The sequence below is a fragment of the Myxine glutinosa genome, chromosome 7, assembly GCF_964187855.1.
Source record: "Myxine glutinosa chromosome 7, kmMyxGlut1.1, whole genome shotgun sequence".
Lineage (NCBI taxonomy): Eukaryota > Metazoa > Chordata > Myxini > Myxiniformes > Myxinidae > Myxine > Myxine glutinosa.
In genome coordinates, this window is record NC_136267.1 from 36,438,333 (window position 1) to 36,576,519 (window position 138,187).

Below are 138,187 nucleotides of genomic sequence, written 5' to 3' on the forward strand. Positions count from 1 at the left end.
GACTGGGAAGCGCAAGTTTCAGAAGGGAGTAGTTAGCTGAGATGATGCCGTGTTTGTGAGAATTGAACAGGTGTGATTGCACAGGTGTGCAACTGGACAGGTGTGTGGAGCAGTGTATGAGTAGTGAGTGTGTGGATCAGCGCGAATGCGCTTGGGGAGAGAAGGGTGCAGGTGGCACCAGGTGTGAGAGCACAGGTGTGCAGGTACAGGTGTGTGGAGAGAGTTGGAGTGAGTGGTACGGAGTGGTGTGCATGGTGCGAAGGTGTGGATGGGAGAAGAGTGGACCCCTTTCACGAGTACCCGGGGCGGGTAGTGTAAGTGTTAGGTAGAGGGTGCAGGTAAATTGTGGTTGGATATTGGCATTTGTGGTGCGGTTGCAGAATGGTGTTGTGAATGGGTGCATTAGTGTTGTGGAAATGGCGGGGCGTGTAGCCTGTTAGTGTGTGTAGTTGGTTGGGCACTCCACCACTGTGAGGATGTCGGCCAGGTGAGGCCGCAGGTGGGCTCTGGGAGCCGGTAGAGTTGTGGATGGGGCCCGAGGATCCGGAGGATGGACCCGGGTAGCCCAGTGCCAGAGAGGGCACCGAGTGGGGAGAGTGCCAGAGGGCCTTCCCCTGGTAGTTAGGTTAGGGTAAGGAGCAGGTAAGCTCGGAGGCAACTGCAGTGGTGGAGGTGTGCAGGTGGGTAGACCCACTGGGAGAGGTACACGTCGCAGCCCAGAAATTGTACGAGGGCACCGGGAGATGAATCGGGGGAGTGAGACCCCAAATTGAAGAGCACCACAGTTTGGCCAATGGGAATTGGTTTTTAGAACCCATAGTGTAAGAGGGCCAATGGTTTGGCCGGAGAAAGACCCCGGGTAGTGTAAAGTTGTTAAAGTCATTTAGGAAATAGTTAGGATTGAAGAACCTGTCGCACCATACGCAGCCACTTACCTGTGGTGATGATGATGACTCCACACCTGTGTTTTCTTTGTTTTGTTGCAGGAGATGAATCGCTGTGTGGATTTGTGAGACGCATCACGACGTGGATGAGACATTGGGGTGATTCCATCTCTCCCTCCTTAGGAGGGACTGATGATGAATTGGTAATGGCAAATTATGATGTTGAGTTGGAGATGGCAAATTTTGATGAGAGTTGAAAATGGCAAATTTGATTGGTTAGGAGGGAGAGAAGACGAATTTGGTATATGGGAGGAACGGGGAAGACAGTAGGGACGTTTGTTGATTTGTAAAATAGATGTTTATGGGTAGTGTTGTGTTTTGTGGATACAGTAAGGGGTAAGGGAGGGGCCATGTAGGTTACCTGGTGGGGGTGGGGCGTACGATAGGAACGTACCTGTCTCACCTGGTTCCCATGTGCCCCCAGTGTGCATTACCTTATATTGCGTGCACTTTTGCGCCCTTACCACCTTACTCACTTGTCTGCTTCTTTTGTCTCCCACCTCCGAGGATCTGGCTTTGGGGTAGAGAGAGAGGAGAGAGAGGTGCTGGCTGCGCAGTTGTGGGCCTGCACTTTCGCTGTTTGCTGCCGGGATCGATACACCATATGGACCGCAATGTTTGTGGCCACCCACAATGGACCGCAGTTCGTTTGCGGCCAAGCACCACCCGGGGATGGACCTATGGGTCAACGTGGCACCTATGCCATACAGGTGAACCACTTTTAGTTAACACCAAGTGCACCACAAGAAGAGCAAGAGACACCTGCAGGGTTAGGGGTTGTCGAATTTATTTTTATTCCAATGAACAATGGTGACTGCACCGATTGGTGGTGGGGTGGTGCTTTTGATGCTCGGGAAGGGTGCTCTGCACGTTATTAAAGGCCGTCGGCCACAGAGCACTCGTGGGTTGGTGTATCGATGCTGGCAAGCGCGCTCTCTCTATGCATAACATCTGCATGTGTTCCTCCAAAAACAGGTCCTGGATCGTAGTGTAGATATCAGCGTAATCTTGTAAATAATGCTCCCTACCGGCTGTATGTTTAGTTTGAGAATTCTTTCCGGATTCGGTTATCCTGTGGGTGTGTTTCTGAGAGGAGAAGGGTGCAACGTCGCAGGGGGACATATTTACTCATTTGTGAATATCTGTAAAACTGTCGCACTCAGGGTAGAGTTAATAGTAGAGGGAACTACATTGCGTGCCACACTAAAGTAGGTAAAAATTTATCGGGTCGGGACGCCCCGAGGGTAGAGAAGGGTGCAATGTTGCGAATATGGAATTTGGCCTCCATATCCGCTTGTAAATATTCCCCTATTTTCTCCAATACTCCCCAACTTTCCCCAATCCCCCATTCCCTAGTCCCATTGCATGTAAATAACAATCAGTAGAGCCGACCTTCCCCTTATTCCCCCATTAAATGTCGTGCCCAGGTCCACCGCACCACACGTAGACAACTTTCGGACATCTTCCTAGTTATTCTTAGTCTATGTCAGTTAAGGCCTCGTCTCCATTAATTATGACTCTTCGTTGCACCAGAATGTGATTATATGGCATCAGTAGTGAGTTTAGGACCTTTCCCATACCTCCTTCCATCTTCTTCCCCAACAATTACAACAACAACAGAGGAGATGGCGGCGGAGCGGGGGAGGATGCGTCCTCACACCGGCTCGATTAGCGCCATTGACCACGCGCTCCACGGGGTTACCACGAAGGGGCTCCTTGTCAGCTCCTCGTCAAGGGCGGAGCCTGGTAAACCCCCCCGCACGCACCCAATGAGAAGCAACGTGCCGATTCCATCTGGGGCGGCGCTAACGAGCCGAGGGCGTGTCACTCCCCGCCGGATATACGCGGCCCCGCGCCGGATGTGACGACAGATGCGCCCCGAGCTGGAGAAAGAAGGACCTGCGAGCGCTGAGAGAGAAAGGCCCGCCGGTGAAAGAACGTCCCCTCCGAGCGCTGTGAAACCTCCCGCATCTCTGGACCGGACCGGGTCGATTCTAACCTTTGAGCACAGGTGCACCTGGAGCCATCGCTACCCGCCTGTCCTTTCCATCAACCCCCGTGTGAGTCAGCCGTTGTCCCGTTTGCCTGTCGTCTGTTGGGGAATAATATAAGATTGTGTCTAAGTGCTTGTCTTTCTATGTTGTACCTCTCGTCCCTGTAATCTGACCTTCCGTAACGAATATAATCTCCTCCGGAGGTCTTGAGAACCGTATCCCTGGTGTCGTCATTTTATAACCCAGCCGGGTGTCTTCTTTTTCTTATTGAGCCAGCGTGGCGCGGCTTCGTCAACGTCGAGTATAATCGGTAACTTGTGCAGACGTGGTCATACCAAAACCGCTCGGTAAACTAACATCTAAGCCACGTCTGTAACAATATACACATTTATGTCGGGAAGTTTGCCCGGCAAAAGCTATACCGGGCATGCCCGGGTGTCAAGGGCGAGCCTTGGAAAGGCGAGTCTGGACCTGCCCGGGCGTGTTTGGCTGCGGCCTGGCAAGTCGAGGCTGGGCGTGCCCGGGCGCTCTGGGCGAGCCCTGGAAAGGCGATAGCGGGCATGCCCGGACGCTCTGGGCGAGCCCTGGAAAGGCGATAGCGGGCATGCCCGGACGCTCTGGGCGAGCCCTGAAAAGGCGATAGCGGGCATGCCCGGACGCTCTGGGCGAGCCCTGGAAAGGCGAGAGCGGGCATGCCCGGGAAAGACGAGACCGGGCGTGCCCGGGAGGTTCGGGCGTGCCCGGGAACAGTGAGTCCGGGCATGCCCGGGAGAGGCGCGTCTGGCCGTGTTCTGGCCGGTGCAAGGCGATTGTGTGCATCCAGCGGTAACCGCTACAGGCCAACACTTATTTGTGGAGATTTTAACATTGATCTTCTGCCCATTACAAATGCAAAAACAACCAACAGCCTGACCCAGAAAACGCAGCAGTTTGGCTTTCACCACCTGGTGGCCGAGGCAACCACCGATTGTGGTTCACTCTTGGATCAGGTTTACAGCAATTGCTTTGGTTGGGATATTCGCATAGAGGTTGCCGATTGCTATTTTACTGATCATGACTTTGTGTATGTCTCTCTTCGACTAAAATAGAACCCTTGTCAATGGTAGTTCAACATGGCATTTCAACTACAAGTCAATTGGCGACTCGGCAGCCATCTTTGTTAATATTTGTTGTGTTGGTAGTCATCTTTTACCTTGCGCATATAGTAAATGCAGACGTTTTATTGGGATGTGTCATTACCAAGACAAGAATATGACAATGTCAGATCATAAACTAGAACGGTACTCTGTGTAGAGCACATAACTTGGCCAAGCTAAACAGGTTACGTTTTGAATCCCATTGATAGGCCGGTCATGATAATCTATTGGACTGTTTTTGTCAGTCCATAACTTTATTGCTTGGTTCCACTTTATTGTGGTATGTGCTCATCACACTTTGGTAAATATTGGTGTATTTGTTTTGTGTTAGTGGCATGTTTATTACTTGCAAAATCGAAGATTTTTCAAGTATATTGGTCGGTTCCGTTTGTGGTTCTGTCTGTTTGTCTTTCTGTCTGTTTGTCTGTTTGTCACCGGCCTACAGGTCACAATTCTAAACCGATCGTCACGAAACTTCACCACGTTGTATAAGTCGTCCCAATTGAGAAGCCTATTGGTTTTGAGGTCAAAGGTCAAAGGTCATCTGGAGGTCAAATTTCTAAAATCGCCATTTTAAATCCGATTGACTTGAAAATTGAATACCATTTGTATATCAAGTCACTAAATTGGGAAACATACTATTTTTGAGGTCAAAAGGTCAAAGGACAACTTAAGGTCAAATTTTTAAAATCATAAATTTTCATCTAAAAGCCGTCAATTCTCAACCTATTGACTTGAAAATTGAACAGCATTTGCATATCGAGTCACTAAATTGGGAAATATACTATTTTAGGTCAAAAGGTCAAAGGTCAACTCAAGGTCAAACTTCCAAAATCATCACTTTTTATCTGAAAACCGTCAATTTTCATCCGATTGACTTGAAAATTGAACAGCATTTGCACATTGAGTCACTAAATAGGGAAACCAACTATTTTTGAGGTCAAAAGGTCAAAGGTCAACTCAAGGTCAACCTACCAAAATCATCATTTTTCGTCTGAAAAATCGTCACTTTTCTTCCTATTGACCCGAGCTTTGATCAAGATTGTCAATTTTATTCTTGATGAAATGGACAATTTGCTGTGTCAATGGAATTTTTTTTTCTTGGGGAGGGGTTGGGGGGCGTTTTTTGCAAGTATTGTGCTCCGCATGACCTCTTCTTGTTTGTTTATTATTCTGTGACATGGACAATCTTTGTTTTTGGTTTAGTTTAAATTCCATTCATTCAAACATCCAAAGCAAATAAATAATAAAATACGTGTGTAAATATAGAACCAAAAGTCGACTATGTTTATTGAACTGCAGGATTTAAATAAATAAGAAATAACTTGTATAATAATAGTATCTTTAACTTCATGTTTTCTTGGTCACCATGTACATAGTTATGATTTAAAATGTAGAAAAAAAAAAAAACTTGAAATATTTGAAGAAAAAAATAATCTCACGATGATGACTTAAATAACTCACCGATCAAAAAAGTTTCACCAACTTGACAATATTTCGGTGATGTTGAACTCTGAGTGAGAATAATTCTGAATTTAAAAAAGTTTCATTGAAAGTACATAAAGTGCAGGTGCAAGCCAAAGCTCCAAACACAGTTATTTCAAATATCTCGGATTTATAAAGAAACTGTATTTCACGTGTGCATGGATATGTATTCACTCATTATGTAAAGTAAATAATTGTGTGGATTACATAATTTCTGGATCGAACGAAATTGCCAGTATCCATTTTGGAAAACTCTACATGCAACATCTAACTCAAGATGTCCAAATCTCATGCATGTCTATGCCCATGGGTGTACCCGCTACTATATTTCCAACAGCCCTCACAGCTGCCATGACTCCCACCTCTCACCCCACTTCCCAACATGATAAGCAGTAAATATCCTCATTTTAAACTTACACTGTACATTCACAAGCCCCAGATGCACATACGCACCTAATCCAGATACACAGTCCAGTAACGATCCGTCATGGGTTTGTGGAGCACATGCCCATCAACTCAGGCCTTGCAGTAGCCCACCCCACACAGTCAGGAGTTTGCTTTATGGATATAGCTGGGAACATTGTCCAAGTCTTTCGTTGTGCAGAGGAACAGTCCTTTCTCTCAGGTATTTTCCCAAGTATTTTGTCTTCTTTTATAAGCTTTGTGAGACATTTTAGGTAACAATCCTTCTCTCACACACACAATATACTTCATCAGGCTGGAAACACCACCTTTTCCTGTATAACCACTCCTGTATCAATACTGTTCATGTGCACCCAGCATTCTGGGGCGGATTACCTCGTTTTGAAAGCCGTGTATTGAGACATGGGCCAAAAAGAATGCATAGCATGATATTTCAAGAAGTTATGGACAGATTGGGATGAAACTTTGTGGATGAGTTGGGTAGGTGACAAGAACAAGCCAATGATATTTTGGTTGAGTGCCACATGCCTATCATTGGGATACAAAAGTTAAATTGTTCAGCCTGGCGGAGATACAGTCACGTGAAAAAGTAAGTACACCCCATGTAAAGTTTTGACTTTTTCAACATATTTCAACATACAGCTATTTGATCTTCATTTCAACATTATTGATAGATAAAGGTGATATAATGTAACAAATATCATGAAACATTTACATTTTGTAGTCCATTGTATAATTTAAATAAACATAAATGCAAATTTCGCATGTGGAAAAAGTAAGCACACCCTTGGCTCTAATAGGTGGTATTGCCCCCTTTGGCAGAAACAACCTCAAGAATGCGTTTCTTATAACTGTCTACCAGTCTCTGACATCGACTGGGAGAAACTTTTGCCCACTCCTCCATGCAGAATTCTTTCAGCTGTGCGATGTTTGAGGGGTTTCTTGCATGTACAGCTCATTTCAAATCCCCCCACAACATCTCGATGGGATTTAGATCCGAGCTTTGACTTGGCCATTCCAGAACCCTCCATTTATTTCTTTTAAGCCATTCCTTGGTGGATTTACTGGTAAGTTTAGGGTCATTATCATGTTGCAAGGTCCACCTTCGGTTGAGCTTCAACTTTCTGACAGATGGCCTCACATTATCCTCAAACACCCTCTGGTGCAATGAAGAATTAATAGTGGATTCTATGATGGTGAGCTGCCCAGGCCCTGATGCAGCAATGCTTTCCCAAACCATAATATTTCCACCACCATGCTTTACAGTTGGTATCAGGTTCTTGTGGTCAAATGCTGTCTTTGGTTTTCGCCAAACATATCTTCTGGTACTGTGGCCAAATAGCTCTACCTTTGACTCATCTGTCCAGAGCGCATTGTTCCAGAAGTGCTGGTCTTTGCCTAGGTGTTCATTGGCAAACTTTAGTCTTGCCCTGATGTTCTTTCTGGACAGCAAAGGTTTCCTCCTGGAACACCTCCCATGTAGATCAAATTTGTGCAGCCTCATGTTTATACAGTACGTACGATTGGAATGTGAGTACTTCTATAAAATACATATGATTGGAATGTGAATCAATACAATAACACCAAAAAGGTCTGTTTGTGTGCCGTATGAACATAAATCTACGTCATCAATAAACCACACAAATATAACAGCTTAGAAACACCACACATGTCCTGGCGAGGGTTTGCAATCTCTCATTGCTCTTTTTCTTGTTTTTGGATTGCGAGCCAATTAACATAAACCACATTTTTGATAATAAGTTGAATAATTTTCCTTCGATTTTCATGATGTTGAGTTTATTTTATTTTTTGTCGACATCGGCGAGGCTCGTGGAAGATCTAGTACTTGTACACTGAATGGATTGGGACGCAAAAGGCCAAAAGGAACAACAGAGAGAGAGAGAGAGAGAGGGGGGGGGGGGGGGGAACTGCAACTGCAGAGCCGAAAGCCAAGACAGGGGGAGGCGGACAAACAATGGGTGTGGGGAGGACTGGGGGCAGGGGAGGATGTATGGGGTGGACAAAATGGATACAGAATGAAACTCTCAGGAAGGAAAACTGGAAATTTGAGGAGGGATTGGGGTGGGGTGAGGTGGGGGTTAATGAGGATAGAAAATATCATGGTCTTGGATTGGGGACGATCTGAGATGGTGGTGAACAGCTATCTTGAAAACCTGTAGGAAAGTATGAGATTGAAGAGGACGTGGACGTTTGTTTCACAGTTGGGAAGAAGGAACAAATGAGTGGAGGTGAGCAGTGATCATGGATTTAGGTCGTTTCATTAGAAGGGGGTTGATGATGGACTGGGTGTGCCCTGCAGAAACCTGGGGGTGGAGTGGGGAGGGGAAGCGCATGGGGGCAAAGCACAGAAAGGCGGTGGTAGAATACCTTGAGATCAGGGACCTGTCGTTTTGATGAAGTGATATGCCCATAGACTCACCTTCGTCGTGGGAGATTTCAATCATCTTGAAGACCTTGGTTTCCCTGGCATCAAGCTGAGCAAGATGTGAGACAGGGAAGCCCAGAGGGGAGAGCAGTACTCCATCAAGCTGTGGAGGAACACCTTGTAAATGGATTGGAGTTCAGGTATGCCAAGGAGGGACTTTGTACCATGGAGGATGCTGAGTTAGTGGCTGGCTTTGGAGACCAACTTTGAAATATGTTTTGCCCAAGAAAGATCATGGCTGATAGTGAGAGCCACCAGTTTGAATGACTGAATTTTCTCAAAGAAAGTATATAGGATGGTTTTTGCCAGACGATCCTTTCGGAGAGACATATGGAGACTTTGATTTGTCAGAAATGAAATACATATTTCAAGTGTTTGACCAGCTTGAGATTTTGTTCAAGGCTTGTAGAGAGGGAAGAGGCTGCAGCCTGTCTGTCTGAAGGATGAGGGATGTCACAGCAGAGGGAGGAATCATCAGCGAAAATATAAAGAGGATTTTCCAGAGAGTTTGAGAGATCATTGATGAACACCAGGAATAGGACTGGGTCCAGAACTCTGTCTTGGGGTACCCCAGCCTTGACAGGGAGAGGAGATGGGATTCTGTTGAGTGCCACATGTTGGCTACGAGAGTAGAGAGAGTCAGTAAGCCATGTGTTGAGTTGTCCTTGGATGCCATTGGCAGAGGGTTTACAGAGTAAAGCAGGATGCCAGACACACATCAAATGCATAAGATATGCCCAGAGAGATGGACCCGATCTCATGTCTGACATTGAAGGCCTCATCCATTGTTTATCTGCTGGGTTGAGGGTGAAGAAACTTCATAGAGTTTTAAAGTTGAGACAAAGTCATTGGGTAAAGACCTATATTGATTTCAATACGGAAAAGAGAACAAAAGCAGAAACAAAATTTGAGAACTCCTTTTTTAGACTTCCTTGAGAAGGAATTTTGAGACAATAAACTAACTAGCGAAGCCTACCGGTCACTTCGCTAACACATCAATTAGTTGTCCTGTTTGCCAAAATTAATATACCCGTGCTAAGAGTGCTTTAACCTCAGCGTTGCTCAGGTAAAAAAGGGAATTGTAATACCCTCTGCTCCCACAAACCAGGTGGCGCTACACAGTATACATTTACATAGAGAATTACGCCCTCCCTGTCCCCCACATCCCCGAGTGAGGCTGCTTGCACATATGCAACTTCCACATTCTCTTCAATCTCATTCTTCCCTCAAGGTCGTCAAGACAGCTGTTCACCACCATCTCAGATCTTCCCTCATCCAAAACCATGATCTTATCTACCCTCGTTCATCCCGTCACCCCAAATTCCCTCCTGCTTCCAAATTCACCGTTTTCCCTCCTGAGAGATTCGTTCTGTATCCATCTTGTCCACCCCATGCGTCATCTCCTGCCCCCATTCCTCCAAACATCCAATGTTTGTCCAAGTCTGCCTTTATCTTGGCCGTCAACTCTGCTGTTGGTGTGTGTCCCCCTCTTTCAACTGTTCCTTTTGGCCTGTTGCGTTCTGATCCGTTCAGTGTACTAGTCCAAGCTCTTCTACGAGCATCAACTATGTATACAAAAATAAATAAACTCTTCAGAATTCCTTTTCCATCTCAATTTGTTTTCTATTGCTATCCCCAAATACAGTACTTCTGTACTCTGATCATAGGTAATCAAGGAGTCATGACCTATTGCTGAGCGGTGAAAATAAAACAAAACGATTTCCTTTGTCTTGTTGCCATGAAGAACCAAATTGATGCTGGTCGTACCGGTCTGCAAACCTCTGAACTTCGTTCACATATTCACATGGATCATTCAATAGGAATCCACCAATTAGTTTTATTTGCATATTTGATAATACGACAATTGGTATAGTTAGCCTGCCTCAGTCACTTGTGTGCAAAGAAAACAGAAAAGGAGAAACAACACAACCTTGTGGTGCACCTCAACTCAAAAACCTAAGAGGTGACAGGTGACACCACATTATAGCACTTCACCCTTTGTGGCAGTCTATCTGTACGAAAACTGTGTACCAATATTGCATTAAGCTCTTGGTGGGAATAACTGGGGCCGAGAGGTAGCTTACATTAGAGGCAGGTGGCATTTTTACAGCTTTTTGATTTAATGCAAACCTGTCTTATGGTGAAGTTAATATCTTCCTTATAGTGGGGCGGCTTAGCCCAAATATTCAAAAGAATTGTGCATTTTGTGATACAAGCACCAAATTTGGCACAAATGTACATTAATATGTTGCGAACATTTTCAGATATTGGGCCACTTGAAATTCCGTAATTTTTTTTTTCAAATTTTTTCAAATTTCGTAATTTCAAATTTTCCGGGTGACACCGTCACAATTTCGGTCTTCGAGGCCGGCCGATAGGCAAAGTGTGACCGGAAGGGACGAGGTTCTCCTGACCACGTGGCCCTCGATCTGGGAAGCGAGAGGCGTTCCATTAGTGGACGCGCCCCTCACGCCCGACTTTTGGGCGGCCCCGGCAGGCCGTTTGTTTTGACGTTCCGTGACAGGCCCCGCACCCCCACCTCCGGGCCGACCGGAAGCTTGTGCTGAGTACATCATACCTGAACAACTCAGTGAGGCAGAACACAGCAGTGCACACCAGGGTGACCCCTTCAGTGCATAAACCAATTAACCTGTCCACTGCAGGGCATATAGAAATGAAGTTATTTTCTGCATATAATAATAATATAAGTTCAGTTCTATATAACAATTTCTGTTATCACCACTACCACTACAACTACCACTACTACAAGCTTTGTCTGGAATTTTGTGGACTAACAGACAAACAGACATACAGACAAGCTGGGATCAAAACATTACCTCCTTCCACCATTGAGTGTAGAGGTAAACATCATGGAAATTATATCATGCCCTAGATTTAATTCATGCTTACCCGTGTATTTGCTTCACTGGTTCACAAGGTCTTTTGCATACATGTAATTCAGACTCTCGTCTTCATTGCTGACCACACAATGTTCGCAACATATTAATGTACATTTGTGCCAAATTTGGTGCTTGTATCACAAAATGCACAATTCTTTTGAATATTTGGGCTATGCCGCCCCACTATATCGGCCGGCCTCGAAGACCAAAATTGTGACGGTGTCACCCGAAAAATTTGAAATTACGAAATTTGAAAAAATTTGAAAAAAAAAATTACGGAATTTCAAGTGGCCCAATATCTGAAAATGTTCGCAACATATTAATGTACATTTGTGCCAAATTTGGTGCTTGTATCACAAAATGCACAACAGGTTTGCTATGCTGCTACACTATTACTAAAGAGGTACAGTCGACCATTCTTCTTTATACGCAGGCATTCCGGCTGCTCAGTGTGTCCGCGCAGACTTAGGTCTCAGCCCTTGAGGGTTTTGTCCATCTTTCACCGCTATTTAAGTCCGGCTTCAGAGGTGTATTTACCTTCCATTTAAAAAAATTTTTTTCTTGTTACAGCCAGCCAGGTGGCTTTCCCCACAGGACCATAGGCCTCTAGCTGCTCAACAGGGGTCTCCAAAGGCACTTGGGAGCATTGTTCCAAGAAGGTAGGTCCCCATATGGCTGCTTCTTCTTTATTACTGACTATTTCCTTGGTGGTTCACTTTAGAGCTCATCTGTTGCTTTGAATGGTTCACTCGTATGCGTACAGACCAAAGCGCCCATATCGTTGGTGGTTATCTGCATTTGCAGGTTTCAGAAAGTGGGAGGAATTTCTCCCAGAGCTCAAAATCTCCACCTCCTTTTTTTCAATAAAGGATCATTTATTCATGAAGCAGATTGTGAAACTTCGTTCTCATAGCTTCTTTCCAAGAGCTCTTTTTAGAATCCTCACTGAAACTCTGACAGCCTCCACTTGTAGCTCTTTTGTAGTGATATTCCCCGGAATGCTTTTTAAGTACTCAGTAAGGGTTTTCCTGATCATCCCTGTTTCTCCGACTATCACTGGTACAATTTCAGCTTTCTTCAATTTCCAAGACCTCTTCACCTCATTGTTCAGGTCCTGGTATTTGAGCATTTTCTTGGTTTCTCAAGCATTTAGTTCAAAGTCATTGGGAACCGAAACCTCAATCAACGTCTTTTCGTCTCAACCTCAATCAACCGAAACCTCAACCTCAATCAACCTCAATCAACGTCAACGTCAATCAACGTCTTTTTTTCCACGTCTTTTCCTTTTTGTGTTTGAGCACTATGTCCGGACGCGATGCTCCGCCTGCAATGTCTACACTTGATGGGATCATCTTGTCATGCGTGAGCACTATGTGTTCATTTTCAAGGATCGAGTTTGGTTTGTGTTTCCATCATTGTTCTGGAACCGGAATGTTGAAATGCTTACAGATGTGCCAGTGGATTACTTTACAGACGCTGTCATGTCTTTCTGTGTACAACTGTTTGTGTACAACAAAACCTGCATTTGTCCGATTGACTCAATCCCGCCATTTTCTTAAAGGCATTAGTGTAGTTCTCCATCCCAATGACTCATTCTCCATCCCAATTAATTTGACCACTTCTTAGCCATTCCAATGAGTCTTCCTTATCAATCCCTGGTCTGTCAAGCTCTTTTTTGAATCTTCCTGCTATTTTTTCATTCTCTCATTTGTCCGAGTATATATAAAATAACCACCTTTAGAGGCCATTTTTCCCCGCAAAGCGGGGGTTGGCCTTTTTCGGGAACCGTGGTTGTTGTTGTTTTTTGGTCCCCTTTTTGAAGCAATGTTTTACAGCCGGATGCCCTTCCTGCCGCCAACCCTTTTTGCCGCCTTTAACGACAAACAGGGAATTACCAGTGAACTGGTACTCAATTAGCCGACCTCGGAAGGAATCAGGCTGAGTCAACCCCCCTGGCGTTAATTCAGCGATCGACCAGGATTCGAACCCAGGATCCTAGGATCCTAAGCCGGCACCCTAGCCGCTAGCCCAACACCAGGGCTACTATACAGGGCCCAACACCAGGGCTACCAGGGCTACTGTCCGAGTATATCTACTGATATTTATTTTTGAAGTTTTCCTTTTCCTTCTTTGCTATCATTGGGACTGTATTTGTTTCCGTTTCATTTTCCTGTGGAGTACCCTGCACCTGTTTTTGGAAGTTTGTAGCTTAATGGATTAAGGATACCTATTCTGATTTGTTGTGTTCTTGCTCGTGTACAAATCTCGATCTCGATTCAAAATTCGATAGTCTGTTGAGCTTTTCACATACTCCACTAGTCCTACACACACTCCGTTCTGTGATCTAGGTTTAGCTACATCAGACCGCCTCCTCCTTCTCCTCTCGGCAAGTAAAACCAATGCATTGGTTTTTGTAGAATATCTTGTGAAAAGCTAGAAGTTTCCTTGTTTTGGTGTCTAAGTTGTTGATCTCTGATTGTGGCCAGTTTATAATTACACGGCTATACTGGAATACCGGTACTGCAAGTTGGTTTATAGCTTTGAGTTTGTTCATTGGAGAGAGAGCTGATTTCAGAAGAAGTCATATTCTGCTTACCAGACAGAAATGTGCATTTGGCACATTTATCAAGAACAAATTCCATTTGAATGTCTTCCAAGTAGCGCTTTACTAGTTTCAGTTGATCTGCCAATTTGTCATCATTCGGTGCAAACAGTTTTCGATCATCCATGTACAGTAGATGTGTCACCTTTATAGATTATTTGGTCATTTTTCTGTGGCACGTTAGATTGTATATGTGTCATTGTTCATTGATGAGGTTACTTAGTGCATCCAGAGCCAGACAAAACATGAGGGGAAAAAGGCTGTCACCTTGTAAGATACCACGTCGTATCTTTACCCCTGGGATTTAAATTTTCCATTCCAAATGTGGTAGTATCAGCGTTGTATTCCAGAGTGCCATTGCTTTCTCTATCAGTGTTACTATTTGGGGGTTAACTTTGTATACCTGCATGCATTTTATAATCCATGCATGTGGGACACTATCAAAGGCTTTTTTGTAATCTACCCAGGCTGTGGAGAAGTTGGTTTGTCCAATCTTGCAGTTTTCGAGTATGGTCTTGTTTAATAACAAATGGTCTATCGTTCCCTAGCACCCTCTCTTACATCCTTTCTGTTCTGTCTCTAAAGCTCCTTGTTGAGTGAGGTGTTCGTACATTGCATCGCTGATTAATCCTGTTAAAAGTTTGTAAGCTGTTGGTAGGCAAGTTATCAGTCGATATTTGTGGGGTACATGGGTTTCATTCGATTTTGGGGCGAGAAGAGTGTTGCCTTCTGTGAACCATACATCCACTGACTGTTCCCCTTGGATGAGTATGTTAAATGCTCGAGCATAGTGAGGAACATCTCACATTGTGGAACACGATGTGATCCTTCATCATCTGCTGACTCCGTGCTTATGAAAGTTAGATTTCATGCAAACTACAGGAGGAACTAGTACGACACTCGGTAGAGCTCAGGCCTCAGCCAAGCTGAACATTTAACGTTTTGTATCCCATTGATAAACCAGATCTGCATCCAGACCTTAATCAAAATTGAATCAGCTTGGTCTTGTCAACTAACCAACTCATCCACCTAGTATTGTCATGACTCCACAAGGTTTTGAAATATCGTGCTCTATATCGTTCTTGGCCCTATCACTTGGCCATTGGTGAAGAATCACTTTTAAAAGTCTGTATCCGGATCCAGATCTTCACTAAAATGGAATAAATTTGACCTTGTCACACACCCAACCTGTGTAATAATGCGCATACACAGGCTCATGTATGTATTGTGTTGAGCTTTATTGAAGCATCTTTACACAATAACCTTTGCAGCAAGAAAACTAAAAGTGATTGACATTTCATTTGTTGATCCATTTTGCAAGTTTTCTTCTTGCATCCAGAGAGCTGACAGCCTTCGGTTTCTGGAAAAGGCAAAATGAAATGTAAATTAGTTTGCTGTTAAAGATGATACATGCAATCTTCTCGTTTCACTGGAACTTGTTAAATGTACCAGTATTCATTCATTGTATCTGCTAGTTGCGTTACCATTACCCATTTGGTATTTACATCGGAGATTATACCTCATTCCAGTTTGATCCCAGGTTAAAATCCCATGTCTATTACTCCAGTCATATAGTAGTCATGCCCTCTCCCAATGTTGCTATTACTACCATTTTGACCTTTATTAGTGACCTACTGTTCTACAGTTGTTGTAGGGGGGTTCCTTCTCCACGCACAAGGGAAATACGATGGAGGAAAGAAAAACCATTGAACCAGTCATGCTTGTATCTGATCATCCCCATCTGAGTACTTAATGTTTGTGATGCAATAAAAAATATATACATAAAGATCGGCTTGTGTGTATGGGTACATGGGCACACGTGTCGAAACTACAAATGCCAACTTGCGACGCTATTTAACTTTTTTCTTTTGAAACATAGGGGTCATGCTTTCTAAAAACTCTTTTTAACATTTACATGTGTTCCATATACACTAATTTGTTCATGTATTATGATGTCATAATCTGTTTTCAATGTAGAGTAATAGTTGTAACATCCATCAACTCACCAAGCAGGCTGAACACAGACCCTTTTGCCATCTTTGGCACAACAGCATTTCTGTGGCTTTGGGCAGTCGTGGTCACACTTGCATGTCTGGGAGTGGTGATTACATTCAAGGGAAGATGGCTTGGGACATTTTCCGCACCTCTCACCAACACATGATCCTGAAGGGGAGAGACGAGGCCGAAGGAAAGAGGTGTTTTGTTCGCATTGGATACAACTAAGGTTGCTGCACACTTTATTGGAAAGGTCAAGCTCATGAAGGAACATCAACAGAATGAAGTCCCCATACCTGGGGAATGAACCACGGATCAAATCCAAAAAGTCATCACATATATTATTGCATATCCCCCAATATTGATTGCAAACACCAAGTTTCATTTAATTTTTTCAATGAGCCTGTATTGCATTTTTTTAACATTGTACAGCGCTCCTTTCCTATTCCATCTACACGCACTGCGTGACGTTATTGCCGGGCACCAAGGGGGGCCCAGTGATGACGCGTTCTGAAAGGGAGTACTCAGTTTTCACTCTGGTTTCTTGTTTTCTTGTTTGTTTGTTTGTCCGGGTAATATGTCAGCCATCCTTTGAGCTAGGAAGCTGAAATTTGGGCACAATAGTAAGCACTTGCCTTGGCAAAAATAGTATTTTTTATTTTTTGATTAATCAATCAATTGATTAATTTCTTAATGATTATCGATTTATGAAGTACTTATTTATTTTGTTTCTCATCTGGACAATATCTCAGGCACCATTTGAGTTAGGAAGCTGATATTTGGACATGACAATGACCAAGTGATTTGGCATTAAAGGGTATTTTTCATTTATTGATTAATTAATTACTCCATAAATTATTTAATTATTCCATTTTAAAGTATGGTACTGAAGGAGTCCGGACTCCAGCATGATACGGATAAAAGGATGGCAAGGCACAAACTCGTCCGAGAAGATGTTTATTCGTAAAACCAACTCGGGAACACTGTAAAGCCCGTTTATCGGGCTGCATTATAAAGCACAACCAGAAACGGAAACCGAAAGCCACGCCTCTCAAGCGAGGCGTGCTTCGGTGGTCACGTGATCGACAGGTGTAGCTGATTATACCCGCACGCGCGGCACGCTTTGGTGGTCACGTGACCAGCCACTCTGGCGCCGCGGATCCCCGCCGGTGACGTCACCGGCTGGAGCAAGGAGATTCTGATGCTGGTCTTGCTTGGGGGACCCATGGGTCGCTACACACGCCCCCCCAGAATGGACTTGGTCCAGGGAGGTCAACCTGAGGGGGGTCCGGATGACCCGACCGAAACGACCCCTGGCCAGTCGCGGGGGGGGGGGGGGGGGGAGGGGTCCGGTGTGGTGGCGGGTGGTCGGACGGGGGGTGCAGGCAGGGGGCGTCCGGTGTGGTGGCGGGTGGTCGGACGGGGGGTGCAGGACGGGGGGGGCGGCCGAGGGGCCGGGCACGTCCTCGGGGGAGGCTGCCGAGGTTCCTTGCGGGCCTCCCGAGGTTGCAGTTCGCGGGTGCAGTGCCGAGAAGGCTCGAGCGGTGCACGCGAAAAGCGGGTGAGCCAACCGAGGGGCTGGTCAAGGCCTCGGGGGAGGCTGCCGAGGTTCCTCGCGGGCCTCCCGAGGATGCGGGGCAGGTCAAGGCCTCGGGGGATGCAGTGGACGGGGGGCGGCCGAGGGGCCGGGCAAGTCCTCGGGGGAGGCTGCCGAGGTTCCTCGCGGGCCTCCCGAGGTTGCAGTGCGCGGGGGCAGTGCCGAGAAGGCTCGAGCGGTGCACGCGAAAAGCGGGTGAGCCAACCGAGGGGCTGGTCCAGGCCTCGGGGGAGGCTGCCGAGGTTCCTCGCGGGCCTCCCGAGGTTGCAGGGTCGGAGAAGTAGTTGCGGTTATAGTTGTAGGTGCGCGAGGGTGACGAAGCGGCCGTGCCGCGAACGTCAGTGCGCGCGAAGGTGACGAAGCAGCCGTTCCGCCAACGTCAGTGCGCGCGAAGGTGACGAAGCAGCCGTGCCTTTGGAGGGTCTTGGAATAGCTTCGCCCCTCCGGTCGTAGAGGAGGAGCCGAGCACGGTGCGCGAACCTCATAGTCATGGCCGTCGTCGTTTCCGAAACTCCGGCATTTCGAAACCGCGTTCGAAACTGCGCCCGAAGCCGTGCGGGAGAAGCCGGCGTCACCAGCCTAGATGGCTTCCCTGGCTATGGCGTGCTCGCCGTGTCCGTTCGCAGCCCCCGCATCCGTGTGGGGGCAGTCGGGGTTGCGTGTTCAAATTCGGGGTCACCAGTGAAGGAGTCCGGACTCCAGCATGATACGGATAAAAGGATGGCAAGGCACAAACTCGTCCGAGAAGATGTTTATTCGTAAAACCAACTCGGGAACACTGTAAAGCCCGTTTATCGGGCTGCATTATAAAGCACAACCAGAAACCGAAACCGAAAGCCACGCCTCTCAAGCGAGGCGTGCTTTGGTGGTCACGTGATCGACAGGTGTAGCTGATTATACCCGCACGTGCGGCACGCTTTGGTGGTCACGTGACCAGCCACTCTGGCGCCACGGATCCCCGCCGGTGACGTCACCGGCTGGAGCAAGGAGATGCTGATGCTGGTCTTGCTTGGGGGACCCATGGGTCGCTACAGTACTTCATTTTCAAAAAAATGACAGATTCAGATTAAACTGTGGTGGTTTAGGTATGCAATTAGCCAATTCATTAATAAATTAATTACTTTACGATTATTATTTATTTATTTTCATTATTAATCACCTATTTATTTTCTTTCTCATCTGGGCAATATCTCAGGCATCTTTTGAGCGAAGAAGCTGATATTCGGACACAACAGTGACCAAGCGATGTGGCCATAAATTATATTTTTGATGTATTGATTAATCAATTAATCGATTATTTGCCAATTGATGAACTTATTTGCTTACTTAATTTAATCAATTTAATAAATAAGCAATTTAATCAATTGCTTATTTAATTTTTCCGATTAATTAATTATTTAATTGATTTTCAAAAATTTATAACTTTGGATGAAACACTGGTGGATTAGGTATGCTATTACGTATTAGGCAATTGATTAATAAATTAATTATTTATGACTTCTATTTATTTATTTTATTTACGCAATTAATCAATCAATTATTGTACACCTCTCCCTCCCAATACCATCTGTATGTGCTGCACAGTGGCATCGCAATGCCCTGGCAATGCTGCGTGCCAGAGGATATATCATTTATTTCTTTGGCATAGAGGCGGTATACTTTGAATGTATCTGTACTTGTTTGACCTTTTGCACATGCCGAGGGCCACATGGGACGACACTAAAAATGAAACTGCTCTGCATCTTCTTGCCATGTGGTGATCATAACTACCAGGTTTGGTGATTTTTTTGTACAGCTATTGAGGAGGAGATAGCATGATAGACAAACAAACAAACAGACAGATAGATAAACAAACAGACAGACAGACAGCCGATTACAGTATCCCTCTGCGTTCTATTTTAAGCATGGGCATAAAAATCATTATTCCTGGATGTTTAACGGGATGCACATGCAGAAGGGAGATTAAATTTCCTTGCCACGTACTTGTTTTCTGTTTCATGTCTGCCATGAGAATGCTCTTGCATAGGAAGCTTTAAGATTTCAAGTTTAAAAGAAAAGTTTGCAGATGCCATCAAAAGGAAACACAAACACATGTACAATTTAAAAAATCCCTTTTATAAGCACAGACCTATAATATTCATCACTTCATGAAAGGCTCTTTGATGTCATTTGAAGTTATAACACTCACCAGTTTTGGGTTCCACACAGATTCTCTTGTTGTTCTTGGTGACGCAGCATTTCTGCTTTTCTGGGCAGTCACAATCACGATGGCAGTGCCGGCTGTGTTCATTCCACATGCAGTGTGTTGGTTCAGGGCATTCCCCACACTTGTCCTCATAACATGGAACTGTAGGGGCAATAACATCAGACACAACAACAGACAGACCATGAGAGGACAATTTCGATGTTACATTCACCCTCACTTCAAAATCTTCAAATTAGAACTCAAGAAAATGTAACAAAGTTGGGAATACCTAAATCCATAGTGCTTCCCATTGTTATTAAACATCTGGGAGAGAAGGTTTTTTTTTAGCAAAATGAAGTCACATGTTTTCATTGAACACAACCTGAACCATCTTGAGCTCCATCACCTGCATCTTCTGCATTCATCCCAATAAGTAAATTTAAACAGGATGACCTTTCCACATCCGAAAATGGCCAAATGGCAACAAGAGCATTAACTAGCTTCACATATGTTATTACATCTACCTTGAAGGTTTCCCAAACTGTGTATTACACGTGATGTGACAGTCAATAAAGATTTCCACCAGATGGTTTCAGGTAATCTGATACTACAGTTAGCAGAATGTGTCCAGTTATCCTGAACGACGCCATTTTTCTTCAAGATAATGCTAAACCACATTAAATCGACAAGATCCATCACAGGACTTAACAGGATGATGTTGATGATTTCCAGAAACAAGAGATACAAAACATGTTCAGTTTTCATAGAGAGGAAGGGACAGAGACAGTCAAAGAGAAATAATACAACAAAATACATCGAACAAAGATTGGTTTAGGGGAACCATATCCAGACCATCTTGTTTTTATATCACAAACATATTTTGGTAACGGATCTTGTGGTTTCATGGAGTTTTTCCAATTATTTTTGAACGACATATCCAGACCATTGGGATATTTCATTATTAATCTGGAACCTGCATCAACGGAGAACTCAACAATCAGATATTTGATTGTGTTACATTTACCTCTCTCTCATATTATTTAAATATTTCCAATCCTGCTCATCGTTGTTTCTCCCAATGTTCCCCACTTCAAAACACACGTGTACCACTGATATTATTCGTTATTTGAAACCCACTCACTACCTTTTAGTTCTACGCACATCCTCTTGCCATCCTTGGTGCAGCAGCATTTCTGGCGACCTGGGCAGTCATCGTCACACCTGCAAGTTTTGTAATGTCCATGACCCAAGATACAATGTGCTGGATCAGGGCACTCTCCGGGCCTCTCATGGCAGGATCCTAATGTGGAGGAGAACAAAAGGTAAAGCGAAAAAGCATTCCCAGTGGTGAATGAAAAAGTGAAAACCATCACGGAACTTGCAATTTGTAACAAATACACGACATGACCAAAAGTATGTGGACACCCCTTCTAATTAGTGGATTTGGCTGTTTCAGCCACACCCATTGCTGACAGGTATATACAATCAAGCACACCGCCATGCAATCTCCAAACACAAACATTGGCAGTAGAATGGGCCGTACTGAAGAGCTCAGTGACTTTTAACGTGGCACTGTCATAGGATGCCACCTTTACAACAAGTCAGTTTGTCAAATTTCTGCCCTGCCAGAGATGCCCCGGTCAACTGTAAGTGTCGTTATTATGAAGTGGAAACGTCTAGGAGCAACAAGAGCTCAGCCGTGAAGTGGTCGGCCACACAAGCTCACAGAACGGGACTGCAGAGTGCTGAAGTGCATAGCACGTAAAAATCGTCTGTCCTCGGTTGCAACACTCACTACCGAGTTCCAAACTGCCCCGGGAAGCAACGTCAGCACAACAACTGTTCATCAGGAGCTTCATGAAATGGGTTTCCATGGCCGAGCAGCCGCACACAAGACTAAGATCACCAGGCGCAATGCCAAGCGTCGGCTAGAGTGGTGTAATGCTCGCCATCATTTGACTCTGGAGCAGTGGAAACGCGTTCTCGGGAGTGATGAATCATGCTTCACCATCTGGCAGTCCGACGGACGAATCTGGGTTTGGTGAATGCCAGGAGAACGTCACCTGCCCAAATGCATAGTGCCAACTGTAAAGTTTGGTGGAGGAAGAATAATGGCCTGGGGCTGTTTTTCATGGTTTGGCCTAGGCCCCTTAGTTCCAGTGAAGGGAAATCTTAACGCGACAGCACACAATGACATTCGAGACGACTGTGTGCTTCTAAATTTGTGGCAACAGTTTGGGGAAGGCCCTTTCCTGTTTCAGCATGACAATGCCCCCATGCACAAAGTGAAGTCCATACAGAAATGGTTTGTCTAGATCAGTGTGGAAGAAGTTGACTGGCCTGCACAGAGCCCTGACCTCAACCCCATCGAACACCTTTGGGATGAATTGGAACACCGACTGCGAGCCAGGCCAAATCGCCTAACATCAGTGCCCGACCTCACTAATGCTCTTGTGGCTGAATGGAAGCAAATCCCCGCAGCAATGTTCCAATATCTAGTGGAAAGTGGAAAGCCTTCCCAGAAGAGTGGAGGCTGTTATAGCAGCAAAGGGGGACCAACTCCATATTAATGCCCATGATTTTGGAATGAGATGTTTGATGTTCGGGTGTCCGCATACATTTGGTCATGTGGTGTATGTTTCACTCAATTTTAAGAGCGGTTCCCATAATACTATTGGTAGTGCAAAATGCTGAACGAAAGATGGATTTTGAGTGGAATATCGTCAATATGAATAAGAAACTTGTACTTCTGAAAAAGGAGAAATTGGAAACGCGTTATTTGTGTTCCGAGAAATGATTCTTCTCTTTTTGGTTCATGTGTCTGGTAAGAGTCAGGAGACGTCGCCCTAAATATCCCGGAACTACACAATGTCTTCTCCATGGTTATCTCTTTGTCTCTCACCACTCACCAGTTTTGGGTTCCACACAGATTCTCTTGTTGTTCTTGGTGACGCAGCATTTCTGCTTTCCTGGGCAGTCACAATCACGATGGCAGTGCCGGCTGTGTTCATTCCACGTGCAGTGTGTTGGTTCAGGGCATTCCCCGCACTTGTCCTCATAACATGGAACTGTAGGGGACGAAAAAGGAGGTAATAACTGGTGTGCAGAGCAATGTCCAACATCTTCACCATATGGATGAATTAATTTCAATGATTTTTGGAGTATTTTTCCTGGAATCAAAACTGTATTGCTGCGAATAATTCTGAGGTTTGTTTCCCTGAAATTATTCTGAAAAATTCTGCTATTACCACTCTGTGTATCCTTTACCATTTGTAATAACTCCATTGATTGTCATGGAAACAAATAGCAATTGTACCTAAATATGTATCATGAACCACGACTCTGCAATACTCCTTTATAGTAAATTATGATTGTTCCAAAGTTGTCACCTTCCTGCAACCTTTGATTTTAAAAGGTGTTGGTGCTCACAAATTAAATGAATACAGCTTTAAGGAAATCTGTACTGAGTTTGAATTAGATCCCGTTCTAAATTTAAACATGATGACCTTTCCACATCCGAAAATGGTCAAATGGCAACAAGAGAGCATCAACTAGCTTCACATAATATATATTATTACATCCACCTTGAAGTTTTACCAAATTGTGTAGTTACACGGGATGTAACAGTCAATGGAGATTTCCACCAGATGGTTTCATGTAATCTGATACTACAGTTAGCAGAATGTGTCCAGTTATCCTGAACGACGCCATTTTTCTTCAAGATAATGCTAAATCACATTAAATATGTAAGATCCATTACAGGACTTACCACAATGATGATGTTGAGAAGGATGATGATTATGGAAAGGATGATGACGATAAAAATGATGTCCTGAAACGAGAGATAAAAAACATGTTCACAAATTTACATGAACACAGTCTTATCATTTCCTGATATGTCTGATAAATATCATGTTTCTCACATTTTGTGTTATTTTCAGGATTAAAATAATGGAATGTAGTTACAAGGATGTGGCCATTACTGAAAGCTTCATCAACATAACATTGAAACTCTTGTAAAATCCATGATGATGCAGAAGAAAAACGCACATGACATTGAAGAATAACGTTTTGGGAAACATTCCTTTCATTTATCATTTGAATCCTGTTTATCAGTGGGTATTATTCTTTCTGGAGTGAAAATCTGATGTCGACAACAAGAGCATGAAAGTAGGCCTTACACAACACCAGACAGACTGCGTGAGGACAATGTCAAGGTTAAAAAACTCTTATTTAAAAATCTTCAAATTATAATTCAGGGAAATGTCACAAAGTCGGGAATGCCTAAATCCATAGTGCTTCCCATTGTTATTAAACATCTGGGAGAGAAGGTTTTTTTTTTTGGTTTTTTTTTTTTGAGCAAAAAGCAACCTGAACCATCTTGATCTCCATCACCTGCATCTTCTGCATTCATCTCAATGAGTAAATTTAAACATAATGACCTTTCCACATCCGAAAATGGTCAAATGCCAACAAGAGAGCATCAAATAACTTCACATAATATATATTATTACATCCACCTTGAAGGTTTCACAAACTGTGTAGTTACACGGGATGTAACAGTCAATGGAGATTTACACCAGATGGTTTCAGGTAATCTGATTCTACAGTCAGCAGAATGAGTCCAGTTATCCTGAACGATGCCATTTTTCTTCAAGATAATGCTAAATCACATTAAATATGCAAAATCCTTCGCAGAACTGACCAGGATAGTGAGGAGGATGAGGATAAGGATAAGGATGGTGAGGATGATGATGATGTCCTGGAACAAAAGATATAAAACATGTTCAGTTTGCACACCGAGCAAGGGACAGTGAAAGAGCATTAATACAACAAAATATATCGAACAAAGATTGATTTAGGGGAAGCATATCCAGACCATTTTCTTTTTACATCACAAACACGTTCTCCACGTTTTCGAAGTTAAGTAATTGTTCACAATTGTATTTTTGTCGAAACTGTATTTATCTTTCGGTGTGTGCACCGAAAGTATGTCCCGAGGAAGATTATTATCGGTGTTAATCTTTCATAAATTAATCGTTTTTGTTTGCCCCACATGTGCGGCCTTGTAGCCTGAGGCTTCCCCCATCGAAGTTTGTTCACTTAAGTTACTTCCTTCGCTGTTTTTGCTTGGTTCTTAGATTTTTCCCTTCTCCCCCGAACATCTACTCTTTGTCTAACGTTTAAAAATCACCCCCATAAAAAACAACAACATTTATTTCCCTTTCTCCACGTGTGCTGTTGTCTAATCGTGTGCTTCTGTCCACGTACGCTGTCTTGCCCCGCCCCCATTATCTCCTTGCCTTCCACCTCTTGCCCTGTTCACGTGACTCGTGGTTGTCCCTCGAGGCCCTCTCCCCATTGGTATTTTTGTGAATATAAGATTGTTCTTCACGGTTCTGTTTAAATATGTTTAAACTTTCCCCTGGAGTGTTTTATTCAGTGGTATATTACAACACGCTGTTTTTCTTCCTATTTAAAAGGCTTTTCAATTTCCTCTTCAAGTCATTCCAATTCAAAAAAAAATTCAATCTCATAATTCTTCCTCACTGCATGCTCTAAATTCACATTCATTCCACCCCTCCTCAATCGTTCTTAAACGGATCGCTAACTTGAAAATCACAATAAACCCAATTTGTTATAAATGTTCGTCTTTCATTAATCATCCACTTTCTAAACTCACCCCTTGACCGTCCCCTCCAAATCTCCACCCTTGCCCCTCCCCTCCTAAACTCCCCCCTTGCCCCTCCCCTCCTAAACTCCCCCTTGCCCCTCCCCTTCAAAACTCCCCCCCAACCCCTCCCCTTCAAATCTCCCCCCTACCATCCCTCTCCAATCCTCCCCCCTCCCCCTTCCTCCTCAAAGCTGCCTCCTCCCCACTTTGTCTCTCATCTATCTCATACCTCCACCTCCCCCAACCTTCTACTTTCCTCTACCCCCCCCCCCCCCCTCAAACAACCCCGTACTGTGCCTCATCCCATCACCATCAAACCTTTCGTCCTCCTCATCCTTCCCTTTCTTGTAACTCTTCTTTAATCTCTGACACACTATCAGCTGGTCTCCCGACATCCCCCTCTCATCCTTCGTCTGACCCTACCCTGCCCCTCTCTCCTCATTAACGGTATGGACCTCAAACATCCGGGGCCTTCGCTCAAACCTGATTGATCTCTCCATTCGGTTGCTTCTGACAATCCAGACTTGATCTGCTTAACAGAAACTTTCCTCCTTCAAGATGTCTCTGATTCCTTCATATCTCTTCCTGCTTACTCCCACCTCCGGTATGATAGACCTGAGCCTCGTCCTGGTGGTGGGGTTGCTTTCTTTATCAAAAACTCTCTTCCTCACTCTCCTTGCACTGCCCTCTCTCCACCCCACCCCCAAGAGTACCTCTGGCTACGGCTTCCTCTCCGCTCCCACCTTTTGATCATATGTGGTCTGTACCGTCCTCCAAACAGTGATGACCCCATTCACATTTCTAGGACCCCTTCTATCAACTCATCCAAACTCTCTCTTCCTCATATGTGGCGACTTCAACTGTCATCATGCCAGCTGGCTGTGTGTGGGTTCCTCTCTCACCAGCCATGGCACCTCAGCAAAGGACTTCTGCAACTCATTGGGACTGACACAATCTGTCAATTTCCTGACCCGGATCTCAGTCAATGGAGTATCTTCTCTTCTCGACTTGGTTATGACAAACTGCCCTGCAAATGTCTGCTGCTCTTCTTCTGCTCCAATCGGTTCTTCTGATCATGTGCTTGTTAAAGTGGGCATCTTTCTGGCCATTCTCAGAGAGCCTCCTCAGCGCCAACGAGTCTGGCATTTCACGAAGGCTGACTGGCACGGTCTGGAAGCAGCCATCAATCATCTGGACTGGTCTCCCATCTCTGCTGCCTCTGACATCAATTCTTCTTGGGAATTCTTCCAAAGCAAACTGCTCTCTCTCATGCACAGATTTATCCCATCTCTTCTTCACTTTTCTTACCCTTCCTCCCGTCCATGGTACACTGAATCTTGTGGTTAGGCAGTTGCCCTGAAACAACTTGCCATTGCCTCTTGGAAGGCAAATCCAACTGAAGGCAATCTCAGTTCCTTCCACCAAGTTCGGAACAAGTGTGTGTCTACCCCCAGGAGTGCCAGGAGGCACAATCTCTCCACACTCAAGATTGAACTCTCAAACCTGGCTTCTTCCTCCAAATCCTGGTGGCATCTCGTCAAATCCGTTTCTGGTGTTTGTTCCCCCTCCATCCCCTCCCTCACCTCAAATGGCTACACAGTTGACACCGCACATGACAAAGCCGAATGCCTCAACTCTGTGTTTGCCTCAAAATCTTGTGTCCCAAACCCATCTCTCTCTGTTCCCACCTTACCCAGTCGAACCCAACTGCTCCTGGACTCTGTGTCCTTCTCTCCTGACAAGGTGGAGAAGTTTTTGTCAAACCTCGACTCTGATTCTGCAACTGGACCAGACGGCATCAGCTCACGGGTCCTAAAATCCTGCTCTGCCGCTCTATCTCACCCTCTCTCTGTTCTTTTCACCCGCTCTTTTGCTCAAGGTCATCTGCCAGCATCTTGGAAATCAGCAAACATTACCGCTTTGCACACAAAGGTGCAAAAACAGATCCTTGCAACTACAGACGAATCAGCCTGCTCCCAATTATCAGCAAAGTCAAGGAATCCATCATTGCTTCGGATATCAAATCCTTCCTCTTCTCCAATGGCTTGATCTCCGATCATCAATTTGGATTCAGACCAGGTCATTCTTCTCTGGACATGTTGCTTCTGCTGTCTCAACAATAGATGGAGGTCCTCAATGCCAAACAGGAAATCAGAGCTGTCTCCCTTGACATATCACGTGCCTTTGATACGGTCTGGCACCCAGCTCTGCTCACCAAACTTTCCTCCTGTGGTATCCATGGAAATCTCCACGCATGGCTTGTGGACTTCCTCTCTGGTCGTAGTCAATGTGTGGCCCTGAATGGATTTCTCTAATCTCCCCTTCCTGTTCTGGCTGGAGTTCCCCAAGATAGTGTTCTGGGCCCTGTGCTATTTCTGGTCGTCATCAATGATCTCTCCGACTCTCTGGAGAATCCTCTCTATCTCTTTGCTGATGACTCCACTCTCTGCCGCTCCATTCCTCATCCCTCAGATCGGCAGTCTGCAGCCTCCTCACTCTCTGCAGACCTGGACAAAATCACAGACTGGTCAAACAAGTGGAACATGTCTTTCAATCCTGACAAATCTCACACTCTTTCTATGTCTCTCCGAAAAGACCGACTGGAAAACCCTCCGATCTACTTTCTCAACAATCCTCTCCAAGAAGTTCTGTCGCTCATGCCTTTGGGTCTCACCATCTGCCATGACCTTTCTTGGGAAAACCACATTTCCAAGCTGGCCTCCAAAGCCAGTCGCCGACTGGGCATCCTCCGTCGTGCGAAGTCCTTCCTTGGCACACCTGAGCTCCTCACCACATACAAGGCTTTCATCCACAACTCAATGGAATACTGTTCCCCCATCAGGGGAAATCAGGTCATCATCAAATCAAAAAGAAAAAAATCCCACCATCAGGCCGGTGCTGCTCCTGCCTCACACCGAGCTCGGCTTCATGCTGTTGAAACCAAAGCTTTCAGAATCATTGGAATCTCCTGCGATGAAGCTAACTCCGAGGGCCTTTCACCCACTCACCGCAGGCAGGTTGGTGGTCTTTCTGTCTTCCACCGACTCCTCTCCGGCCTTGCTCCCCCAGCTCTCTCTGTGCTCTGTCCCCCAAATATTGCTACAGGTCGCACAAGATATGCCAGCAACCCTCTTATGGTTAAACTGCCAAAATCTAGGCTCTCTGCTCACCTTCACTCTTTCATTCCCCTTTTCTCCCACATCTGGAACAAACTCCCCCACTCCCTTCAATCCCACTCCTCCGTCCAGGTCTTTAAAACAGCTGTTCACCACCATCTCTTATCTTCCCCCAGCCAAAACCTTGATCTTTTCTACCCCCGCTAATTCACCCCAGATACACTTTTTTGAAATTCCAACTTCTTTCATGGAAGTCCTTGCAGTGTCCATATCATATGTTTTATACCTTTCCCACCTCCCCCCAAGCCCTCTCCCTCCCACATTTTTCTCAATGTCCCTGCTCTCAAATGTTGTGTTTTTGTCCTTCCCACTCTTTCCCCATCTTGTCTACCGCTCCCCTTATTTTGTGTTTTATGTGTCGGTTTGACTTTTTGTGTGATTAATGTTAGCTCTTTCACGAGCCTCGATCTTGTATCCAAAAAAACAACAACAACAAAAAAACATGTTTTGGGAACTGATTTCGTGGTTTCATGAAATTTTTCAGATTATTTTTCAACGAAATATTCAGTCCCTTGAGATATTTCATTATTAACCGGGAAGCTGCACCACTGGAGATCTCAACAATCAGACATTTGATTGTTTTACCTTTATATCTCACATTATTTACATATTTCAAATCCAGGTCATCGTTGTTTCTCCCAATGTTCCCCTTTTCAATGCACGTGTACCACTGATATAATTCATAATTGAAACCCACTCACTACCTTTTGGTTCCACGCACATCCTCTTGCCATCTTTGGTGCAGCAGCATTTCTGGTTACCTGGGCATTCATGGTCACACCTGCATGTTTTGCAGTTCCAATGATCCCAGGTACAATGTGCAGGATCAAGACACTCTCCGGGCTTTTCATGGCAGGATCCTAATGTGGAGGAGAATGAAAGGTAAAGAGAAAAAGTATACCGTCTGGAATGATAAAAAGTGAAAACCATGACAGAAATTGCAATTTTAAGGCAAATATCATCATCAGGTATTTTCAGTTCACTGCTGGAAGAAAGCACCAGGAAGTTGACGACATGTTGCTCTGTCTGTTACTTTGTTGTTACAATTGACTTTCCCCAATATTTGTATGTTTCATCTCTCAATTTTAGGCGTGGCCGTCCCCTGTTCCTGTTGCCATCCATTGGTCTCCATGTGGTTAAAATTGTTGTCCACCTGTTATTGCACCTTTTGCTAATGAGTGCTGCCCATTTCCATTTCCTAAGTTCCATTATGTCCAAGTTATCCTGAGTTTTGGTTTGCTCTCTGACCCAACCATGTTTCGAACATTATCAACGGTGTTTTTTGTCATACGATTGGTTGTGCAAAATACTGAACGAAAGATGGATTTTGAGTGGAGCACTGCACAAATGAAGAAGAAACTTACACTTGTGAAAAAGAGGAAAGTGGAAACGACTTGTTTGTTTTCCTCGAAATTATTCTGCTCATTTTGGTTGATGTGTCTATGGTAAGAGTCAGAAGACGTCGCCCTAAACTACACAATGTCTTCTCCATGGTTATCTCTTTGTCTCTCACCACTCACCAGTTTTGGGTTCCACACAGATTCTCTTGTTGTTCTTGGTGACGCAGCATTTCTGCTTTCCTGGGCAGTCACAATCACGATGGCAGTGCCGGCTGTGTTCATTCCACGTGCAGTGTGTTGGTTCAGGGCATTCCCCGCACTTGTCCTCATAACATGGAACTGCAGGGGACGAAACAGGAGGTAATAACTGGTGTGCAGAGCAATGTCCAAAATCTTCACCATATGGATGAATTAACTTCAGTGATTCATGGAATCTTTTTTTCCCGTAATCCAAACTGTATTACTGCGACTAATTCTGAGGTTTATTTCCCTTAAATTATTCTGAAACATTCTGCTATTACCACTTCATGTATACGTTATCACTTTCCCGAAATCATTTATGAAAACCGCGTTGATTGTGTCGAAGAAGGACTTCCACAGAAATCCTAATTAATTAATACTATCTTGAATTAATAAGTTCCCCTGTACTCTGTAGTTAATTGTAGTTCTTGCAGGAAAATCACAGAAAGTACGTATGAAATAGTCCATCATTTTCATCTCTTAGGCTCATATGGAAAATGAATTTGTGTGCGTGAAATGTACTCTTGAATTGGGGAGCACAAAAACTGTGCTCAGCAAATTCTTTTAAATGCATGTATTTTTTTTTGTAAGTGAAATCAGATGCAATGCCAGGCTTTGATTGCAAATGAAAGAAGGACATTGCAGTGAAAAATAATTGTCAGCTGTTGTAAAGGAAAAATGGCAACTCAGGGGAGAACAATTCTGAAGGGTCACTTGTTATCCTCACATACCTACGAGTTCTCATGGCTTGCAGGGGCAAAGCCAGATGGAACCATAATGTGTGCAAACCCCCAATTGTTCCCTTGAGAGGACTTCAAGGACTTTTGCATGTTTAAAAGGAAGTCAGAAAGCTGGGAGAGAAAAGTCGGAAGACTGGCCTGCTCGACTGTTATGCTGTGTAATTCTATGTTGTAACCAAGTGAACTCTGTGACACTTTGTATGTAATCTGTGCTTATTAAACCTAGATTTCTTCTTTCTAATGTTATTCGATAAATTCTCCGAAAACCAACCGATTGGTGGACATTGATGAGACAACCACACCTCTAGTCTCCTTCCTCTTCTGCACCTCATCTATCTCCAAATAATCCTTCTTTGACAATTGTCATGGAAACAAATAGCAATTGTACCTAAATATGCATCATGAACCATGACTCTGCAATGCTCTTTAATTGTAAATTATGATTGTTCCAAAGTTGTCCGCTTCCTGCAACATTTGATGTGAAAGGTATCGGTGTTCACAAATTAAATGAATAAAGTTTTAGGGAAATCTGCACCAAGTTTGAATTAGATCCCATTCTAAATTTAAACAGGATGACCTTTCCACATCCGAAAATGGTCAAATGGCAACAAGAGCATCAACTAGCTTCACATAATAAAGACTTGGCATTTAATATGGAATATTTTTTTTGTGGGGGTGAACTTACTTTTCAAGATGACTTACAACCAAAAGTTCATTGGAATTATGTTGAAATTATTCTAGATTTTGTTAATGTGACCTTTAAAAGAAACAAAAACCACATTTGACATTTCGAAGCAAATAAATTGATCCTTGAAAGTGATGGAAACTGATATCGAACTCAATTCACGGACAGTACTGTGTTAAACTTCTGTGCGTTTTCCAGAAGTATCTCTTTATTTTGCACATCAGCCCAAATTTTTTTTAAACAAAAGTTAAATTACGACTGGGATTACGGACAGTAAAATTACAGTTCAGTACTTCGTGTAACCCCCACGAGCATTCAGGAGAGCACGGACACGTTGAGGCATGCTGTTCACGAGATTTGCCAAGGTTTGGACAGGAATCGCTTGCCATGCAGTTGCATTAGCCTGCTGCAATTCACGCACAGAGGCAGGCTGCTGGTCCAAGTTGTCCATTTGACGCGTTAATTCTGCCCACAAGTTCTCTATCGGATTCATATCCGGGGACATGGCAGGCCACTCCATATGCTCTACACCACGGTCAGCAAGAAAGTGTTGGATCATGCGAGCACGATGAGGCCATGCATTGTCATCTTGGAAGACAAAGTTTCCTCGAAAGGCTGCACGAACAAATGGAAGCAATGTTTCTTCCAGAAAGGCCCTGTGCTTGAACTGGTTCAGGTTTCCATTCAGAACAACCAGGTCAGTTTTGCCCAATGCATGAAAAGCAGCCCAAATGGTCACCCCACCACCTCCAGCTTGGACTCTTGGCACTATACAATCTTCGTTGTAGGCTTCATGCACTTGTCTGCGCACTCGGACGCGGCCATATTGACGATAGACCAGAAATCTAGACTTGTCACTGAAGATCACGTGATTCCAGTGTCCTGGCTGCCATTGACGGTGCTCTCTGGCCCACTGCAATCGGCGCTGGCGGTGTTGTCTGGTCAGACGTGGCTTTCTCAGGGGACGCCTGGCACGATAGCCTGCTTGAACTAGTCGTTGGTTGACTAGCCTTCTGGATACAGGCACATTTGTCAGTTGCTGCCACTCAGCCCTAAGCCGATTAGCTGACTTGGTACGGCCATTGCGGACTAACCGGTGCAGCTGGCGATCATCCCTCCTTGTGGTTCTGCGGGGACGTCCTAACCTCGGTATTGGAGTAGGGACACCCCTCTGAGCATTTCGTTTCAGGATCTTTGACACCTGACCTTGAGTGATGCCATACTGCCGAGCAATAGCACGCTGTTTCATGCCGGAATTTCGTAAAGCCACCACTAAATGACAAACAGCATTGTCGAGTTGACGGACCATCTCAGGGGAAGCGGCAATAACTTTTGTAGACGTGCAGCAGTTGTTTTCCACTAATACAGAACGCAGCTCACCCTTATATACCCGATTGTGAAGCCAATCGTCAAATGTACCTGTCCGTACATTTTGTCACGCCACCTGTGATATAATCCTGTTATTGAATTATTGTTGCGACACACAATCAGTGACATGGTTCTTTTAACAAAGAAATCACCGAAGCGTAAAAGAAACTCACCAGATTGATATACCGAGTTCAGAAACTAAACCCAAGTCAAGAAAAAAAAAAATTCCATATTAAATGCCAAGTCTGTATATATTATTACATTCACCTTGAAGGTTTCCCAAACTGTGTAGTTACACGGGATGTAACAGTCAATGGAGATTTCCACCAGATGGTTTCAAGTAATCTGATTCTACAGTCAGCAGAATGAGTCCAGTTATCCTGAACGACGCCATTTTTCTTCAAGATAATGCTAAATCACATTAAATATGCAAAATCCTTCGGAAAACTTACCAGGATAGTGAGGAGGATAATGAGGATGATGAGGAGGAGGATGGTGATGATGATGATGTCCTGGAACAAAAGATATAAAACATGTTCAGTTTGCACACCGAGCAAGGGACAGTGAAAGAGCAATAATACAACAAAATATATCGAACAAAGATTGGTTTCGGGGAAACATATCCAGACCATTTTCTTCTTACATCACAAACATGTTTTGGGAACTGATTTCATGGTTTTATGGAATTTTTCAGATTATTTTTCAACGAAATATTCAGTCCCTTGAGATATTTCATTATTAACCTGGAAGCTGCACCAATGGAGATCTCAACAATCAGATATTTGATTGTTTTACCTTTACCTCTCTCACATTATTTACATATTTCAAATCCAGGTCATCGTTGTTACTCCGAATGTTCGCCTTTTCAATGCACGTGTACCACTGATATAATTCATGATTGAAACCCACTCACTACCTTTTGGTTCCACGCACATCCTCTTGCCATCTTTGGTGCAGCAGCATTTCTGGTTACCTGGGCATTCATCATCACACCTGCATGTTTTGCAGTTCCAATGATCCCAGATACAATGTGCAGGATCAGGACACTCTCCGGGCTTTTCATGGCAGGATCCTAATGTGGAGGAGAACGAAAGGTAAAGAGAAAAAGTATACCGTATCGAATGATAAAAAGTGAAAACCATGACAGAAATTACAATTTTAAGGCAAATATCATCATCAGCTATTTTCAGTTCACTGCTGGAAGAAAGCACCAGGAAGTTGACGACATGTTGCTCTGTCTGTTACTTTGTTGCTGCAATTGACTTTCCCCAATATTTGTATGTTTCATCTCTCAATTTTAGGCGTGGCCATCCCTTGTTCCTGTTGCCATCCATTGGTCTCCATGTGGTTAAAATTGTTGTCCACCTGTTATTGCACCTTTTTCTAATGAGTCCTGCCCATTTCCATTTCCGAAGTTCCATTATGTCTAAGATATCCTGAGTTTTGGTTTGCTCTCTGACCCAACCATGTTTCGAACATTATCAAGGGTGTTTTTTGTAATACGATTGGTTGTGCAAAATACTGAAGGAAAGATGCATTTTGAGTGGAGCACTGCACAAATGAAGAAGAAACTTACACTTGTGAAAAAGAGGAAAGTGGAACCGACTTGTTTGTTTTCCTAGAAATTCTTCTGCTCATTTTGGTTGATGTGTCTATGGTGAGAGTCAGGAGACGTCGCCCTAAATATCCCGGAACTACACAATGTCTTCTCCATGGTTATCTCTTTGTCCGTCACCACTCACCAGCTTTGGGTTCCACACAGATTCTCTTGTTGTTCTTGGTGACGCAGCATTTCTGCTTTCCTGGGCAGTCACAATCACGATGGCAGTGCCGGCTGTGTTCATTCCACGTGCAGTGTGTTGGTTCAGGGCATTCCCCGCACTTGTCCTCATAACATGGAACTGCATGGAACGAAAAAGGAGGTAATAACTGGTGCGCAGAGCAATGTCCAAAATCTTCACCACATGGATGAATTAACTTCAGTGATTCATGGAATCTTTTTTTTCCCGTAATCCAAATTGTATTACTGCGACTAATTCTGAGGTTTATTTCCCTTAAATTATTCTGAAACATTCTGCTGTTTGCACTTCATGTATACGTTAGCACTTTCCTGAAATCGTTCATGAAAACCTCGTTGATTGTCATGGAAACAAATAGCAATTGTACCGAAATATGTGTCATGAACCACGACTCTGCAATGCTCCTTCATTGTAAATTATGATTGTTCCAAAGTTGTCAACTTCCTGCAACCTTTGATGTGAAAGGTATCGGTGTTCACAAATTAAATGAATCCAGTTTTAGGGAAATCTGTACCAAGTTTGAATTAGATCCCGTTCTAAATTTAAACAGGATGACCTTTCCACATCCGAAAATGGTCAAATGCCAACAAGAGAGCATCAACTAGCTTCACATAATATATATTATTACATCCACCTTGAAGGTTTCCCAGACTGTGTAGTTACACGGGATGTAACAGTCAATGGAGATTTCCACCAGGTGGTTTCATGTAATCTGATGCTGCAGTGAGCAGAATGTGTCCAGTTATCCTGAACGACGCCATTTTTCTTCAAGATAATGCTAAATTACATTAAATATGCAAAATCCTTCGCAGAACTTACCAGGATAGTGAGGAGGATAATGAGGATGATGAGGAGGAGGATGGTGATGATGATGTCCTGGAACAAAAGATATAAAACATGTTCAGTTTGCACACCGAGCAAGGGACATTGAAAGAGCATTAACACAACAAAATATATCGAACAAAGATTGGTTTAGGTGAAGCATATCCAGACCATTTTCTTTTTACATCACAAACATGTTTTGGGAACTGATTTCGTTGATTCATGGAATTTTTCAGATTATTTTTCAACGAAATATTCAGTCCCTTGAGATATTTCATTATTAACCTGGAAGCTGCACCAATGGAGATCTCAACAATCAGATATTTGATTGTTTTACCTTTACGTCTCTCACATTATTTACACGAGCACCAGTACCCGCCCTACGGGCGGGGCTTCAATTGGGAAGCCCAAATGAAAAGGTAAAATATCAGAAGTTGAAGGCTTTTTTATTTTAAACGCTTCATATAAACATCCGTTGAATCATATCACACGCAAATCATCAAAATCTAAACAGTACATGGCAAAACAGTACATGGACGATCACGTACCACGTACGTCTCGCGTCTCGCTCGCTCTCATGTTGTCCCGATAATGATCCTTCCGCAGGTTCGCCGACGGAAACCTTGTTACGACTTTTACTTCCTCTAGACAGTCAAGTTCGCTCATCTTTTCAGTGCACAGGCACGAACCCAGAACGACCCATGCAGGGGCTGATCCGAGGATCTCTCATCAAACCGTCCGATCGGTAGTAGCGACGGGCGGTGTATATAAAGGGCAGGGACTTAATCAACGCGAGCTTATGACTCGCGCTTACTGGGAATTCCTCGTTCGTGGGACACTATCTCAAGCCCCAGTCCCCATCACAGATGGGGCTCAGCGGTGTGCCCGAGCCTGACGGCGAAGGGCAAGGTACACGCTGGCACGTCCAGTGCAGCGTGCTTGCGGCCCCGGACATCGAAGGGCATTAAACGTTAATTTAACATTAAATGTTCATTAAACATTAAACGTTCATTCAACATTAAACGTTGATTAAAGGATTACGAAACGAATAACATGAAGAAATTACGTTCACACCGTCACGTCAAACACTACCGTGAACAAATACATCGTCACAACATCGTCACAATGAGAACATCGTCACAATGAACGTTATGTGAACGTGAATGTTATGCGGGAGTCCAAACCTGAGAATGCTGGAGACCAAAGCTGAAATTGGGAAAACTGAATCGCCTATTTTACTCCTGGAGATCCCAGGATTACCCACCCAAAATATCTTTGTGATCGGTTCAGCAGTTTTTACGGTACCTTCGAACAGACAGACAGACGGACATTTGGTGAATTATAGTAAGATCGTCACAATGAGAACATCGTCACAATGAACGTTATGCAAATGCGAATGTTAGGCGGGAGTCCAAACCTGAGAATGCTGGAGACCAAAACTGAAATTGGGAAAACTAAATAGCCTATTTTACTCCCAGGGGTCCCAGGATTACCCACCCAAAATATCTTTGCGATCGGTTCAGCAGTTTTTACGGTACCTTCGAACAGACAGACGGACATTTGGTGAATTATAGAAAGATATTTCAAATCCAGATCATCGTTGTTACTCCGAATGTTCCCCTTTTCAATGCACGTGTACCACTGATATAATTCATGATTGAACCCACTCACTACCTTTTGGTTCCACGCACATCCTCTTGCCATCTTTGGTGCAGCAGCATTTCTGGTTACCTGGGCATTCATCATCACACCTGCATGTTTTGCAGTTCCAATGATCCCAGATACAATGTGCAGGATCAGGACACTCTCCGGGCTTTTCATGGCAGGATCCTAATGTGGAGGAGAACGAAAGGTAAAGAGAAAAAGTATACAGTATGGAATGATAAAAAGTGAAAACCATGACAGAAATTACAATTTTAAGGCAAATATCATCATCAGCTATTTTCAGTTCACTGCTGGAAGAAACCACCAGGAAGTTGACGACATGTTGCTCTGTCTGTTACTTTGTTGCTGCAATTGACTTTCCCCAATATTTGTATGTTTCATCTCTCAATTTTAGGCGTGGCCATCCCTTGTTCCTTTTGCCATCCATTGGTCTCCATGTGGTTAAAATTGTTGTCCACCTGTTATTGCACCTTTTGCTTATTGCACCTATTGTCCTGCCCATTTCCATTTCCGAAGTTCCATTATGTCTAAGATATCCTGAGTTTTGGTTTGCTCTCTGACCCAACCATGTTTCGAACATTATCAAGGGTGTTTTTTGTAATACGATTGGTTGTGCAAAATACTGAACGAAAGATGGATTTTGAGTGGAATATCGTCAATATGAATAAGAAACTTGTACTTCTGAAAAAGGAGAAATTGGAAACGCGTTATTTGTGTTCCGAGAAATGATTCTTCTCTTTTTGGTTCATGTGTCTATGGTGAGAGTCAGGAGACGTCGCCCTAAATATCCCGGAACTACACAATGTCTTCTCCATGGTTATCTCTTTGTCTGTCACCACTCACCAGCTTTGGGTTCCACACAGATTCTCTTGTTGTTCTTGGTGACGCAGCATTTCTGCTTTCCTGGGCAGTCACAATCACGATGGCAGTGCCGGCTGTGTTCATTCCACGTGCAGTGTGTTGGTTCAGGGCATTCCCCGCACTTGTCCTCATAACATGGAACTGCATGGAACGAAAAAGGAGGTAATAACTGGTGTGCAGAGCAATGTCCAAAATCTTCACCACATGGATGAATTAACTTCAGTGATTCATGGAATCTTTTTTTTCCCATAATCCAAACTGTATTGCTGCAACTAATTCTGAGGTTTATTCCCCTTAAATTATTCTGACACATTCTGCTGTTTGCACTTCATGTATACGTTAGCACTTTCCTGAAATCGTTCATGAAAACCTCGTTGATTGTCATGGAAACAAATAGCAATTGTACCGAAATATGTATCATGAACCACGACTCTGCAATGCTCCTTCATTGTAAATTATGATTGTTCCAAAGTTGTCAACTTCCTGCAACCTTTGATGTGAAAGGTATCGGTGTTCACAAATTAAATGAATCCAGTTTTAGGGAAATCTGTACCAAGTTTGAATTAGATCCCGTTCTAAATTTAAACAGGATGACCTTTCCACATCCGAAAATGGTCAAATGCCAACAAGAGAGCATCAACTAGCTTCACATAATATATATTATTACATCCACCTTGAAGGTTTCCCAGACTGTGTAGTTACACGGGATGTAACAGTCAATGGAGATTTCCACCAGGTGGTTTCATGTAATCTGATGCTGCAGTGAGCAGAATGTGTCCAGTTATCCTGAACGACGCCATTTTTCTTCAAGATAATGCTAAATTACATTAAATATGCAAAATCCTTCGCAGAACTTACCAGGATAGTGAGGAGGATAATGAGGATGATGAGGAGGAGGATGGTGATGATGATGTCCTGGAACAAAAGATATAAAACATGTTCAGTTTGCACACCGAGCAAGGGACATTGAAAGAGCATTAACACAACAAAATATATCGAACAAAGATTGGTTTAGGTGAAGCATATCCAGACCATTTTCTTTTTACATCACAAACATGTTTTGGGAACTGATTTCGTTGATTCATGGAATTTTTCAGATTATTTTTCAACGAAATATTCAGTCCCTTGAGATATTTCATTATTAACCTGGAAGCTGCACCAATGGAGATCTCAACAATCAGATATTTGATTGTTTTACCTTTACGTCTCTCACATTATTTACACGAGCACCAGTACCCGCCCTACGGGCGGGGTTTCAATTGGGAAGCCCAAATGAAAAGGTAAAATATCAGAAGTTGAAGGCTTTTTTATTTTAAACGCTTCATATAAACATCCGTTGAATCATATCACACGCAAATCATCAAAATCTAAACAGTACATGGCAAAACAGTACATGGACGATCACGTACCACGTACGTCTCGCGTCTCGCTCGCTCTCATGTTGTCCCGATAATGATCCTTCCGCAGGTTCGCCGACGGAAACCTTGTTACGACTTTTACTTCCTCTAGACAGTCAAGTTCGCTCATCTTTTCGGTGCACAGGCACGAACCGAGAACGACCCATGCAGGGGCTGATCCGAGGATCTCTCATCAAACCGTCCGATCAGTAGTAGCGACGGGCGGTGTATATAAAGGGCAGGGACTTAATCAACGCGAGCTTATGACTCGCGCTTACTGGGAATTCCTCGTTCGTGGGACACTATCTCAAGCCCCAGTCCCCATCACAGATGGGGCTCAGCTGTGTGCCCGAGCCTGACGGCGAAGGGCAAGGTACACGCTGGCACGTCCAGTGCAGCGTGCTTGCGGCCCCGGACATCGAAGGGCATTAAACGTTAATTTAACATTAAATGTTCATTAAACATTAAACGTTCATTCAACATTAAACGTTGATTAAAGGATTACGAAACGAATAACATGAAGAAATTACGTTCACACCGTCACGTCAAACACTACCGTGAACAAATACATCGTCACAACATCGTCACAATGAGAACATCGTCACAATGAACGTTATGTGAACGTGAATGTTATGCGGGAGTCCAAACCTGAGAATGCTGGAGACCAAAGCTGAAATTGGGAAAACTGAATAGCCTATTTTACTCCTGGAGATCCCAGGATTACCCACCCAAAATATCTTTGTGATCGGTTCAGCAGTTTTTACGGTACCTTCGAACAGACAGACAGACGGACATTTGGTGAATTATAGTAAGATCGTCACAATGAGAACATCGTCACAATGAACGTTATGCAAATGCGAATGTTAGGCGGGAGTCCAAACCTGAGAATGCTGGAGACCAAAACTGAAATTGGGAAAACTAAATAGCCTATTTTACTCCCAGGGGTCCCAGGATTACCCACCCAAAATATCTTTGCGATCGGTTCAGCAGTTTTTACGGTACCTTCGAACAGACAGACGGACATTTGGTGAATTATAGAAAGATATTTCAAATCCAGATCATCGTTGTTACTCCGAATGTTCCCCTTTTCAATGCACGTGTACCACTGATATAATTCATTATTGAACCCACTCACTACCTTTTAGTTCCACGCACATCCTCTTGCCATCTTTGGTGCAGCAGCATTTCTGGTTACCTGGGCATTCATCATCACACCTGCATGTTTTGCAGTTCCAATGATCCCAGATACAATGTGCAGGATCAGGACACTCTCCGGGCTTTTCATGGCAGGATCCTAATGTGGAGGAGAACGAAAGGTAAAGAGAAAAAGTATACAGTATGGAATGATAAAAAGTGAAAACCATGACAGAAATTACAATTTTAAGGCAAATATCATCATCAGCTATTTTCAGTTCACTGCTGGAAGAAACCACCAGGAAGTTGACGACATGTTGCTCTGTCTGTTACTTTGTTGCTGCAATTGACTTTCCCCAATATTTGTATGTTTCATCTCTCAATTTTAGGCGTGGCCATCCCTTGTTCCTTTTGCCATCCATTGGTCTCCATGTGGTTAAAATTGTTGTCCACCTGTTATTGCACCTTTTGCTTATTGCACCTATTGTCCTGCCCATTTCCATTTCCGAAGTTCCATTATGTCTAAGATATCCTGAGTTTTGGTTTGCTCTCTGACCCAACCATGTTTCGAACATTATCAAGGGTGTTTTTTGTAATACGATTGGTTGTGCAAAATACTGAACGAAAGATGGATTTTGAGTGGAATATCGTCAATATGAATAAGAAACTTGTACTTCTGAAAAAGGAGAAATTGGAAACGCGTTATTTGTGTTCCGAGAAATGATTCTTCTCTTTTTGGTTCATGTGTCTATGGTGAGAGTCAGGAGACGTCGCCCTAAATATCCCGGAACTACACAATGTCTTCTCCATGGTTATCTCTTTGTCTGTCACCACTCACCAGCTTTGGGTTCCACACAGATTCTCTTGTTGTTCTTGGTGACGCAGCATTTCTGCTTTCCTGGGCAGTCACAATCACGATGGCAGTGCCGGCTGTGTTCATTCCACGTGCAGTGTGTTGGTTCAGGGCATTCCCCGCACTTGTCCTCATAACATGGAACTGCATGGAACGAAAAAGGAGGTAATAACTGGTGTGCAGAGCAATGTCCAAATTCTTCACCACATGGATGAATTAACTTCAGCGATTCATGGAATCTTTTTTTTCCCGTAATCCAAACTGTATTACTGCAACTAATTCTGAGGTTTATTTCCATTAAATTATTCTGACACATTCTGCTGTTTGCACTTCATGTATACGTTAGCACTTTCCTGAAATCATTCATGAAAACCTCATTGATTGTCATGGAAACAAATAGCAATTGTACCGAAATATGTATCATGAACCACGACTCTGCAATGCTCCTTCATTGTAAATTATGATTGTTCCAAAGTTGTCAACTTCCTGCAACCTTTGATGTGAAAGGTATCGGTGTTCACAAATTAAATGAATCCAGTTTTAGGGAAATCTGTACCAAGTTTGAATTAGATCCCGTTCTAAATTTAAACAGGATGACCTTTCCACATCCGAAAATGGTCAAATGCCAACAAGAGAGCATCAACTAGCTTCACATAATATATATTATTACATCCACCTTGAAGGTTTCCCAGACTGTGTAGTTACACGGGATGTAACAGTCAATGGAGATTTCCACCAGGTGGTTTCATGTAATCTGATGCTGCAGTGAGCAGAATGTGTCCAGTTATCCTGAACGACGCCATTTTTCTTCAAGATAATGCTAAATTACATTAAATATGCAAAATCCTTCGCAGAACTTACCAGGATAGTGAGGAGGATAATGAGGATGATGAGGAGGAGGATGGTGATGATGATGTCCTGGAACAAAAGATATAAAACATGTTCAGTTTGCACACCGAGCAAGGGACATTGAAAGAGCATTAACACAACAAAATATATCGAACAAAGATTGGTTTAGGTGAAGCATATCCAGACCATTTTCTTTTTACATCACAAACATGTTTTGGGAACTGATTTCGTTGATTCATGGAATTTTTCAGATTATTTTTCAACGAAATATTCAGTCCCTTGAGATATTTCATTATTAACCTGGAAGCTGCACCAATGGAGATCTCAACAATCAGATATTTGATTGTTTTACCTTTACGTCTCTCACATTATTTACACGAGCACCAGTACCCGCCCTACGGGCGGGGTTTCAATTGGGAAGCCCAAATGAAAAGGTAAAATATCAGAAGTTGAAGGCTTTTTTATTTTAAACGCTTCATATAAACATCCGTTGAATCATATCACATGCAAATCATCAAAATCTAAACAGTACATGGCAAAACAGTACATGGACGATCACGTACCACGTACGTCTCGCGTCTCGCTCGCTCTCATGTTGTCCCGATAATGATCCTTCCGCAGGTTCGCCGACGGAAACCTTGTTACGACTTTTACTTCCTCTAGACAGTCAAGTTCGCTCATCTTTTCGGTGCACAGGCACGAACCGAGAACGACCCATGCAGGGGCTGATCCGAGGATCTCTCATCAAACCGTCCGATCGGTAGTAGCGACGGGCGGTGTATATAAAGGGCAGGGACTTAATCAACGCGAGCTTATGACTCGCGCTTACTGGGAATTCCTCGTTCGTGGGACACTATCTCAAGCCCCAGTCCCCATCACAGATGGGGCTCAGCTGTGTGCCCGAGCCTGACGGCGAAGGGCAAGGTACACGCTGGCACGTCCAGTGCAGCGTGCTTGCGGCCCCGGACATCGAAGGGCATTAAACGTTAATTTAACATTAAATGTTCATTAAACATTAAACGTTCATTCAACATTAAACGTTGATTAAAGGATTACGAAACGAATAACATGAAGAAATTACGTTCACACCGTCACGTCAAACACTACCGTGAACAAATACATCGTCACAACATCGTCACAATGAGAACATCGTCACAATGAACGTTATGTGAACGTGAATGTTATGCGGGAGTCCAAACCTGAGAATGCTGGAGACCAAAGCTGAAATTGGGAAAACTGAATAGCCTATTTTACTCCTGGAGATCCCAGGATTACCCACCCAAAATATCTTTGTGATCGGTTCAGCAGTTTTTACGGTACCTTCGAACAGACAGACAGACGGACATTTGGTGAATTATAGTAAGATCGTCACAATGAGAACATCGTCACAATGAACGTTATGCAAATGCGAATGTTAGGCGGGAGTCCAAACCTGAGAATGCTGGAGACCAAAACTGAAATTGGGAAAACTAAATAGCCTATTTTACTCCCAGGGGTCCCAGGATTACCCACCCAAAATATCTTTGCGATCGGTTCAGCAGTTTTTACGGTACCTTCGAACAGACAGACGGACATTTGGTGAATTATAGAAAGATATTTCAAATCCAGATCATCGTTGTTACTCCGAATGTTCCCCTTTTCAATGCACGTGTACCACTGATATAATTCATTATTGAACCCACTCACTACCTTTTAGTTCCACGCACATCCTCTTGCCATCTTTGGTGCAGCAGCATTTCTGGTTACCTGGGCATTCATCATCACACCTGCATGTTTTGCAGTTCCAATGATCCCAGATACAATGTGCAGGATCAGGACACTCTCCGGGCTTTTCATGGCAGGATCCTAATGTGGAGGAGAACGAAAGGTAAAGAGAAAAAGTATACAGTATGGAATGATAAAAAGTGAAAACCATGACAGAAATTACAATTTTAAGGCAAATATCATCATCAGCTATTTTCAGTTCACTGCTGGAAGAAACCACCAGGAAGTTGACGACATGTTGCTCTGTCTGTTACTTTGTTGCTGCAATTGACTTTCCCCAATATTTGTATGTTTCATCTCTCAATTTTAGGCGTGGCCATCCCTTGTTCCTTTTGCCATCCATTGGTCTCCATGTGGTTAAAATTGTTGTCCACCTGTTATTGCACCTTTTGCTTATTGCACCTATTGTCCTGCCCATTTCCATTTCCGAAGTTCCATTATGTCTAAGATATCCTGAGTTTTGGTTTGCTCTCTGACCCAACCATGTTTCGAACATTATCAAGGGTGTTTTTTGTAATACGATTGGTTGTGCAAAATACTGAACGAAAGATGGATTTTGAGTGGAATATCGTCAATATGAATAAGAAACTTGTACTTCTGAAAAAGGAGAAATTGGAAACGCGTTATTTGTGTTCCGAGAAATGATTCTTCTCTTTTTGGTTCATGTGTCTATGGTGAGAGTCAGGAGACGTCGCCCTAAATATCCCGGAACTACACAATGTCTTCTCCATGGTTATCTCTTTGTCTGTCACCACTCACCAGCTTTGGGTTCCACACAGATTCTCTTGTTGTTCTTGGTGACGCAGCATTTCTGCTTTCCTGGGCAGTCACAATCACGATGGCAGTGCCGGCTGTGTTCATTCCACGTGCAGTGTGTTGGTTCAGGGCATTCCCCGCACTTGTCCTCATAACATGGAACTGCATGGAACGAAAAAGGAGGTAATAACTGGTGTGCAGAGCAATGTCCAAATTCTTCACCACATGGATGAATTAACTTCAGCGATTCATGGAATCTTTTTTTTCCCGTAATCCAAACTGTATTACTGCAACTAATTCTGAGGTTTATTTCCATTAAATTATTCTGACACATTCTGCTGTTTGCACTTCATGTATACGTTATCACTTTCCTGAAATCATTCATGAAAACCTCATTGATTGTCATGGAAACAAATAACAATTGTACCGAAATATGTATCATGAACCACGACTCTGCAATGCTTCTTCATTGTAAATTATGATTGTTCCAAAGTTGTCACCTTCCTGCAACCTTTGATGTGAAAGGTATCGGTGTTCACAAATTAAATGAATCCAGTTTTAGGGAAATCTGCACCAAGTTTGAATTAGATCCCGTTCTAAATTTAAACAGCATGACCTTTCCACATCCAAAAATGGTCAAATGACAACAAGAGGATCAACTAGCTTCACATAATATATATTATTGCATCCACCTTAAGGGTTTCCCAGACTGTGTAGTTACACGTGATGTAACAGTCAATGGAGATTTCCACCAGATGGTTTCAGGTAATCTGATTCTACAGTTAGCAGAATGCGTCCAGTTTTCATGAACGACGCCATTTTTCTTCAAGATGATGCTAAATCACATTAAATATGCAAAATCCTTCGCAGAACTTACCAGGATAGTGAGGAGGATAATGAGGATGATGAGGAGGAGGATGGTGATGATGATGTCCTGGAACAAAAGTTATAAAACATGTTCAGTTTGCACACCGAGCAAGGGACAGTGAAAGAGCATTAATACAACAAAATATATCGAACAAAGATTGGTTTAGGGGAAGCATATCCAGACCATTTTCTTTTTACATCACAAACATGTTTTGGGAACTGATTTCGTTGATTCATGGAAGTTTTCAGATTATTTTTCAACGAAATATTCAGTCCCTTGAGATATTTCATTATTAACCCGGAAGCTGCACCAATGGAGATCTCAACAATCAGATATTTGATTGTTTTACCTTTACGTCTCTCACATTATTTACACTAGCAACAGTACCTGCCCTACGGGCGGGGCTTCAATTGGGAAGCCCAAATGAAAAGGTAAAATATCAGAAGTTGAAGGCTTTTATATTTTAAACGCTTCAGAGAACATCCGTTGAATCATATCACACGCAAATCATCAAAATCTAAACAGTACATGGCTAAACAGTACATGGATGATCACGTACCACGTACGTCTCGCTCGCTCTCATGTTGTCCCGATAATGATCCTTCCGCAGGTTCACCGACGGAAACCTTGTTACGACTTTTACTTCCTCTAGACAGTCACGTTCGCTCATCTTTTCGGTGCACCGGCACGAGCCGAGAACGACCCGTGCAGGGGCTGATCTGAGGATCTCATCAAACCGTCCGATCGGTAGTAGCGACGGGCGGTGTGTACAAAGGGCAGGGACTTAATCAACGTGAGCTGATTACTCGCGCTTACTGGGAATTCCTCGTTCGTGGGATACTGTCTCAAGCCCCAGTCCCCATCACGGATGGGGCTCAGCGGTGTGCCCGAGCCTGACGGCGAAGGGCAAGGTACACGCTGGCCCGTCCAGTGTAGCGCGCTTGCGGCCCCGGACATCGAAGGGCATTAAACGTTCATTTAACATTAAACGTTCATTAAACATTAAACGTTCATTAAACATTAAACGTTCATTAAAGGATTACGAAACGAATAACATGAAGAAATTACATTCACACCGTCACGTCAAACACTACCGTGAACAAATACATCGTCACAACATCGTCACAATGAGAACATCGTCACAATGAACGTTATGCAAACGTGAATGTTATGCGGGAGTCCAAGCCTGAGAATGCTGGAGACCAAAGCTGAAATTGGGAAAACTAAATAGCCTATTTTACTCCCAGGGGTCCCAGGATTACCCACACAATATATCTTTGCGATCGGTTCAGCAGTTTTTACGGTACCTTCGAACAGACAGACGGACATTTTGTGAATTATAGTAAGATATTTCAAATCCAGATCATCGTTGTTACTCCGAATGTTCCCCTTTTCAATGCACGTGTACCACTGATATAATTTATGATTGAAACCCACTCACTACCTTTTGGTTCCACGCACATCCTCTTGCCATCTTTGGTGCAGCAGCATTTCTGGTTACCTGGGCATTCATCATCACACCTGCATGTTTTGCAGTTCCAATGATCCCAGATACAATGTGCAGGATCAGGACACTCTCCGGGCTTTTCATGGCAGGATCCTAATGTGGAGGAGAACGAAAGGTAAAGAGAAAAAGTATACCGTATGGAATGATAAAAAGTGAAAACCATGACAGAAATTACAATTTTAAGGCAAATATCATCATCAGCTATTTTCAGTTCACTGCTGGAAGAAAGCACCAGGAAGTTGACGACATGTTGCTCTGTCTGTTACTTTGTTGCTGCAATTGACTTTCCCCAATATTTGTATGTTTCATCTCTCAATTTTAGGCGTGGCCATCCCTTGTTCCTGTTGCCATCCATTGGTCTCCATGTGGTTAAAATTGTTGTCCACCTGTTATTGCACCTTTTTCTAATGAGTCCTGCCCATTTCCATTTCCGAAGTTCCATTATGTCTAAGATATCCTGAGTTTTGGTTTGCTCTCTGACCCAACCATGTTTCGAACATTATCAAGGGTGTTTTTTGTAATACGATTGGTTGTGCAAAATACTGAAGGAAAGATGCATTTTGAGTGGAGCACTGCACAAATGAAGAAGAAACTTACACTTGTGAAAAAGAGGAAAGTGGAAACGACTTGTTTGTTTTCCTAGAAATTCTTCTGCTCATTTTGGTTGATGTGTCTATGGTAAGAGTCAGGAGACGTCGCCCTAAATATCCCGGAACTACACAATGTCTTCTCCATGGTTATCTCTTTGTCTGTCACCACTCACCAGCTTTGGGTTCCACACAGATTCTCTTGTTGTTCTTGGTGACGCAGCATTTCTGCTTTCCTGGGCAGTCACAATCACGATGGCAGTGCCAGCTGTGTTCATTCCACGTGCAGTGTGTTGGTTCAGGGCATTCCCCGCACTTGTCCTCATAACATGGAACTGCAGGGGACGAAAAAGGAGGTAATAACTGGTGCGCAGAGCAATGTCCAAAATGTTCACCACATGGATGAATTAACTTCAGTGATTCATGGAATCTTTTTTTTCCCGTAATCCAAATTGTATTACTGCGACTAATTCTGAGGTTTATTTCCCTTAAATTATTCTGAAACATTCTGCTGTTTGCACTTCATGTATACGTTAGCACTTTCCTGAAATCATTCATGAAAACCTCATTGATTGTCATGGAAACAAATAGCAATTGTACCGAAATATGTATCATGAACCACGACTCTGCAATGCTCCTTCATTGTAAATTATGATTGTTCCAAAGTTGTCAACTTCCTGCAACCTTTGATGTGAAAGGTATCGGTGTTCACAAATTAAATGAATCCAGTTTTAGGGAAATCTGTACCAAGTTTGAATTAGATCCCGTTCTAAATTTAAACAGGATGACCTTTCCACATCCGAAAATGGTCAAATGCCAACAAGAGAGCATCAACTAGCTTCACATAATATATATTACTAGCGGGGTCACCCGTGGGAATCCCACGGGCATGGATGTGTGTGACATTTCGACATATTGAGTTATATGCTGCACATTCATTTTTACAAAATGGTTACTGGCAAGTCATCAGATCCAGAAATGGTGTGAATTTAGTTATTTCACATAATATGTGACCCCTCACTCCTCTCCACCTGACACTCTCCTGTCTCCACCTGACACTCTCCTGTCTCCACCTGACACTCTCCTCTCTCCACCTAGCACTCCTCTCCTCTCCAAACCCTCACATCCCTCTCCTTTCCAATCCCTCACCTCTCCAATCCCTCACACTCCTCTCCTCTCCAATCCTTCACACGCCTCTCCAATCGCGCCTCACACTCCTCTCCAATCGCGCCTCACACTCCTCTCCAATCGCGCCTCACACTCCTCTCCAATCGTGCCTCACACTCCTCTCCAATCGTGCCTCACACTCCCCTCCAATCACTCCTCTCCAATCGTGCCTCACACTCCTCTCCAATCACGCCTCACACTCCTCTCCAATCGTGCCTCACACTCCTCTCCAATCGCGCCTCACACTCCTCTCCAATCGCGCCTCACTCGCCTCTCCAATCGGCTTTCCCCGTCTCGTTTCTCTCCTTTTTCTCCCGTCTCGTTCTTTTTCTTGCTCCAAATCGGCCCGTCGGAATCGGAAATCGGCCCGTCTCGCCCGTCGGAATCGGAAATCGGCCCGTCTTGCTTTTGTGCTTGTGCGTAAATAAATTGTGTTCATGACACCATTTCTGGTGTTGGGCTAGCGGCTAGGGTGCCGGCTTAGGATCCTGGGTTCGAATCTCGGTCGATCGCCGAATTAATGCCAGGGGGGTTGACTCAGCCTGTCATCCTTCCGAGGTCGGCTAATTGAGTACCAGTTCACTGGTAATTCCCTGTTTGTCGTTGAAGGCGGCAAAAAGGGTTGGCGTCAGGAAGGGCATCCGGCCGTAAAACATTGCTTCAAAAAGGGGACAAAAAAACAACAACTACCACGGTCCCCGAAAAGGCCAACCCCCGCTTTGTCTGTACCAAGTTTGAATTAGATCCCGTTCTAAATTTAAACAGGATGACCTTTCCACATCCGAAAATGGTCAAATGCCAACAAGAGAGCATCAACTAGCTTCACATAATATATATTACTAGCGGGGTCACCCGTGGGATTCCCACGGGTGACCCCGCAAGTTTGCATTGACGTTCGTCGATGGACTCGTTCGCCCGTCTCATTCGTTTTCTTGCTGCATCCTGTTCAAGTCTGCGTTCTTCATCGATCGTCTCATTCATTTTGGAAATAGAAGTTTCCACGCAGCGCATGAATTGTCACGATCCTCAAGAGGAATTTGTCTCGTAATCATCAAATGATAAATGGCAAGTAAATTATATTGTGGAAAATTAAAGATTTCAAATAAACCTATTTAAAGTGCATTCGCACATAACTAATTTTAAAAAACGAAGAAATATCTCTCGGTAATTTCCTGAAACATATTTTACTTCCGGCTAATAATGTTGAATTAAATAAAAACGAAGAAATATATGTCGGCATCATTGTTGACGTTTTTGTGACGACTGTCATCAAACGAAAAAGTAATATATCTTAACGGAAAAGCAAAAGCGAATTTTTAATATATATCGACACGTTGCCATCGGTGTCATGTTGGGCGGTGTATGATACACCATGACGCGATTTTTAAAAATATATCTCTGCATTTTCCCGCGTGTGTGGAATGTTCTCAATTATTGCTGACACCGAGTCCAAAACCATCGATAAAAATGAAATCATATGGTGAGTTAGATTGGAGATAAAGGCGTGAGAGAGACTCAATGGCCTTGAAGTTGAAGTTACAGGCGTTTGAGAATTCATTTCGTTCTATAAACGGCAACTTTCATTGGATTTCCTTCCCGTTTTTTTTCAACCGAGTCGAAAACTATGTTAGCGACTGTGAAAAATGAAATGATATATCGAATTTTTAATATGTATCGACACGTTGCCGTCGGTGTCATGTTAGGCGGTGTATGATACACCATGACGCGATTTTAAAAAATATATCTGCATTTTCCCGCGTGTGTGGAATGTTCTCAATTATTGCTGACACCGACTCTAAAACCATCGATAAAAATGAAATCATATGGTGAGTTAGATTGGAGATAAAGGCGTGAGAGAGACTCAATGGCCTTGAAGTTACAGGCATTTGAGAATTCATTTCGTTCTATAAACGGCAACTTTCATCGGATTTTCTTCTCGTTTTTTTTCAACCGAGTCTAAAACTATGTTAGCGACTGTGAAAAATGAAATGATATATCGAATTTAAAATAGATATCGACACATTGCCGTCGGTGTCATGTTGGGCGGTGTATGATACACCATGACGCGATTTTAAAAAATATATCTCTGCATTTTCCCGCGTGTGTGGAATGTTTGTGGAAAATTAAAGATTTCAAATAAACCTATTTAAAGTGTATGCGCACATAACTAATAAAAAAAACGAAGAAATATCTCTCGGTAATTTCCTGAAACATATTTTACTTCCGGCTAATATGTTGAATGAAATAAAAACGAAGAAATATATGTCGGCATCATTGTTGACGTTTTTGTGACGACTATCATCAAACGAAATAGTAATATATCATAACGGAAAAGCAAAAGCGAATTTTTAATATATATCGACACATTGCCGGCGGTGTCATGTTGGGCGGTGTATGATACACCATTTCTGGTGTTGGGCTAGCGGCTAGGGTGCCGGCTTAGGATCCTGGGTTCGAATCTCGGTCGATCGCCGAATTAATGCCAGGGGGGTTGACTCAGCCTGTCATCCTTCCGAGGTCGGCTAATTGAGTACCAGTTCACTGGTAATTCCCTGTTTGTCGTTGAAGGCGGCAAAAAGGGTTGGCGTCAGGAAGGGCATCCGGCCGTAAAACATTGCTTCAAAAAGGGGACAAAAAAACAACAACTACCACGGTCCCCGAAAAGGCCAACCCCCGCTTTGCGGGGAAAAATGGCCTCTAAACGGTGGTTTTTACACCATTTCTGGATCTGATGACTTGCCAGTAACCATTTTGTAAAAATGAATGTGCAGCATCTAACTCAATATGTCGAAATGTCACACACATCCATGCCCGTGGGATTCCCACGGGTGACCCCGCAAGTTTGCATTGACGTTCGTCGATGGACTCGTTCGCCCGTCTCATTCGTTTTCTTGCTGCATCCTGTTCAAGTCTGCGTTCTTCATCGATCGTCTCATTCATTTTGGAAATAGAAGTTTCCACGCAGCGCATGAATTGTCACGATCCTCAAGAGGAATTTGTCTCGTAATCATCAAATGATAAATGGCAAGTAAATTATATTGTGGAAAATTAAAGATTTCAAATAAACCTATTTAAAGTGTATTCGCACATAACTAATTTTAAAAAACGAAGAAATATCTCTCGGTAATTTCCTGAAACATATTTTACTTCCGGCTAATAATGTTGAATTAAATAAAAACGAAGAAATATATGTCGGCATCATTGTTGACGTTTTTGTGACGACTGTCATCAAACGAAAAAGTAATATATCTTAACGGAAAAGCAAAAGCGAATTTTTAATATATATCGACACGTTGCCGTCGGTGTCATGTTGGGCGGTGTATGATACACCATGACGCGATTTTTAAAAATATATCTCTGCATTTTCCCGCGTGTGTGGAATGTTCTCAATTATTGCTGACACCGAGTCCAAAACCATCGATAAAAATGAAATCATATGGTGAGTTAGATTGGAGATAAAGGCGTGAGAGAGACTCAATGGCCTTGAAGTTGAAGTTACAGGCGTTTGAGAATTCATTTCGTTCTATAAACGGCAACTTTCATTGGATTTCCTTCCCGTTTTTTTTCAACCGAGTCGAAAACTATGTTAGCGACTGTGAAAAATGAAATGATATATCGAATTTTTAATATGTATCGACACGTTGCCGTCGGTGTCATGTTAGGCGGTGTATGATACACCATGACGCGATTTTAAAAAATATATCTGCATTTTCCCGCGTGTGTGGAATGTTCTCAATTATTGCTGACACCGACTCTAAAACCATCGATAAAAATGAAATCATATGGTGAGTTAGATTGGAGATAAAGGCGTGAGAGAGACTCAATGGCCTTGAAGTTACAGGCATTTGAGAATTCATTTCGTTCTATAAACGGCAACTTTCATCGGATTTTCTTCTCGTTTTTTTTCAACCGAGTCTAAAACTATGTTAGCGACTGTGAAAAATGAAATGATATATCGAATTTAAAATAGATATCGACACATTGCCGTCGGTGTCATGTTGGGTGGTGTATGATACACCATGACGCGATTTTAAAAAATATATCTCTGCATTTTCCCGCGTGTGTGGAATGTTTGTGGAAAATTAAAGATTTCAAATAAACCTATTTAAAGTGTATGCGCACATAACTAATAAAAAAAACGAAGAAATATCTCTCGGTAATTTCCTGAAACATATTTTACTTCCGGCTAATATGTTGAATGAAATAAAAACGAAGAAATATATGTCGGCATCATTGTTGACGTTTTTGTGACGACTATCATCAAACGAAATAGTAATATATCATAACGGAAAAGCAAAAGCGAATTTTTAATATATATCGACACATTGCCGGCGGTGTCATGTTGGGCGGTGTATGATACACCATGACGCGATTTTAAAAAATATATCTCTGCATTTTCCCGCGTGTGTGGATTGTTCTCAATTATTGCTGACACCGAGTCTAAAAGTAAAACCATCGATAAAAATGAAATCATATGGTGAGTTAGATTGGAGATAAAGGCGTGAGAGAGACTCAATGGCCTTGAAGTTACAGGCCTTTGAGAATTCATTTCGTTCTATAAACGGCAACTTTCATCGGATTTTCTTCCCGTTTTTTTTCAACCGAGTCTAAAACTATGTTAGCGACTGTGAAAAATGAAATGATTTATCGAATTTGATTTGAAATAAAACTGGGGGAGAGCAAGACACCACGGGCCTACAAAACAGGACTCAAAGCTATGCGAGTTAATAAAATGGTGGATATTTGTTTATAGCCACTCCCAGAATGGGTGGAGCTATGGGTGGAGCTACTCTGCAAACCGAGTAAGCCACACCCCGGACAGACACCCAACAGATAGACAGACAGACAGACAGAATCATCTACGGCTATTATAATATAGATTACATCCACCTTGAAGGTTTCCCAGACTGTGTAGTTACACGGGGATGTAACAGTCAATGGAGATTTCCACCAGGTGGTTTCATGTAATCTGATGCTGCAGTGAGCAGAATGTGTCCAGTTATCCTGAACGACGCCATTTTTCTTCAAGATAATGCTAAATTACATTAAATATGCAAAATCCTTCGCAGAACTTACCAGGATAGTGAGGAGGATAATGAGGATGATGAGGAGGAGGATGGTGATGATGATGTCCTGGAACAAAAGATATAAAACATGTTCAGTTTGCACACCGAGCAAGGGACATTGAAAGAGCATTAACACAACAAAATATATCGAACAAAGATGGGTTTAGGTGAAGCATATCCAGACCATTTTCTTTTTACATCACAAACATGTTTTGGGAACTGATTTCGTTGATTCATGGAATTTTTCAGATTATTTTTCAACGAAATATTCAGTCCCTTGAGATATTTCATTATTAACCTGGAAGCTGCACCAATGGAGATCTCAACAATCAGATATTTGATTGTTTTACCTTTACGTCTCTCATATTATTTACACGAGCACCAGTACCCGCCCTACGGGCGGGGCTTCAATTGGGAAGCCCAAATGAAAAGGTAAAATATCAGAAGTTGAAGGCTTTTTTATTTTAAACGCTTCATATAAACATCCGTTGAATCATATCACACGCAAATCATCAAAATCTAAACAGTACATGGCAAAACAGTACATGGACGATCACGTACCACGTACGTCTCGCGTCTCGCTCGCTCTCATGTTGTCCCGATAATGATCCTTCCGCAGGTTCGCCGACGGAAACCTTGTTACGACTTTTACTTCCTCTAGACAGTCAAGTTCGCTCATCTTTTCGGTGCACAGGCACGAACCGAGAACGACCCATGCAGGGGCTGATCCGAGGATCTCTCATCAAACCGTCCGATCGGTAGTAGCGACGGGCGGTGTATATAAAGGGCAGGGACTTAATCAACGCGAGCTTATGACTCGCGCTTACTGGGAATTCCTCGTTCGTGGGACACTATCTCAAGCCCCAGTCCCCATCACAGATGGGGCTCAGCGGTGTGCCCGAGCCTGACGGCGAAGGGCAAGGTACACGCTGGCACGTCCAGTGCAGCGTGCTTGCGGCCCCGGACATCGAAGGGCATTAAACGTTAATTTAACATTAAATGTTCATTAAACATTAAACGTTCATTTAACATTAAACGTTGATTAAAGGATTACGAAACGAATAACATGAAGAAATTACGTTCACACCGTCACATCAAACACTACCGTGAACAAATACATCGTCAAAACATCGTCACAATGAGAACATCGTCACAATGAACGTTATGTGAACGTGAATGTTATGCGGGAGTCCAAACCTGAGAATGCTGGAGACCAAAGCTGAAATTGGGAAAACTGAATAGCCTATTTTACTCCTGGAGATCCCAGGATTACCCACCCAAAATATCTTTGTGATCGGTTCAGCAGTTTTTACGGTACCTTCGAACAGACAGACAGACGGACATTTGGTGAATTATAGTAAGATCGTCACAATGAGAACATCGTCACAATGAACGTTATGCAAATGCGAATGTTAGGCGGGAGTCCAAACCTGAGAATGCTGGAGACCAAAACTGAAATTGGGAAAACTAAATAGCCTATTTTACTCCCAGGGGTCCCAGGATTACCCACCCAAAATATCTTTGCGATCGGTTCAGCAGTTTTTACGGTACCTTCGAACAGACAGACGGACATTTGGTGAATTATAGAAAGATATTTCAAATCCAGATCATCGTTGTTACTCCGAATGTTCCCCTTTTCAATGCACGTGTACCACTGATATAATTCATGATTGAACCCACTCACTACCTTTTGGTTCCACGCACATCCTCTTGCCATCTTTGGTGCAGCAGCATTTCTGGTTACCTGGGCATTCATCATCACACCTGCATGTTTTGCAGTTCCAATGATCCCAGATACAATGTGCAGGATCAGGACACTCTCCGGGCTTTTCATGGCAGGATCCTAATGTGGAGGAGAACGAAAGGTAAAGAGAAAAAGTATACAGTATGGAATGATAAAAAGTGAAAACCATGACAGAAATTACAATTTTAAGGCAAATATCATCATCAGCTATTTTCAGTTCACTGCTGGAAGAAACCACCAGGAAGTTGACGACATGTTGCTCTGTCTGTTACTTTGTTGCTGCAATTGACTTTCCCCAATCTATATTATAATAGCCGTAGATGATTCTGTCTGTCTGTCTGTCTATCTGTTGGGTGTCTGTCCGGGGTGTGGCTTACTCGGTTTGCAGAGTAGCTCCACCCATAGCTCCACCCATTCTGGGAGTGGCTATAAACAAATATCCACCATTTTATTAACTCGCATAGCTTTGAGTCCTGTTTTGTAGGCCCGTGGTGTCTTGCTCTCCCCCAGTTTTATTTCAAATCAAATTCGATAAATCATTTCATTTTTCACAGTCGCTAACATAGTTTTAGACTCGGTTGAAAAAAAACGGGAAGAAAATCCGATGAAAGTTGCCGTTTATAGAACGAAATGAATTCTCAAAGGCCTGTAACTTCAAGGCCATTGAGTCTCTCTCACGCCTTTATCTCCAATCTAACTCACCATATGATTTCATTTTTATCGATGGTTTTACTTTTAGACTCGGTGTCAGCAATAATTGAGAACAATCCACACACGCGGGAAAATGCAGAGATATATTTTTTTAAATCGCGTCATGGTGTATCATACACCGCCCAACATGACACCGCCGGCAATGTGTCGATATATATTAAAAATTCGCTTTTGCTTTTCCGTTATGATATATTACTATTTCGTTTGATGATAGTCGTCACAAAAACGTCAACAATGATGCCGACATATATTTCTTCGTTTTTATTTCATTCAACATATTAGCCGGAAGTAAAATATGTTTCAGGAAATTACCGAGAGATATTTCTTCGTTTTTTTTATTAGTTATGTGCGCATACACTTTAAATAGGTTTATTTGAAATCTTTAATTTTCCACAAACATTCCACACACGCGGGAAAATGCAGAGATATATTTTTTAAAATCGCGTCATGGTGTATCATACACCGCCCAACATGACACCGACGGCAATGTGTCGATATCTATTTTAAATTCGATATATCATTTCATTTTTCACAGTCGCTAACATAGTTTTAGACTCGGTTGAAAAAAAACGAGAAGAAAATCCGATGAAAGTTGCCGTTTATAGAACGAAATGAATTCTCAAATGCCTGTAACTTCAAGGCCATTGAGTCTCTCTCACGCCTTTATCTCCAATCTAACTCACCATATGATTTCATTTTTATCGATGGTTTTAGAGTCGGTGTCAGCAATAATTGAGAACATTCCACACACGCGGGAAAATGCAGATATATTTTTTAAAATCGCGTCATGGTGTATCATACACCGCCTAACATGACACCGACGGCAACGTGTCGATACATATTAAAAATTCGATATATCATTTCATTTTTCACAGTCGCTAACATAGTTTTCGACTCGGTTGAAAAAAAACGGGAAGGAAATCCAATGAAAGTTGCCGTTTATAGAACGAAATGAATTCTCAAACGCCTGTAACTTCAACTTCAAGGCCATTGAGTCTCTCTCACGCCTTTATCTCCAATCTAACTCACCATATGATTTCATTTTTATCGATGGTTTTGGACTCGGTGTCAGCAATAATTGAGAACATTCCACACACGCGGGAAAATGCAGAGATATATTTTTAAAAATCGCGTCATGGTGTATCATACACCGCCCAACATGACACCGACGGCAACGTGTCGATATATATTAAAAATTCGCTTTTGCTTTTCCGTTAAGATATATTACTTTTTCGTTTGATGACAGTCGTCACAAAAACGTCAACAATGATGCCGACATATATTTCTTCGTTTTTATTTAATTCAACATTATTAGCCGGAAGTAAAATATGTTTCAGGAAATTGCCGAGAGATATTTCTTCGTTTTTTAAAATTAGTTATGTGCGAATACACTTTAAATAGGTTTATTTGAAATCTTTAATTTTCCACAATATAATTTACTTGCCATTTATCATTTGATGATTACGAGACAAATTCCTCTTGAGGATCGTGACAATTCATGCGCTGCGTGGAAACTTCTATTTCCAAAATGAATGAGACGATCGATGAAGAACGCAGACTTGAACAGGATGCAGCAAGAAAACGAATGAGACGGGCGAACGAGTCCATCGACGAACGTCAATGCAAACTTGCGGGGTCACCCGTGGGAATCCCACGGGCATGGATGTGTGTGACATTTCGACATATTGAGTTAGATGCTGCACATTCATTTTTACAAAATGGTTACTGGCAAGTCATCAGATCCAGAAATGGTGTAAAAACCACCGTTTAGAGGCCATTTTTCCCCGCAAAGCGGGGGTTGGCCTTTTCGGGGACCGTGGTAGTTGTTGTTTTTTTGTCCCCTTTTTGAAGCAATGTTTTACGGCCGGATGCCCTTCCTGACGCCAACCCTTTTTGCCGCCTTCAACGACAAACAGGGAATTACCAGTGAACTGGTACTCAATTAGCCGACCTCGGAAGGATGACAGGCTGAGTCAACCCCCCTGGCATTAATTCGGCGATCGACCGAGATTCGAACCCAGGATCCTAAGCCGGCACCCTAGCCGCTAGCCCAACACCAGAAATGGTGTCATGAACACAATTTATTTACGCACAAGCACAAAAGCAAGACGGGCCGATTTCCGATTCTGACGGGCCGACGGGCGAGACGGGCCGATTTCCGATTCCGACGGGCCGATTTGGAGCAAGAAAAAGAACGAGACGGGAGAAAAAGGAGAGAAACGAGACGGGGAAAGCCGATTGGAGAGGCGAGTGAGGCGCGATTGGAGAGGCGTGTGAGGCGCGATTGGAGAGGAGTGTGAGGCACGATTGGAGAGGAGTGTGAGGCGTGATTGGAGAGGAGTGTGAGGCACGATTGGAGAGGAGTGATTGGAGGGGAGTGTGAGGCACGATTGGAGAGGAGTGTGAGGCACGATTGGAGAGGAGTGTGAGGCGCGATTGGAGAGGAGTGTGAGGCGCGATTGGAGAGGAGTGTGAGGCGCGATTGGAGAGGCGTGTGAAGGATTGGAGAGGAGAGGAGTGTGAGGGATTGGAGAGGCGAGGGATTGGAAAGGAGAGGGATGTGAGGGTTTGGAGAGGAGAGGAGTGCTAGGTGGAGAGAGGAGAGTGTCAGGTGGAGACAGGAGAGTGTCAGGTGGAGACAGGAGAGTGTCAGGTGGAGAGGAGTGAGGGGTCACATATTATGTGAAATAACTAAATTCACACCATTTCTGGATCTGATGACTTGCCAGTAACCATTTTGTAAAAATGAATGTGCAGCATATAACTCAATATGTCGAAATGTCACACACATCCATGCCCGTGGGATTCCCACGGGTGACCCCGCTAGTATTTGTATGTTTCATCTCTCAATTTTAGGCGTGGCCATCCCTTGTTCCTTTTGCCATCCATTGGTCTCCATGTGGTTAAAATTGTTGTCCACCTGTTATTGCACCTTTTGCTTATTGCACCTATTGTCCTGCCCATTTCCATTTCCGAAGTTCCATTATGTCTAAGATATCCTGAGTTTTGGTTTGCTCTCTGACCCAACCATGTTTCGAACATTATCAAGGGTGTTTTTTGTAATACGATTGGTTGTGCAAAATACTGAACGAAAGATGGATTTTGAGTGGAATATCGTCAATATGAATAAGAAACTTGTACTTCTGAAAAAGGAGAAATTGGAAACGCGTTATTTGTGTTCCGAGAAATGATTCTTCTCTTTTTGGTTCATGTGTCTATGGTGAGAGTCAGGAGACGTCGCCCTAAATATCCCGGAACTACACAATGTCTTCTCCATGGTTATCTCTTTGTCTGTCACCACTCACCAGCTTTGGGTTCCACACAGATTCTCTTGTTGTTCTTGGTGACGCAGCATTTCTGCTTTCCTGGGCAGTCACAATCACGATGGCAGTGCCGGCTGTGTTCATTCCACGTGCAGTGTGTTGGTTCAGGGCATTCCCCGCACTTGTCCTCATAACATGGAACTGCAGGGGACGAAAAAGGAGGTAATAACTGGTGTGCAGAGCAATGTCCAAAATCTTCACCACATGGATGAATTAACTTCAGCGATTCATGGAATCTTTTTTTTCCCGTAATCCAAACTGTATTACTGCAACTAATTCTGAGGTTTATTTCCATTAAATTATTCTGACACATTCTGCTGTTTGCACTTCATGTATACGTTATCACTTTCCTGAAATCATTCATGAAAACCTCATTGATTGTCATGGAAACAAATAGCAATTGTACCGAAATATGTATCATGAACCACGACTCTGCAATGCTCCTTCATTGTAAATTATGATTGTTCCAAAGTTGTCACCTTCCTGCAACCTTTGATGTGAAAGGTATCGGTGTTCACAAATTAAATGAATCCAGTTTTAGGGAAATCTGCACCAAGTTTGAATTAGATCCCGTTCTAAATTTAAACAGCATGACCTTTCCACATCCAAAAATGGTCAAATGACAACAAGAGGATCAACTAGCTTCACATAATATATATTATTGCATCCACCTTAAGGGTTTCCCAGACTGTGTAGTTACACGTGATGTAACAGTCAATGGAGATTTCCACCAGATGGTTTCAGGTAATCTGATTCTACAGTTAGCAGAATGCGTCCAGTTTTCATGAACGACGCCATTTTTCTTCAAGATGATGCTAAATCACATTAAATATGCAAAATCATTCGCAGAACTTACCAGGATAGTGAGGAGGATAATGAGGATGATGAGGAGGAGGATGGTGATGATGATGTCCTGGAACAAAAGTTATAAAACATGTTCAGTTTGCACACCGAGCAAGGGACAGTGAAAGAGCATTAACACAACAAAATATATCGAACAAAGATTGGTTTAGGGGAAGCATATCCAGACCATTTTCTTTTTACATCACAAACATGTTTTGGGAACTGATTTCGTTGATTCATGGAAGTTTTCAGATTATTTTTCAACGAAATATTCAGTCCCTTGAGATATTTCATTATTAACCCGGAAGCTGCACCAATGGAGATCTCAACAATCAGATATTTGATTGTTTTACCTTTACGTCTCTCACATTATTTACACTAGCAACAGTACCTGCCCTACGGGCGGGACTTCAATTGGGAAGCCCAAATGAAAAGGTAAAATATCAGAAGTTGAAGGCTTTTATATTTTAAACGCTTCAGAAAACATCCGTTGAATCATATCACACGCAAATCATCAAAATCTAAACAGTACATGGCTAAACAGTACATGGATGATCACGTACCACGTACGTCTCGCTCGCTCTCATGTTGTCCCGATAATGATCCTTCCGCAGGTTCACCGACGGAAACCTTGTTACGACTTTTACTTCCTCTAGACAGTCAAGTTCGCTCATCTTTTCGGTGCACCGGCACGAGCCGAGAACGACCCGTGCAGGGGCTGATCCGAGGATCTCATCAAACCGTCCGATCGGTAGTAGCGACGGGCGGTGTGTACAAAGGGCAGGGACTTAATCAACGTGAGCTGATTACTCGCGCTTACTGGGAATTCCTCGTTCGTGGGACACTGTCTCAAGCCCCAGTCCCCATCACGGATGGGGCTCAGCGGTGTGCCCGAGCCTGACGGCGAAGGGCAAGGTACACGCTGGCCCGTCCAGTGTAGCGCGCTTGCGGCCCCGGACATCGAAGGGCATTAAACGTTCATTTAACATTAAACGTTCATTAAACATTAAACGTTCATTAAACATTAAACGTTCATTAAAGGATTACGAAACGAATAACATGAACGAATAACAAATTGGCAGGGTACTGATTACAGAGATTCATAGCCTGAGATTTCAAGTCATCAGCGCTAAGACCAGTGACTTTCTCAAAAAAACTGAACTTGTTATGCACCAGTTGGTAAGTTTCTGCCCTCGGTTGGAACTCACAGGACAAATTATTCAGGATTTAGAGGAATCTGTTCACTCTGAACTGAGGCCTGGATGAGGCCTTGAAGGATGAAGTGGGACAAATCATTGTCGACCCAGATGGAATTAAAGGAAGATGGAAAAGATATATGGAAATGCTGTTGAATACAGAGAATGAATGGGATGGCAACATAGAGAGTAACCCAGTTTTAGGACCGGCAGAGAAGATAACTGAGAAGGAAGTTGAGGAAGCGATAAAAGCAATGAAGGGTAGAAAAGCGGGAGGGCCGACGGGAGTTGTGGGAGATATGTTGAAGGCAGCAGGAAGTTGGGGTGTGAAGAGAATGACAGAGATCTGTAATCTGGTGGTGAAAGAAGGCCGCATTCCAGTGGATTGGGAACTGAGTACCCTCGTCCCTCTATACAAGGGGAAAGGTGACCCTCTGGAGTGTGGCTCGTACCGAGCGATAAAGTTATTGGAGCATGGAATGAAGGTATTGGAAAGGGTGTTGGAGAGGAGGATAAGGAAGAAAGTGAAGATCGACGAAATGCAGTTTGGATTTATGCCAGGAAGAGGAACGACAGACACGCTTTTCATTGTGAGGCAGTTGCAGGAGAAGTACATGGAGAAGAGGAAGAAGTTGTTTCTTGGGTTTGTTGATCTGGAGAAAGCATTCGATCGGGTCCCACGCAAAGTATTGACATGGGCATTGAGGAAGTTAGGAGTGGAGGAATGGTTGATCAGAGTAGTGATGGCAATGTACAAAAGAGCACGCACAGCTGTAAGGACGAAGGACGGGAACAGTGGTGAGTTTGAGGTGAAGGTGGGAGTGCATCAGGGGTCGGTACTAAGTCCACTACTATTTGTAGCTGTGATGGAGGTGCTGGCTCAGAACGTAAAGGAGGGTTTACCGTGGGAGTTGTTGTATGCAGATGATCTGGTGTTGATTGCGGAAAGTATGGATGGACTGAAGGAAAAGATGAACACGTGGAAGGAATGTATGGAGCCAAAAGGTCTGAAGGTGAATATCGGAAAGACGAAGGTGATGGCAAGTGGTAAAGCATGTGGTGAGGTGGAAAGAACTGGGAAGTGGCCCTGTGCTGTGTGTAGGAAGGGTGTCGGAGTGAACTCCATTCAGTGTACAATGTGCGCTGAGTGGGTTCATCAAAAATGTAGTGGTCTGAGAGGGTCATTAACCAGTGTGGCAGCTACATTCAAATGTAAGGTGTGCACAGAGGGAGCTGCAGATGGAGGAAATGTTGAGTTGGATCTTGGAGATGGCGTGAAGCTGGAAGGTGTGAAAACATTTTGCTACCTCGGAGACATGCTGAATGGAGAAGGTGGATCAGACTCGGCAACGGTTGCTCGAGTGAGATGTGCATGGAAGAAGTTTCGGGAATTGAGTGGCGTGCTGATGATGAGGGGAGTGTCGTTGAAGCTGAAGGGAAAGGTGTATGCTGCATGTGTGAGAAGTGTTATGATTTATGGGAGCGAGACATGGGTAATGAACGTAGAGCAGCAACGAAGGTTGGAAAGGGTGGAAATGCGAATGGTTCGACGGATGTGCGGAGTATCGTTGAGAGAGAGGAAGACAAATGATAAATTGCGAAAGATGATGGGAATAGAGCCTGTGATTGATGCTGTGAAGAGGAACAGGTTGAGATGGTTTGGTCATGTGTTGAGGAAGGATGAAAGTGACTGGTTGAGAAGAGTGATGGAAATGAATGTAGAAGGAAGTAGAAGACGGGGAAGACCGAGAAAGACTTGGCTAAAGATGGTGGAAGAAGAAATGCGGGCAAGGGGGTTAACAAGGAGAGATGCAGAAAATAGGGCAAAATGGAGAAGATTGTCATGGGGACCGCAAGGCTAACCCCCGCTCTAGCAGGGAAAATGGCCTTTAAAATGCATGTTGTTGTGTTGTTGTTTGAAACGAATAACATGAAGAAATTACGTTCACACCGTCACGTCAAACACTACCGTGAACAAATACATCGTCACAACATCGTCACAATGAGAACATCGTCACAATGAACGTTATGCAAACGTGAATGTTATGCGGGAGTCCAAGCCTGAGAATGCTGGAGACCAAAGCTGAAATTGGGAAAACTAAATAGCCTATTTCACTCCCAGGGGTCCCAGGATTACCCACACAATATATCTTTGCGATCGGTTCAGCAGTTTTTACGGTACCTTCGAACAGACAGACGGACATTTTGTGAATTATAGTAAGATATTTCAAATCCAGATCATCGTTGTTACTCCGAATGTTCCCCTTTTCAATGCACGTGTACCACTGATATAATTTATGATTGAAACCCACTCACTACCTTTTGGTTCCACGCACATCCTCTTGCCATCTTTGGTGCAGCAGCATTTCTGGTTACCTGGGCATTCATCATCACACCTGCATGTTTTGCAGTTCCAATGATCCCAGATACAATGTGCAGGATCAGGACACTCTCCGGGCTTTTCATGGCAGGATCCTAATGTGGAGGAGAACGAAAGGTAAAGAGAAAAAGTATACCGCATGGAATGCTAAAAAGTGAAAACCATGACAGAAATTACAATTTTAAGGCAAATATCATCATCAGCTATTTTCAGTTCACTGCTGGAAGAAAGCACCAGGAAGTTGACGACATGTTGCTCTGTCTGTTACTTTGTTGCTGCAATTGACTTTCCCCAATATTTGTATGTTTCATCTCTCAATTTTAGGCGTGGCCATCCCTTGTTCCTGTTGCCATCCATTGGTCTCCATGTGGTTAAAATTGTTGTCCACCTGTTATTGCACCTTTTTCTAATGAGTCCTGCCCATTTCCATTTCCGAAGTTCCATTATGTCTAAGATATCCTGAGTTTTGGTTTGCTCTCTGACCCAACCATGTTTCGAACATTATCAAGGGTGTTTTTTGTAATACGATTGGTTGTGCAAAATACTGAACGGAAGATGGATTTTGAGTGGAGCACTGCACAAATGAAGAAGAAACTTACACTTGTGAAAAAGAGGAAAGTGGAAACGCCTTGTTTGTTTCCTAGAAATTCTTCTGCTCATTTTGGTTGATGTGTCTATGGTAAGAGTCAGGAGACGTCGCCCTGAACTACACAATGTCTTCTCCATGGTTATCTCTTTGTCTCTCACCACTCACCAGTTTTGGGTTCCACACAGATTCTCTTGTTGTTCTTGGTGACGCAGCATTTCTGCTTTCCTGGGCAGTCACAATCACGATGGCAGTGCCAGCTGTGTTCATTCCACGTGCAGTGTGTTGGTTCAGGGCATTCCCCGCACTTGTCCTCATAACATGGAACTGCATGGAACGAAAAAGGAGGTAATAACTGGTGCGCAGAGCAATGTCCAAAATCTTCACCACATGGATGAATTAACTTCAGTGATTCATGGAATCTTTTTTTTCCCATAATCCAAACTGTATTACTGCAACTAATTCTGAGGTTTATTCCCCTTAAATTATTCTGACACATTCTGCTGTTTGCACTTCATGTATACGTTATCACTTTCCTGAAATCATTCATGAAAACCTCGTTGATTGTCATGGAAACAAATAACAATTGTACCGAAATATGTATATTGAACCACGACTCTGCAATGCTCCTTCATTGTAAATTATGATTGTTCCAAAGTTGTCAACTTCCTGCAACCTTTGATATGAAAGGTATCGGTGTTCACAAATTAAATGAATCCAGTTTTAGGGAAATCTGTACCAAGTTTGAATTAGATCCCGTTCTAAATTTAAACAGGATGACCTTTCCACATCCGAAAATGGTCAAATGCCAACAAGAGAGCATCAACTAGCTTCACATAATATATATTATTACATCCACCTTGAAGGTTTCCCAGACTGTGTAGTTACACGGGATGTAACAGTCAATGGAGATTTCCACCAGGTGGTTTCATGTAATCTGATGCTGCAGTGAGCAGAATGTGTCCAGTTATCCTGAACGACGCCATTTTTCTTCAAGATAATGCTAAATTACATTAAATATGCAAAATCCTTCGCAGAACTTACCAGGATAGTGAGGAGGATAATGAGGATGATGAGGAGGAGGATGGTGATGATGATGTCCTGGAACAAAAGATATAAAACATGTTCAGTTTGCACACCGAGCAAGGGACATTGAAAGAGCATTAACACAACAAAATATATCGAACAAAGATTGGTTTAGGTGAAGCATATCCAGACCATTTTCTTTTTACATCACAAACATGTTTTGGGAACTGATTTCGTTGATTCATGGAATTTTTCAGATTATTTTTCAACGAAATATTCAGTCCCTTGAGATATTTCATTATTAACCTGGAAGCTGCACCAATGGAGATCTCAACAATCAGATATTTGATTGTTTTACCTTTACGTCTCTCACATTATTTACACGAGCACCAGTACCCGCCCTACGGGCGGGGCTTCAATTGGGAAGCCCAAATGAAAAGGTAAAATATCAGAAGTTGAAGGCTTTTTTATTTTAAACGCTTCATATAAACATCCGTTGAATCATATCACACGCAAATCATCAAAATCTAAACAGTACATGGCAAAACAGTACATGGACGATCACGTACCACGTACGTCTCGCGTCTCGCTCGCTCTCATGTTGTCCCGATAATGATCCTTCCGCAGGTTCACCGACGGAAACCTTGTTACGACTTTTACTTCCTCTAGACAGTCAAGTTCGCTCATCTTTTCGGTGCACAGGCACGAACCGAGAACGACCCATGCAGGGGCTGATCCGAGGATCTCTCATCAAACCGTCCGATCGGTAGTAGCGACGGGCGGTGTATATAAAGGGCAGGGACTTAATCAACGCAAGCTTATGACTCGCGCTTTCTGGGAATTCCTCGTTCGTGGGACACTATCTCAAGCCCCAGTCCCCATCACAGATGGGGCTCAGCGGTGTGCCCGAGCCTGACGGCGAAGGGCAAGGTACACGCTGGCACGTCCAGTGCAGCGTGCTTGCGGCCCCGGACATCGAAGGGCATTAAACGTTAATTTAACATTAAATGTTCATTAAACATTAAACGTTCATTCAACATTAAACGTTGATTAAAGGATTACGAAACGAATAACATGAAGAAATTACGTTCACACCGTCACGTCAAACACTACCGTGAACAAATACATCGTCACAACATCGTCACAATGAGAACATCGTCACAATGAACGTTATGTGAACGTGAATGTTATGCGGGAGTCCAAACCTGAGAATGCTGGAGACCAAAGCTGAAATTGGGAAAACTGAATAGCCTATTTTACTCCTGGAGATCCCAGGATTACCCACCCAAAATATCTTTGTGATCGGTTCAGCAGTTTTTACGGTACCTTCGAACAGACAGACAGACGGACATTTGGTGAATTATAGTAAGATCGTCACAATGAGAACATCGTCACAATGAACGTTATGCAAATGCAAATGTTAGGCGCGAGTCCAAACCTGAGAATGCTGGAGACCAAAACTGAAATTGGGAAAACTAAATAGCCTATTTTACTCCCAGGGGTCCCAGGATTACCCACCCAAAATATCTTTGCGATCGGTTCAGCAGTTTTTACGGTACCTTCGAACAGACAGACGGACATTTGGTGAATTATAGTAAGATATTTCAAATCCAGATCATCGTTGTTACTCCGAATGTTCCCCTTTTCAATGCACGTGTACCACTGATATAATTCATGATTGAACCCACTCACTACCTTTTGGTTCCACGCACATCCTCTTGCCATCTTTGGTGCAGCAGCATTTCTGGTTACCTGGGCATTCATCATCACACCTGCATGTTTTGCAGTTCCAATGATCCCAGATACAATGTGCAGGATCAGGACACTCTCCGGGCTTTTCATGGCAGGATCCTAATGTGGAGGAGAACGAAAGGTAAAGAGAAAAAGCATACCGTATGGAATGATAAAAAGTGAAAACCATGACAGAAATTACAATTTTAAGGCAAATATCATCATCAGCTATTTTCAGTTCACTGCTGGAAGAAAGCACCAGGAAGTTGACGACATGTTGCTCTGTCTGTTACTTTGTTGCTGCAATTGACTTTCCCCAATATTTGTATGTTTCATCTCTCAATTTTAGGCGTAGCCATCCCTTGTTCCTTTTGCCATCCATTGGTCTCCATGTGGTTAAAATTGTTGTCCACCTGTTATTGCACCTTTTTCTAATGAGTCCTGCCCATTTCCATTTCCGAAGTTCCATTATGTCTAAGATATCCTGAGTTTTGGTTTGCTCTCTGACCCAACCATGTTTCGAACATTATCAAGGGTGTTTTTTGTAATACGATTGGTTGTGCAAAATACTGAATGAAAGATGGATTTTGAGTGGAGCACTGCACAAATGAAGAAGAAATTTACACTTGTGAAAAAGAGGAAAGTGGAAACGACTTGTTTGTTTTCCTAGAAATTCTTCTGCTCATTTTGGTTGATGTGTCCATGGTAAGAGTCAGGAGACGTCGCCCTAAATATCCCGGAACTACACAATGTCTTCTCCATGGTTATCTCTTTGTCTGTCACCACTCACCAGCTTTGGGTTCCACACAGATTCTCTTCTTGTTCTTGGTGACGCAGCATTTCTGCTTTCCTGGGCAGTCACAATCACGATGGCAGTGCCGGCTGTGTTCATTCCACGTGCAGTGTGTTGGTTCAGGGCATTCCCCGCACTTGTCCTCATAACATGGAACTGCAGGGGACGAAAAAGGAGGTAATAACTGGTGTGCAGAGCAATGTCCAAAATCTTCCCCACATGGATGAATTAACTTCAGCGATTCATGGAATCTTTTTTTTCCCGTAATCCAAACTGTATTACTGCAACTAATTCTGAGGTTTATTTCCCTTAAATTATTCTGACACATTCTGCTGTTTGCACTTCATGTATACGTTATCACTTTCCTGAAATCATTCATGAAAACCTCATTGATTGTCATGGAAACAAATAGCAATTGTACCGAAATATGTATCACGAACCACGACTCTGCAATGCTCCTTCATTGTAAATTATGATTGTTCCAAAGTTGTCAACTTCCTGCAACCTTTGATGTGAAAGGTATCGGTGTTCACAAATTAAATGAATCCAGTTTTAGGGAAATCTGTACCAAGTTTGAATTAGATCCCGTTCTAAATTTAAACATGATGACCTTTCCACATCTGAAAATGGTCAAATGCCAACAAGAGAGCATCAACTAGCTTCACATAATATACTAGCTGAGGTACCCGGCTTCGCCCAGGTTGAATAAGAATAAGACAAATATATGATGAAAAGAACATGTATATTTTAGAGCAATATCACAGTACATTTCCTACATGACGTTTTTTCAATTTTCAATTTCTCAAAACCTCTGGGTATACAACATTTCTGGTTTTCTTACGTGGTGCCGACATAAAGATTGCTTGGTTTTCCAACCCTCGAGCAGTCCACGTACAGCTGGCCATGGGCAAACACTTGTTCTGTGAAGTTCAGGCCTACAACCTTCATTGATTGCCACTGCGCCCTGTTGATGGACATAGCAAAACATAGCCTGATGGGGAACTGAATCCTCTTGAAGGAGAATGGAAGGTCAGGTGGAATAAGTGGTATCCTTGGAATGAATACTTTCTCTCCTCTGTATTGTCCTGAGAGGATGGTTGCCTCTAGGACATGCGGCATCATTTGCTGGATTGTCAATCGTGTTCCATTACACAGCTTTGGTGGATCAAGATTCCTAAGAAGCATGATTGGTGCTCCCACCTTGAGAATCAACCTGTGTGTTGGGAGTCCTTGAGGCTGACGACTGTTGAGAAACTCAGTTGGGAGGTTTACTGCCTGATCTTCATGTCACTTTGTCAAGAGAATCATAATTTCTTTCATGACCGGGCAGCGAACGTCATTATGTGCGACATTACATCACTCCTACGGACGTGAAAACATTTGTTTTCCTTAAAAATATATTTAAAATAAATAAAATAGTACATAAATTAACAATAAAAGAAGCTAAAAAACAATTTAAAATACAATAAAAAGCACATGAAAAATATATAAATATGTACATACAGTATACTGTACGTACGCGCAACCGCTGATTCTCATTCAAAACAGAGGCGACGTACAGTATTCCTTTACTGTGTGTGTTACCCATGGGTCCGAAGAAGGACAATGCTAGTGTTTCCAAGCGTAACGTGGTTACGATGGATGATAAGTTAAATCTGATTAAAAGGTGGAAAAGTGTCGGTGATAGCGCATAGACCTTATCGCGAATCGGAACCGCAATGCGTCATGGGGATCGGAAAGAGGCAATAGCGCCGCCACAAACAACACCATGGAATTGCAGCTGGCCCGGTTTTTTAAACCATTGATATTAAAATAAAAAGTAGCCTATAACCACCGGAATTTTATGCTGATTCCGAATCTGTGTCTAAAACTTTTCTCCGATGTGTAGTTCTTGAGTTATAAGCGGACATCCAGACAGACACACACACACACACACACACACACACACACACACACACACACACACACACACACACACACACACACACACACAGACACTCCTCCTTTATTTATATAGATATACATCCACCTTGAAGGTTTCCCAGACTGTGTAGTTACATGGGATGTAACAGTCAATGGAGATTTCCACCAGATGGTTTCAGGTAATCTGATTCTGCAGTCAGCAGAATGTGTCCAGTTTTCCGGAACGACGCCATTTTTCTTCAAGATGATGCTAAATCACATTAAATATGCAAAATCCTTCGCAGAACTTACCAGGATAGTGAGGAGGATAATGAGGATGATGAGGAGGAGGATGGTGATGATGATGTCCTGGAACAAAATATATAAAACATGTTCAGTTTGCAGACCGAGCAAGGGACAGTGAAAGAGCATTAATACATCAAAATATATCGAACAAAGATTGGTTTAGGGGAAGCATATCCAGACCATTTTCTTTTTACATCACAAACATGTTTTGGGAACTGATTTCGTTGATTCATGGAATTTTTCAGATTATTTTTCAACGAAATATTCAGTCCCTTGAGATATTTCATTATTAACCTGGAAGCTGCACCAATGTAGATCTCAACAATCAGATATTTGATTGTATTACCTTTACGTCTCTCACATTATTTACACGAGCACCAGTACCCGCCCTACGGGCGGGGCTTCGATTGAGAAGCCCAAATGAAAAGGTAAAATATCAGAAGTTGAAGGCTTTTATATTTTAAACGCTTCATATAAACATCCGTTGAATCATATCACACGCAAATCATCAAAATCTAAACAGTACATGGCTAAACAGTACATGGATGATCACGTACCACGTACGTCTCGCTCGCTCTCATGTTGTCCCGATAATGATCCTTCCGCAGGTTCACCGACGGAAACCTTGTTACGACTTTTACTTCCTCGAGACAGTCAAGTTCTCTCATCTTTTCGGTGCACCGGCACGAGCCGAGAATGGCCCGTGCAGGGGCTGATCCGAGGATCTCATCAAACCATCTGATCGGTAGTAGCGACGGGCGGTGTGTACAAAGGGCAGGGATTTAATCAACGCGAGCTGATGACTCGCGCTTACTGGAAATTCCTCGTTCGTGGGACACCGTCTCAAGCCCCAGTCCCCATCACGGATGGGGCTCAGCGTTTTACCCGAGCATGACGGCGAAGGGCAAGGTACACGCTGGCCCGTCCAGTGTAGCGCACGTGTGGCCCCAGACATTGAAGGGCATTAAACGTTCATAAAACATTAAACGTTCATTAAAGGATTACGAAACGAAAAACATTACGAAATTACGTTCACACCGTCACGTCAAACACTACCGTGAACAAATACATCATCACAACATCGTCACAATGAGAACATCGTCACAATGAACGTTATGCAAACGCGAATGTTATGCGGGAGTCCAAACCTGAGAATGCCGGAGACCAAAGCTGAAATTGGGAAAACTAAATAGCCTATTTTACTCCTGGAGATCCCAGGATTACCCACCCAAAATATCTTTGCGATCGGTTCAGCAGTTTTTACGGTACCTTCGAACACACAGACAGACGGACATTTGGTGAATTATTGTACGATATTTCAAATCCAGATCATTGCTGTTACTCCGAATGTTCCCCTTTTCAATGCACGTGTACCACTGATATAATTCATGATGGAAACCCACTCACTACCTTTTGGTTCCACGCACATCCTCTTGCCATCTTTGGTGCAGCAGCATTTCTGGTTACCTGGGCATTCATTGTCACACCTGCATGTTTTGCAGTTCCAATGGTCCCAGATACAATGTGCAGGATCAGGACACTCTCCGGGCTTTTCATGGCAGGATCCTAATGTGGAGGAGAACGAAAGGTAAAGAGAAAAAGTATACCGTATGGAATGATAAAAAGTGAAAACCATGACAGAAATTGCAATTTTAAGGCAAATATCATCATCAGCTATTTTCAGTTCACTGCTGGAAGAAAGCACCAGGAAGTTGACGACATGTTGCTCTGTCTGTTGCTTTGTTGTTGCAATTGACTTTCCCCAATATTTGTATTCATGGAATTCTCATCCCTCAATTTTAGGCGTGGCCGTCCCCTGTTCCCGTTGACATCCATTGGTCTCCATGTGGGTAACATTGTTGTCCACCTGTTATTGCAACTTTTGCTGATGTGTCCTGCCCACTTCCATTTCCTCAGTTCCATTATGTCTAAGTTATCCTGAGTTTTGGTTTGCTCTCTGACCCAACCATGTTTCGAACATTATCAAGGGTGTTTTTTTTCAATACGATTGGTTGTGCAAAATACTGAACGAAAGATGGATTTTTAGTGGAGCACTGCACAAATGAAGAAGAAACTTACACTTGTGAAAAAGAGGAAAGTGGAAACGACTTGTTTGTTTTCCTCGAAATTATTCTGCTCATTTTGGTTGATGTGTCCATGGTAAGAGTCAGGAGACGTCACCCGAAACATCCCGGAACTACACAACGTCTTCTCCATGGTTATCTCTTTGTCTGTCACCACTCACCAGTTTTGGGTTCCACACAGATTCTCTTGTTGTTCTTGGTGACGCAGCATTTCTGCTTTCCTGGGCAGTCACAATCACGATGGCAGTGCCGGCTGTGTTCATTCCACGTGCAGTGTGTTGGTTCAGGGCATTCCCCGCACTTGTCCTCATAACATGGAACTGCAGGGGACAAAAAAAGAGGTAATAACTGGTGTGCAGAGCAATGTCCAAAATCTTCACCATATGGATGAATTAACTTCAGTGTTTCTTGGAATATTTTTCCCATAATCCAAAAAATCGAGCTCCGTGGGGCTAGACACATGACATTGGCCTAACTAAATACCGAAACCCTGTCAGATTCCACCAACTCCCTCGGAGAAGATGTAGCTTGAACTCGATTACCCCCTAAAAAGACATCTTTTTCGGGCGTCGCTCCGCCCACAATGGGCGCAATACGCCCACTCTAGGCAGGACACAACTAGATCATGATATCAACCTCCCACCCAAGTTTCATCAAGATCGGATGATATCATCGGGTAGTTATGCTGCGGACAGACAGACAGACAGACACACAACCATGACGAATATAGTGGTCACTCTGTTTGATAACTCGTGCACCAATTGCTCCAAAGTTGTCACCTTCCTGCAACCTTTGATGTGAAAGGTGTCGGTGTTCACAAATTTACATGAGCACAGTCTTATCATTTCCTGATATGTCTGATAAATATCATGTTTCTCACATTTTGTGTTATTTTCAGAATTAAAATAATGGAATGTAGTTACAAGGATGTGGCCATTACTGAAAGCTTCATCAACATAACATTGAAACGCTTGTAAAATCCATGATGATGCAGAAGAAAAACGCACATGACATTGAAGAAGAACGTTTTGGGAAACATTCCTTTCATTTATCATTTGAATCCTGTTTATCAGTGGGTATTATCCTTTCTGAAGTGAAATTCGATGTCGACAACAAGAGCATGAAAGTAGGCCTAACACAACACCAGACAGACTGCGTGAGGACAATGTCAAGGTTAAAAAACTCTTATTTAAAACTCTTCAAATTATAATTCAGGGAAATGTCACAAAGTCGGGAATGCCTAAATCCATAGTGCTTCCCATTGTTATTAAACATCTGGGAGAGAAGGTTTTTTGTTTTTTTTTTTTGAGCAAAAAGCAACCTGAACCATCTTGATCTCCATCACCTGCATCTTCTGCATTCATCTCTATGAGTAAATTTAAACATAATGACCTTTCCACATCCGAAAATGGTCAAATGCCAACAAGAGAGCATCAAATAACTTCACATAATATATATTATTACATCCACCTTGAAGGTTTCACAAACTGTGTAGTTACACGGGATGTAACAGTCAATGGAGATTTCCACCGGATGGTTTCAGGTAATCTGATTCTACAGTCAGCAAATAGGTCCAGTTATCCTGAACGACGCCATTTTTCTTCAAGATAATGCTAAATCACATTAAATATGCAAAATCCTTCGCAGAGCTTACCAGGATAGTGAGGAGGATAATGAGGATGAGGATAAGGATAAGGATGGTGAGGATGATGATGTCCTGGAACAAAATATATCAAACATTTTCAGTTTGCACATCGAGCAAGGGACAATCAAAGAGCATTAATACAACAAAAGATGTCGAACAAAGATTGGTTTAGGGGAAGCATATCCAGACCATCTTGTTTTTGCATCACAACCAAAATGTTATTAACAAATATCGTGGTTTATTGGAGTTTTTTGAGATTCTTTTTGAACGACATATCCAGACCCTTGAGATATTTCATCATTAACCTGGAAGCTGCACCAACGGAGATCTCAAGAATCAGATATTTGATTGTTTTACCTTTACCTCTCTCATATTATTTACATATTTCAAATTCTGCTCATCGTTGTTACTCCGAATGTTCCCCTTTTCAATGCACGTGTACCACTGGTATTATTCATGATTGAAACCCACTCACTACCTTTTGGTTCTACGCACATCCTCTTGCCATCCTTTGTGCAGCAGCATTTCTGTTGACATGGACAGTCATCGTCACACCTGCATGTTTTGCAGTTCCAATGATCCCAGATACAATGTGCAGGATCAGGACACTCTCCGGGCCTCTCGTGGCAGGTTCCTAATGTTAAGGAGAACAAAAGGCAAAGAGAAAAAACATTCACAGTCGTGAAAAACATTGCAGAACTCACAATTTGTAAACAATTTCAAGAGCGGTTGCTGTAATACTATTGGTTGTGCAAAATGCTGAACTCAAGGTGGATCTTGAGTGGAGCAATGTATAAATGAAGAAGAAACTTATACTTGTAAAAAGGAAAATGTTGAAAAAAGCTCATTTGTTTTTCTCGAAATTCTTCTGCTCATTTTGCTTGATGTGTCCATGGTAAGAGTCAGGAGACGTCGCCCTAAACATCCCGGAACTACACAACGTCTTCTCCATGGTTATCTCTTTGTCTGTCACCACTCACCAGCTTTGGGTTCCACACAGATTCTCTTCTTGTTCTTGGTGACGCAGCATTTCTGCTTTCCTGGGCAATCACAATCACGATGGCAGTGCCGGCTGTGTTCATTCCACGTGCAGTGTGTTGGTTCAGGGCATTCCCCGCACTTGTCCTCGTAACATGGAACTGCAGGGGACGATAAAATAAGTAGGAATTCATATGCAAAGCTTATAGATATTTTTCCTATCACTAAAAAAACCACTAAAAATTAAATTGAAATCCCATTCTGAATCTTGTGTGTTGCTTATGACATCATTAAGCAGAAATATGCATCGTGCTAATTTTACGGTTTGTTGTCCGGTGCAGGGTTCTTTCAGGTAAAGCAAGTTTTGTGGATTACTTGACCATAAATTAAAAAAATTAATTGGCTTATCGTATTTGAACACTTTTGATGCTGCAAGTTTTTGTTTCTGGTTCTGCTCAACACAATTTATTTTCTTCTGATTATCTCATCCTCTCACCCTCATGTTATTTTACCGCCAATTTTATGTCTGCCTTTTCTCCCGCCATACTAAAATTTTAAAATTCGTTGTGTGTGTGTGTGTGTGTGTGTGTGTGTGTGTGTGTGTACAGGCCAATTTCACACAATTTATAGCAAGGGTCATGTGATTAAATACTCCCCTCTCCACCTTGAGGGGAAGGGAGAAGAACCGCCTTTAGAGGCCATTTTCCCCCGCAGAGCAGGGGTTGGCCTTTTTCGGGCACTGTGGTCCCTTTTTGAAGCAATGTTTTACGGCCGGATGCTCTTCCTGCCGCCAATCCTGTTAGTCGCCGCTTGCGACACACAGGGAATTACCAGTGAACTGGTACTCAATTTGCCGACCTCGGAAGGATGACAGGCTGACTCATCATTTCTGTTGACATGTTGGCGTTAATTTTGGCGTCACCCCCTTGGCGTTAATTCAGCGATGACTGGGATTCAAACCCAGGATCCTAGCATCCCAAGACGGCACCCTAACCGCTAAGCCAACACCAGGCTTGGGGGAAGGGAGACAACTTGCAATTTTTGCCTGTACACCTGGCGTCAGGCACGTGGTTGAGCCACTGATCCCTGCTGATAGTAGGGTGTCTTGACTGCCTGACACCATCTCTTGCTCCTGGAGGAGGCAGGTATTACTAGTGAAGAAAAATTGGGTCTTACTTCATGAAGGACCTTTTGGAACAGAACTTGCAATCGTGTTTCTCAACACGAGGAACACCAAGAGATGGGAGTGGTGGTTTTCGTTTGCATTGTTTGCTTGTCTGGCGGCATATGGAGCCTCTTGAGGAACTCGCGGCACTTTCGGCTGTCTATAGCTCACTGACTGATCCCCATCCAGGAGGTCCATCTCTCTCGGTCCCTTTTCCACTGTACACCGACAGGTCTCTGTTGGGCGTCCAACCCTCCTTTAACCACGAAGCTTCGCTCGATTTGTGATGTTGTTTTCCATGCACAGTACATTCCCAATCCATTTCCACTTCCTCATTTTTATAATTTCCTCCATGATGCTTTTCTTTCCAATCCTTCTTTCTACCTCCTTGCTCACTCTATCTGGCCAGAATATTTGCAAAATCGTTTGCGACAGCTATAAATAAACGATTCCAGTTTGCAATCATTAAATGTAGCTTATTGACCTCATTGAATCACTTGGTTTGTCATGCCAAATGATATCTTACTATAATGGAGCAAATGTGGATGTCACCAAAACGTCAAAATTGGATTGTGAAGGAAATATCGCCCCCTTTGGTGGTAGCCAGTATTACAAATCATCTTCCTTTATATATACTTCATAATATACTGGAGCCTTCTCAATATTATCATATGAAGTATAATTTCTTGTGATCAATTTCTTTCAAATGACAAAAATTATTATCCAAGACAAATTAACAAATTATCCAAGAAGGATACTCTCTCAGATGGTAGGAGTGCCTGCTGGTGATGAAAATAAAGTTTTATTTTGTCTTAAACGTATTTTGTCTGACTCTCTCAAATTACCACCACTCGCGTTATAAGCAACAGTCGTTAATAACACCGATATGTTCTGAAGCAGCTTTGACTATTTAAAAAAAAAAAAAAAAAAAAAACTTCACTCAGACAATGCTATTTTCATACAAAAAGAAGTCAAACTCACGTATACTGTAGACTGTGGCTGGCACAAAAGACACAAGAAGCAGAAGAGTTTGAAGCGAGATATGCATCGTCTGTCGCTTGTGAAGACCCCTGAAGTCTTCAACCCTGACAGTCGAGCATGGCTACAAGTGCAAGTGTCAGCTATTTATTCATCTCATGTGGAGCACACCCCATTGAGCCAAGAACCAATCTAGGCACGACTCATTCCTTACAAATTGATGTTTTACCTCTTTAGGAACATTGATTTCACTATCCGCATGCATTATCTTCCACATTCTCAGATTGTATAAGCACACACAATCTGCTGAATTGGGTAAGGAAATGTGCTTAGGATTAATAAAAAACTGCAAGCATTATCTGCTGAACTATTATTTTATTACCGTTCTTCATGCTCTTGGGAACATCGAGAAATGATAACACGTGCAACAGGCTCTTTAACCCATATGGCAAAGCTTCCATAAGAGATTGTGGATGGCATTGTCATTGTCAAACAAGAAACATAACTTGAGGTTCCAAAAGTGGAGACGACTTCATGCTCAGCCTTGATTCTGATTTCACGCTCATTTTGCCATTGTGTTACTTGTCATTGAGGACATTAAAATTAAACTTCTTGTCATCAAGTTGGCTGAAAATTCGCTGCTGTGTGAGAGCGCTTGATATGAAATTCGTTCAAGATCGTTTCTACATGCTCATTTAATCCAACGTTAGAAATGTGTACTTCGAGCTAACAGGAAGTTTGTTACTTTCCCAGGAAGGAGTGGGACCACCAGCTCTTCCTTTTCCAAATTGTGAACATTTTATTTGCAAAAGCAAAGCACTATGTCTGCAAACTTAGTCTGTGAATATATGCCCAAAGTGAGCCATTATTTAGTTGGAAACTTCAGGAGAATTCCATAGACCTGGTTGGTGCTTTGTAGAAACTTCAGAAAACTTCAAAACTCTTTGAAGAAACTTCAGAAACTTCAGTAAGAAACTTCAGGATTCCATCAATCGGGTGATTGTAGCCACAACATCCCCCCAACCTGCAACTTATTGATAGTTATGGACTCCGAACAGATTTGGCGCCTTCAGTTCAATTTGGCTAATTGCCGTTCGACTGTTCTGAGGTTAGACCCAACGCCTACAGGGCAGTGAGAGAGCCGCCATCCTGTCAGGGGCTGATTAACTGTACTTGGGGCCTGAGGCAAATTTTATTTTGGGGGCCCTTTTCTATGATTTTTATTAACAACTAGCCGAAAGCACCCGGCGTTGCCCGGGTTCTTTTTGAATGAATTTAATCTTCTGTACATATGTCTTACTACTATAATTCAGCTTTTACTCACGCCCATAGAAGATTGACTGCTCTAATTCAGCTCAGCTTTTAATTGCGAAATGGGCCCAGCCCGGCCGAGGTGGGCTTCAACTAGCCTTGCCACCAAGGCTTTAACCTTCCCGGGGCCCGTTACAACATTTTTAGTTCTTTTTGAATGAATTTACTACTATAATTCAACTTTTACTCGTGGCCGTAGAAGATTGACTACTATAATTCAGCTCAGCTTATAATTGCGAAATGGGCCCATCCTGGCCAAGGTGGGCCTCGACCAGCCTCGCCACCAAGCCTATAACCTTCCTGGGGCCCGTCACGACATTTTTGGTTCTTTTTGAATGAATTTACTACTATAATTCAGCTTTTACTTGCGGCCGTAGAAGATTGACTACTATAATTCAGCCTGGCTTTTAATTGTGAAATGGGTCCAGCACGGCCGAAGCGGCCTCGCCACCTAGCCTATTAACTTCACGGGGCCAGTACCGACATTTTTAGTTCTTTTTGCATGAATTTACTACTATAGTTCAGCTTTTACTCACGGCCGTAGAAGATTGACTACTATAATTCAGCTCAGCTTTTAATTGCTAAATGGGCCCAGCCCGGCCGAGGTGGGCCTCGACCGGCCTCGCCACCTAGCCTATAACCTTCCCGGGGCCTGTCCCGACATTTTTTCTTTTAGAGGTTTCCTCCTATCTTTCACCGTTCAGGAGATTAGCGCGTGCAGACAAACAAACAAACAATCAAACAAAAACTTTCTTTTACATATACGTATAGATATATGTACATGCACAGTACATAATTGCCACATATGGTATTAAACTAATTGAGAAACCAACAGAAAAGGCTAATAATTATATTTTGGGGCCCTTTTCCTATAAATTTTTAGGAATAACACGTACATTTACACGATTTAGACATATGGTACTTGGGCCAATTGAGAAGGAACATCAACAAAACTTAACACATTACCTTTTGTTGTATGCTAAAACAAAACAGTATAAAACTCGAAAGCATCTGAAAATGCAAAGCCTGTCCGCGTCCGTTTGTATTCAGACATTTTCTTCTTCTTCGGTATGCTTAAAATAACGAAAAGAGTTTTTAAAAATACAAAATTAAGATTGATGATTTTATGCAACCTTGACCTTTGAGCTTTAGATCAAAAAAAAAAATCAGCTTCTACCTTTTGATGAATGAACCAATTCAGTGACCCGATATGCAAATTTTTTTAAATTTCAGGTCAATCGGGTGAAAATTGGTGATTTTACGCAACCTTGACCTTTGACCTTTTGCTCGAACAATTGATCCCTACCTTTTTATTGGTGAACCAAATCAGTGACCCGATGTGCAATTTCTTAAAATTTCAAGTCAATCAGGTGAAAATTGGTGATTTTACGCAACTTTGACCTTTTAATCTACAAAAAGCAATGGGCTTGTAGCTTTTGATTGGTGAACCACTTCAGTAACCCAATATGTAAATTCTTAAAATTTCAGTTCAATCGGATGAAAATTGACGATTTTATGTGATGCTGACCTTTAACATTTTGACCTTTTGACAATATTATTAATTTGTTTTCTTCATATTAGCATAATAAAGATTTGTTGAAAATTTGATGACAAAACTCAAATGGTAAATTGGAATTTCCAGTCAATTGGATGAAAATTAATGATTTTATGTGACGCTGACCTTTGAGCTTTTGACAAAGTTATTAATTTGCCTTCTCACTATTATCATAACAAAGCTTTGGCGAAAAGTTTTTTTTTTTTGTTTTTTTTTGTATACAAGATCGAGGCTCGTGAAAGAGCGAACATTAATCACACAGAAAGACAAACCGACACATAAAACATATAACATCGGGAGCGGTAGACAAGATGGGGAGAGAGGGGGAAGGACACAAACACAACATTTGAGAGCAGAGACCGAGAGACATGGAGACATCGAGAGATCTGAGAGAGGGCGAGGGCTTTGGGGGGGGGGGCATGGGAAGGGGGCGGTGGGAGAGGTATAAAACATATGGACACTGCTAGGACTTCCAGGAAAGAAGTTGGAATTTCAAACAAGGTGGATCTGGGGTGAATTAGCGGGGGTAGAAAAGATCAAGGTTTTGGATGGGGGAAGATAAGAGATGGTGGTGAACAGCTGTTTTAAAGACCTGGAGGGAGGGGTGGGATTGAAGGGAGTGAGGGAGTTTGTTCCAGAGGCGGGAGAAAAGAGGAATGAAAGAGTGAAGGTGAGCAGAGAGCCTTGATTTTGGCAATTTCACCATCAGAGGGTTGCTGGCAGATCTTGTGCGACCTGTAGGAATATTTGGGGGACAGAGCACAGAGAGAGCTGGGGGTGCAAGGCCGGAGAGGATTCGGTAGAAGACAGAAAGACCACCTACCTGCCTGCGGTGAGTGAGTGAAAGGCCCTCAGAGATAGCTTCATCGCGGGAGATTCCAATAATTCTGAAAGCTTTGGTTTCAACAGCGTGAAGCCGAGCTAGGTGTGAGGCAGGAGCACCGGCCCATAGGGGAGAACAGTATTCCATTGAGCTGCGGATGAAAGCCTTGTATGTGGTGAGGAGCTCAGGTGTGCCGAGGAAGGACTTCGCACGACGGAGGATGCCCAGTCGGCGACTGGCTTTGGAGGCCAGCTTGGAAATGTGGTTTTCCCAAGAAAGATCGTGGCAGATAGTGAGACCCAAAAGCTTGAGCGACAGAACTTCTTGGAGAGGATTGTTGAGAAAGTAGATGGGAGGGTTGTCCAGTCGATCTTTTCGGAGAGACATTGTAAGAGTGTGAGATTTGTCAGGATTGAAAGACATGTTCCACTTGTTTGACCAGTCTGTGATTTTGTCCAAGTCTTCAGAGAGTGAGGAGGCTGCAGACTGCCGATCTGAGGGAAGAGGAATGGAGCAGCAGAGAGTGGAGTCATCAGCAAAGAGATAGAGAGGATTTTCAAGAGAGTCAGAGAGATCATTGATGAAGACCAGAAAAAGCACGGGGCCCAGAACACTGCCTTGGGGAACTCCAGCCTGAACAGGAAGAGGAGATGAGAGAAACCCATTCAGGGCCACACGTTGACGACGACTAGAGAGGAAGTCCGCCAGCCATGCGTGGAGATTTCCATGGATACCAAAGGAGGAGAGTTTGGTGAGCAGAGCGGGGTGCCAGACCGTGTCGAAGGCACGTGATATGTCGAGGGAGACAGCTCTAACTTCCTGTTTGGCATTGAGGACCTCCATCCATTGTTGAGACAGCAGAAGCAGCATGTCCAGAGTAGAGTGACCTGGTCTGAAACCAAATTGATGATCAGAGATCAAGCCATTGGAGAAGAGGAAAGATTTCATATCCGAAGCAATGATGGATTCCATGACTTTGCTTATAATTGGGAGCAGGCTGATTGGTCTGTAGTTGCAAGGATCTGTTTTTGCACCTTTTTTGTGTAAAGCGGTAATGTTGGCTGATTTCCAAGATGATGGCAGATGACCTTGAGCAAAAGAGAGGGTGAATAGAACAGAGAGAGGATGTGAAAGAGCGGCAGAGCAGGATTTTAGGACCCATGGGCTGATGACGTCTGGTCCAGTTGCAGAATCAGAGTCGAGGTTTGACAGAAACTTCTCCACCTTGTCAGGAGATAAGGACACAGAGTCCCGGAGCATCTGGGTTCGACTGGGTACGGTGGGTACAGAGAGGGGTGGGTTTGGGACACACGATTTAGAGGCAAACACAGAGTTGAGGCATTCGGCTTTGTCACGTGCGGTGTCAACTGTGTAGCTATTTGAGGTAAGGGAGGGGATGGAGGGGGAACAAACACCAGAAACAGATTTGACGAGACGCCACCAGGATTTGGAGGAAGGAGACAGGTTTGAGAGTTCGGTCTTGAGAACGGAGAGATATTGTTTCCTGGCTCTCCTGAGGGTGGACACACACTTGTTTCGGGCTTTGTGAAAGGAAATGAGATTTCCTTCCGTTGGATTTGCTTTCCAGGAGACGAAGGCAAGTTGTTTCTGGGCAACAGCCTCACCACAAGATTCCGTGTACCATGGACGGGAGGAAGGGTATGACAACTGAAGACGAGATGGGATAAATCTGTGCATGAGAGAGAGCAATTTACTTTGGAAGAATTCCCAGGATGAGTTGATGTCAGAGGTGGTAGAGATGGGAGACCAGTCCAGATGATTGATGGCTGCTTGAAGATCGTGCCAGTTGGCCTGAGTGAAATGCCAGACTCGTCGACGCTGAGCAGGCTCCCTGAGGATGGTCAGAGAGATGTCCACTTTAACAACCATGTGGTCAGATGAACCGATTGGAGCAGAAGAGGAGCAGCAGACATTTGCAGGGAAGTTTGTCATAACCAAGTCCAGAAGAGAATATACTCCATTGACTGAGATCTGAGTCGGGAAATTGACAGATTGTGTCAGTCCCAATGAGTCACAGAAGTCCTTTGCTGAGATGCCATGGCTGGTGAGAGATGAACCCACACCCAGCCAGCTGACATGATGACAGTTGAAGTCGCCACATATGAGGAAGAGAGAGTTTGGATGAGTTGATAGAAGTTGGTCCATGTTGTCAGACAGCGAAATGTAAATGGAGTCATCACTGTTTGGAGGATGGTACAAAACACATATGAACAAAAGGTGGGAGCGGAGAGGAAGCTGTAGCCAGAGGTACTCCTGGGGGTGGGGTGGAGAGAGGACAGTGCATGGAGAGTGAGGAGACAAGATGGAGAGAGAGAGGGAAGCACACAAGTACAACAGTAGAGAACAGGGACATCGGGAGATCTGTGGGAGGGAGAGGGCTTGGGGGGAGGAGGCATGGGAAGGGGGGGGGTGGGGAGTTGGGAGAGATATAAAACACATGGACACTGCTAGGACTTCCAGGAAAGAAAAAGTTGATCTGGAGTGAATTAGCTGGGGTAGTACAGATCAAGGTTTTGGAAGGGGGAAGACAAGAGATGGTGGTGAACAGCTGTTTTAAAGACCTGGAGGGAGGAGTGTCATTGAAGAGAGTGAGCGAGTTTGTTCCAGAGGTGGGAGTAAAGAGGAATGAAAGAGTGAAGGTGAGCAGAGAGTCTTGATTTTGGCAATTTCACCAGAAGAGGGTTGCTGGCAGATCTTGTGCGGCCTGCAGGAGTATTGGGGGACAGAGCACAGACAGAGCTGGGGGAGCTAGGCCGGATAGGAGTCGGTAGAAGACAGAAAGACCACCTACCTGCCTGCGGTGAGTAAGTGAAAGGCCCTCAGAGTTAGCTTCATCGCGGGAGATTCCAATAATTCTGAAAGCTTTGGTTTCAACAGCGTGAAGCCGAGCTAGGTGTGAGGCAGGAGCACCGGCCCATAGGGGAGAACAGTATTCCATTGAGCTGCGGATGAAAGCCTTGTATGTGGTGAGGAGCTCAGGTGTGCCGAGGAAGGACTTCGCACGACGGAGGATGCCCAGTCGGCGACTGGCTTTGGAGGCCAGCTTGGAAATGTGGTTTTCCCAAGAAAGATCGTGGCAGATAGTGAGACCCAAAAGCTTGAGCGACAGAACTTCTTGGAGAGGATTGTTGAGAAAGTAGATGGGAGGGTTGTCCAGTCGATCTTTTCGGAGAGACATTGTAAGAGTGTGAGATTTGTCAGGATTGAAAGACATGTTCCACTTGTTTGACCAGTCTGTGATTTTGTCCAAGTCTTCAGAGAGTGAGGAGGCTGCAGACTGCCGATCTGAGGGAAGAGGAATGGAGCAGCAGAGAGTGGAGTCATCAGCAAAGAGATAGAGAGGATTTTCAAGAGAGTCAGAGAGATCATTGATGAAGACCAGAAAAAGCACGGGGCCCAGAACACTGCCTTGGGGAACTCCAGCCTGAACAGGAAGAGGAGATGAGAGAAACCCATTCAGGGCCACACGTTGACGACGACTAGAGAGGAAGTCCGCCAGCCATGCGTGGAGATTTCCATGGATACCAAAGGAGGAGAGTTTGGTGAGCAGAGCGGGGTGCCAGACCGTGTCGAAGGCACGTGATATGTCGAGGGAGACAGCTCTAACTTCCTGTTTGGCATTGAGGACCTCCATCCATTGTTGAGACAGCAGAAGCAGCATGTCCAGAGTAGAGTGACCTGGTCTGAAACCAAATTGATGATCAGAGATCAAGCCATTGGAGAAGAGGAAAGATTTCATATCCGAAGCAATGATGGATTCCATGACTTTGCTTATAATTGGGAGCAGGCTGATTGGTCTGTAGTTGCAAGGATCTGTTTTTGCACCTTTTTTGTGTAAAGCGGTAATGTTGGCTGATTTCCAAGATGATGGCAGATGACCTTGAGCAAAAGAGAGGGTGAATAGAACAGAGAGAGGATGTGAAAGAGCGGCAGAGCAGGATTTTAGGACCCATGGGCTGATGACGTCTGGTCCAGTTGCAGAATCAGAGTCGAGGTTTGACAGAAACTTCTCCACCTTGTCAGGAGATAAGGACACAGAGTCCCGGAGCATCTGGGTTCGACTGGGTACGGTGGGTACAGAGAGGGGTGGGTTTGGGACACACGATTTAGAGGCAAACACAGAGTTGAGGCATTCGGCTTTGTCACGTGCGGTGTCAACTGTGTAGCTATTTGAGGTAAGGGAGGGGATGGAGGGGGAACAAACACCAGAAACAGATTTGACGAGACGCCACCAGGATTTGGAGGAAGGAGACAGGTTTGAGAGTTCGGTCTTGAGAACGGAGAGATATTGTTTCCTGGCTCTCCTGAGGGTGGACACACACTTGTTTCGGGCTTTGTGAAAGGAAATGAGATTTCCTTCCGTTGGATTTGCTTTCCAGGAGACGAAGGCAAGTTGTTTCTGGGCAACAGCCTCACCACAAGATTCCGTGTACCATGGACGGGAGGAAGGGTATGACAACTGAAGACGAGATGGGATAAATCTGTGCATGAGAGAGAGCAATTTACTTTGGAAGAATTCCCAGGATGAGTTGATGTCAGAGGTGGTAGAGATGGGAGACCAGTCCAGATGATTGATGGCTGCTTGAAGATCGTGCCAGTTGGCCTGAGTGAAATGCCAGACTCGTCGACGCTGAGCAGGCTCCCTGAGGATGGTCAGAGAGATGTCCACTTTAACAACCATGTGGTCAGATGAACCGATTGGAGCAGAAGAGGAGCAGCAGACATTTGCAGGGAAGTTTGTCATAACCAAGTCCAGAAGAGAATATACTCCATTGACTGAGATCTGAGTCGGGAAATTGACAGATTGTGTCAGTCCCAATGAGTCACAGAAGTCCTTTGCTGAGATGCCATGGCTGGTGAGAGATGAACCCACACCCAGCCAGCTGACATGATGACAGTTGAAGTCGCCACATATGAGGAAGAGAGAGTTTGGATGAGTTGATAGAAGTTGGTCCATGTTGTCAGACAGCGAAATGTAAATGGAGTCATCACTGTTTGGAGGATGGTACAAAACACATATGAACAAAAGGTGGGAGCGGAGAGGAAGCTGTAGCCAGAGGTACTCCTGGGGGTGGGGTGGAGAGAGGACAGTGCATGGAGAGTGAGGAGACAAGATGGAGAGAGAGAGGGAAGCACACAAGTACAACAGTAGAGAACAGGGACATCGGGAGATCTGTGGGAGGGAGAGGGCTTGGGGGGAGGAGGCATGGGAAGGGGGGGGGGTGGGGAGTTGGGAGAGATATAAAACACATGGACACTGCTAGGACTTCCAGGAAAGAAAAAGTTGATCTGGAGTGAATTAGCTGGGGTAGTACAGATCAAGGTTTTGGAAGGGGGAAGACAAGAGATGGTGGTGAACAGCTGTTTTAAAGACCTGGAGGGAGGAGTGTCATTGAAGAGAGTGAGCGAGTTTGTTCCAGAGGTGGGAGTAAAGAGGAATGAAAGAGTGAAGGTGAGCAGAGAGTCTTGATTTTGGCAATTTCACCAGAAGAGGGTTGCTGGCAGATCTTGTGCGGCCTGCAGGAGTATTGGGGGACAGAGCACAGACAGAGCTGGGGGAGCTAGGCCGGATAGGAGTCGGTAGAAGACAGAAAGACCACCTACCTGCCTGCGGTGAGTAAGTGAAAGGCCCTCAGAGTTAGCTTCATCGCGGGAGATTCCAATAATTCTGAAAGCTTTGGTTTCAACAGCGTGAAGCCGAGCTAGGTGTGAGGCAGGAGCACCAGCCCAGAGGAACAAGAAGAAAAGAACCAAGGGGGAGGGGGGGAGAGGAAGGAACTATGGGGAGTGGAAGGGGGAGGGGTAAGGGAGGGATGGGAAAGATTTACTGCATACTGTATACATCTTTTGGGGGAGAGGGGTAAGGGAATGAGGAACAATTTTCCCTTGCAAAGAGTGCTTTAACCTCAGTGTTGCCCTCTGCCAACATCACCAGGTGGCGCTACATGGTACACATTAACATCGAGAATTTACGCCCCTCCCCTGGCCCCCAAGACCCTCACATGAGGCCGCGGCCATGTTGCCTATGTTATTACCTCCCAGACAAAATTGTATTTATATTTGTACCCCGAGTAAAATATATAAGTGTTTATAGCTGGAGTACCCAGCGTTGCTCAAGCGAAAAAGAAACATTAACATCATCATCATAATAAAATACGCCATTTGTGTCTGTCTGTCTGATGAATTTTTGACGACAATACATTCTGATTTTACTTATCTAATCTCAACCAAACTTGACAGGATGACCAAGGGTTACATAATGAAGGTTGTAGCGTATTCATTTCCCCCCCTCCCCAAGGGGGTTTTCTCCCCCCAAGCGACATTGCCCGCCATTGCCGTCATGGTGTTGCACGTTGAGGTGTATATAAATGTTGAATTAGCTTTATTGTGGCGTATTTCCAAAGAAGATTTATCGTGGCGTTTTTCCAAAGACGCTTTTAATAACAAAATTAATGATAATCGCATATTGTTAATAGTATTCCAAAACTATATTAATACTCATAATGTCCCACTTCCCCAAGGCCTTTTTCCTGCAGTGATAACTGTTACAGGTGTTAGCTCGTGTTGATAGCACCGCCTAGTGTATGACTGTGGCATGACAATACTGTGCACATGTACTTCCGGAGTGACCTCTGGGCCGGGAGGGCCTGACACGGAACATGGCTTGCTCGAACTACTAACAGCTCCGTGTCCTTTTATACGAGCGTCTGAAACAATAACGTGCATAAATATCTTATTGTGGTGCTGCGCACACACGACTCGATTGCCAGAGAGGTAGGCCACAACGCGTTGGTATAACAAAGAGTCTTTATTCAAAGCTCGTACTTCAGCACTGGGCGGGCTCGAACTTAGAGCCCGCATATATGTGCCGAGGCCACGCCTAATCCCCGGGCGTGGCCGATCGGTTGAAAGGCAGGGCATGTGCTTCCGTCCCCCGCCTAGACGCTCGCGCCACCCACTGGTGCGCGGAATTATTGCCCCTTGTGCCCGCCACACGCGCGCCCCCAGAATTCCGGCGCACCTGAAGGGTGAGTTTGCGGGGAAGCCGGATGACCCGGCCGAAACGCCCCCTGGCGATGCGTGCAGGGCTGGGGGGTAGCGGGACGGCGGGGCTGGGGGGTGCCGGGGGTCCGACCGCCGGGGGGCGGCCTCGACGCGGAGGCAGAGCTGCTTGCGGGGGGTGGTCCGGATCGAGGTGGGCCGGCTTGAGGCGGTCCACGGAGTTGCGATTCTGGGCACCGCCGATGTCGATGGTGAAAAATTTGTCCCCGGTCTCCAGCACGTGGAAGGGCCCGTCATACGGGGGCCGTAGCGGTGCCCGGTGGGCGTCGTGCCGGACGAAGACGTACTTTGCCGTGCGAAGCTCCGGGGCGACGTGGGAAGGCGGGCAACCGTGGTGTGCCGTCGGCACCGGGGTGAACCTCCAGGCGGTCTCCTGAAGGGCGGAGCGCTGTTGCGCTGCGGACCAAGGAGCCGTGGAGTCGGGGATAAATTCACCCGGTACCCGCAGTGGTTGCCCGAAGACCAGCTCCGCCGAGGACGAGCGCAGGTCGTCCTTGGGCGCCGTCCTGAGGCCCAGCAGGACCCAGGGGAGTCTGTCGACCCAGCCGCCGTCGCGGAGGCTGGCCCGGAGTGTGGCCTTCATCGAGCGATGAAAGCGCTCACACAGGCCATTGGCCTGGGGGTGGTAGGCCGTGGTGCGGTGCAGTTTGACGCCGAGCCCTTGCGCCACCATGCCCCAGAGCTCCGAGATGAACTGGGGGCCGCGGTCGGACGAGATGTCCGAGGGGGCACCGAACCGGGCAACCCAAGTGGCGATGGAGGTCCCACCAAGTCGACGTGCACGTGGTCGAACCGACGCTCGGGCACCGCAAACGGGGCCAACGGGGCCTGGGTGTGGCGGTGGACCTTTGCGCGCTGGCACGCGAGGCACGTCCTGGCCCAGTCGCGGACGTCCTTCCGGAGGCCATGCCAGACGAACTTCGCCGCGACGAGCTTCTGGGATGCCTTCGCGCCCGGGTGGGACAGGCCGTGGATGGAGTCGAAAACTGGGCGCCGCCAGCCAGCGGGCATGATGGGGCGAGGCCGGCCGAGGGAGACGTCGCATAGGAGGGCCGCGCCCGCGGCGTCGAACGGCACCTCGGTGACGTGGAGGCCCTTGACGGCGGTCCGCAAGGCCTGGACGCCGGGGTCGGCGGTCTGGTCCTCCACCATCCGGGCATAGTCGACCCCGAGGTGGACCGCGTGCACGACGGACCGGGAAAGGCAATCCGCCACCGGGTTGTCCTTACCCGCCACGTGATGGATGTCCGTCGTGTACTCGGACACGGCAGAGAGGTGACGCTGCTGCCGTGCCGACCATGGCTCGGCGACCTTGGCCATCGCGAACACACTCGGGGCTTGTGGTCGACGAAAGCCATGAACGGGCGACCCTCCAGCAGATGACGGAAGTGTCGGACCACCAGGTGGAGCCCGAGCAGCTCGCGGTCGAAGGTGCTATAGCGGCGTTCATGCGGGCGAAGCTGCCGGCTAAAAAACGCCAGAGGTTGCCAAGCACCACGCACCCATTGCTCGTGCACCGCGCCCACCGCGTCGGTGGTGAGGGCGATTGGTGCATCGGGCGCCGGGTGCGCCAGCATGGTGGCTTTGGCCAGGGCCAGCTTTGCGCCCGCAAACGCCGCGGCCATCGGCTCCGACCAGGCGATGTCACCTATGCCCGGCTTGCCCCGGAGGGCCTCGTGCAAGGGGCGGAGGAGCTGGGCGACGTGGGGCACGAAGCGGTGGTAAAAATTTACCATGCCCAGGAACTCCTGGAGCCCCTTGATCGTGCAGGGCCACGGGAAATCCCTGACCGCCTCCACCTTGGCCGGTAAAGGGACGGCCCCGTGCCTGCTGATGCGGTGCCCCAAGAAGTCGATGGTGGCGACGCCGAAACGGCACTTGGCGGGGTTGATGATTAGGCCATGCTGGCCGAGGCGTTCGAAAAGCGTGCGGAGGTGGAGCAGGTGCTCCTCCCGGAACGCGCTCGCGACTAGGATGTCGTCCAGGTAGACAAACAGGAAAGGTAAGTCGCGCAAGACGCTGTCCATAAGCCGCTGGAACGCCTGGGCCACATTCTTCAACCCGAAGGACATTCTTAGGAACTCGAAGAGGCCGAAAGGGGTGATGACGGCCGTCTTCGGGACGTCGTCCGGTTAGACGGGGACCTGGTGGTAGCCCCGGATGAGGTCCACCTTAGAAAACACGTCGTGTTTGCCAACCGGGCGGAAAAGTCCTGAATATGTGGGACCGGGTAGCGGTCGGGGGTGGTGGCATCATTGAGCCGGCGGTAGTCCCCGCACGGCCGCCATCCCCCGCAAGGCTTCGGCACAATGTGCAGAGGAGAAGCCCAAGCGCTGTTGGAGCGCCGTACGATCTCCAACCGCTCCAGTGTGGTGAACTCCGCTTTCGCCACGGCGGGCTTCGTGGGCTCGAGTCGGCGTGCCCGGGCATAGACCGGCGGCCCGACCGTGGGGATATGGTGCTCCACCCCGTGTTTAACAGCCACCGCTGAGAAGGTGGGCCGCGTGAGGGCCGGGAAACTGGCGAGGAGGCGGGTAAAGTCGTCCGCTGCCGGAAGCGTGCAAACTAAACTCGCCGGGACGGAACCTTCCAGCAAGCCGCTTGGCAAGCCGCTCAGTGAGCCGCTCAGCGAACAAGCGAGCGAGCTAAAGGTTTCGGCCTGGACGAGCCATCTGCGCTTCACGTCGACCAACAACCCATTCGCACATAGGAAGTCCGCACCAAGCAGTGCCATTGGCACGCTGGCGGTCACGAACGACCATTGAAAGCGCTGCCCTCCGAACCGCAGGGAGAGGCAACGCTTCCCGAATGTGCGGATGGGTGTACCGTTGGCGGCAAGCAAAGCGGGGCCCCGGCCCGCGGTTCGCTTGTCGGACGTGGAGGCGGGGAGGACGCTTACCTGCGCTCCTGTGTCGCAAAGGAAATGGCGCCCGGACAAGGTGTCCGTGATGAACAGGAGGCTGCCGGAATGGCGCCGACCCGGTCGTTTCCCGACCTGTCAAAATAGCACGGCGGGCGACACGTTTTAGCCTTGCGGCCGAACCTGGCGTGGTAATAGCACCAGGTTTGCGGCGGCGGCGGCCGTGGAGGCGGCCGTGGTGATGGCGGCGGCGGTGGTGGGCGTGGCGCAGCAGCGGCCACGAGGGAACCCGGGGGCGCTGTAGCCGCTGCCCCGGGATCCACGACGGCAGCACCGTAACCCGACCGCGTGTCGCAGGCCGCGAAAAACTTGTCGGCCTCTACGGCCAGGGCGCGGGGTTCCTTTATTTTGGAACCGGCCAGCGTGAGGCGTACCTGTAGAGGTAGCTGGCGTAGGAAAAGCGCCCGGAATAAGAATTTCCGGGCGCTGGTCTCCAAGCAGCGACAGCATAAAATCCATCCGCACGGATGGTCGTGTGTCGCCGAGTTCGGGAAGGTCCAGGAGGCGGTCGGCCCGTTCGATCTCCGTGAGCCCGAACGTGGCGATGAGGAGACGTTTGAGCGCCTCGTACTTGTTGTCGCCCGGCGGGCGCCGAAGGATGGACACGACTCAGGCGGCAGTGCAGGGCCCGGGGGCGGAGACCACGTGGTAGTACCGGGTCTCGTCCGCCGTTATGCCTCGGAGCTGAAATTGAGCTTCCGCCTGCACGAACCAAATGTCGGCTTGTGCTTCCCAAAACTCCGGGAGTTTAACTGCGACGGCGTTGGTAGCCATGGCGCGTTCGGTGGTCAGCAACGGCTGAACCAATCGGGGTCACCAGTGTGGTGCTGCGCACACACGACTCGATTGCCAGAGAGGTAGGCCACAACGCGTTGGTATAACAAAGTCTTTATTCAAAGCTCGTACTTCAGCACTGGGCGGGCTCGAGCTTAGAGCCCGCATATATGTGCCGAGGCCACGCCTATTCCCCGGGCGTGGCCGATCGGTCGAAAGGCGGGGCATGTGCTTTCGTCCCCCGCCTGGACGCTCACGCCACCCACTGGTGCGCGGAATTATTGCCCCTTGTGCCCGCCACATTATAGTTATAATGTTGTTTCCGTGGGAGCAATGGCTTCTACAGGAAGTAAAACTATTATACACGACAAATATGTATGCTTAGATTTTTAAACAGTCGCTAATGCTCTTTATAACACTAAATGAAGAACTTTGGAGGAATACCAACATCCGTGAAGTAAGGTTTACTTACAGATCTGAGCGAAGATCTACTGTACTCTATATAACCCACAAATGTTGGGTTTGTAGGAGCCGTGCTCCCACGTAATCGGAAGAATGGACGCGACAAAAAGCTGGAATTCGTCCGAGTTTCTTTATTGAAACAAAACAACTCGGGTACTCTGAAAAGCCCGTTTATCGGGCAGCAATATATATACACATTATCCCAGAGCGTTTGCCCGGGAAAGGCGAGAGGGGGCGTGGCCGGGCGTCCTGGACGCGGCCTGGCAAGTCAAGGGCGGGCATGCCCGGGCGTCCCGGACGCGGCCTGGCAAGTCGAGAGCGGGCATGGCCGGGCGTGCCCGGGCATGCCCGGGCGTCCCGGACGAGGCCTGGCAAGTTGAGAGCGGGCCTGCCCGGGCGTCCTGGACGAGCCCGGCATGGTGATCGCTCCGCGTCCTTGGTAGGTGCAAGGCGATTGTGTAAACCCAGCGGTAGCCGCTACAGGTTAATAACATGGCCCTTTCTGCTGCTACCGTGGCATTTTTCGTAGCGAACGTTTGAAATTCGCTCCTGCTGTTTGTTACAAAACTGAAAGGGAGAAGCTGGGGTTGTGCTCCTTTACCAAGCAGCTAGCTAGCGCTTGCCAAGCCAGCCGTTCCTTAACGGTTTTGAATGGAGTGCTTGCTCAAATGCTTAAACCACTTGGCGATCTCTTCACAAGAAATTTGGTAAATTAACACACACCCAATTAACACACACCCAAGACCCGACCGTAGATCGACTGTAATCTATATACCCCAAATAGGACTGACCCTCCCTGCCCCTCCCGGAGTCTGCGGGTGTACTAGTATTTGAAATGAGGACATATATGATGGTAAAGCAATTACATCCAAATCACAATCCATCACAAATGTCAAATCATCATTTTACCTTTTCGTTGAATATATGCAGGTGATTATGGTGGCAAGGTGAGATCAGTTGCCGGCAGGACAACACAGGTGTTTGATTCATCGTTCAAATCGCCCGTGTCCATATCCTGGTAGCTTGGTGGAGATGATCTTGCAGTTTCTATTGACGGCAGTTTCTTACACTCGATTATGGCGGATAACCACAAGATCTAGTCATCTCTGTTGCTTCATAACAGTGCTCTATAAAATGTTCCGAGCACAAAAGCGAACATATTGTAGGCCCAATCCACACTGGTATTTCGGATAAACCTCGTCCGATTTCTGGCAACCATCGGATCCTTCGGCCAATGATGTAGCATGAAACCATCTCGGTTTGTATTACCACAACCACCAAAGACACCTAGATCCGGAGTATTTGTAAAAATTCGAACATTATTCGCTGTTTCAGGTAAAACGTACCTGTGTAGCGGTTACCGCTGGATGCACACAATCGCCTTGCACCGGCCAGAACACGGCCAGACGCGCCTCTCCCGGGCATGCCCGGACTCACTGTTCCCGGGCACGCCCGAACCTCCCGGGCACGCCCGGTCTCGTCTTTCCCGGGCATGCCCGCTCTCGCCTTTCCAGGGCTCGCCCAGAGCGTCCGGGCATGCCCGCTATCGCCTTTCCAGGGCTCGCCCAGAGCGTCCGGGCATGCCCGCTCTCGCCTTTCCAGGGCTCGCCCAGAGCGCCCGGGCATGCCCGCTATCGCCTTTCCAGGGCTCGCCCAGAGCGCCCGGGCACGCCCAGCCTCGACTTGCCAGGCCGCAGCCAAACACGCCCGGGCAGGTCCAGACTCGCCTTTCCAGGGCTCGCCCAGAGCGCCCGGGCACGCCCAGCCTCGACTTGCCAGGCCGCAGCCAAACACGCCCGGGCAGGTCCAGACTCGCCTTTCCAGTGCTCGCCCAGAGCGCCCGGGCACGCCCAGCCTCGACTTGCCAGGCCGCAGCCAAACACGCCCGGGCAGGTCCAGACTCGCCTTTCCAGTGCTCGTCCAGAGCGCCCGGGCACGCCCAGCCTCGACTTGCCAGGCCGCAGCCAAACACGCCCGGGCAGGTCCAGACTCGCCTTTCCAAGGCTCGCCCAGAGCGTCCGGGCATGCCCAGCCTCGACTTGCCAGGCCGCAGCCAAACACGCCCGGGCAGGTCCAGACTCGCCTTTCCAGGGCTCGCCCAGAGCGTCCGGGCATGCCCAGCCTCGACTTGCCAGGGCGCAGCCAAACACGCCCGGGCAGGTCCAGACTCGCCTTTCCAAGGCTCGCCCTTGACACCCGGGCATGCCCGGTATAGCTTTTGCCGGGCAAACTTCCCGACATAAATGTGTATATATATTGCTGCCCGAAAAACGGGCTTGTCAGAATACCTGAGCTGTTTTGTTTCAATAAAGCAACTCGGACGAATTCCGTCTTTGGTCGCGTCAATTCTTTCGACTCGCGTTGGAGCGCAGTTCCTTCACCGCGATGTAACCCGTAGAGTCGTAGACAGTACTGATTTGGCGGTCAACTTCCTGGTGCGTGCGACGGAAGGGATGGCATGAAGAAGAAGATTTAGGCTTGAATCGCAAAATTATCCACTTTATAAATCAGAAATTGGAAAAACTGCATCATATCTATTTTGTAGGGTATCAAGGGACAGAATAGCGTCAAGGTGATCTTAGCGTCTGGGTTACCCTTTATCCCCCATATGGGCCATTGAAAAATTACGTTCCGCAATTTTCTTTGGTAATTTGCATAACGTAATGCTTGATTAATATCGTGCATTCTGATGTACAGTGTGTTCTGAAGGGCTTGTTAAACTTTTCTTTTATTCGACATATGATTCGATTTTTTGGGGGTCCTTCATCGTGAATAACCCTCAACGCAAACAAAGCCAATGGTTTTAGTAATTTGGATAACAAACCGCTTGATTAAACCTTACTATTATTACTCCCGCCAGGGAGTCATGCATTCACTCGTGTCCATCCGTGTGTGTGTGTGTTCGTGTGTTTGTGAACAAGATATTTGGAAAGGTTCTGAACGGATTTGGATGAAAGTTGGTGGTGAAGGAACTGTGAGTCCGGGCATGCCCGGGAGAGGCGCGTCTGGCCGTGTTCTGGCCGGTGCAAGGCGATTGTGTGCATCCAGCGGTAACCGCTACACACGCCCCTCCAGAATCGACCTGCACCGGCAGGGTCAATTTAAGGGGGGTCCGTATGACCCGGCCGAAGCGACCCCTGGAGGGTCGTGGGGAGGGGTCCGACGTGGTGGTGGGTGGTCGAGCGGGGGGAACTGTGGACGGGGGGCGGCCTCGCCACGGAGGAAGGGCCAACCGTGGTGGTCGGTCGACGTCCATGTGCGCCGGTTTGAGGCGGTCCACAGAAATCCGGTCCGGCCGGCCGCCGAAGTCGACGATGAAAGACTTGTCGCCCCGTCGCAGGACCCGGAAGGGCCCGTCGTACGGCGGCCGGAGTGTTCCCCGGTGCGCGTCATGACGCACAAAGACGTACTCCGCTGTGCGAAGCGCCGGGGGGACGTAGGACTGGGGGCCACCGTGGCGGGACGTCGGCACGGGGGCAAATCGTCGGGCGGCCTCCTGGAGGTCCGAGCGCTGGCGAGCGGCGGACCAGGGACTGGTAGCGTCGGGCACGAATTCGCCCGGGACACGGAGCGGCTGGCCGTAGACGAGCTCGGCGGCGGACGCCTGGAGGTCTTCCTTGGGGGCCGTGCGAAGGCCCAAAAGGACCCACGGCAGCCGGTCGGCCCAACCGTCGTCCTGAAGGCCGGCCATGAGTGCGGCCTTCATGGAGCGGTGAAACCGCTCGCACAACCCGTTGGCTTGGGGGTGGTAGGCCGTGGTGCGGTGCAGCGTGACCCCCAACGAACGGGCGACCGCGCCCCAAAGCTCAGACGTGAACTGTGGGCCGCGGTCGGACGAGATGTCCGCTGGTGCGCTGAAGCGCGCGACCCAGGTGGCGATGAACGCCTGCGCCACGTCGGCGGTGGTGGTGGAGGCGAGGGGCACGGCCTCCGGCCACCTGGTGGTCCTGTCCACCATGGTGAGCAGGTGGGTGAACCCCCGCGAGGGGGGCAGGGGACCCACCAGGTCCACGTGGACGTGGTCCAAACGCCGTTCAGGCACGGCGAAAGGTGCCAGCGGGGCCTGGGTGTGGCGGTGGACCTTGACCCGCTGGCAGGCCGTGCAGGCGTTGGCCCATTCGCGGATGTTTCGTCGAAGGCCGTGCCAGATGAAACGCGCCGACACCAGCTTCTGAGAAGCTTTCCGGCCCGGGTGAGAAAGGCCGTGGATGGAGGCGAAGATGCGGCGCTGCCAGGAAACGGGCACGATGGGGCGAGGCTGGCCCTGGGAGATGTCGCAGAGCAGGACGGTGCCCGCGAAGGGAATGTCGGCCAGGCGGAGGCCCGTGTCCGCCGCACGGAGTGCCTGCACCGAGGCGTCGGTGGTCTGGTCGGCCGCCATGAGCGCGAAGTCCACGCCGAGATGGACCGCGTTCGCGCTGGCCCGAGAAAGACAGTCGGCCACGGCATTGTCTTTGCCGGCGACATGCCGGATGTCCGTGGTGAACTCCGACACGGCGGAGAGGTGGCGCTGCTGGCGGGCCGACCACGGCTCCGTGACCTTAGCCATTGCGTAGACCAACTGCTTGTGGTCGACGAAAGCCGTGAACGGGCGGCCCTCCAGGAGGTGTCGGAAATGGCGAACGGCCAGGAATAGCCCGAGCAGCTCGCGGTCGAACGTGCTGTATTTTAACTCGTTCGGCCGGAGTTGCCGGCTGAAAAAAGCGAGTGGCTGCCAAACCCCGTCCACCCATTGCTCATGGACGGTGCCCACCGCGTAGTTGGAGGCGTCCGTAGTGAGGGCGATGGGCGCGTTGAGCACCGGGTGAGCCAGCAGCGTTGCGTCGGCGAGGGCCCGTTTGGCGCTGGCGAAGGCCGCGTCCATGGCCGCGGACCAAACAATGTCATGCTTGGCCGGCTTGCCCCGGAGGGCCTCGTAAAGGGGCCGCATGAGCTGAGCAGCGCAGGGCACGAATCGGTGATAAAAATTCACCATGCCGAGGAACTCTTGGAGGGCCTTGATGGAACGGGGACGCGGGAACGTGGTGATGGCCTCGACCTTGGTCGGCAGCGGCACGGCCCCGGTCTTGGTGATGCGGTGGCCCAAAAAGTCAACGGTCGTCGCGCCGAAGTGGCATTTGACCGGGTTGACAATTAAGCCGTGCTCGCTGAGGCGACCGAACAGTGTTCGGAGGTGGAGGAGGTGCTCGGCGCGGGACGTGCTGGCGACGAGGATATCGTCCAGATAGACGAAAAGAAACGGCAGGTCGCGCAGCACGCCGTCCATCAAGCGCTGGAACGCCTGGGCCGCGTTCTTGAGGCCAAACGGCATCCGCAAAAATTCGAACAGGCCGAACGGCGTGATGACGGCCGTCTTCGGGACGTCGGCCGCCCGGACAGGTACCTGGTTGTAGCCCCGTATCAGGTCAATTTTCGAAAAGATGACCCGTCCCGCCAAACAGGCGGAAAAGTCCTGAATATGCGGGATCGGGTACCTGTCGGGGGTGGTAGCGTCGTTGAGACGGCGGTAGTCGCCACGAGGCGCCATCCACCCCCCGGCTTTGGCACTATGTGCAGTGGCGAGGCCCACGCGCTATCGGAGCGCCGCACGATGCCAAGGTGCTCCAACGCGTCGAACTCGGCCTTCGCCACGGCGAGCTTGGCCGGGTCGAGGCGGCGGGCCCTGGCGTAGACCGGCGGGCCCGTAGTGGGTATGTGGTGCTCGATCCCGTGCCGCACCGCGACGGCCGAAAACGTCGGCCGCGTGAGGGCCGGGAATTCCGCGAGCAGGCGAGCGAACTCGTTCGCTGCCGGGAGGGCGCACGCCAGTTCGGTCGGCGCGGGGCTGCTCATCGTGCACGCCAGGGAGCTGAAGGTCTCGGCGTTGACAAGGCAACGACGTTTGACGTCGACCAGCAGCCCGTGCGCGCAGAGGAAGTCGGCGCCCAGCAAAGCCATGGGGACGCAGGCGGTCACAAAAGTCCATTGAAAACGCTGGCTGCCGAAGCAGAGGGTGACGACGCGTGGGCCGAAAGTGCGTATGGCCGAGCCATTAGCAGCAACCAAAGAGGGGCCGCAAACGGTGTCCCGCCTGTCCTGCTCGGAGGCGGGTATGACGCTCAGTTGGGCGCCGGTGTCACACAGGAAACGCCGCCCAGACGCTTTGTCCCGAATAAACAGCAAGTTGCCCGAGTGGTCGGCGCTCATGGCTGGGAATGAACGCCGGCCCGGCTGTTTCCCGACCTGCCGAAAGTGCACGGGGGCCGGCACGTCCGAGCCTTGTGTCCGAACCTGGCGTGGTAATAACACCACGCCCGGTCAGGTGGAGGCCCCGGCCGTCGTGTCGGAAGCGGGCGGTGCGGCGTGGCGGCCGCCACTTGCACCGGCAGTTCGGCCTCCAACCGCGCAGGGCGCTCGGGCGTCGTGGGCGTCGCCTCGGACGGCGGCGGGCTCCAGGTAACCGCGCCGATGTGCTGGCCCGCCGAGGAGATCTTATCGGCTTCCCTGGCGAGGGCGCGGGAATCCGTGATCAACGTGCCAGCCAGGGCGAGGCGTACCGGGTGAGGCAGCTGGCGAAGGAACAGCTCGCGGAACAGAAAATCCGGAGAGTGCTCACCGAGCAACGAGAGCATATAGTCCATGCGCTCTGACGGGCGCGTGTCGCCGAGCTCGGGCAGAGCGAGCAGGCGCCGTGCGCGTGCTGCCGGTGAGAGGGCGAAAGCGTCGAGGAGGAGTGTCTTCAGCGCGTCGTATTTGTCAGCAGCCGGCGGGTGCTCGAGGAGGCTCAAGGCGCGGGCCGCGGTGGCGGAACCGAGCGCCGCCACAACATGGTGGAAGCGGGTGTCGTCCGCGGTGATGCCTCGCAGGGCGAACTGAGAGTCCGCCTGAGCGAACCAAACAGCCGCGTGAGCCTCCCAGAAGGTAGGCAGTTTAAGCGTCACTCCCGTATCCATGTCGGTTGGTCACCAATGAAGGAACTGCGCTCCAACGCGAGTCAAAAGAATTGACGCGACCAAAGACGGAATTCGTCCGAGTTGCTTTATTGAAACAAAACAGCTCAGGTATTCTCCCCAAGCCCGTTTATCGGGCAGCAATATATATACACATTTATGTCGGGAAGTTTGCCCGGCAAAAGCTATACCGGGCATGCCCGGGTGTCAAGGGCGAGCCTTGGAAAGGCGAGTCTGGACCTGCCCGGGCGTGTTTGGCGGCGGCCTGGCAAGTCGAGGCTGGGCGTGCCCGGGCGCTCTGGACGAGCCCTGGAAAGGTGATAGCGGGCATGCCCGGACGCTCTGGGCGAGCCCTGGAAAGGCGATAGCGGGCATGCCCGGACGCTCTGGGCGAGCCCTGAAAAGGCGATAGCGGGCGTGCCCGGGAGGTTCGGGCGTGCCCGGGAACAGTGAGTCCGGGCATGCCCGGGAGAGGCGCGTCTGGCCGTGTTCTGGCCGGTGCAAGGCGATTGTGTGCATCCAGCGGTAACCGCTACAGTGGGATGATTGCCCTTGGGATAAGGAAGCATTGGTTAGTTTTTGGTGAAGCTCAGGATATTATTCCGGATCCAGGAATTTTTTGAAAGATTTTTTACCATTGGAAGATAGAGCTCATTTTTTTTTAACATTGTCTTCTATATATTCTATATTTAACATTGTGATATGAAAATAGTTTTCATATTTGTTGTAAATGTAGTTTAAACTCGTGGTTATGTGTTAGAGTGGTGTATTTTTTTTAGCAGCATCGTCTTCAATGTTCAATTTTTTTTTCTAATAAAGACATATTCTGTCATTTTAAAACGACCAAAGTGTGTATTAGGTTTCCCCGTTTCATAAAATGTATCGCTTGATACGTATAATGCTTTAAAACAGTTTTTTTTTGTTTGTTTGTTTTTTAACCTCAGAAGAGATATTGTGGCGGGCACAAGGGACAATAATTCCGCGCACCACTGGGTGGCGCGAGCATCCAGGCGGGAAACGAAAGCACATGCCCCGCCTTTCGACCGATCGGCCACGCCCGGGGACTAGGCGTGGCCTTGGGACATATATGCGGGCTCTAAGCTCGAGCCCGCCCAGTGCTGAAGTGCGAGCTCTGAATAAAGACTCGTTGTTTGTACCAACGCGTTGTGGCCTACCTCTCTGGCAATCGAGTCGTGTGTGTGCAGCACTACACTGGTGACCCCGATTGGTTCAGCCGTTGCTGACCCCCGAACGCGCCATGGCTACCAACGCCGTCGCCGTCAAGCTCCCAGAGTTTTGGGAAGCACAAGCCGACGTTTGGTTTGTGCAGGCCGAAGCTCAATTTCAGCTCCGAGGCATCACGGCGGACGAGACCCGGTACTACCACGTGGTCGCCGCCCTCGGTCCCGGCACTGCCGCCCGAGTCGTGTCCATCCTTTGGCGCCCGCCGGGCGACAACAAGTACGAGGCGCTCAAACGTCTCCTCCTCGCCACGTTCGGGCTCACGGAGATCGAACGGGCCGACCGCCTCCTGGACCTTCCCGCCCTCGGCGACACACGACCATCCGTCCGGATGGATTTCATGCTGTCGCTGCTTGGAGACCAGCGCCCGGATTTCTTGTTCCGCGCACTTTTCCTCCGCCAGCTACCGATACAGGTGCGCCTCGCGCTGGCCGGTTCCGACATCACGGAACGCCGCGCCCTGGCCGGAGAGGCCGACAAGTTTTTTGAGGCCTGCGATACGCGGTCGGTTTACGGTGCTGCCGTAGTGGATCCCGGGGCAGAGCCTACAGCGCCCCCGGCTTCCCTCGTGGCCGCTGCTGCGCCCCGCCCACTACCGCTGCCGCCACCACAACGGCCGCCGCAGCCGCCACCACCGCAAACCTGGTGCTACTACCACGCCAGGTTCGGCCGCAAGGCGAAAATGTATCGCCCGCCGTGCTCTTTTGACGGGTCGGGAAACGACCGGGCCGGCGCTCATTAGCGGCCCTGAGCGTCGGCCATTCCGGCAGCCTCCTGTTCATCATGGACACCTTGTCCGGGCGCCGTTTTCTTTGCGACACAGGAGCGCACGTAAGCGTCCTCCCTGCCCCAACGTCTGACAAGCAAGCCGCGGGCCTGGGCCCCGCTTTGCTTGCTGCCAATGGTACACCCATCCGCACATTCGGGAAGCGTTGCCTCTCACTGCTGTTCGGAGGGCAGCGCTTTCAATGGTCGTTCGTGACCGCCAGCATGCCAATGGCCCTGCTGGGCGCGGACTTCCTATGTGCGCATGGGCTGTTGGTCGACGTGAAGCGCAGACGTCTCGTCCAGGCCGAAACCTTCAGCTCGCTCGCTTGTTCACTGAGCAGCTCGTTGAGCGGCTCACTGAGCGGCTCACCGAGCAGCTTGCCAAGCGGCTTGCTGTAAGGTTCCGTCCCAGCGAGTTTAGTTTGCACGCTTCCGGCAGCGGACGACTTTACCCGCCTCCTAGCCAGTTTCCCGGCCCTCACGCGGCCCACCTTCTCAGCGGTGGCCGTTAAACACGGGGTGGAGCACCATATACCCACGGTCGGGCCGCCGGTCTACGCCCGGGCACGCCGACTCGAACCCACGAAGCTTGCCGTGGCGAAAGTGGGGTTCGCCATGCTGGAGTGGCTGGGGATCGTACGGCGCTCCAACAGCGCTTGGGCTTCTCCTCTGCACATTGTGCCGAAGCCCGTCGGGGGATGGCGGCCGTGCGGGGACTACCGCCAGCTCAATGATGCCACCACCCCCGACCGCTACCTGGTCCCGCATATCCAGGACTTTTCCACCCAGTTGGCAAACACGACCATGTTTTCCAAGGTGGACCTCATCCGGGGCTACCACCAGGTCCCCGTACAACCGGGCGATGTCCCGAAGACGGCCATCATCACCCCTTTCGGCCTCTTCGAGTTCCTGCGAATGCCTTTCGGGTTGAAGAATGCGGCCCAGGCGTTCCAACGGCTTATGGACAGCGTCTTGCGCGACTTACCTGTCCTCTTTGTCTACCTGGACGACATCCTAGTCGCGAGCGCATCCCGGGAGGAGCACCTGCTCCACCTCCGCACGGTTTTCGAACGCCTGGGCCAGCATGGCCTAATCATCAACCCCGCCAAGTGCCGTTTCGGCGTCGCCACCATCGACTTCTTGGGGAACCGCATCACCAGGCACGGGGCCGTCCCTTTACCGGCCAAGGTGGAGGCGGTCAGGGATTTCCCACGACCCCGCACGATCAAGGGGCTCCAGGAGTTCCTGGGCATGGTAAATGTTTACCTCCGCTTCGTGACACACGTCGCCCAGCTTCTCCGCCCCCTGCACGAGGCCCTCCGGGGCAAGGCGGGCAAAGGTGACATCGCCTGGTCGGAGCCGATGGCCGCGGCGTTTGCGGGCGCAAAGCTGGCCCTGGCCAACGCCACCATGCTGGCGCACCTGGCGCCCGATGCGCCGATCGCCCTCACCACCGACGCGTCGGACTACGCGATGGGCGCGGTGCACGAGCAGTGGGTGCGTGGTGCTTGGCAATCGCTGGCGTTTTTTAGGCGGCAGCTTCGCCCGCACGAACGCCGCTACAGCACCTTTGACCGCGAGCTGCTCGGGCTCCACCTGGCGGTCCGACACTTCCGCAATCTGCTGGAGGGCCGCCCGTTCACGGCTTTTGTCGACCACAAGCCCCTTGTGTTCGCGATGGCTATGGTCGGCACGGCAGCAGCGTCACCTCTCTGCCGTGTCCGAGTATACGATAGACATCCGTCACGTGGCGGGTAAAGACAACCCCGGTGGCGGATTGCCTTTCCCGCCCCGTCGCGCACGCGGTCCACCTCAGGATCGACTATGCCCGGATGGCGGAGGACCAGACCGCCGACCCCGGCATCCAGGCCTTGCAGACCGCCATCACGGGCCTCCGCGTCACCGAGGTGCCGTTCGACACTGCAGGCGTGGCCCTCCTGTGCGATGTCTCCCTCAGCTGGCTTCACCCCATCGTGCCTGCTGGCTGGCAGCGCCCAGTGTTCGACGCCATCCACGGCCTGTCCCACCCGGGCACGAAGGCCTCCCAGAAGCTCGTCGCGGCGAAGTTCGTCTGGCATGGCCTCAGGAAGGACGTCCGTGACTGGGCCAGGACGTGCCTCGCGTGCCAGCGCGCAAAGGTCCACCGCCACACCCAGGCCCCGTTGGCCCCATTTGCGGTGCCCGAGCATCGGTTCGACCACGTGCACGTCGACTTGGTGGGACCTCTGCCCCCCTCGCAGGGGTTCATCCACCTCCTCACCATGGTGGACCGCACCACACGGTGGCCGGAGGCCGTCCCATTGACGACGACGTCTGCGGCTGATGTGGCGCAAGCCTTCATCGCCACTTGGGTTGCCCGGTTCGGTGCCTCCTCGGACATCTCGTCCCACCGCGGCCCCCAGTTCACCTCGGAGCTCTGGGCACAGCCACATGCGTGAAACTACACCGCACCACGTCCTACCACCCCCAGACCAATAGCCTGTGCGAGCGCTTTCATCGCTCGATGAAGGCCGCGCTCCGGGCCAGCCTCCGCGACGGCAGCTGGGCCGACAGGCTACCCTGGGTCCTGCTGGGCCTCAGGACGGCGCCCAAGGACGACCTGCGCGCGTCCTCGGCGGAGCTGGTCTTCGGGCAACCACTGCGGGTACTGGGCGAATTTATCCCCGACTCCACGGCTCCTTGGTCCGCGGCGCAACAGCGCTCCGCCCTTCAGGAGACCGCCCGGAGGTTCGCCCCGGTGCCGACGGCACACCACGGTTGCCCGTCTTCCCACATTGCCCCGGAGCTTCACACGGCGGAGTACGTCTTCGTCCGGCACGACGCCCACCGAGCACCGCTACGGCCCCCGTACGATGGGCCCTTCCGCATGCTGGAGACCCGGGACAAATATTTCACCATCGACATCGGCAGTGCCCCGGATCGCATCTCCGTGGACCGCCTCAAGCCGGCCCACCTCGACCTGGACCACCCCCCGCAAGCAGCTCTGCCTCCGCGTCAAGGCCGCCCCCCGGCGGTCGGACCCCCGGCACCCCCCAGCCCCGCCGTCCCACTACCCCCCAGCCCTGCACCCATCGCCAGGGGGCGTTTCGGCCAGGTCATCCGGCTTCCCTGCAAACTCACCCTTCAGGTGCGCGGGAATTCTGGGGGGGCACGTGTGGCGGGCACAAGGGACAATAATTCCGCGCACCAGTGGGTGGCACGAGCGTCCAGGCGGGAAACGAAAGCGCATGCCCCGCCTTTCGACTGATCGGCCACGCCCGGGGAGAAGGCGTGGCCTCGGGACATATATGCGGGCTCTAAGCTCGAGCCCGCCCAGTGCTGAAGTGCGGCTCTGAATAAAGACTCTTTGTTTGTACCAACGCGTTGTGGCCTACCTCTCTGGCAATCGAGTCGTGTGTGCGCAGCACCACAATATCAACATTTAGTTCAGCGAATGTCATTCGCGGTGTCAGTATTTGATGAACTTATAAAGACTTAGTTCTAGATTTGTCAATGGCTGAGGTATATTAACAAACGAATAAAACAGATTTGGCAAAATTCCAACTTTTTTAAAAAAGATCGCATATTAACCCAGGGTTGTGAGAGGTTGAAGAAGAAGAAACCTCGCATGTGCTTCCCAGACCAAATAAATAATTGTGGTTCTGCGATTTTCAGGTTTATTTATCTATATATCTACATATCTGGGCAGTGTCTGTTGTCACTGAACTACTCACTGAAACTTTTATTTCCGTGGTTGTGAAGTGTTTTTATTAACGTGGTGGTGGTTTTGAATCACGTGGTGGTGAGATATTTTGAATTATGTGGTGGTGAGGTGTAAAATGACGTAGTGGTGAGGTGTTTTTAAATCACGTGGCTGTGAGGTGTTTTTAATTTCGTGGCTGTGAGGTGTTTTAAATTTCATGTTTTGTGGCTGTGAAGTGTTTTTAATTTCGTGTTTCGTGGCTGTGAGGTGTTTTTAATTCCTTGTTTCGTGGCTGTGAGGTGTTTTAAATTTCATGTTTTGTGGCTGTGAAGTGTTTTTAATTTCGTGTTTCGTGGCTGTGAAGTGTTTTTAATTCCTTGTTTCGTGGCTGCGAAGTGTTTTTAATTTCGTGTTTCGTGGCTGTGAAGTGTTTTTAATTTCGTGTTTCGTGGCTGTGAGGTGTTTTTAATTTCGTGTTTTGTGGCTGTGAGGTGTTTTTAATTTCGTGTTTCGTGGCTGTGAGGTGTTTTTAATTTCGTGTTTCGTGGCTGTGAAGTGTTTTTAATTTCGTGTTTCGTGGCTGTGAAGTGTTTTTAATTTCGTGTTTCGTGGCTGTGAAGCGTTTTTAATTTCGTGTTTCGTGGCTGTGGAGTGTTTTTAATTTCGTGTTTCGTGGCTGTGAAGTGTTTTTAATTTCGTGTTTCGTGGCTGTGAGGTGTTTTTAATTTCGTGTTTCGTGGCTGTGAAGTGTTTTTAATTTCGTGTTTCGTGGCTGTGAAGTGTTTTTAATTTCGTGTTTTGTGGCTGTGAGGTGTTTTTAATTTCGTGTTTCGTGGCTGTGAAGCGTTTTTAATTTCGTGTTTCGTGGCTGTGAAGTGTTTTTAATTTCGTGTTTCGTGGCTGTGAAGTGTTTTTAATTTCGTGTTTCGTGGCTGTGAGGTGTTTTTAATTTCGTGTTTCGTGGCTGTGAAGTGTTTTTAATTTCGTGTTTCGTGGCTGTGAAGTGTTTTTAATTTCGTGTTTCGTGGCTGTGAAGTGTTTTTAATTTCGTGTTTCGTGGCTGTGAAGTGTTTTTAATTTCGTGTTTCGTGGCTGTGAGGCGTTTTTAATTTCGTGTTTCGTGGCTGTGAAGTGTTTTTAATTTCGTGTTTCGTGGCTGTGAAGTGTTTTTAATTTCGTGTTTCGTGGCTGTGAAGTGTTTTTAATTTCGTGTTTCGTGGCTGTGAAGTGTTTTTAATTTCGTGTTTCGTGGCTGTGAAGTGTTTTTAATTCCTTGTTTCGTGGCTGTGAAGTGTTTTTAATTTCGTGTTTCGTGGCTGTGAAGTGTTTTTAATTTCGTGTTTCGTGGCTGTGAAGTGTTTTTAATTCCTTGTTTTGTGGCTGTGAAGTGTTTTTAATTTCGTGTTTCATGGCTATGAGGTGTTTTTAATTTCGTGTTTTGTGGCTGTGAGGTGTTTAAAATTTCGTGTTTCATGGCTGTGAAGTGTTTTTCTTTTTTTTTTCTTTTTTTTTGTATACTGAATCGAGGCTCGTGAAAGAGCTAACATTTATTTCACAAACAAAACAACCAGACAAACAAAATATACAAAAAGAGGGAGCGGAAGACAAGATGGGGAGAGAAGGGGAAACACACAACCACAACATTTGAGAGCAGGGAGAAGTGTGGGAGGGAGAGGGCTTGGGGGGAGGAGGCGTGGGAAGGGGGGGGGGGGGGGGAGATTACGTGTTTCGTGGCTGTGAAGTGTTTTTAATTATGTGTTTCGTGGCTGTGAAGTGTTTTTAATTTCGTGTTTCGTGGCTGTGAAGTGTTTTTAATTTCGTGTTTCGTGGCTGTGAGGTGTTTTTAATTTCGTGTTTCGTGGCTGTGAGGTGTTTTTAATGTTCTATATATTCTTTTTTATGTAAATATATATATATATATATATACTGTATATATATATATATATATATATATATATATATATATATATATATATATATATATATATATATATATATATATATATATATATGTATATCTGTGCAGTGTCTGTCTTGTCTTGTGTTGTCACTGAACTACTCCCTCAAACTTTTGTGAAATGGTACTATTCCAACTTGACCCACGGCGGGAGTATGCGCTGTACTGAGTGGCGTTCTAGTTCGATATATGATTCGATGTTTAGGGTCCCTCATCGTAAATAACACTCGACCCGAACAAAAACAATGGAAATTTGATGCAACAAACCCGGGCAGTGAATAATGAGCGCAGGCCTACAGTCCTAATGCGTTAGGCCCACCAGAAAACCAAGATGGCGACCATATTATTTTTGCTCGATGCTATATATGGTGGGTGGAGTCAAGCAACAGATGTGGGTGTGGTTTTTCAGCTGTCCGGCCAATGGGTACACATTTCAAAAATCGACCCCAAACAAGAACCCCGACAAGAACAACAGTATACAAATTCAGCGTAAACTTCCTAAAATGATGTAAGCATGGAACAGAATACAGTTCAGTTTTTTTTTGTTTATTTTTTATATTTGCTTCCAGCCAAGATTTATTCCACAGATGCAAATAAACAAAAGGAACTTGTGACACAGGAGAGAAGGAGCTTTTGACACAACATTAATTAAATCCATCAGCATGATTTGTCTCCTTGTATCATGTCTTTCTTCGACTGCTAGTGGTCGAACTCCTCCGGGACATCTTGACGTATCCAATAATGAAATGAGTGTGAACTTTCTGACTCCTCTATGCAAACAACCTCTCTCCCTCCGACACGTGACACATGCATACGTAATATGTGGACGGCGGCTTATCAAGCCTTATTGAGCTTATCTGAACTCGTGAGTTTGTGTTACAAGGTCGTAAAAGCTAAAAGTCAGGCTTTGTCTCCGAAAACAGATTAGCTGTGGCCTTTTGCCACACCTGATTTCATTACGAACAATCTCCAAGAACATGGCGCATCCTTGTTGGTTATCAACAGCATATCATATATTTACAAAGTCATTCGGTCTTGTTTCAAGAACAAAGTTCTGGCTTTTTTCTACAACTCCTGGATCATGACTTGTGAAGTACAATAGTTTAATATCAAGAACGTTAAGCCGGATCTGCCAGAACTGGCCATCGGTGGACGTTAAATATCCCACGGTGTATTTTGCAAGGAGGCTAGTTATCGCTGGCACCCTTCAGTCGAGTGTCCTTCATCGGAGTGGCGACCCATCCAGGATTGCAATGTGTCTCCATCCGGCATTTTCGTATTTGTTGTCTCGTCCTTCATTTAATTATTTATTTTTCGTTCAGGCCTGCTGTGCGTGTATACCTGCTAGTCAGGTTCACTATGTTAACAAATATAATTTCGTTCAAACTTTTTGGAGATTAGCAAACCTGTACATTTTTGGAATCATCAGAGCATGCAGAATCCGAAAATCAATGTTGGCATTTGCACAGACACCTGCATAGCCGCCATCTTGGATTTTCAAAATGGCCGCCATAAAATACATATTTTGCGCTATCTCGGCTTCTAGTCAACCTAGAAACTTAATTAAATGTGCTAATCCTATGTTTTCTGGGTCAAGGAATCCAATAAAGGCCTCAAAATAGTGCTCAGGATTATAGAAAAGCAACGAACAAGGGTAATTGAAAACCATTGTCTTTATATTTGTGATATTGTAGCGGTTCCCGCTGAATGTACACAATCGCCTTGCACCTGCCAGGACGCGGCCAGGGCGCGATCGCCATGCCGGGCTCGTCCAGACGGGCCCAGACGCGCCTCTCCTGGGCATGCCCGGACTCGCTGTTCCCGGGCACGCCCGAACCTCCTGGGCACGCCCGGTCTCGTCTTTCCCGGGCATGCCCGCTCTCGCCTTTCCAGGGCTCGCCCAGAGCGCCCGGGCACGCCCAGCCTCGACTTGCCAGGCCGCGTTCAGGACGCCCGGGCATGTCCAGACTCGCCTTTCCAGGGCTCGCCCAGAGCGTCCGGGCATGCCCGCTCTCGCCTTTCCAGGGCTCGCCCAGAGCGCTCGGGCGCGCCCAGCCTCGACTTGCCAGGCCGCGTCCAGGACGCCCGGGCATGTCCAGACTCGCCTTTCCAGGACTCGCCCTTGACACCCGGGCATGCCCGGTCTCGGTTTTCTCGGGCAAACGCCCGGGCATAAATGTGTATATATATTGTTGCGGATATGGGATTTGGCCTCCATCCATATCCGTTTGTAAATATTCCCCTATTTCCCCAATACTCCCCAACTATCCCCAATCCCCCATTCCCTAGCCCCATTGTCTGTAAATAACACTCTGTAGCCCCGACCTTCCCCTTTTTCCCCCATTAAATGTCGTGCCCAGGTTCACCGCATCTCACGTAGACAACTATAGGACATCTTGCTAGTTATTCTTAGTCTATGTCAGTTAAGGACTCGTTTCCATTAATTCTGACTCTTCGTTGCACCAGAATGTGATTGTATGGCACCAGTAGTAAGTTTAGGACCTCCCAATACCTCCCCGCATCTCTTCCTCATGAAACAACAACACCAACAACAACAACAGCGGCGCGGGGAGTGCGCGTCCTCACTCCGGCTTGGTTAGCCGCCATTGACCATGTGCTCCGACGGGGTTACCACTCAGGGGCTCGCTGTCAGCTCCTCGTCAAGGGCGGAGCCCGGTAACCCCCCGCACCCAATAAGAAGCGGCGGACCGATTCCATCTGGGGCGGAGCTAACGAGCCGAGGGCGTGTCACTCCCCGCGGGACATGCGCAGGAAGACGGAGGTGACGTCAGATGCGGCTCAGCTACGAAGACGAAAGGACGCCACCTCCTAGCGCTGAGAGATACCTCCCGCCTCTCTGGACCGGACCGGGTCGATTCTGCCCCTGAGCCAAGGTGCACCTTGAGCCATCGACTGCCTGCCCTCCCCTGCCATCAATCCCTGTGTGAGTCAGTCTTGTCCCGTTTGTCTGTGGTCTGTCGGGGCTAAGATAAGACCGTGTATAAGTGCCCACCTTTCTGTGCTGTACCTCTTGTGCCATGTAATCTAAACGTTCTGCATATCCAATATTATATCCTCCTCCGGAGGTCTTGAGAACTGTACCCCTGGTGTCGTGTCATTTAACCCAGCCGTTGTGTCCTTTCCTTCATTGATCTAGCGTAGCGCGATTCGGTCAACGTTCGAGTGTAATCGGGTAACTTGTGCGAACACGGCGGCCATTCCGCTCGGTCAAGCAACATCTAAGTCGTGTCCGTAACAATATTGCTGCCCGATAAACGGGCTTGTCAGAATACCTGAGCTGTTTTGTTTCAATAAAGCAACTCGGACGAATTCCGTCTTTGGTCGCGTCAATTCTTTCGACTCGCGTTGGAGCGCAGCTCCTTCACAGGTGACCTACCGACATGGACACGGCAGTGACTCTTAAACTGCCTACCTTCTGGGAGGCTCACGCGGGTGTTTGGTTCGCCCAGGCGGACTCCCAGTTCGCCCTGCGAGGCATCACCGCGGACGACACCCGCTTCCACCACGTCGTGGCAGCGCTCGGTTCCGCCACCGCGGCCCGCGCCCTGAGCCTCCTCGAGCACCCGCCGGCTGCTGACAAGTATGATGCGCTGAAGACGCTCCTCCTCGACGCTTTCGCCCTCTCACCGGCGGCACGCGCACGGCGCCTGCTCGACCTGCCCAAGCTCGGTGACACGCGCCCGTCTGAGCGCATGGACTATATGCTCTTGTTGCTCGGTGAGCACTCTCCGGATTTTCTGTTCCGCGAGCTGTTCCTTCGCCAGCTGCCTCACCCGGTACGCCTCGCCCTCGCTGGCACGTCGATCGCCGATCCCCGCGCCCTCGCCAGGGAAGCCGATAAGATCTCCTCGGCGGGCCAACACATCGGCGCGGCTACCTGGAGCCTGCCGCCGTCCGAGGCGACGCCCACGACGCCCGAGCACCCTGCGCGGTTGGAGGCCGAACTGCCGGTGCAACTGGCGGCCGCCACGCCGTGCCGACCGCTTCCGACACGACGGCCGGGGCCTCCACCTGACCAGGCGTGGTGTTATTACCATGCCAGGTTCGGACACAAGGCTCGGACGTGCCGACCCCCGTGCACTTTCGGCAAGTCGGGAAACGGCCGGGCCGGCGTTCATTCCCAGCCATGAGCGCCGGCCACTCGGGCAACTTGCTTTTTATTCGGGACAAAGCGTCCGGGCGGCGTTTCCTTTGTGACACCGGCGCCCAACTGAGCGTCATACCCGCCTCCGAGCAGGACAGGTGGGACGCCGTTTGCGGCCCCTCTTTGGTCGCTGCTAATGGCTCAGCCATACGCACTTTCGGCCCGCGCGACATCACCCTCTGCTTCGGCAGCCAGCACTTTCAGTGGACCTTTGTGACCGCCTGCGTCCCCATGGCTTTGCTGGGCGCCGACTTCCTCTGCGTGCACGGGCTGCTGGTCGATGTCAAACGACGTCGCCTTGTCAATGCCGAGACCTTCAGGTCCCTGGCGTGCACAATGAGCAGCTCCGCGCCGACCGAACTGGCGTGCGCCCTCCCGACGGTGAACAAGTTTGCTCGCCTGCTCGTGGTATTCCCGGCCCTCACGCGGCCGACGTTTTCGGCCGTCGCAGTGCGGCATGGGATCGAGCACCACATACCCACTACGGGCCCGCCGGTCTACGCCAGGGCCCGCCGCCTCGACCCGGCCAAGCTCGCCGTGGCAAAGGCCGAGTTCGCCGCGTTGGAGCACCTCGGCATCGTGCGGCGCTCCAATAGCGCGTGGGCCTCACCACTGCACATCATGCCAAAGCCGGGGGGCGGATGGCGCCCGTGTGGCGAATACCGCCGCCTCAACGACGCTACCACCCCCGACAGGTACCCGATCCCGCACATCCAGGACTTTTCCGCCCGTTTGGTGGGACGGGTCATATTTTCCAAAATTGACCTGATACGGGGATACCACCAGGTACCTGTCCGGGCGGCCGACGTCCCGAAGACAGCCGTCATCACGCCGTTCGGCCTGTTCGAATTTTTGAGGATGCCGTTTGGCCTCAAGAACGCGGCCCAGGCGTTCCAGTGCTTAATGGACGGCGTGCTGCGCGACCTGCCATTTCTTTTCGTCTATCTGGACGACATCCTCGTCGCCAGCATGTCCCGCGCCGAGCACCTCCTCCACCTCCGAACACTGTTCGGTCGCCTCAGCGAGCACGGCTTAATTGTCAACCCGGCCAAATGCCACTTCGGCACGACGACCGTTGACTTTTTGGGCCACCGCATCACCAAGACCGGGGCCGTGCCGCTGCCGACCAAGGTCGAGGCCATCACCACGTTCCCGCGTCCTCGTTCCATCAAGGCCCTACAAGAGTTCCTCGGCATGGTGAATATTTATCACCGATTCGTGCCCCGCGCTGCTCAGCTCATGCGGCCCCTTTACGAGGCCCTCCGGGGCAAGCCGGCCAAGCATGACATCGTTTGGTCCGCGGCCATGGATGCGGCCTTCGCGAGCGCAAAACGGGCCCTCGCCGACGCAACGCTGCTGGCTCACCCGGTGCTCAACGCGCCCATCGCCCTCACTACGGCCGCCTCCAACTACGCGGTGGGCGCCGTCCATGAACAATGGGTGGACGGGGTTTGGCAGCCACTCGCTTTTTTCAGCCGGCAACTCCGGCCGAACGAGTTAAAATACAGCACGTGCGACCGCGAGCTGCTCGGTCTATTCCTGGCCGTTCGCCATTTCCGACACCTCCTGGAGGGCCGCCCGTTCACGGCTTTCGTCGACCACAAGCCGTTGGTCTACACAATGGCCAAAGTCACGGAGCTGTGGTCGGCCCGCCAGCAGCGCCACCTCTCCGCCGTGTCGGAATTCACCACGGACATCCAGCACGTCGCCGGCAAAGACAACGCCGTGGCCGACTGTCTTTCTCGGGCCAGCGCGAACGCGGTCCACCTCGGCGTGGACTTCACGCTCATGGCGGCCGACCAGACCACCGACACCTCGGTGCAGGCCCTCCGGGCGGCGGACACGGGCCTCCGCCTGGCCGACATCCCCTTCGCGGGCACGGTCCTGCTCTGCGACGTCTCCCAGGGCCAGCCTCGCCCCATCGTGCCCGTTTCCTGGCAGCGCCGCATCTTCGCCTCCATCCACGGCCTTTCTCACCCAGGCCGGAAAGCTTCTCAGAAGCTGGTGTCGGCGCGTTTAGTCTGGCACGGCCTTCGACGGAATGTCCGCGACTGGGCCAACGCCTGCACGGCCTGCCAGCGGTCCAAGGTCCACCGCCACACCCAGGCCCCGCTAGCACCTTTCACCGTGCCTGCACGGCGTTTCGACCACATCCACGTGGACCTGGTGGGTCCCCTGCCCCCATCGCAGGGGTTCACCCACCTGCTCACCATGGTGGACAGGACCACCAGGTGGCCGGAGGCTGTGCCCCTCACCTCCAGCACCACCGCCGACGTGGCGCAGGCGTTCATCGCCACCTGGGTCGCGCGCTTCGGCGCACCGGCGGACATCTCATCCGACCGCGGCCCACAGTTCACGTCCGAACTTTGGGGCGCGGTCGCCCGCTCGTTGGGGGTCACGTTGCACCGCACCACGGCCTACCACCCCCAAGCCAACGGGTTGTGCGAGCGGTTTCACCGCTCCATGAAGGCCGCACTCATGGCCGGCCTTCAGGATGACGGTTGGACCGACCGGCTGCCGTGGGTCCTTTTGGGCCTCCGCACGACCCCCAAGGAGGACCTCCGGGCGTCCGCCGCCGAGCTCGTCTACGGCCAGCCGCTCCGCGTCCCGGGCGAGTTCGTGCCCGACGCTACCAGTCCCTGGTCCGCCGCACACCAGCGCTCGGACCTCCAGGAGGCTGCCCGCCGATTTGCCCCCGTGCCAACGTCCCGCCACGGTGGCCCCCAGTCCTACGTCCCCCCGGCGCTTCGCACAGCGGAGTACGTCTTTGTGCGTCATGACGCGCACCGGGGGCCACTCCGGCCGCCGTACGACGGGCCCTTCCGGGTCCTGCGACGGGGCGACAAGTCCTTCGTCATCGACGTCGGCGGCCGGTCGGACCGGATCTCTGTGGACCGCCTCAAACTGGCGCACGTGGACGTCGACCGACCACCACGGTTGGCCCTTCCTCCGCGGCGAGGCCGCCCCCCGTCTACAGTTCCCCCCGCTCGACCACCCACGACCGGATCGGACCCCCCCCCCCCCCCCCACGACCCTCCAGGGGTCGCTTCGGCCGGGTCATCCGGACCCCCCTTAAATTGACCCTGCCGGTGCAGGTCGATTCTGGAGGGGCGTGTGTAGCGGTTCCCGCTGAATGTACACAATCGCCTTGCACCTGCCAGGACGCGGCCAGGGCGCGATCGCCATGCCGGGCTCGTCCGGACGGGCCCAGACGCGCCTCTCCTGGGCATGCCCGGACTCGCTGTTCCCGGGCACGCCCGAACCTCCCGGGCACGCCCGGTCTCGTCTTTCCCGGGCATGCCCGCTCTCGCCTTTCCAGGGCTCGCCCAGAGCGCCCGGGCACGCCCAGCCTCGACTTGCCAGGCCGCGTCCAGGACGCCCGGGCATGTCCAGACTCGCCTTTCCAGGGCTCGCCCAGAGCGTCCGGGCATGCCCGCTCTCGCCTTTCCAGGGCTCGCCCAGAGAGCTCGGGCACGCCCAGCCTCGACTTGCCAGGCCGCGTCCAGGACGCCCGGGCATGTCCAGACTCGCCTTTCCAGGACTCGCCCTTGACACCCGGGCATGCCCGGTCTCGGTTTTCCCGGGCAAACGCCCCGGCATAAATGTGTATATATATTGCTGCTCGATAAACGGGCTTGTCAGAATACCTGAGCTGTTTTGTTTCAATAAAGCAACTCGGACGAATTCCGTCTTTGGTCGCGTCAATTCTTTCGACTCGCGTTGGAGCGCAGCTCCTTCAATATAACTGTATTACATAATACATGATATTGCAAGTCCTTTGAAGTTATAGGTTGTTATAGGAAGTTATAGGTAGTATCAGATTGAACTATAAGTCCTATACACAGGATCTACGAGGTCTATACCGTTCAGGAATATGCTTTTACAGATCTTCATCACTGTCCTGAGTGTCATTTTCGCAAAGGTGTCTACGCAAATGTAAACATTAATTTTTGGATTCCTCATGCTCTGAATATTCCAAAAATGTATAGTTTTGCTTATCTCCAAAATTTTTGAACGAAAAAACATGGTGAACCAGACTATGCCATTCTTTCCCACACAAACCGTTTCGGTTTAATTGAGTATTCCTGGAGAATTAAAATGGGTTACCTACCTGAATTAGGGATTAGACAGCGGCGGATCCAAGGGGGGGGGGTGGGGGGTGCAGGGGGTGCGCATCCCCCCCTTCCGAATTTTTGATCAATTATATGCTCTGAATATCCTGGAACAGCTCTCGTGTCCAGATTATTTTGAACAAGGAACGTTTCAGGCAGCTTACCAACGCTCAGAGGTTTTAAATCACTGTTGATTACAACTGAAATCAAGCTGCAACGCAACGGCATGATTGTGCTGGAGGCATACTTTACATGGATGTGCTGGAGGCATACTCTACATGGATGTGCTGGAGGCATACTCTACATGGATGTGCTGGAGGCATTCGCTACATGGATGTGCTGGAGGCATACTCTACATGGATGTGCTGGAGGCATACTCTATATGGATGTGCTGGAGGCATACTCTATATGGATGTGCTGGAGGCATACTCTACATGGATGTGCTGGAGGCATACTCTATATGGATGTGCTGGAGGCATACTCTATATGGATGTGCTGGAGGCATACTCTACATGGATGTGCTGGAGGCATACTCTACATGGATGTGCTGGAGGCATACTCTACATGATTGTGCTGGAGGCATACTCTACATGGATGTGCTGGAGGCATACTCTACATGGATGTGCTGGAGGCATACTCTATATGGATGTGCTGGAGGCATACACTATATGGATGTGCTGGAGGCATACTCTATAGTCTATATGGATGTGCTGGAGGCATACTCTATATGGATGTGCTGGAGGCATACTCTATATGGATGTGCTGGAGGCATACTCTACATGGATGTGCTGGAGGCATACTCTATATGGATGTGCTGGAGGCATACTCTATAATCTATATGAATGTGCTTTTTTTTTTTTCTTTTTTTTTTTGTATACAAGATCGAGGCTCGTGAAAGAGCGAACATTAATCACACAGAAAGACAAACCGACACATAAAACATATAACATCGGGAGCGGTAGACAAGATGGGGAGAGAGGGGGAGGGACACAAACACAAATTTGAGAGCAGGGACCAAGAGACATGGAGACATCGAGAGATCTGAGAGAGGGCGAGGGCTTTGGGGGGGGGGCGTGGGAAGGGGGCGGTGGGAGAGGTATAAAACATATGGACACTGCCAGGACTTCCAGGAAAGAAGTTGGAATTTCAAACAAGGTGGATCTGGGGTGAATTAGCGGGGGTAGAAAAGATCAAGGTTTTGGATGGGGGAAGATAAGAGATGGTGGTGAACAGCTGTTTTAAAGACCTGGAGGGAGGAGTGGGATTGAAGGGAGTGAGGGAGTTTGTTCCAGAGGCGGGAGAAAAGAGGAATTGAAAGAGTGAAGGTGAGCAGAGAGCCGAGATTTCGGCAGTTTAACCATCAGAGGGTTGCTGGCAGATCTTGTGCGACCTGTAGGAATATTTGGGGGACAGAGCACAGAGAGAGCTGGGGGTGCAAGGCCGGAGAGGAGTCGGTAGAAGACAGAAAGACCACCTACCTGCCTGCGGTGAGTGAGTGAAAGGCCCTCAGAGATAGCTTCATCGCGGGAGATTCCAATAATTCTGAAAGCTTTGGTTTCAACAGCGTGAAGCCGAGCTAGGTGTGAGGCAGGAGCACCGGCCCATAGGGGAGAACAGTATTCCATTGAGCTGCGGATGAAAGCCTTGTATGTGGTGAGGAGCTCAGGTGTGCCGAGGAAGGACTTCGCACGACGGAGGATGCCCAGTCGGCGACTGGCTTTGGAGGCCAGCTTGGAAATGTGGTTTTCCCAAGAAAGATCATGGCAGATAGTGAGACCCAAAATCTTGAGCGACAGAACTTCTTGGAGAGGATTGTTGAGAAAGTAGATGGGAGGGTTGTCCAGTCGATCTTTTCGGAGAGACATAGTAAGAGTGTGAGATTTGTCAGGATTGAAAGACATGTTCCACTTGTTTGACCAGTCTGTGATTTTGTCCAGGTCTTCAGAGAGTGAGGAGGCAGCAGACTGCCGATCTGAGGGAAGAGGAATGGAGCGGCAGAGAGTGGAGTCATCAGCAAAGAGATAGAGAGGATTTTCGAGAGAGTCAGAGAGATCATTGATGAAGACCAGAAAAAGTACGGGGCCCAGAACACTGCCTTGGGGAACTCCAGCCTGAACAGGAAGAGGAGATGAGAGAAACCCATTCAGGGCCACACGTTGACGACGACTAGAGAGGAAGTCCGCCAGCCATGCGTGGAGATTTCCATGGATACCAAAGGAGGAGAGTTTGGTGAGCAGAGCGGGGTGCCAGACCGTGTCGAAGGCACGTGATATGTCGAGGGAGACAGCTCTAATTTCCTGTTTGGCATTGAGGACCTCCATCCATTGTTGAGACAGCAGAAGCAGCATGTCCAGAGTAGAGTGACCTGGTCTGAAACCAAATTGATGATCAGAGATCAAGCCATTGGAGAAGAGGAAAGATTTCATATCCGAAGCAATGATGGATTCCATGACTTTGCTGATAATTGGGAGAAGGCTGATTGGTCTGTAGTTGCTAGGATCTGTTTTTGCACCTTTTTTGTGCAAAGCGGTGATGTTGGCTGATTTCCAAGCAGATGGCAGTTGACCTTGAGCAAAAGAGAGGGTGAAGAGAACAGAGAGAGGGTGAGATAGAGCAGCAGAGCAGGATTTTAGGACCCGTGGGCTGATGCCGTCGGGTCCAGTTGCAGAATCAGAGTCGAGGGTTGACAGAAACTTTTCCACCTTGTCAGGAGGAAAGGACACGGAGTCCAGGAGCAGCAGGGTACGACTGGGTATGGTGGGTACAGAGAGGGATGGGTTTGGGACACAAGATTTAGAGGCAAACACAGAGTTGAGGCATTCAGCTTTTTCACGTGCGGAGTCAGCTGTGTAGCGGTTTGAGGTAAGGGAGGGGATGGAGGGGGAACAAACACCAGAAACGGATTTGACCAGACGCCACCAGGATTTGGAAGTGGGAGACAGATAAGAGAGTTCGGTCTTGAGAACGGAGAGATATTGTTTCCTGGCTCTCCTGAGGGTGGACACACACTTGTTTCGGGCTTTGTGAAAGGAAATGAGATTTCCTTCCGTTGGATTTGCTTTCCAGGAGACGAAGGCAAGTTGTTTCTGGGCAACAGCCTCACCACAAGATTCCGTGTACCATGGACGGGAGGAAGGGTATGACAACTGAAGACGAGATGGGATAAATCTGTGCATGAGAGAGAGCAATTTACTTTGGAAGAATTCCCAGGATGAGTTGATGTCAGAGGTGGTAGAGATGGGAGACCAGTCCAGATGATTGATGGCTGCTTGAAGACCGTGCCAGTTGGCCTGAGTGAAATGCCAGACTCGTCGACGCTGAGCAGGCTCCCTGAGGATGGTCAGAGAGATGTCCACTTTAACAAGGACATGATCAGATGATCCGATCGGAGCAGAAGAAGAGCAGCAGACATTTTCAGGGAAGTTAGTCATAACCAAGTCCAGAAGAGAAGATGTTCCGTTGACTGAGATCCGGGTCGGGAAATTGACAGATTGTGTCAGTCCCAGTGAGTCGCAGAAGTCCTTTGCTGAGGAGCCATGGCTGGTGAGAGAGGTACCCACACCCAGCCAACTGGCATGATGACAGTTGAAATCACCACATATGAGGAAGAGAGAGTTGGGATGAGGAGATAGTAGTTGGTCCATATCATCAGACAGCGAGATGTAGATGGAGTCATCACTGTTTGGTGGACGGTACAACACACATATGAACAAGAGGTGGGAGCGAAGGGGAAGCCGTAGCCAGAGGTATTCCTGGGGGTGAGGTGGAGAGAGTGCAGTGCAGGGCGAGTGAGGAAGAGAGTTTTTGATAAAGATAGCAACCCCGCCTCCAGGACGAGGCTCAGGTCTATCATACCGGAGGAGGGAGTAGCCCGGGAGAGATACTATGGAATCAGAGACATCATAAAGGAGGAAAGTTTCTGTTAAGCAGATCACGTCTGGTTTGACAGAAGCAACCTGTATGGAGAGATCAAGCAACCTGTATGCTGGAGGCATACTCTACATGGATGTGCTGGAGGCATACTCTACATGGATGTGCTGGAGGCATACTCTATATGGATGTGCTGGAGGCATACTCTACATGGATGTGCTGCAGGCATACTCTACATGGATGTGCTGGAGGCATACTCAACATGGATGTGCTTGAGGCATACTCGACATGGATGTGCTGGAGGCATACTCTACATGATTGTGCTGGAGGCATACTCTACATGGATGTGCTGGAGGCATACTCTCCATGGATGTGCTGGAGGCATAATCTACATGATTGTGCTTGGGGCATACTCTACATGGATGTGCTGGAGGCATACTCTACATGATTATGCTGGAGGCATACTCTACATGGATGTGCTGGAGGCATACTCTACATGATTGTGCTGGAGGCATACTCTACATGGATGTGCTGGAGGGATACTCTACATGATTGTGCTGGAGGCATACTCTACATGGATGTGCTGGAGGAATACTCGACATGGATGTGCTGGAGGCATACCCTACATGATTGTGCTGGAGGCATACTCTACATGGATGTGCTGGAGGCATACTCTACATGGTTTTGCTGGAGGCATACTCTACATGGATGTGCTGGAGGCATACTCTACATGATTGTGCTGGAGGCATACTCTACATGATTGTGCTGGAGGCATACTCTACATGATTGTGCTGGAGGCATACTCTACATGATTGTGCTGGAGGCATACTCTATATGGATGTGCTGGAGGCATACTCTATATGGATGTGCTGGAGGCATACTCTATATGGATGTGCTGGAAGCATACTCTATATGGATGTGCTGGAGGCATACTCTATATGGATGTGCTGGAGGCATACTCTATATGGATGTGCTGGAGGCATACTCTATATGGATGTAATGGAGGTATACTCTATATGGATGTGCTGGAGGCATACTCTATATGGATGTGCTGGAGGCATACTCTATATGGATGTGTTGGAGGCATACTCTACATGATTGTGCTGGAGGCATACTCTATATGGATGTGCTGGAGGCATACTCTATATGGATGTGCTGGAGGCATACTCTATATGGATGTGCTGGAGGCATACTCTATATGGATGTGCTGGAGGCATACTCTATATGGATGTGCTGGAGGCATACTCTATATGGATGTAATGGAGGTATACTCTATATGGATGTGCTGGAGGCATACTCTATATGGATGTGCTGGAGGCATACTCTATATGGATGTGCTGGAGGCATACTCTATATGGATGTGTTGGAGGCATACTCTACATGATTGTGCTGGAGGCATACTCTATATGGATGTGCTGGAGGCATACTCTATATGGATGTGCTGGAGGCATACTCTACATGGATGTGCTGGAGGCATACTGTACATGATTGTGCTGGAGGCATACTCTACATGGATGTGCTGGAGGCATACTCTACATGATTGTGCTGGAGGCATACTCTACATGGATGTGCTGGAGGCATACTCGACATGATTGTGCTGGAGGCATGCTCTACATGGATGTGCTGGAGGCATACTCTACATGGATGTGCTGGAGGCATACTCTACATGATTGTGCTGGAGGCATGCTCTACATGGATGTGCTGGAGGCATACTCTACATGATTGTGCTGGAGGCATGCTCTACATGGATGTGCTGGAGGCATACTCTACATGATTGTGCTGGAGGCATGCTCTACATGGATGTGCTGGAGGCATACTCTACAATCTACATGGATGTGCTGGAGGCATACTCTACATGATTGTGCTGGAGGCATACTCTATATGGATGTGCTGGAGGCATACTCTATATGGATGTGCTGGAGGCATACTCTATATGGATGTGCTGGAGGCATACTCTATATGGATGTGCTGGAGGCATACTCTATATGGATGTGCTGGAGGCATACTCTATGATCGACGACAAGAAGGACGCGCTCACTCAATTAGGGTCAAATGCTGAAACTGAATTCTCTCTGTGGTTCGATCACGCTGAGGCCATGATCGAATCTGTAGGAGGTGACGTCACAATGCCGAGAGTTGTAAAACGACAAATCCATCGTCCAAACACTGCCGCCAATACTCCCTTGCTCTTCTACCTCAGAAATATGTCCATTCCATTTCTCGACCTCCTCAGCCAGGAAATGGACACCCGATTCTGTGCTGAAAATCGGGAAGGTAGCGATCTGTTTCTGCTGAAGCCATCTGCAATAATCGCCGATACCTGCGACATTCCAGCCCTACATCAGAAGCTATTGCGTTGGAAAAACGACATGGAGCATCCCGCAGGACTGATACATGAGCTTAGAGACTGCAGATGTTTTGGAGAAGGAAGCCCAACAACACGCGTCCAAGCACATTCATGGATTGTTTCTGCGCAGTGGATGGAGACGAATTTCCATCCATCAAAGCCCTACTCCATATTGGATGCACCCTCCCTGTGGGCTCCTGTGAGGCCGAACGCTCATTTTCTTGCCTGCGTCGTCTGAAGACCTTCCTAGGAAATTCCATGGGAGAAAGTCGGATGGCATCTCTGGCCCTCATGAACATACACCATGACGTCACCATATCCCCACATGATGTTTGTGACATTTTCATTCAGAAACACAAGCGCCGTCTATTCCAAGATAGCAAAATTTACGATTAATAAAATAATTCACATTCCGCTGTCCTATCTGATCTCTTTTGTGGGGAGAACCTCCTGCCTTGAGCTTCACAACCTCGGCGCATGGCGGTGCCGGGCTTTGTGGGGAGAACCTCCTGCCTTGAGCTTCACAACCTCGGCGCATGGCGGTGCCGGGCTTTGTGGGGAGAACCCCCTGCCTTGAGCTTCACAACCTCGGCGCATGGCGGTGCCGGGCTTTGTGGGGAGAACCCCCTGCCTTGAGCTTCACAACCTCGGCGCATGGCGGTGCCGGGCTTTGTGGGGAGAACCCCCTGCCTTGAGCTTCACAACCTCGGCGCATGGCGGTGCCGGGCTTTGTGGGGAGAACCCCATGCCTTGAGCTTCACAACCTCGGCGCATGGCGGTGCCGGGCTTTGTGGGGAGAACCCCCTGCCTTGAGCTTCACAACCTCGGCGCATGGCGGTGCCGGGCTTTGTGGGGAGAACCCCCTGCCTTGAGCTTCACAACCTCGGCGCATGGCGGTGCCGGGCTTTGTGGGGAGAACCCCCTGCCTTGAGCTTCACAACCTCGGCGCATGGCGGTGCCGCGCTTTGTGGGGAGAACCCCCTGCCTTGAGCTTCACAACCTCGGCGCATGGCGGTGCCGGGCTTTGTGGGGAGAACCCCCTGCCTTGAGCTTCACAACCAGGGCGCATGGCGGTGCCGGGCTTTGTGGGGAGAACCCCCTGCCTTGAGCTTCACAACCTCGGCGCATGGCGGTGCCGGGCTTTGTGGGGAGAACCCCCTGCCTTGAGCTTCACAACCTCGGCGCATGGCGGTGCCGGGCTTTGTGGGGAGAACCCCCTGCCTTGAGCTTCACAACCTCGGCGCATGGCGGTGCCGGGCTTTGTGGGGAGAACCCCCTGCCTTGAGCTTCACAACCTCGGCGCATGGCGGTGACGGGCTTTGTGGGGAGAACCCCATGCCTTGAGCTTCACAACCTCGGCGCATGGCGGTGCCGGGCTTTGTGGGGAGAACCCCCTGCCTTGAGCTTCACAACCTCGGCGCATGGCGGTGCCGGGCTTTGTGGGGAGAACCCCCTGCCTTGAGCTTCACAACCTCGGCGCATGGCGGTGCCGGGCTTTGTGGGGAGAACCCCCTGCCTTGAGCTTCACAACCTCGGCGCATGGCGGTGCCGCGCTTTGTGGGGAGAACCCCCTGCCTTGAGCTTCACAACCTCGGCGCATGGCGGTGCCGGGCTTTGTGGGGAGAACCCCCTGCCTTGAGCTTCACAACCTCGGCGCATGGCGGTGCCGGGCTTTGTGGGGAGAACCCCCTGCCTTGAGCTTCACAACCTCGGCGCATGGCGGTGACGGGCTTTGTGGGGAGAACCCCATGCCTTGAGCTTCACAACCTCGGCGCATGGCGGTGCCGGGCTTTGTGGGGAGAACCCCCTGCCTTGAGCTTCACAACCTCGGCGCATGGCGGTGCCGGGCTTTGTGGGGAGAACCCCCTGCCTTGAGCTTCACAACCTCGGCGCATGGCGGTGCCGGGCTTTGTGGGGAGAACCCCCTGCCTTGAGCTTCACAACCTCGGCGCATGGCGGTGCCGCGCTTTGTGGGGAGAACCCCCTGCCTTGAGCTTCACAACCTCGGCGCATGGCGGTGCCGGGCTTTGTGGGGAGAACCCCCTGCCTTGAGCTTCACAACCAGGGCGCATGGCGGTGCCGGGCTTTGTGGGGAGAACCCCCTGCCTTGAGCTTCACAACCTCGGCGCATGGCGGTGCCGGGCTTTGTGGGGAGAACCCCCTGCCTTGAGCTTCACAACCTCGGCGCATGGCGGTGCCGGGCTTTGTGGGGAGAACCCCCTGCCTTGAGCTTCACAACCTCGGCGCATGGCGGTGCCGGGCTTTGTGGGGAGAACCCCCTGCCTTGAGCTTCACAACCAGGGCGCATGGCGGTGCCGGGCTTTGTGGGGAGAACCCCCTGCCTTGAGCTTCACAACCTCGGCGCATGGCGGTGCCGGGCTTTGTGGGGAGAACCCCCTGCCTTGAGCTTCACAACCTCGGCGCATGGCGGTGCCGGGCTTTGACCAGCACAGTCTGTCATCGCCATCATTTCACACGATGGGAGTGCGCAGGTCTTTTATAACTACGAGTGAGCCCGTTGGTCCAAATGGACCAAATTTTCATCGCCTTTCATGGCCTAGCAGCATACCTGCCTATAGTGCTTGAGTTGGAATAAATGCTTTGTTACAATATTATCATTGTTTTTGTTATTTATTTAGCAATGAGAATGGCATGCCATGGAAGGACCGATTAAGCTTCTCTATACACCTTAACATGGCGTGCGTTTAGAAACATGGGAATTCTTCTGGATTCTTTGTAGTTAATTAGCCTAATTAACTCAGGAGATCATAACAATCATTTCTCAAGAACTACACAAATCAGAAATTCCATATCAGAAAGCTCCAGTGGAACTACCCCAAAAACATGCCGCACACACACACACACACACACACACTCACACACACACACACACACACACACACACACACACATACACACACACACACACACACCACAGACACCCACAAAATTCATCAATTTATAGTAGAAGCAACAGCTGAGCAAGTCGTTTCCCCAGTTCCTCTATCTGACCATTAGTCATCACGAATCTGTTGAACTGTCAGACCAGGGACGAACACAAGGAACTGCAGAAACTTCCAAGAACGCACGAAATGCCGTTTCTGACGATGTTTTTTTTTTTGTTTTTTTTTCCTGGGGAGGACCCCCAGACCCCCTTCTACCCCTCCTCCTCCAGCGCTATAGTTTCATGCACCCCCCGTCTTGAAATTCCTGGATCCGCCCCTGAGACCCCAGTTGAAGTACAAGGCACCCAGACCTCTCAGATGCGTTTTATAATTCAATTACAAGCACTGTCATTGTCAGAGTTAATCTCAAGCACGTACATCGCTTGCAGTTTTGGGTGGAGGTCATACACTTGAAAATACATGAAACTTTCGATCAAGGAAGGTAAAACATCTATAGGTAAAGCTGTAAGTAAAAATCATGAATCGTGAGGTTGTATTCATTGGGTTGGCTGATTGTATGGATTCTTGGATTGGATTTACTGTTGTTGACCCAGGGCCAAGGTTGTGGACCCATTGTTTGGAGAGCATCTGGGCTGAAAGGGATGAAACCTCGATGAAGAACTGAGCCCAGCTGATGATGCAGGAGGCTTCCAAGTTACTCAGGTTCTTACTTTAGGTGGGCAACTAGTTTGAGGTTTATGATTAAAATATAAAGTTCAGTACTTCGTGTTGTATTGTATAAAGGTTATGGTGTTGTTGTGGCGGACACAAAAGCCCACTGGCGTGGTGACATCATTCCACGCACCAAGTGGGCGGTGGCCACGCCCGAGGGGTAGGCGTGGCCTCATGATATACCCCGGGCGACCAGCCCGGAGGAGCACAGTGTTACAGTGTAGTCTTACAATAAAGACGTTTATATGTTACCGCTTGTCCGCTTCCTCCTTGCTCACAAGCAGCGCGCGTAACGCCGCGCTTTACTGGTGACCCTCGACGTTGGATCTGCCGGAGCGATCCTTCCACACGCGACGCCATCGCCATGGCCGCCTTCGTCAAACTTCCGGAATTTTGGGAGGCTCAGGCCGAAGTCTGGTTCGTCCAGGCCGAAGCCCAATTTCAGCTTCGGCACCTCACCGGCGATGACACGCGCTACTGCCACGTCGTCGCCTCCCTCGGGCCCGGCACGGCCGCTCGAGTTGTGTCCGTCCTTCGCCACCCACCGGACGGCCACAAGTACGAGGCACTCAAGCGGCTACTCCTAGCCACGTTCAGCCTCACGGACGACGCACGGGCCGACCGCCTCCTGGATCTCCCCGAGCTCGGTGAGACGCGCCCGTCGGTCCGAATGGACCATATGCTGTCACTGTTGGGCGACGAAGCCCCCGGTTCGCTATTCCGGGCGCTTTTCCGTCGCCAACTTCCAGCGCAGGTTCGCCTCGCGTTGGCCGGGACCGGGCTAACGGAACCCCGAGCATTGGCGGCCGAGGCGGACAAGTACTTCGCCGCTTCGGACACGCGGGCGAGCGTTGGCGTGGCCGTCACGGCCTTCGACGCTGCTGTTCCACAGCATCATCTTCTACAGCACGCTGAGTTTCAGCAGCATGCTGATACGCACCTCGTGAACGCCGCCACGCCCCGCCCACCGCCGCGGCGAAAACCGCCACCGCAGGGAAACCCGTCGACTCCACCGGCCTGGCGGAGCCAGCCGCGCTCCTCCAGCTCCACCACCTGGTGCTGGTTCCACGCCAAGTTCGGCCACGAAGCTCGGCGGTGTCATCCGCCGTGCTCCTTCAACGGGTCGGGAAACGCCCGGGCCGGCGCTCAATTGTGGCGATGAGCGCCGGCCGTTCGAGCAGCCTGCTGTTCATAACGGACACCTTCTCCGGGCGCCGTTACCTGTGCGACACGGGAGCACAGGTGAGTGTCATTCCCGCCGGCACGTCAGACAAGCACGCCGCGGGTGGGGGCCCCGCGCTGCTTGCCGCGAACGGGACGCCCATCCGTACGTACGGAAAACGCTGCCTCTCTCTGCGGTTTGGAGGGCAGGTTTTCCGATGGACGTTCGTCACCGCCGACGTGCCCATGGCACTGCTTGGCGCGGACTTCCTGTGCGCTAATGGGCTCCTGGTCGACGTCAAGCGCAGACGGCTTGTCCAGGCCGAGACGTTCAGCTCGCTCGCATGTGCGTTGCCCAGGTCAACGAGCGGCTTGCCAAGCGGCTTGCCGAACGATTCGGTTCCGGCCACGTTGGTCTGTACGCTTCCGGCAGCGGACGCATTCACCCGCCTCCTCGCCGGCTTCCCGGCCCTCACGCGGCCCACCTTCTCGGCGGGGGCCGTCAAGCACGGGGTGGCCCATCACATCCCCACCGTCGGGCCACCGGTCTACGCCCGGGCACGCCGCCTCGAGCCGACGAAGCTGGCGGTGGCAAAAGCGGTGTTCGCTACCCTGGAGCGACTCGGCATCGTTCGGCGCTCAGAGAGCGCTTGGGCGTCGCCGCTGCACATCGTGCCAAAGCCCGGCGGGGGATGGCGACCGTGCGGGGACTATCGCCGTCTCAATGACGCCACGACTCCCGACCGCTACCCCGTCCCCCACATTCAGGACTTTTCCGCCCGTTTGGCGGGCAGGTCCTTCTTCTCGAAGGTGGACCTCATACGCGGCTACCATCAGGTCCCCGTCAGGCCGGAGGACGTCCCGAAGACGGCGGTCATCACGCCATTCGGACTCTTCGAGTTCCTGTGCATGCCCTTCGGTCTGAAGAATGCGGCTCAGGCGTTCCAGCGACTGATGGACAGCGTCCTGCGCGACTTGGATTTTGTCTACGTCTACCTGGACGATATCCTCGTCGCCAGCGCGTCCCGCGAAGAGCACCTACGCCACCTCCGCACGCTCTTCGAACGCCTGGGCCAGCATGGCCTGATTGTGAACCCCGCAAAGTGCCGGTTCGGCGCCGCCACAATCGATTTTCTGGGGCACCGTGTCACCAGGCACGGAGCCGTCCCCCTGCCGGCCAAGGTGGAGGCGGTGAAGGGGTTTCCGCGCCCCCGCACGATCAGAGGGCTGCAGGAGTTCCTGGGCATGGTGAACTTTTACCATCGGTTCCTGCCCCGTATCGCCCAGCTCCTGCGCCCCCTGCACGAAGCTCTCCGAGGTAAGCCGGGCAAAGGCGACGTTACCTGGACCGAGCAGATGGACACGGCGTTCACGGGCGCGAAGCTCGCCTTGGCTAACGCCACCATGCTCGCGCACCCGGCGCCCGATGCACCGATCGCCCTCACCACCGATGCCTCGGACTACGCGGTGGGCACGGTGCACGAGCAATGGGTGCGTGGAGCTTGGCAACCGCTGGCGTTCTTTAGCCGGCAGCTTCGCCCGCCCGAACGCCGTTACAGTACCTTCGACCGCGAGTTGCTCGGACTTCACTTGGCGGTCAGGCACTTCCGCCATCTGCTCGAGGGCCGGGCGTTCACTGCCTTCGTCGACCACAAGCCGCTGATCTTCGCGATGGGCAAGGTCACCGAGCCGTGGTCGGCCCGGCAGCAGCGTCACCTCTCGGCCGTGTCCGAGTACACGACGGACATCCAGCACGTCGCGGGGAAGGACAACCCGGTGGCGGATTGCCTTTCCCGGGCCGTCGCCCACGCAGTCCACCTCGGCATCGACTATGCCCGGATGGCAGCGGACCAGGCCGCTGACCCCGACGTCCAGGCCTTGCGGACCGCCGTCACGGGCCTCCGCGTCACCGAGGTGCCGTTCGACGGTGCGGGCGCGGCCCTCTTGTGCGACGTCTCCCTCGGGCGTCCTCGCCCCATTGTGCCCGCGGGCTGACAGCGCCAGGTGTTTGACGCCATCCACGGCCTGTCCGACCCGGGTGCGAGGGCCTCCCAAAGGCTGATCGCCGACAAGTTCGTCTGGCATGGCCTCCGGAAGGCCGTCCGCGGCTGGGCCAGGACATGCCTCGCGTGCCAGCGCGCCAAGGTGCACCGGCACACCCAGGCCCCGTTGGCCCCATTCACGGTGCCGGAACGCCGGTTTGACCACGTCCACGTGGACCTGGTGGGACCTCTGCCCCCCTCGCGGGGTTTCACCCACGTCCTCACCATGGTGGACCGCACCACCCGGTGGCCGGAGGCCGTGCCCTTGGCGTCGACAACGGCGGCCGATGTCGCGCAGGCTTTCATCGCCACCTGGGTCGCCCGCTTCGGCGCCCCCTCAGACATCTCATCCGACCGCGGCCCCCAGTTCACCTCGGAGCTCTGGGGGGCGGTTGCGCAGGGGCTCGGGGTCCGGCTGCACCGAACCACGGCCTACCACCCCCAGGCTAACGGCCTGTGTGAGCGATTTCACCGCTCATTGAAGGCCGCGCTCCGGGCCACCCTCCGCGACGGCGGCTGGGTCGACAGGCTCCCCTGGGTCCTGCTGGGCCTCCGGACGGCGCCCAAGGAGGACCTGCGCGCATCCGCGGCGGAGTTGGTCTTCGGGCAACCGCTGCGGGTGCCGGGCGAGTTCCTCCCCGACTCCACGGCACCATGGTCCGCGGCACAGCAGCGCTCCGCTCTGCAAGAGACCGCCCAGAGGTTCGCCCCGGTGCCAACGGCATGCCACGGGCACCCACCGACGCACGTCGCCCCGGAGCTTCGCACGGCGGAGTACGTCTTCGTCCGCCACGATGCCCATCGGACACCACTGCGGCCCCCGTACGACGGGCCTTTCCGCGTGCTGGAGACCGGGGCGAAGCACTTCACCCTGGACATCGGCGGTACTCCTGACCGCGTTTCGGTAGACCGCCTCAAGCCGGCCCACCTCGATGTGGACCATCCACCGCCAGTGGCCCGACCCCCACGTCGGGGCCGCCCTCCTGCGGGCGGACCCCCGGCACCGCCCAGCCCCGCCGCCACGCCGCCCCCCGGTCCTGCACCCATCCCAGGAGCAGCCAGGGGCATCCCACCTGGCATCCCTGCACCCCGGACGCCGCCGATCGCCAGGGGGCGCTTCGGCCGGGTCATTCGTCTGCCCCGCAAACTGGCCCTCCAGGTGCGCGGGAATTCTGGGGGGGCGCGTGTGGCGGACACAAAAGCCCACTGGCGTGGTGACATCATTCCACGCACCAAGTGGGCGGTGGCCACGCCCGAGGGGTAGGCGTGGCCTCATGATATACCCCGGGCGACCAGCCCGGAGGAGCACAGTGTTACAGTGTAGTCTTACAATAAAGACGTTTATATGTTACCGCTTGTCCGCTTCCTCCTTGCTCACAAGCAGCGCGCGTAACGCCGCGCTTTATTGTCATATTAATATCATTTATAACATGTAATACTTTAGTCAATGCAATACTTTAGGAATAGCCGTTACTGTTCAATAAGTTATTTGAATTGTGGTTTGAAACAAGTTTATTTAAAAAAGAAGTGTCATTGGTTGTTATTTCCAAATGCGGATTTCAGAAGGTGGAGCGGAGCCCCAGGTGTGTGTGTGTGTGTGTGTGTGTGTGTGTGTGTGTGTGTGTGTGTGTGTGTGTGTGTATGTGTTTGTGTGTGCGCGCGCGTGTGTAAATACACACAGTATGCAAATTCGATTACTCACACATTTTTCTGAAAGTAATTTTATTTGAAAACTTAAATCTCAGAAAAATGCTGCTTTATCACAAGCATGCAGAAATGCTTCTTGCTTGCATTACAGGTTTACACATGAAGTAACAAAAACAATTTGGCTGGTTTGTGAAAATACGACTTGAGACTTTGCAATTTACCCATCATGCATCAGTAGTGTATATATGTTGCTTCTGGGACACTCTCATTTTCCCATTGACTTACATGTTAATTTTTCCCCTCCCTCATTGCCCCTAAACACCTCTATTTCTCTCACCCTGTTCTTTACGAACCTTCTAACCTTTTGACATGTTATCCTTATTCATTAGACCACTTAAACAATGGTCCTTCTGTGTGAACCTGTGATCCTTCTGACCTTATGGACCTTTTAACCTTTTACTCTTAATATCATCTGGTGAATCATCTTTGGCCCACTCAAACAACGACCCTACAAATATTTGTTTATGTGTGGGAAATAATTTAATTCTCCTACAACTCTCCTCACTGTCTAATACATTAACAAAAAATATGTTTGAGTTTGGTTCTTTCTCAAGATATTTTAACTGAGCTAAGATAAAATGGTAAACCTCCCTCAATGTTCTTGTTTGAGCGCCTCCAGTGCCACATACCATTTTTAAATTAAAGTATATATTTTCCTGGCAACCATCAAAGTTTTCCGTCCACTCAAAAATATTTCCATCTTTTTTACCCAATTCACCGGTATTTAAATTAATTCTCTTATTTGTTTTGTAAATTTTTTTACCAGTTGTCTTTTCAATTATACCTATTTGATATTTTTCACATTCGTTATGTTTACCATTTATATACCAAGGTTGATTACACCTCCACTCTTTAGTCTGGTTGGTACTTGGTTCTATCATTTATATAATAGTAAAAAGGTGGCGGTAGCCCGTTAAAATCCCTAACCCCCCTTTTTAACTTATCACTTATATACTTATATAACCATAAGGGAGACTATCAATTCCATTTTCTAAAATAAACCTCTTATCATCAAAAGCCCCCAATGCTTTCTTATTCACCTCTTCTGAATATAATTTATGTTTATAACTTCTTATTCCATTAATCTTTCTAAACTCTTCTTTCTTTGTTGTTAAACAGTTATAATAATCCTTAAAGTTTATTGTTTCTTTAATGACATTTTTCTTTATGCCTTTTAACTTCTTATCAGTTTTTTCAACGTTATTCACAATGTATTTATAAGCATAAGCCTTAGACCTCAATCCCACAAATTCACTCATGACATTTCCTCCTAATTCATCCTTAAACTTTCCAATCACCTTTTTATTTTTAGAAGAGAACAACTCACTCTCTGGACTGTAATTACTAGTGTCATAGATATTAATGTCCTTTTTCATGTCTGAATAAACATCATCAGTATTAATTTTCAAAATAAAACTATCTGTATCCATATAAAGTAGATGAACATCATTTTGATATTTCTTCCTCAAGTTATTATAAAAGTAATCATACATTAATGACTTTGATAAATCAAGAATTGATGTTCCAATATAAATAGGTTTGTCCATTTTAATACTCTCTTTAATCAAATGGATCGCACAAAAGTTCTCAGTAAAGACCTCAGCTCTAGTAAAACTCGGTCTATTAATTAATTTTGATGCTTGTTTCCAAGATGTTGATAGTCTGATATTTTGTCTTTTTCTCACATTTTCCATGGTCTTACCAAAGACCGCATTATTCATCAATTTATAAAAGTCTTTCTCAAAATCTGTTTTTGACTCTGTTCTTCTTTGTGTATTAAAATCAATGTACCCCTTCAACCAATGACTTTGATTGAACTTTAGAACCCTATGGATCTTCTCTACTCTTAGACCTTTTGATAAATATTGTCGCAAATTTCTTTGGTGTAGAACATAATTTTTCTTGTTATATAATGTAGTAAGTAATTTTTCTGTTGATTCACCTATATTAAATGATTGTTGATAATCACTTAACCACTCCTTCTTTGGACTTTCCTTTTCACAAGCAAATGGGAGATCTTTGTGTAGGTTATGAAGTTCCTCTGGATATTTCAAATCGACCTCAAAATAATAACCAACCTTTGAATCATTCAATTCTTTTTGTGTAGAGATACATACATCTTGTAAAACCTTTTTGTAATCTTTTTCCTTTACCCATCTAAGTTTTCCATAAGGAAGAGCCTGAGACATTGCCCAGCCATACAGGTTGTTCGCATCATAATACATCAAGTAGGAGCTCTCTACCGATGGATTATAATTTGGAATGTACTTGTTATTTGCTTTAGCATATCTCTTTGAACAGACTTGTGAAATTCCTCCTCTCTTTGCCTTTTCAATCATCAAAAGCATATCAACATCGGTTATCAAATCCAAAACTTGTTTTGTCATTTTTAACATCGCGCTCCAAGCCAATCCAGGAGCAGTGTAATAGTGAGCAGGATCCAATCCATATCCAGAATGACAGATTGTTCTGAAAGCCTCAAACACATCAGCCAACAAAAGCACATCAGTTTTGAGGTACAAATCGTGATACTCACCAAGATTCTTAATGTTATATTTTTTCCAAACATTTTGTACGTGTACATAATCTTTATCAGATATATGACTATTATTTAATTTGTTATAGAAATTTTCTTTTAAAGGAAGTTGTGTTTCATTGAATCTCTCAAATGAGTCCATATAGTCATAGGGGTAAATTCCCTTTTGTGTTAGAAAATCTTTATCTAAAAAATACTCTGAAAGACATGGAAACTCTTTTAGATTTTGAACCAAGTTAGCCAATGGACTTGCCATGAATTTAAATGTATCAAGAAATCTGATATGAGTAATAGGAGATGTGTGAATTGTTTTTGTGAATGAAATGTATTTCTGATCCGTGTTTGGAATTGCTGAGATACTTCCAGAAGTCTTTGAGAGTTCCTTGATAAATAGATGTGTATCATAATGAGCGTTGTTATGAAGAAAGACAGGAATGAAAGAGGGGAGTTGATAATTAATATTACAACTTTGATGAGCCGGACCTCTATATTTACCAGTGAGATGACAATGGTCTCTAACCTTTAGACCTTTACCAATTTTCTCCTCACAAATATGACAGACATTGTTTTTTATAAATTCTCTTTTTTCTTTACTTGTTAAGGACATTGGTTTATTGGTTTCTCTCATTATCTTGGTTAATCGAACACAGTCTTTTTCTAGTCGTTTCACAAACTCCTCTGGGGTATTTGAGCCTCTATACATCTCTAACTTGTTATATTTATCACCAACGGATGATTTGATATAATAACAAAAACCACAAGGAGTATGTTTTTGATATTTATTTGTGTATGATTCTTTTGGATCTGGAGAAGCAGTATCAATTTTTTCTAAAATACTTTCAAAATCAGCATATATAACAAATGGATGTTTTATTGTTTTCTTTTCATCTTTGAATGTGATCTTTGAGCCTTTTTTAGGCATGTTGATTACCGTTGATTTATGTTCACCACAATAATTTGAATGTTTATCTAATCTTTCTTGTGTATGGAAGAAGTTAAGACAACGCATACAAATATATATTTTATTTGTTATTTTACATACTTGTGGTTTTATTAATTTTGTAATATCTTTGATGTATGTATAATGTGAATTTTCCTCTGAATTAAAATATAGAAGATTAATATGAGTTTGTTTACAATTGTCAGAAAGCTTTAAAACCTGAATGTTGTTTATTTCTGTTAGACCATAAACATTAACTGATAAATTATTCATCTTTTCAAATTTAGGAATATCATTTAAAGTCATCGGAAACTTTAGATCTTTCGTATTTAATGTATTCTCATATTTTTTATAATGAGATACTCTTTCATCATGAAAATGTGGAGGATGTAAGTGTGCTAAAATAGACCAGAGAAAACATTTATTGTCTTTATTTTTGATATTGATAACTGCTTTTCTATTTTTGATAACACTGGGTAAATCAATGTAAGAAGAAGCTTTTAGAGGATCTGATTTAAGAATATGAATGTCTATGTAAATAATTTTTCCTATATTGAATCCACTTCCTACGATTGAATTATCCACATCTTGCTCTTGTTTAATAAGTTCATCATAGACTCCTGATGTTTTAAAATCTTGATATGAAGATATAAAGTGTGGCTCAGTTCTCATGTATGGTGTATCTATAACTCCTTTATCCTTTGTCATTTCTAATTTTACCCCCATATAAAATTTAAGTGGTTTCATTTCTTTTAGTGTTTTTTCAATCAATGTTTGAACAGCAGGTTTGACTATTTCTACAGCATCAACTATAGACTTTGGTTCGGGAGGTTTGAAGTTAAAGATTCGAATCCTGATATGTCTTTTGAAAGCACCATCAGTATTTTTAATAGTAAACAATTTTGACAAGTGTTTGTTAGTTTTAAGATGGGCTTTAAACCCCTTCTTGAGGATGGTTGTTTTACAGACCTTACAATGTTTTGTTTTAGGTGGAAGAGGGGAAAGTTTGTTAAGAATGTTGTATGTATGTTTTGCGGTGAGAATATGTTGTTTATAATATTTTACTTCCTTCTCGCAAGTATCACAATAAACCATATTTATAGCGTGAGAAAACGTGGTGTTTTATATATATCACTGTGCTTAAAATAAAACACTTTTGAGCTTTACAGCTCCGTTTTATATATATCGCTGTGCTTAAACTAAAACACTTTTTCACTCAGAATCATCTAAGTCATAACTATCACATGAATACTCAGAATCATACTCAGAGTCATCAATAAAGCTACTCTCATAACTATCATTTGAGCACAAACTATTAGTATCATAACTATCATCTGTGTTCAATGAAATACTATCATCACCATCGTCCGAGTTCAATGAAATAGTAAAATCTTCACTGCTGTAATGACTCATATTTAATTAGCAGAAAAAACCTTTCCATCTATACCAATATACTTTCTTTCATTAACGGATTCAATCTCTACATTTTTAATATCAAAAGTTATCTTTAAATAATCTCTAACTATCATAGAACGAAATGACATTTCACCAGAAATATTAACATCATTCATTTTACTTAGATCTACACCCTTTGGATTATTAAAGTAAATACAAATTTCTCCACGAGTATTGTTGATGGTCTTATCATTCTTTTTCAAAGTATCGTGGTCAATCACTTTTTCAAGCTTTGAATAAATTGCCAGGAGTAGAGGAGAAACTTTTGTTAGATTTACTTTAATGGATGTCTTTCCAGGTATAGTTAGAGCTCTTCCTTTAAATGAAATAGAGGGGCTCATGTTATTTTCCATAACTGGTTTTACCCAAAAATTTCCATATTTATCTTTGTTCAATTTAACATCTTTGACATATTTTTCTATATCTTTCACCGAAGTAGAGATTGATTGAAATTTGTCTTTTGTGCTTTGAAACATTGTATTTATTAATGAATAAACTTGCATTTAGTTTAAGTAAAAATTTACCACATAAATATGATAAGTTCTGAAGGATATTTAGAATTTCCAGACTCTCCATATGATAAATTAGAGAATTGTCCGGCTTGTGATAGAGTGGGGCTTAATGATGAGGATTCATATAAACAATGTTTATTCTGTGATTATATTCTAATTAATGATAATAAGAAATATAAAAAAACATATAACTCTTTTAAATTAGAACCAAAAATGAATTACTTTACAAGATTAATAAGAGAGATGAATGTTAAGCATTATGGTGATAATACACCATTTCTTACAAGGAAAGAGACTCTTTGTATTGAGGAAATGTATAAGGGTTTAATGATATTTATTATTCAAAATAATTTTAATGGAAATGTTAATACAAGATACTACATAAATAAAATAATGAATTATTTTGAAATTAAACCCGAACTCAGGATAAAATATAGAGTTTCTAAAATAGCTCAAAAAAAGTTGGATGACTTGTTTTCCAAATATATAAATGAATGATTTTTTACCCGTTTGGGAAAATAAGATAAAATTTAATAACCATAAAAACATTCCAAATTCATTGAGATGTCTAATAGTTGGTTCAAGCGGATGTGGAAAAACCTGTTTGCTTTTAAAGATGCTCCTTACCCCCAACTTTTTAGATTATGATAATTTAATAATTTTTACGAAGTCAAGTTTTCAACCCGAGTATCAACTACTCTCACAGGGTTTTAATGCAGGTCTTAAAAAGGAAGACATTATCGGTTTATTTAAACTTCAAAACAAACTAAATGATTATAACATTGAGGATATAATACAACTATTTTGTGATACACAGAAACCTAAACCAAAACCCATAACTTGTATTCTCAGTGATAATACGGATGATATACCTTCACCTCAAGATTTAGATAAATCAAAAAAGAACCTCGTCATCTTTGATGATTGTGTTAATGAGAGAAACCAAACAGTAATGGATAGCTACTATACAAGAGGGAGACATTCTTCTTGTAATTGTATTTATCTTAGTCAGTCATATTTTCAACTCCCTCGACGCTCAATAAGAAACAATGCTAATACTTTTATTTTATTTAAGTTAAATTCAATAGATGTAAATAATTTTTGGAGAGATAATTGCTCTACGTTATGTAGTAAAAAAGAATTTGAAAGTTATATGAAACACACGATTGGAAAATATAAATATATTGTTGTGAAACAAGATGAGATATTAAAGGATGTATTTTTATTTTAAACATAATTACATATATAAATGACAACAATTATTATTAACCTTGTGGGTAAATCTGCTTCTGGAAAGAACTTTCATAAATCTAAACTCTTGAATAGTAAAAACGAAAAGATTGTAAGTTTTTTTTTAAAACCCTATGATTCGTTTTGTGAGTACTACAACCAGAGCAAAGCGACCAGGAGAAGTAGAAGGGAAAGATTATTACTACATTTCAATGGAGGAACATATGCGATTGAGGAACGAAGGTCAAATATTTGAGGAGGTCTCTCTTGGTTCTACAAAATATTCACATTGTAAGAGTGAGTTAAATAAAGTAAAATCTAATGGTCTTGGGATTTTAGAAACTAATCCTGAAGGAATGAGACAAATTATTAAACAATTGTGTGGCGATGGAGTTAAGATTTTATCATTCGGTTTTGATATCGATGAGGAGACTCAACGCAAACGTATGAAAAGCAGAGATACAAGTATTAGTGAAGAAGAAATAACAACTCGTATTAATACCAATAAAGAATTTGATGAAATATTTAAAGAAAAGGATTTATTTCAACACATTTACTATAATGACAAAGAAAAGGAAAATTTTCCCATTGACCTTTACAATTCATTAAATGATATTTTTCAATAAATAAATACAGAAAATGAATACCGAAGAAAGAGCAAGAAAGTTTAAAGAACATCAAGAGTTGGTTTCAAAAGTTGTAAAGCAACAGGAAGAGATAAAGAAGAAACGGAGACAGAAACTAACTGGTGAAGAAGCCTTTGAAAGAAAACAAGAGAAATTTTTTAAACCGCTTTTAAAAACTCAACACCCTACAGTTCCCACGGTAGAATTTACTCTGAAAAAACTTCAAATGCTCAAAGATTTTAGTCAGATAACAAAACAAGAACGTGGAAAATTAGAATATAATGATGAAGAATTATTTCAGAAACTTGAGGAGGTAAATCAACCCCCTAATTATGTAGTGGAAGCTCTTCAAAACAATGAATATTTGGCAGATTCAAAAACCAGAGCAGGTCTCATTCCAACAGAAGAACCAGCAGTGTTCCATCTTATGAAAGAAAAGGTATTGATATTTAATGATGAATTGATGTTCTTGAGTTCTACTCAACCAAATGTTAAATTAACTCCAAGATTAATGTTTCTTCTAACAAACCCCGGATTCAGCGGTTCAAAATATTTTGAGGAACCACTTGATATGGAAAGAGAGGAAGATAGGGTATATATTGAGTTGCTAAATGCACTTGATTATGGAGTTTCTGTTGCTGGTAAAAGTAAGAAGAATGAGAAGGAGAAACATATTATTGATGCTTTAAGTAAGCTTGGTTCGGGTGTTAGTTTTCTTCCAAATGACCCATCACAATTAGTTAATAGGCTATTATTGTTGTTAGGTAGTAAGAAGGCTGGAAACAACAATTGTTTTAATGAATCCTCAGCCATTTTAGATCAGTTGATGAACATGAAAATAATTAATAAATGTCAATACAAAGATATTTTATTAGATATTAAATAAGATGAGAAGCACAATTCTTAGTTTTAATTTCACAACGAGCGATTACACAGCTTCATTCC

At 47.1% G+C, this 138,187-nt stretch overlaps 3 protein-coding genes and 2 long non-coding RNA genes across 5 annotated transcripts; all 5 read right to left on the reverse strand.

Moving 5' to 3' along the window:
• Positions 1–19,836: 19,836 nt before the first annotated feature.
• Positions 19,837–39,903, reverse strand: LOC137430529 (uncharacterized). Its single transcript, XM_078782673.1, has 15 exons — positions 39,835–39,903; positions 38,936–38,992; positions 38,060–38,218; positions 37,226–37,381; positions 35,549–35,605; positions 34,673–34,831; positions 33,847–34,002; positions 33,383–33,442; positions 30,078–30,236; positions 29,262–29,417; positions 24,413–24,469; positions 23,477–23,539; positions 22,617–22,775; positions 20,852–21,007; positions 19,837–19,869 (listed from the first exon to the last, which is right to left on the reverse strand). The coding sequence occupies exons 1-14, from the start codon at positions 39,901–39,903 to the stop codon at positions 20,861–20,863; spliced, it is 1,614 nt and encodes a 537-aa protein (XP_078638799.1). The 3' UTR covers positions 19,837–19,869; positions 20,852–20,860.
• A 714-nt stretch (positions 39,904–40,617) lies between these two features.
• Positions 40,618–42,375, reverse strand: LOC144892802 (uncharacterized). Its single transcript, XR_013623952.1, has 3 exons — positions 42,323–42,375; positions 41,447–41,605; positions 40,618–40,768 (listed from the first exon to the last, which is right to left on the reverse strand). It is a non-coding gene; the product is annotated as an uncharacterized LOC144892802 (long non-coding RNA).
• A 1,627-nt stretch (positions 42,376–44,002) lies between these two features.
• Positions 44,003–48,070, reverse strand: LOC144893055 (uncharacterized). Its single transcript, XM_078782674.1, has 5 exons — positions 47,969–48,070; positions 47,143–47,298; positions 45,708–45,764; positions 44,834–44,992; positions 44,003–44,155 (listed from the first exon to the last, which is right to left on the reverse strand). The coding sequence occupies exons 1-5, from the start codon at positions 48,068–48,070 to the stop codon at positions 44,003–44,005; spliced, it is 627 nt and encodes a 208-aa protein (XP_078638800.1).
• Positions 48,071–48,084: 14 nt separating this feature from the next.
• On the reverse strand, positions 48,085–55,849 carry LOC144892803 (uncharacterized). Its single transcript, XR_013623953.1, has 3 exons — positions 55,713–55,849; positions 54,036–54,092; positions 48,085–48,127 (listed from the first exon to the last, which is right to left on the reverse strand). It is a non-coding gene; the product is annotated as an uncharacterized LOC144892803 (long non-coding RNA).
• Positions 55,850–59,737: 3,888 nt separating this feature from the next.
• On the reverse strand, positions 59,738–68,505 carry LOC137430723 (uncharacterized). Its single transcript, XM_068121500.2, has 7 exons — positions 68,356–68,505; positions 67,530–67,685; positions 65,853–65,909; positions 64,977–65,135; positions 64,162–64,317; positions 60,660–60,716; positions 59,738–59,944 (listed from the first exon to the last, which is right to left on the reverse strand). Exons 1-7 carry the CDS (start codon positions 68,503–68,505, stop codon positions 59,738–59,740), a joined length of 942 nt encoding a protein of 313 aa, XP_067977601.2.
• Positions 68,506–138,187: the final 69,682 nt, after the last annotated feature.

Excerpts from the sequence above, each read along its gene's own strand:
- LOC137430723 (XM_068121500.2), bottom strand. The coding sequence starts at position 68,505 with ATGAGGACAAGTGCGGGGAATGCCCTGAACCAACACACTGCACGTGGA. Across the intron at positions 67,686-68,355 it reads CTGTGTGGAACCCAAAGCTG|GATCCTGCCATGAAAAGCCC; the intron begins GTGAGTGGTGAC and ends CCTCCACATTAG. Across the intron at positions 60,717-64,161 it reads GATGTGCGTGGAACCAAAAG|GACATCATCATCACCATCCT; the intron begins GTAGTGAGTGGG and ends CTTTTGTTCCAG.
- LOC137430529 (XM_078782673.1), bottom strand. The coding sequence starts at position 39,903 with ATGCCCTTCGATGTCCGGGGCCGCAAGCACGCTGCACTGGACGTGCCA. Across the intron at positions 33,443-33,846 it reads GATGTGCGTGGAACCAAAAG|GACATCATCATCATCACCAT; the intron begins GTAGTGAGTGGG and ends CTTTTGTTCCAG. Across the intron at positions 29,418-30,077 it reads CTGTGTGGAACCCAAAACTG|GATCCTGCCATGAAAAGCCC; the intron begins GTGAGTGGTGAG and ends CCTCCACATTAG.
- LOC144893055 (XM_078782674.1), bottom strand. The coding sequence starts at position 48,070 with ATGAACACAGCTGGCACTGCCATCGTGATTGTGACTGCCCAGGAAAGC. Across the intron at positions 44,993-45,707 it reads TTATCCTCCTCACTATCCTG|TTCCATGTTATGAGGACAAG; the intron begins GTAAGTTCTGCG and ends CGTTCCATGCAG. Across the intron at positions 44,156-44,833 it reads CTGTGTGGAACCCAAAGCTG|GATCCTGCCATGAAAAGCCC; the intron begins GTGAGTGGTGAC and ends CCTCCACATTAG.